The sequence below is a fragment of the Thamnophis elegans genome, chromosome 15 (genome assembly GCF_009769535.1).
Source record: "Thamnophis elegans isolate rThaEle1 chromosome 15, rThaEle1.pri, whole genome shotgun sequence".
Classification (NCBI taxonomy): Eukaryota; Metazoa; Chordata; class Lepidosauria; order Squamata; family Colubridae; genus Thamnophis; species Thamnophis elegans.
Window position 1 is genome coordinate 44,548,750 of NC_045555.1, and position 144,179 is coordinate 44,692,928.

General features: G+C 43.6%; 1 protein-coding gene across 1 annotated transcript; it reads left to right on the forward strand.

Annotated features, from left to right (window-relative positions):
- The first annotated feature begins 10,244 nt into the window (after positions 1-10,244).
- KIF20B (kinesin family member 20B) lies at positions 10,245-94,751 on the forward strand. Its single transcript, XM_032232352.1, has 34 exons — positions 10,245-10,577; positions 19,208-19,355; positions 21,225-21,311; positions 21,422-21,541; positions 21,889-22,027; positions 24,674-24,858; positions 25,945-26,005; positions 27,475-27,663; positions 30,215-30,326; positions 31,493-31,561; positions 31,666-31,812; positions 34,320-34,482; positions 37,588-37,896; positions 42,620-42,759; positions 45,266-45,410; positions 46,980-47,202; positions 48,134-48,195; positions 49,986-50,105; positions 55,262-55,391; positions 61,399-62,503; positions 65,959-66,097; positions 67,469-67,591; positions 70,189-70,246; positions 71,333-71,458; positions 73,249-73,388; positions 75,166-75,321; positions 77,791-77,958; positions 80,649-80,777; positions 85,184-85,264; positions 86,392-86,592; positions 89,012-89,101; positions 89,528-89,675; positions 91,308-91,450; positions 94,535-94,751. The coding sequence occupies exons 2-34, from the start codon at positions 19,209-19,211 to the stop codon at positions 94,601-94,603; spliced, it is 5,424 nt and encodes a 1,807-aa protein (XP_032088243.1). The 5' UTR covers positions 10,245-10,577; position 19,208; the 3' UTR covers positions 94,604-94,751.
- Positions 94,752-144,179: the final 49,428 nt, after the last annotated feature.

Here is a 144,179-nt window from a genome sequence, read left to right on the forward strand (position 1 = left end):
CTTTGTTTTGATGTGTAGCTGTTAATTAAACTCACTAAGTCTGTTAATACCAATAATAAAATTTGGCCAGGCCTATAAACTTTGCGGCAACATAACAATTACTGAAGTTATTTCTAGCTGCTACTATGGTTCTTATCGAAGTAATCTACTATTCCCATAAGTCTTCTGATGATGATGATGATGATAATAATAATAATAATAACAACAACAACAACAACAGACTGACAGGCACTTGGCCTACAACACACTGGACATAACAATAGTTGAAAAGAAAAAAGTTTGGTTCATTGACATTGCAATACTTGGTGATGTGTGAATTGAAGATAAGAAGCAAGAAAAAAAATCACAAAGTACCGGGACTTGCAAATTGAAGTTGAGCGACTATGGAAAAAGAAATTGTGTGTTGTCCCGATTGTAATTGGAGCCCTGGAGCAATACCTAAAGGGCTACCTCGCTATTTGGAACAGAAGCACGATTTAAGTTAAGGTAAGGATTAGGGTCAGGGTTAAGTTTAGGGTTAGGGTTAGGGTTAGAGTGCGCTTCTGTCGGCGTGCTGTTGTCGGCGCGCTTCAGCGCTCATTCGTTGGTGCGGTTTAGAACTCGCAGTTCTGTCACCACGGTTTCGTCGGGCGCTCTTTTGCCGGTCCCCTTTTGTCGGTGAACCTTAACGTCCTACTAACAAAATGAGTAGAACCACCAGCATTGAAAATTTCAGGAGGAGTTGTGAATGTATCTCCCATAATCCTTGTCAAAAATTGGATATATGGCCTGGAGAAAGAGAAAGACAAAAGGACATGTTCAAAAACATAACTTTTTATAAATAATGCATTCAGAACAAGTGGGAGTAAAGTAAAAAAAGAATGAGAGAACTGGCAGAAATTGTCTAGAGAGCCTTTCCCCCCCATCAAATCAACAAGGAGGATTTTTGCATATCTCAGCAGTCTTGGTCCTAATTTGTGAGCCCCAAGGATGCCAACTTTCAACAGCTGTCTTAGTAAAATGCAGGAAAACAGCCATCAACACCTGTCAGCTTTAGAGTCACTTAATTTTGTTAATTAATTCCTTGAGAGAATGAGTCAGCCAGGCAGAAGCGAGTCATCACTTCTATTTTTGTACTGTGATGGAGATGGCCTATATATTCCTCATGACTTTTAAAGCCCGGCTGCTTATTGATGCTGGGACACATTTTAATAGAGATCTGGCAATAGGATTCAAGTACAATACACTAAAGTCAGCAAAGCATCTACTTCTGATTTGTGTTATGCACATTTGCTCTCTGTTTATTGAAATTGTTGGGGGAAATATCCCTCTGGTCCAGTTCCAAGCCAAGAAAAAGACACTGGAGACAAAATTTATTTATTTTTTATTTCTTTATTTCATTTTGTTTATCAACAAGTACAACAAGTACCGAGGTACACCCACATCACACCTATCCTCCGCGAGCTACACTGGCTTCACATTGGTCTCCGGACGCAATTCAAGGTGCTGGTTATCACCTTTAAAGCCCTACATGGCTTAGGACCTGGATATCTGCGAGACCGTCTTCTGCCATATACGTCCCAATGACCGATAAGATCGCACAGGGTGGGCCTTCTCTGGGTGCCGTCAGCCAGACAATGTCGGCTGGCGGCTCCCTGGGGGAGGGCCTTCTCTGTAGCTGCTTCGACCCTATGAAATGAACTACCCCAGAGATCCGGACCCTACCCACTCTCATGGCCTTCCGAAAGGCTCTTAAGACCTGGCTATTCCGGCAGGGAATTTGCTTATGAATAGAGCTAGCTATCTCTTAAGTGCTGACATCTGCTGTGGGCTATTAAGAAAGGTGGGGCCTATTAATAGTGGCTCCACTTCAGTGGTGGGTTTCAAAAATTGTTCGACCGGATATGAAGATGCCGATGACACTTGTCAGAACCACCTTAAATTACCCCACACACAGCACTGGCATGCATAAGAATATGATGTAAACTTGTTTTTTAAAAGGCATCTTTGGTTTGCGTTAAAACAACTTCAACACACGCAATGTTCTGATTGCACCACAAACGCAGTAGTCATCCTTACCTTTCCCAGAGGCACTGAGTTTTATACATATGAGCATGATAGTGTAGAATAATCGTATCCAAGGACCAGTGGTGGGTTTCAAAAATTTTTGGAACCTCTTCTGTAGGTGTGGCCTGCTTTCCGGGTCCACTGGTGGATCCTCTTCTAACTGGTTCGGTAGATTTGACAAACCGGTTCTACCGAATAGGTGCGAACTGGTAGGAACCCACCGCTGCTCCATTTCCTGCCTCTAAAAAAAAAAACCATGTTTCCAGGGAAATACAGTATTTTTTTTTTAAATACTTCTCAAAATATTTCTTTCTTCTAGGAGAGGGGTGGGAGCTAACTTTCTACAACATGTTTAGTTGAGCCTTTGCCTTCCATGTGTATGTATACACATACATACATACATACATACATACATACATACATACTTACTTACTTACTTAAAGTCACAACCCCTGGTATGCCCAAGTATGGGAGGAAGGTCACACTTCCACTCTCTGTCATTAGGCTCGTCACAAGAGTCCATCCAGACAGAAACCCAATATTTTTTACTGTTGCCTTTTTTGTTACATTTGTTATATTTATGCTGATAAATAAATAAATAAATATATATATATATATATATATATATATATATATATATATGTTATATTTTTATGCTGATATATAACATATATATATGTTATATTTTTATGCTGATAAATAAATAAAGGGAGACTAAATAAATAAAGTCTCCCTTTATTTATTTATCAGCATAAAAATATAACAAATGTAACAAAAAGGCAACAGTAAAAAATATTGGGTTCTGTCTGGATGGACTCTTGTGACGAGCCGAAGACAGAGAGTGGAAGTGTGACCTTCCTCCCATATTTGGGCATACCAGGGGTTGTGACTTTAAATAAATAAAGATATATATATATATATATATATATATATATATATATATATATATATATATATATATATATATATATATATATATATATATATATATATATGTTATATTTATGCTGATAAATAAAGGGAGACTAGTCTCCCTTTATTTATTTATCAGCATAAATATAACAAATGTAACAAAAAGGCAACAGTAAAAAATATTGGGTTTCTGTCTGGATGGTCTCTTGTGACGAGCCGAAGACAGAGAGTGGAAGTGTGACCTTCCTCCCATATTTGGGCATACCAGGGGTTGTGACTTTAAATATATATATATGTATGTATGTATGTATGTATGTATGTATGTATATGTGTGTGTACCATACAATTTCCACAGTTTGCCACAATCATGGGACAATGACATGCACACCGTGAGATTGCAGTGCTGGGTTTTATACCACCCCCCCCCCCAACATGTCCTTTGTATGCTTGAAGCAGGGGTGGGTTGCTAATCCCGTTCCAACCGGTTCGGTTGGAACGGGGCCGGCGGCGTCCTCATGCACGCGCGCAGTTCGCGCATGCGTCTTAGCGCCTGCGCGATGCTCCAGCTGCTCGCGGAGGCTCGCGCAGGCGCTGTATGTGCCATCCAGCTGCTTGCGGAGAATCGCGCAGGCGCTGTATGTGCCATGCGCCTGCGTGGAAGCGCAGAAGCCTTCAAAGACCAGTAAGGAGCGCGGGCGGGCGGGTGGACCCTTCGCCGTTCCCGGAAGTTACTTACTTCCGGGTTCGCCGACCAACCGGTTCGCGGGGACCGCCACGAACCGGTTGAAACCCACCCCCGGCTTGAAGTTTACAGGAGTTAAAGTTAAACTTATCTAAAGGCCCTCGGGAGAAATAGAATGACTACAAGGCAGCCTGGTTCACCATGCATTGCTAAGTCATGTTTTGTTTTTGTTGAACAAACCCATCAGCTTTGCATAATGTAGCCCAAGGATTGAGGCCAAGTCAAACCCACATTATGATTTAGTCCAATGGATTGGCTCATTCAGAGTCTCGTGTAGCAACAATGTGGTTTCGGGCAAGAATATTTCACAACATTACTCACTAACAATCAGTCTTGATTCAAGACTTACCTTTATCCTGCATCCAGTTTTGGTCACCACACTATTAAAAAAAGATGTTGAGACTCTAGAAAGGGTGCAGAGAAGAGCAACCAAGATGATTGGGGGACTGGAGGCTAAAACATACAATGATAACAGTCAGTCTTGATTCAAGCATTACCTTTATCCTGCATCCAGTTTTGGTCACCACACTATTAAAAAAAGATGTGGAGACTCTAGAAAGAGTGCAGAGAAGAGCAACCAAGATGATTAGGGGACTGGAGGCTAAAACATACAATGATAACAATCAGTCTTGATTCAAGCATTACCTTTATCCTGCATCCAGTTTTGGTCACCACACTATTAAAAAAAAGATGTGGAGACTCTAGAAAGGGTGCAGAGAAGAGCAACCAAGATGATTGGGGGACTGGAGGCGAAAAAATACAATGAATGGTTGCAGGAACTAGGCATGGCTAGTCTAGTGAAGAGAAGGACCAGGGGAGACATGATAGTAAGTGTCTCAATATTTGAGGGGCTGCCACAGAGAGGAGGAGGTCAAGGAGGGGTGGTATTCAGCGGGTTCTGACCAGTTCTGGAGAACCAGTGGTGGAAATTTTGAGTAGTTCGGAGAACCGGTAAATACCACCTCTGACTGGCTCCACCCCTGTTACATACTGACAGCCAGTATGGTAGGTTCCTCCAAGGTCCTCTGATCTGGTGGGAAAATACTAAAAGCTGATTGACCGAACCGTTTGACAGTTCCCTATAAAAGGGCTAGCTGTCAAATGGAATGGTGCTGGATTGTAAATAGTTGTCAAATAAAGAGCTATTGTTTGTCACTGAAGCCTGAGTCTGTCTCATCCATTTAGCAATAGCAACAGCAGTTAGACTTATATACCGCTTCATAGGGCTTCCAGCCCTCTCTAAGCGGTTTACAGAGTCAGCATATCGCCCCCAACAGTCTGGGTCCTCATTTCACCCACCTCGGAAGGATGGAAGGCTGAGTCAACCTTTGAGCCGGTGAGATTAGAACCGCCGAACTGCAGATAACAGTCAGCTGAAGTGGCCTGCAGTGCTGCACCCTAACCACTGCGCCACCTCGGCTCTTTTACCTGATCTAACAGCCCGCATCTATTCTCTGCCTCCCGAGTCCCAGCTGATCGGGAGGAGATGGGGATTTTGCAGTAGCCTTCCCCTGGAGTGGGGAGGGAATGGAGATTTTACAGTGTCCCCCTCCCCGCCACGCCCACCAAGCCACACCCACAGAACCAGTAGTAAAAAGTTTTGAATTCCACCAACTGGTCAAGCTATTTTCCAAAGCACCCAAAGGCCGGACAAGGAATAATGGATGGAAACTGACCAAGGAGCGATTCAACCTAGAAATAAGGAGAAATTTCCTGACAGTGAGAACAATCAACACAAGTTGCCTTCAGAAGTTGTGGGAGCTTCATCACTGGAGGCTTTCAAGAAGAGACTGGACTGCCATCTGTCAGAAATGGTGTAGAGTCTCCTGCTTGGATAGGTGTTGGGTGGACTAGATGACCCACAAACAGAGGTGGCATTAATCCAGTTGGCACTGGTCCGCCTGAACTGGTTGCAGAAATTTTGCTCAACGGGGGCAACTGGCGAAGGGAGCGATGGGGGGGGGGCATGTGATTGTGTGAGCATGGGCGTGAGTGATGTCAAGTTGGCCATGCCCACTCAGTCACATGCCCCTGCCACCTAGCCACACCCACCAAACTGGTAGGGAAAATTTTGGGAACCCCACCACTGCCTACAAGGTCCCTTCCAACTCTGTTAATCCTTTACACAATACATTTAGTCTAGAAGGCTCCATTTTAATGGACAAATATTGTAATGGGAATTTCATTGGCTCAAGTCAAGAGTGGGTGTGATTTTAATAAGAAAAATTACTTTTGTTGTGTGTGTGTGTGTGTGTGAAATGTTCATGTAGCGCATCAAGAACGGCATTGGCAGACAGGAGAGTAGTACGATTAGATGCTCCCCCACCAAAGAACGTTGAGAAAAAGCTTGTTTTATTTTCCCATGTGCCATTCCGATTCACATATGCCGTTTTGTCATTTCAGCATGGAGGTAGGTGCAGCTTAAAGATATATTAATATTCTTCTAGCACTGTGAGAGAGAGGGTGGAGCCGAAAGTATTTCACCTGCATTTACATTGCAATTCCCTTAAAGCAATCCTGTGGAACAAGTCCGGATTCATATCCCAATAATATGGGTGAAGGGGCTGAATTAATGCAGCTTGCCTAATGCAAAGGGTTCAGTTAAATGGAAATCCTTTTTTAATTATTTACCTATCACCACTTTGCTTAGGGTAAACACTGTGTTTTTTTTTATTGAACCCTAGTGCCAGATCTCAGGAGAAAGATATTCTCAGATAATTAAGAGCCGAGGTGGCGCAGTGGTTAGGGTGCAGTACTGCAGGCCACTTCAGCTGACTGTGATCTGCAGTTCAGCGGTTCAAATCTCACCGGCTCAAGGTCGACTCAGCCTTTCCATCCTTCCAAGGTGGGTGAAATGAGGACCCGGACTGTGGGGGCCAAGTTGCTGACTCAATTTGCTAAAAAAAAAATTGTAAACTGCTTAGAGAGGGCTGAAAGCCCTATTAAGCGGAATAGAAGTCAAATAAATAAATAAATAAATAAATAAATAAATAAATAAATAAATAAATAAATAAAGTAAGTAAGTAAATAAAGTAAGTAAGTAAGTAAGTAAGTAAGTAAGTAAGTTAGAATTTCCTCAAACCTACTATGCAGCGGAATAGAAGTCAAATAAATAAATAAATAAATAAATAAATAAATAAAGTAAGTAAGTAAGTAAGTAAGTAAGTAAGTAAGTAAGTAAGTAAGTAAGTAAGTAAGTAAGTAAGTTAGTTAGTTAGTTAGTTAGTTAGAATTTCCTCAAACCTACTATGCAGCGGAATAGAAGTCAAATAAATAAATAAATAAATAAATAAATAAAGTAAGTAAGTAAGTAAGTAAGTAAGTAAGTAAGTTAGAATTTCCTCAAACCTACTATGCAGCGGGCTGTCTTATTTATTGGCTGTGTTTACATAAACCCACAACGTAGTTCTTCTCAAAATGTTTCATTGATCTAATTTACAGTTCAGCATGTTGTGGGAATCCAGCCGTACGTACCTTGTTTAATAAATAAGTAAACCATAGCTTAGTGTAACATTTGCAGCCTTTTAATGGATAGTTAGAAAAAAGTATTTTGCTCGGTTTTAGAGGGGATGCTCCCAATGACCTCCCCCCCAAAATATCTTTTAAGCCTTGTCAGGATTTGCCCAACATATTGAGCTATATCTGGATTTGCTCAACAAGCCAAGATAAATCAGCCAACCACATATGTTAGCTCTAGGCCAGGGATGGCTAACTTTTTTGCCATCGTGTGCCAAAAATGGGGGTGGTGCGCGGGTGAGCCCACACACCCATAATTGAAGAGCCGAGGTGGCGCAGTGGTTAAATGCAGCACTGCAGGCTACTTCAGCTGACTGCAGTTCTTGCAGTTCGGCTGTTCAAATCTCACCGGCTCAGGGTTGACTCAGCCTTCCATCCTTCCGAGGTGGGTAAAATGAGGACCCGGATTGTTGTTGGGGGAGATATGCTGACTCTGTAAACCGCTTAGAGAGGGCTGAAAGCCCTATGAAGCGGTATATAAGTCTAACTGCTATTGCTATTGCTATAATTCTATACATGTGAAATCAGCTTTGCACAAATCAGGGGTCTGGGGGTTTGACCCCGCGTCTTCCAAACGGGTTTTCCCTGGTGCAGACACTTGTTTGTGCCACTGTGGCACTGTGGCATTGACCCTACTGGATAGATGTCTCCCATTAGCCAAATTCTTTCTTCAGCCACCATATCTGGTGCTTGCAGGGACTCTGCTAATAAATCCTTCAAAGGGCTGTTGGCAGGGCCGGATTTAGATGAAAAGAGGCCCTAGGCTATTCCTCTTATGAGGCCCTTTCACCTCCCATTTTTAAGTTTGTAAATTACATGAGAGACAATAAAATACATCATTACTGTGATATATATCAATATATATCAATATATATAGCCGGCCTCCCGACGGAGGGCGGCTCTGCTCTGCGGCAAAGGCAGCGAGGCCAGCCGCCTCCCCTGCTGCGCTCAGCTGCCCGGCTCGGCCCCCTCGCCCTCACCTGCCTGGCCGCTGGTGGGCTCCGCTTCAACGGGGCGGCTACTGGGAGCGGCCGCGCCTCTCGCCCGACCGCCGGTGCCGGGAACGTGGGCGGGCTCCCCAACTGCCACGGCACTGGAACGATCTTAACCAATACATTTTTATGTTTGTTTATTAGTTATCTGCGTAGAATTTCTCCTTATTTTCGGTTCAGTGTTTTAGCGTTCACTGTTTTTAGAATAGTGTAATTTTAATTTTGCTAACAATTTGAATGTAGGCCCCTCTTGATCTCGAGGCCCTAGGCTGAAGCCTAGTTAGCCTATAGAAGTTAGTTAGTCTCATCTGCAGCAACGGAGCCGCCATCCCTTCAAGACAGACAGCTGCTACTTCTTAGCCTTCATCAGCATCCTTAGGATGCCAACTCCAAGGGAAAAGCCCTAAGGAGGCCAGTTCTAAGGGATAAGCTTCCTCAAACCCCTGGGTGCTCTTTGATCCAGCATTCGCCTTGTTCTCTGTGCAAATGAAGTTTTGGTGACACCAAAACGGCCTGTGGTGCTTCCGGAATGGAAAAAATGAATTGCAAACAGGATCTTTCTGATGGCTGAGAGACCAATTGCAGCAGTGACGTGCGGTGAGGTTTATAGCTGGTGAGGCACTGACACAAGGGTTTCAAATTTTTTTAGACTTGTGGACTTCAACTCCCAGAATTCCACAGCTAGGCATTCTCAGTTCCGATTTAAAGAGACAGCATTTCCCCCCCCCCTTGCAAAATAAGTTATCCTTCATTCTTTTTCTTCTCCCTCCTCCTCCTTCCCTCCCCCCTCTCTCAAACAGACACACACACACAGAGAAGTTGGATCCCTCCCTCCTTTCCCCTGCTGCCTTCCGATCAAACTTTTTGAATTCCTCCCCCCTCCCCACACACGCACCTTTTCCAGCTGTTTCAGAGAGGATTTCCACTCTGCTTTTGCCTGCTCTGATGAAAGGCCAGAGCTCTGAGTCAGACTGAGCTAGTTGCTCCCAGAGAACTCTAAAAAGCCTCTAAAAATGCCCTCTATAGGAGGCGAGACAACACGTGCCTCCTTTGCATAAGGAATTTTTCGCCTTTTAACCCTTGCTTAACTCTGCTCAAGTGATCATAAAGATAGAGTAAAGGAGGCACGTGGTTCTCTCGCCTCCTCCTGCAGTTAAGCACTAAGCAGACTTATCCACTGTGACTCTGGCAGCAATTAGCTCAGCCTTTTTCCTTTTAAATTTGTTTTTCTTTTCATGATGACAGTGGTGAGGCCCTGCCTCCCCTGACTGCACGTCCCTGAATTGTAGTTAGTTCAGAACCTATAGTCCAGTGCAGGGGTGAGTCCCCTTCGGGGGGGAAAAGGGCGGCATATAAATATAATAAAATCAATCAATCAAATCAAATCAATCAATTCCCCCTGCTGCTACTGCCGTTCTGCTCAGGGACATGCTGGGGGTGTGCCCACTTTGTGCACGCATGTGCTTGAAGTGCGCTATGCGTGCATGCACAGTACTATAAATGCTTTTTTGCACATGCACAGAAGCAAAAAAAACTTCGCCGCAGAAGTTATATAAGTCTAACTGCTATTGCTATTAACTGACCCCAAATGCACATAAGGAGGAATTCTTTGTGTGCCTCTCTTCAATTCCTCCGGGATTGGGCAGCCTATAAATCTAACAAATTAAATTAAATTAAATTAATTTCCTCCTCTTTACTTCGAATAGAGGCTTCTAAGTTTCAACAGCCTCGCAGTTGACCCTGCATTCAAGCCTCTCTTAAGAAGCAAATCCAACAGGACTTCCAAAGATTTGCAAACGCCTGTTTGCAAAAGACCCTCTGCGGGAATTCTGGCCAGAACCGACACGTTGTGTCTCTGTGCCGGTCCTTAAAACCACCGCATCATGCTAGTCCTCATGCTAGTCGGCGAATACGTCCATACCACGAGCCGCAAAGACTTCTACCGCAGAGATAGAAAGAGGGGGGGGAAGAAACTACACTTCCCACGGTCCTTTGCGGCCTAGACGTTTAGCTCCCATCAGCCTTTGCGGCTGGATTTGAAAAAAAACCCGCGATTCAGTTGCCTTAAAGCGAATGACGCGCTTGCTCCGTGCGTGGCTGTGAATGTGGGGTGGGGGGCGTGTGTGTCTGCTGTGCCCCCGACTTTTGCACGGTTTTGAAGCGTGCATTGCAGCGGGGAGAACAATTTTTATCGTGGGGAGAGGAGGAGGAGAAGGTGGATTGTTAATGTAATGGGACGCCAAGGATCCCAGGACGTGATTCCCGATTTCTAGTGTGGGGGAAGAACGGAGCCGCCCCCCCCCCCAACCCCAGATTCCTGACTCGATCCCTTTTTCTCGTCGGTCGCTCCGATAGTTTTGGAAGTAAAAGTAAGTAAACGAAACGCTCCCTTTCGAGAGGAGGAAGGAAGTAGAGAAGGGGGGGGGGAGAAGAAGGAAGGGAAAGGAGAGGAGGGTGGAAGGGAGAGAAAGAGAAGGAGAGAGGGCAGGAAGGGAAGAGGAAGAGTGGCGGAGAGGCAAGGGAAGAAGAAAGAGGTAAGGAGAGGAGGATGGAAAGGAGAGAAAGAGAAGGAGAGGAGGGTGGAAGGGAGAGAAAGAGAAGGAGAGAGGGTAGGAAGGGGAAGGGAGAGAGCAGGAGTAGGGAAGAGGTAAGGGAGGAAGGAAGGGAAAGGAGAGGAGGGTGGAAGGGAGAGAAAGAGAAGGAGAGAGGGTAGGAAGGGGAAGGGAGAGAGCAGGAGTAGGGAAGAGGTAAGGGAAGAAGGAAGGAGAGGAGGAAGGAAGTAGAGAAGGGAGGGAAGAAGGGAGGGAAAGGGGAAGAGGGTGGAAGGGAGAGAAAGAGAAGGAGAGATAGTAGGAAGGGAAGAGGAAGAGTGGAGGAGAGGCAAGGAAAGAAGAAAGAGGTAAGGAGAGGTGGGTGGAAGGGAGAGAAGGAGAAGGAGAGATAGTAGGAAAGGAAGAGGAAGAGTGGAGGAGAGGTAAGGGAAGAAGAAAGAGGTAAGGAGAGGAGGGAGGAAGGGAGCAAAAGAGAAGGAGAGAGGGCCGGAAGGGGAAGAGAGAGAGGGTAGGGGTAGGGGAGAGGTAAGGGAAGAAGGAAGGGGTGGGAAGGAAGTAGAGAAGGAAGGGAGGGAGAAAAGAAAGGGAAAATAAGGTGGTGTCACAACAGGCGCTAGGGATGGTAAACAAAGCAACTCAAACTGTATATCAGTGGTCCCCAACCCCCGGTCCGCGGACCGGTGCCGGGCCGTGGAGTACCTGGCACCGGGCCGCGCAGTGGCCGGGGGCCATGCAACGGCCGACTCTTCACTCATGCAGCGCCGTCGCCGGAGGGGGGGAGCTGCGCGGAAGCACAGGAGCAAGTGAGGCGAGGAGGAAGAATCCCCCGCTACTACACCACCTCCGCCCCCTCCCCGAGTCAGCCGTCCCCTCAGTGAACGCCTCCGCCTCTTTCTCCTTTCTCGCCTCAGTCGGCTCGCCTGGAAGCGAGGCGAGGAGGGGGCGGACCATGCGCTGGAAGCGGAGCCCTTGGAGGCCACTCTCTTTCTTTTTTCGGTCTCGGGAGCCTCGGGCGCCTCTCGGCTCTCCGCAGGGCCTTCCCTCCGCCGAGGGCGCCCGTGGCAGGCGGGGCTGGACGGCGTCCTCCCCCCTCTCGCCGCTTCCCCCGCCACAACACGCCCCTTCTCCGCGAGAAGTTTCTGCCTCGTCGCCTCCCTCTCCCTCCCTCCCTCTCCCCGGGCTTCCACGCCGCCTCCTGTTAAGTTTCATCAGCGGAGACTTTGCTCGGCTCTCTCCCGTGGAAATTAAAGGGAAGTAGCGTCAACACGACCAAGTTGGTGCGGGCGACGAGATAATGTGCTTTTATACCCATAAATCCGAGTTCCCTTCGGTTTCCTCCACTGTGGGCTGTCCTTGAATATATATATACACTTTTTGCAGTTCAAGACCTCCCCCCCCCCCCGCCCAATCTGTAATATATTTCTATCTTTTGTATATTTTGTACATGCTGATATGTTGCATATGTTGCAACCCTTTTTGCAGCCCACGAGAATGCCTGGTTCTGAGCCTCAAAAAACGAGAGTTCTCTTAAGGCTGCAAAAAAGGAATATACTTTGGTCCTTGAAGCGCTTTTCCTGTTATTTGGACATTATATATATACGTACGTACATACGTACGGTATGTATATATGCATGTATGTATGTATGTATATGTATGTATGTATGTATGTATGTATGTATGTATGTATGTATATATATATATATATATATATATATATATATATATATATATATATATATATGTCTGTAGTCCATAATATAGTGATGATTTAAAAAAAAATTAGTTGAGCACATGGAATCTTTTTTCTTTTAGTATATTTTGGAGGTGGGGGCCCACTTTGTTATTTAAGATAGTATCTCCTTTTATATATGGTAGTGAAGATACCTAATACTCCCACCCCCTATTTCCCCCACGACAACCTTGTGAGGTGGGGGGGCTTAGATAGAGTGAATGGGCTTAATACTGTATTCTTTTTACATTGCTATCCTCTGGCTTATTTAATTTTGCCCTTGCTCTTTTTATCTTTGACCTTGATTAATTCAGCTGTTTATTCCTTAAAATCTACATACAAAATGGAAGGTGGGATATGATTCAGGTGTTGAATTGGGAAGGTGGATTTAAAAAGTATGTTTGTATCCCCCCATTTTCGCCCCCCCACCCCTGCGCGCGCTCAGCGGGCCACGGTAAAATTATCAAAGGCTGACTGGTCCGCGGCGATAAAAAGGTTGGGGACCACTGCTGTATATTATAACCTTTTAAATGGGATAACCAAAGTATAAGAATGGCAGAGAAAAAGAATAACTATGTGAATGTATACCTATAATTGTATTTAAAAGAATAAATGATAGTAAGAATATAAAGCACATTATAGGTAAACAATATTTGGTTATAAATAGCTAAGTATAAATAAATATAGAATTGTACATAAAAATGGATAACGAACAAGGAGATTATGAACGCAAGATAGAAATGTATAGAAGGGAAAACACTAACTGCAAAGAAACCAATTCGGAACTGCTGTATGATATACGATGAAACTTCTTGTTCCTATGTTGTTTTGAGTCATGTGTTTGTTTTTGTTGACATGTTTATGTGTTTAAAATAAATAATAAAAAAAAAAACAATGCTCCCTTTCGCCTCCCTGAAAGATACAGCCAGGATTCAGTTCAATTCCAGTTTTATGAAACCCAAAACTGAGTTGGAACTTTTCCTGAATCCTTTTTCTTTTTTAGGTTCACGCGCATTGTTCTGAATATTTGAAACCATATTACAGGGTGGGGCATAACCTTTTCCTAGGGGGTCACAGCAAGATCGACAGCAGTTTACAACTTCCGTGACACCTCATTTTAAAGCCCATAAAAAACTGAATTGAATGAGCTATTAAATGTTAAATTTGCTTTAAGAATGGCTGGAAAATTCGATTCGGAAGAACAAAGGATCATTGACAGAATAAAATGCATTGCCTTTCGAGAGGCTCGCGATGCTGGAGCGACGTTTATCAATCCACCTCGTTTGAATGCTGTTCAAAGGGCTAATGGTGGTCATACTGACTATTAAATCGTGTCAATAAACTCAGTTTTTGATGGGCTTTCGAATGGTGTATGAATTATTTGTGTTGTTATTACAAGTGTTGCTGTGACCCCCTAGGAAAAGGTTATGCCCCGCCCTGTATAATCTATTTGAAAAATAATATATTTGACTGATAATCTTGGAATATTTTCTTTGGTGGAAATGAATTCCTTTATTACCGGTTTAACACCCTGAATTTGCACAGTTTGGGGAGCGGGGTGGGAGGAGTCCGAGTCGATGGCCAGAGGCCCTGTAGTTTTCTTGGCAAGTATTTTCAGAAATAATTGCATTCTTCCTAGGGCTCCAGAGAGCCTCACTGGCCCAAAATTACTCACCTTCCGGTTTCTAACCTGGAATATAACCACTAGACCAAACTCATTAACTTTGGACAATAAAGTTACCTATAAATCAATTGACTTATAACCAAACCCAGTGAGGTTTGCACACTAAGCTCCCTTCCTCATTGCTAAGTAGTAACGCTCTCTGCCCTCCAAACAAAGAATTCCCTCACCATAGTCAAAATTATTCACTAAGGCTGCATTGCTATTACTATTAGTCTTCTCATCGTTCCCATCACCCATCTCCTCCCACTTATGACTGCAGGATTGTAACTTTGTTGCTTGTGTCCTTTTGATTTAAACTGATATTGATTGTTTCCTGATTGCTTATTTGTATCCTGTGACTATCATGAAATGTACCTTGTGATTCTTGACGAATGTATCTTCTCTTTTATGTACACTGAGAGCATATGCACCAAAGACAGATTCCGTGAATGGTGCTGTGCCCGGCTGCAAAGGGGGTTTGCCGGGTGGCCGCTCGTGAGCGTGGTCGCTTCATGGCTGTTGTGTTGCGCTGCTGCGACAGCGCAACACAGACATTCGCACATGAGGCTGTGCCCGGCTCTTTGGGAGCCCTCTCGCAAGACAGCAGCCACCCGGCAACCCCCCTCTTCAGCTGGGAACAGCACTGCTCACCAACCTAGCAGTATCCCAAAGGCGCCAAGCAACGCGATCACCTTTGCCTCCCCCCAGGTTCCCGCGGCTTGGCACCTTCGGGATACCGCTAGGTTGGTGAGCGGCGCTTTGCCTGGCCGGAGGTGGGGGGTTTTCCCGGGGGCTTATATGCGGGGGGGCAGGGGGGGGCTTATATTTTTGCCCACCAGAAAAATGTGGCATGGCTGTATTATGAGGACATGTCGTATTTTCGGGGAAACACGATACTTTCTTCAGAGTTCATCTCCCAGTTGATATCAGGGCAGTTAAAGTCTGTGGCACGACATAACCGCGAACGTCAAAAGCGCGCCGACAAAAGCGCAGTGCTAAAACCGCAATGTCAACAGCGCGCCGACAACAGCGCGCCGACAGAAGTGCGATTTAAGTTAAGGTAAGGTTTAGGGTTAGGTTTAGGGTTAGGTTTAGGGTTATGTTACAGCGCGCTTCTGTCGGCGCGCTGTTGTCGGCGCGCTTCAGCGCTCATTCGTCTCCGCGGTTTTGACGGCGCGGTTTTGACGGCGCGGTTTTGACGGCGCGGTTTAGTCACACACGCTTTTGTCGTACGCGCATTTGTGGTGGAACCGTTAAAGTCACCCATTACTATTATGGTATGTTTCCTACATACATTCGTTAGCTGTTTAGCAAAAAGTTCATCTTCTACTTGATTGGGTGGTCTGTAGTACATGCCTACAGCAATGTCCTTCTTTTTTCCTTTTATATTGACCCATATGGATCCTGGGATGTTTTCATCCTTGGTGGTTTTTTTTTTTGGATTTCTGTAAAGATGTAGTGATTTTTTTATGTATAATGCAACTCCATGTCTGGTCTGCTTCTTTTGAATAGTTTGTATTCTTCCATCAGTACATTCCAGTGATGAGTTTCATCCCAATATGGTTCAGGAATGGCAACTATATCATATTTACCAGTACTTCGAATTCCCCCTGTTCCCCCCAAACTTTGAGCACTTGAGTATGGGTATTTTAATGCTTTATGGGTCTTGGGGATGTTTCTTATATCTCCTATTTTGCTACTGGGATTTCCATCCTTCCCGTCACTCTACTTCATTAGGTTTTTCCTATTTTTTCTTCGTTATTCCCTACCTCCTTGTATAATTGGTAGTGCTTTTTCCTTTGAATTAGTTTCTAAAGTTCTTGAAGATTGCCCGCCCTCCCCTTCAATTTTAGTTTAAAGGCCTTCTGATAAGATGAGCCAGTCGTTTTTTGAAATAATAATATAATATAATATAATATAATATAATATAATATAATATAATATAATATAATATAATATAATATAATATAATATAATAGGCCTAAACAAGTATAGTTAGTTGCGCCCCTTCCTAGATCGGGATGCTCTGTGCACAGTCACTCATGGAGCCGAGGTGGTGCAGTGGTTAGAGTGCAGCACTGCAGGCCACTTCAGCTGACTGCAGTTCGGCTGTTCAAATCTCACCAGGCTCAAGGTTGACTCAGCCTTCCATCCTTCCGAGGTGGGTGAAATGAGGACCCGGACTGTGGGGATGATATGCTGACTCTGTAAACCGCTTAGAGAGGGCTGAAAGCCCTATGAAGCGGTATATAAGTCTAACTGCTATTGCTATTGCTATGCCCTCGTCCTTTCTTGCCTGGACTACTGTAACGCTCTCTACATGGGGCTGCCCTTGAAGAGCACCCGGAGGCTTCAACTGGTCCAGAATGCGGCTGTGCGGGTTATCATGGGGGCACCTAGGTGCTCCCATGTTACACCCCTTTTAGGCGGCCTGCACTGATTGCCGGTTGTCTTCTGGGTGCGATTCAAGGTACTAATTATGACCTTTCAAGCGCTCCATGGCTTAGGCCCAGGGTACCTGCGAGACCACCTACTGCCACCGGTAGCTTCCCACCGTCCAGTGCGATCCCACAGAGTTGGCCTCCTCAGGGTGCCGTCGGCCAGACAGTGTCAGCTAGCGACCCCCAGGGGGAGATCCTTCTCTGTGGGAGCGCCTTCCCTCTGGAATGAGCCGCCCCCGGAGCTTCGCATAATCCCCGTCCTCCGGTCCTTCTGACGCGCCCTAAAAAGTTGGCTTTTCCAGCAAGCCAGCCTGGCCTGAACAAAACAAAATAAATTATTGATCACTGTTAATTTTAACTCGAATTTGTTTAAAAAAAAATGTCATTGTCAATTTTAATTGGGTTTGGGATATTCTATTTAATTTTTTTAAAAAAACTTTTGTATTATGTGTTTCTTTTAATTTGGTACGCTGCCCTGAGCCCTTGGGAGAAGCACGGCATATAAATCTAATAAACCATAAACCTAATAAACCATAATAGCTAGTGGCAGCGATAAGGGACCAAAAGGCAAGACAGCAAAGCTGCAGACTTTGGGGTGAGCACTATGAACCTAATAGGGGCTGCTTCTCAATAAACAGTCTTTGGAATGAGTTGTATATTCCTTTTGGACAAAATGCTATAGACGTGGCAGCCCTTCAAGGTAGACCAGGCTAAGAAAGGACCCAAATACCGTGTACATCAGTAATACCTTCATTGTAAAGCTTTCGAAACAAAACCTTCCAGGTCTGAATGTGTTTCTGGTTTTGTTCATGTTGTGTGATCTAAGGAGGGATTTGTCTGAGAATAGAATAGAATGGAATAACAGAGTTGGAAGGGACCTTGGAGGTCTTCTAGTCCAACCCCCTGCTTAGGCAGGAAACACTACACCACTTCAGACAAATGGTTATCCAACCTCTTCTTAAAAACTTCCAGTGTTGGAGCATTCATAACTTCTGTATTTATTTATTTATTTTAAGTATACTTTTTTTATTTTCCACTTTCATAACATACAATCACATGTATACTATTACATAGCTAGTATCCTATTGTATTAAGTAGTAATTACATCAGTTCCTCTTGTCATCAACGCCCAGAAAGATAAAAACCCATTATTAGCTCTTCTGCTCTCCATACACCTCTTTCTTCTACCTCTCTCCTACCTCCTTTCTTCCCTCCATCATCCTTTCCTGCTCTACTTCCCCTTCCTTTCTCCTTCTCCTCTCTCTTCATTCCACTTCTCCTGATCCTCCTCATCTTCCCCCCTTACCCTCTCTCCTATCCCTCTCTTCCCATCTTTCTTCTCTCCTCCGTTTCCCACTCTTCCTTTTTTTGGTGTATTTCAGCTTCTGAGCATTCATAACTTCTGGAGGCAAGTTGTTCCACTGATTAATTGTTCTAACGGTCAGGAAATTTCTCCTGGGTTCTAGGTTGCTTCTCTCCTTGATTAGCTTTTCCCATCAAAACCTTGTTTTGCACATTATGTTACGCACTGTTATTCAGAATGGGACAGCATAGAAGTTTAATAAATGGTTGTTGTTATAAATGCTCTTTGTACTGCCAATGATTAGAATTGTTGTGGGGAAAAAATAAGAGGGGGAAGATCTGCTGATGTTGATGTTTGATGTTTAATGAATTTATAGGCCGCCCAATCCCGAAGGACTCCGGGCGGCTTACAACAATACATTTAAAAAATAGAAATTAAAAACACAGAAACATTTATTAAAAAGACCACAACGTACACCCAGTCTAAATCGGGGCTGGAACTCAATCGTGAGTTTAACAGCCCGGGGCCTGCCGGGATAGCCAGGTCTTAAGAGCCTTATGGAAGGCCATGAGAGTGGGTAGGGTCCAGATCTCTGGGGGGAGTTTATTCCAAAGGGTCGGAGCGGCTACAGAGAAGGCCCTCCCCCGGGTAGTTGCCAGCCGACATTGTCTGGCTGACGGCACCCGGAGAAGGCCCTCCCTGTGCGATCTTATCAGTCGTTGGGAAGTATGTGGCAGAAGATGGTCCCGCAGATATCCGGGTCCTAAGCCATGTAGGGCTTTAAAGGTGATAACCAGCACCTTGAATTGCGCCCGGAGACCAATAGGAAGCCAGTGCGGCTCGCGGAGGATAGGTGTGATGTGGGTGTACCTTGGTACACCCAATATCGCTCGCGCGGCTGCATTCTGGACATTCTGGACTAATTGTAATCTCCGAACACTTTTCAGGGGTAGCCCCATGTAGAGCTGCATGTGTTTGTAAAAATACATCTATGCTGTAATTGTCAACTTTACAGTGCCTTGGTTAACCTTGGTTAAGAGCCAAGGTGGCGCAGTGGTTAAATGCAGCACTGCAGGCTACTGCTAGATCAGCAGGTCAGCGGTTCAAATCTCACCGGCTCAGGGTTGACTCAGCCTTCCATCCTTCCGAGGTGGGTAAAATGAGGACCCAGATTGTTGGGGGCAATATGCTGACTCTCTGTAAACCGCTTAGAGAGGCCTGAAAGGCCTATGAAGCGGTATATAAGTCTACTGCTATTGCTATTGCTATTGCTAACCTACCTTCAAATTCCTTTTTTTTGTATTCTAATAGAATGGAGGCAGATCTGGATAAACAGGCAGTGTCGAGACCTTCCTTTCTTTCAGCAGTTGAGCTGTCTCCAAGGACCGGACCTGTGGATGCTATGGATGTTAAAAAAAATCTATACGGTGATTTTTCTTCAACTTTCAATACAAGCCAGGTAAGAGAACAAACACTGGAAATGTATTTACTCAGTTTCTATGACCACCCATATCAAAGTCAAGTGACTTTTGGGGTGATGAACAATCATAAATCAATTAAAATCAATTGCAAACATTATGCAGTTTAGCAATAGCAATAGCAGTTAGACTTATATACCGCTTCATAGGGCTTTCAGCCCTCTCTAAGCGGTTTACAGAGTCAGCATATCGCCCCCAACAACAATCCGGGTCCTCATTTTACCCACCTCGGAAGGATGGAAGGCTGAGTCAACCTATCTATCTAACTATCTATCTATCTATCTATCTATCTATCTATCTATCTATCTATCTATCTATCTATCTATCTATCTATCTATCTATCTATGTATCATCTATCTATCACCTATCTATTGATCAATCTATCGATCTATCAATCTATGATCTATCTATGTATCTATACCTACCCACCTACATCTCTCTCTCTTTTTCTACCTATCATCTATCTAGCAATAGCAATAGTTAGACTTATATACCGCTTCATAGGGCTTTCAGCCCTCTCTAAGCGGTTTACAGAGTCAGCATATCGCCCCCAACAATCTGGGTCCTCATTTCACCCACCTCGGAAGGATGGAAGGCTGAGTCAACCCTGAGCCGGTGAGATTTGAACAGCCGAACTGCAGAATTGCAGTCAGCTGAAGTAGCCTGCAGTGCTGCATTTAACCACTGCGCCACCTCGGCTCATAGTACAGTATGTACAGCAGCTAAGAAAAATTATAATCAGTAGATGTTATTATGAACTGGAAACAGGCTCTTAACACAAACGAGATCTCCTTTTTTTTCCCCTCAAAGATCCTGTTTCACAGGGAGAGGAAGATTTTTTAAAAAGAAAAGTCTTAAATATTACCATGGAAATTATGGCTTAGGAAATTTGAGTAAATGTGGTAGTATGGATTTCATAGTTTGATTTCACTAGTCATTTGTTCGCAGCAGACTTAACACAGTTTGAATCTTTATTTTTTTTTAAAAGTTGTATTACAGGAGAGAGTCCAGTCCAATGTTACTTTGAGGTAATTTGGATGGGGATTACAGGGCAATAAATTATTGTTTAAGTAGATCGTCAGGGCTTCATCTGGTAGTTTGTTGTTAGGGTAGAAAAGCACGTAGTTGCTGTTTTGCTGCTGCAAAAGACACACCTGAAAATATGGCGGCAAAAATCAACACTAGGATAACATATTCCAGAAATTATAGCAATAGCAGTTAGACTTATATACCGCTTCATAGGGCTTTCAGCCCTCTCTAAGTGGTTTACAGAGTCAGCCTATCGCCCCCCACAGTCCGGGTCCTCATTTCACCCACCTCGGAAGGATGGAAGGCTGAATCAACCTTGAGCCGGTGAGATTTGAACCGCTGAACTGCAGATAACAGTCATCTGAAGTGGCCTGCAGTACTGCACCCTAACCACTGCGTCACCTCGGCTCTTATGTGGAACCAAATGGGGAGCGCCATCTGCCCTTAAATTTAAGTGTTATCATTTTCAGTGGTCAAGCCTTGAGCTACATTCAAAGACTTAAAATCTTGAGACAGTAGTGCAATGCCCTTTTTAAAACAGCTGACAGTAGTATTTTGCAGGCTGTCATGTTGCACAAAAATGAGAGATATTAATATAGTACGTTTAGGATAAGCTGGTGGGCTTTTTCATAGTGAAGAACCAATAAAGGTTTGCTATAATTGAAATATTTATTCACTGCGTACAGGAGAGATGAAGAGAAAGGAGATGACTAGGAAAAGGCTTGACTAAGGGGGAAAAAACTTCTGTGCAGTTGTAAGTTTGGGGCATTCGAAAATCATTGGGCACGAACCAGATTTTTATCCCTTTTTCTTTTCCTTAGAGAGAGAGCCTGGAATCCAAAGAACGAATTCACGTTTGTCTTCGAGTCAAACCAATTTTAGAGTTGGAAAAAGAACATGATGCTGAGGTATCGTTCAGCCGAAAGAGCTAAAAGCAAAACTTCATTAAAATTATGCTATCTGCCTGGCTCTAAAGGATTCATCCCCCTCTCTCCCCCTCCCCTCATTTTTCTTATAGGGTTGTGTTTCTGTGGTTGACTCAACAAGTATTATATTAAAAGCTCCTAAGGGCTCCAAGACATTTCGTCTTAGTGAAAAAAACCTGCGGCAACTGGTGCAGAAATTTACTTTTTCCCAGGTATGGCCAGCTTCCTGATCAGTGATATGAAAGTTGGAGGGGGGGGGGGGCGAAAGAAAGGGTGTATGGAGGGTCGAAGAGGTACATTGGGTTTCTATTTTTGGGGGTATTATTGACAAGAGGAATGGCTGTGTTTATTGTTTAAAGTTATAAGGCCCCGGTTCTGCACAGTATATATGTGACTGTATGAAAATGGAAAATAAAAACACATTAAAAAAAAAAAAGAAATTGTTATGCATGTTTAACAGATATTTAACAATTAAGCTTTTAAAAGTGAAGACTCAATGTGTTTTCTGCAGTTTTTATAATTGAAAACTTAAAAGGCCTTTCTTGTATTTTTTTTTTAGGTATTTGGGCCCAAAACAACACAAGAAGAACTCTTCAATGGTGCTGTGAAGCAGCCTATGTTAGATTTCCTAAGGGGACACAGTCGGCTAATATTCACTTACGGTGTTACAAATGCTGGGAAAACCCACACCTACCGGGGTACATTTGAAAATCCCTGATTTATTTAAGCTGTACATTTCAGCTAAGCTTGCTTATTGTTCTCTTAGTGGCGCACAAGAATTGCACAGTTCTGGCTGTTACTTTTTTGGGGGGATATTTAGATTTGAGAAGATGAAAAGTTCAGACTTTTCTGCTTTTCATTAGTAGCAGCTTCAAAGCCTTAAGCCGTCTTTCTGGGTTTCAAATAGATGGCAGAGATTGGGTCTTCTTGCATGTAAAATGTGCCCTTTACTATTCAGCTGGAGCCCTTTCACTCAGCTGAAGGAAGGCACCCTTCTTGAATTCAATAACAACAATAGCAATAGCAGTTAGACTTATATACCGCTTCATAGGGCTTTCAGCCCTCTCTAAGCGGTTTACAGAGTCAGCATATCACCCCCAACAACAATCCGGGTCCTCATTTTACCCACCTCGGAAGGATGGAAGGCTGAGTCAACCCTGAGCCGGTGAGATTTGAACCGCCGAACTGCCGAACTGCAGTCAGCTGAAGTAGCCTGCAGTGCTGCATTTAACCACTGCGCCACCTCGCCTCCTATATTGGCTCCTATAAATGTGCCAATCTATGTATTTAAGGGATGCGGTGCTAAGAGGCTGAGCTTGTCGATCAGAAAGGTTGGCAGTTCGGCGGTTTGAATCCCTAGCGCCGCGTAACGGAGTGAGCTCCCGTTACTTGTTCCAGCTGCTGCCAATCTAGCAGTTCGAAAGCATGTAAAAATACAAGTAGAAATATAGAAACCACCTTTGGTGGGAAAGTTAAGAAGCGTTCTGTGTGCCTCTGACATTTAGTCATTCCGGCCACATGACTACGGAGATGTCTTTGGACAGCGCTGGCTCTTCGGCTTTGACACGGAGATGAACACCGCCCCCTAGGGTCAGGAACAACTAGCACATATGTCCGAGGGGAACCTGTATCTTTACCTTTATGTATGTAAGATGAAAAGTAAGCCAGGATCTAACATAGCAATGGTGCTTTAGTCTTAAACTCCTCAGCTGCCTTAACCAAGTGATCATCTTTTAGCATTATCATTGGTAATAAGGAATGAATAAATCCAGGAATCGGAAGGGTGTGTTCCATTTCCCCATGCTGGCCATGTCAGTGTTGATACATTTGGTCAGGAAAAAATGCAAATAGCTAAAAAAAACGCAACTATCCCAGAACCCACAAGTATTTTTCACTAGGAGGTGAGGAGGAGAGAAAAGACCAAGGAAACATTTTCCATCTAAATGATATAATGCTAAATAAATGAGTTGCATTCCTTGAATGATTTGCATTATTTAGTTTAGTTTAGTTTAGTTTATTTGGTCTTGTAGACCAAATAAAGAGAGCCGAGGTGGTGCAGTGGTTAGGGTGCAGTACTGCAGGCCACTTCAGCTGACTCTTATCTGCAGTTCAGCGGTTCTAATCTCACCGGCTCAAAGGTTGACTCAGCCTTCCATCCTTCCGAGGTGGGTGAAATGAGGACCCGGATTGTTGGGGGCGATATGCTGACTCTGTAAACCGCTTAGAGAGGGCTGAAAGCCCTATGAAGCGGTATATAAGTCTAACTGCTATTGCTATTGTATGCTGCCCACTCCCGAAGGACTCCGGGCGGCTTACAATAAACAAGGGAAGGGGATAAATAGACAAAACAACACTTTAAAATACGCAACATTCACAATTACCGTGGGGCTGGATATTTCACAAGCCCCCCAGCCTGCTGGAGCAGCCAGGACTTGGTGGCTTTGCGGAAGGCCGGGAGGGTAGTAAGGGCCCGGATCTCCACGGGGAGGTCATTCCAGAGGGCTGGAGCTGCAACAGAGAAGGCCCTCCCCCGGGGGTGTCGCCAGCCGACATTGGCATTATTTCTGTTTTTGGTGACAAAGAAATTATCAATACATATAACCTGGAAGTAAGACCCACTAAGGGATGTGGTGGCTCCAGTGGCTAAGACGCTGAGCTTGTCGATCAGAAGATCGGCAGTTCAACGGTTCGAATCCCTAGTGCCATGTAGTGGAGCGAGCTCCCGTTAATAGTCCCAGCTTCTGCCAACCTAGCAGTTCGAAAGGACGTAAAAATGCAAGAAGAAAAATAGGGACCACCTTGGGTGGGAAGGTAACAGCGTTCCGTGTGTCTTTGGCGTTTAGTCATGCTGGCCCCGTGACCACGGAGACGTTTTCGGACAGCGCTGGCTCTTCGGCTTTGAAACGGAGATGAGCACCTCCCCCTAGAGTCAGGAACGGCTAGCACATATGTGCGAGGGGAAACTTTACCATTACCTAAGACCCACTGAATGCAAATAGAGCTCACTCTTAGGATGAGTTAAGTAAGTTCAAAGCAGTATAAGAACACTTGGTGCCTTATGTCAACTTAAAAGCGAAGCAAGTCGATATTTACTTTCTGTTGTAAAACTATTGTATTTACCTGTAGGATGGCTCCAGTTCAGCCTTCTGTAACCCGGATCCGACAAATATTTTGGATTTCCTTGGCCAGCAGTTATAGAGGCCAGGGTCTAGCATATATGGACAGCAAAGGTTGTGGGATAATGACAGCCATCCAAAATATATTTAGTTCAGAAAGCTCAGCCTTTCTTTATCTCTTTTCCAACAACTTGGGATTCTACCTAAGTCTTAAATTCTATACGCCAGGTACCGATGAAGATAGAGGCATTCTCCCCAGGATTCTGGATATGGTATTTCAAAGCATTGGAGACAAGCTGCACCCAGACGCGAATCTCAAACCCCATCGATGTAGAGAGTATAAAAATCTCTCCAAAGAAGAAGTGCGCGGAGAAATAGCTCTAAAAAATTCATTGCTTCGCCTCCTGAAAGAGGTATTGTGACTCAACCCCCCCCCCCCCACACACACAGACACACCAAAGCAAACTTTTTAGCAGCTTTTTAGTTGAATAAACCCAGACAAACTTATGTGTTTGACAATAAAGAAGCATTTAGTGGACTAATGACAAGGAGTAAATAGAATATTGCCCAATTGTTGGATTAATGCATATGCCGCTCCCCTCCGCCCCATCAGTTTGCGTGGTGTTCAGGGGTTACATTAAATTTCACGGACACCCCACACGTTAGGTCAGAGGTCTTCAAACTTGACAACTTTTAAGACTTGGCTGGATTAATCTTCTTTGTTTTAAGATATTTTAGACTGTGTTTGTTAAAAAGCTATACCGTGTACGGGCTCTGGGAAGTCGGGGGGAGGGAAGGGAGGTGGGGTTTTAGGGGGCGGGGGGGAGGGGGGAAATATAATATGTGTTAGATCTTAAAGCACATGATTGCACTCGTATACTGTGGCTCTTTAATGTTAGTGTAAAAATAGGACAAGCTGAACATATCGATAGATAATAGAAATACACTGAAGGGAGGAGTAGAGCGAAAGAAGAAAGAGGGGTAGAGAGGGTGGGAGAGAGGATTGGAGGCAGGAGGAGAAGGAAGGGAGGGAATGTATTGGGAGGGAGGAGTGATAGAGGGGGAGGGGAAGTAGGAAGTAAAGGGGAATGTTGGAAGGAAGAACGAAAGTTGGAGGGGGGTGAAAGAGGGTGTATGGTGGGTCAAGGTGGTATATTGGGTTTGTATTTTGGGGGGTATTGTCTATAAAAGGGAAGGCTGTGTTTATTATTCAATGTTATATGCCCCGGTTATGCACAGTATACATGTGATTGTATGGAATGAAATGGAAATAAACATATTAAAAAAAAAAAGGCTTGGCTGGAGAATTCTGGGAGTTGAAGTCCCACAAGTCTTGAAAGTTGCCAAGTGTGAGGACCTTTGCATAAGGTGAATGTTCTGTGATCTGATTTTATTTGTTTTTATCTATTGGGGGATATTAGGATACAAGGGATGATGGAGAGAGACCTGCGACAAAACATTTGTGGTAACCCAAATTTTGTTCCTGACTTAATTTTCAGGTAGATTGTCACAGCAACAGTAGTAGTAGAACAACAACAACAACAACAGATAATCGTGAAGGTAAGTTAGGTTGTTCACACTCATTTGCTAAACCATGGTTTACTGAAAGAGGATTGGGTTCACAAATAATGCTCAGCTGGTGTCACCAAGGCCATCTTGGCTTTGGAATAGTGTGATGGGACGAATCTTCAAGAGATTGGTAGGATCAAGATAAAGTGAACGAAGTCCCGACAATTTCTGCAAATATTACACTGTGCCAACCGCAAAGTCTGGGTCTGCATAACATGTGAAGCCCTAATCAAGCATTATTGATATTAGTGTAAAAAGTGAATGTTGCTACCGGTTGTGGTCACGTTGTTGAGTTCGTTGCTGTAGCTAGAGCAGAGTCTAAGACAAACCTGATTTCATTGAGGGCCGTATTCGGGTGGGTGTGGCCAGGTCGACATCAATCGTGTCGGGGACACCTGTGGTGGCCAAGTGCTAAGGCAGCGTAACCCGACAAAAGAGTGATCGTCAAAAGCGGGCCGACGAAACCGCGGCGATAAAAGCCGCGACGTCATAAAACCGCGCCCACAACAACGCGCCCACAAAAGCGCGCCCACAAAAGCGCAATTTCAGTTAAGGTAAGGGTTACGTTCAGGGTTAGGTTTAGGGATTTCAGTTAAGGTTTGGTTTAGGGTTAGGGTTAGAACTCGCGGTTATTACTTGTTTGTTGAAGGCGCGCTTTTGTCGGCGCGCTGTTGTCGGCGCGCTTCTGCGCTCATTCGTCGGCGCGATTTAGAACTCACGGTTTTCTCACTGCGGTTTTGCCGGTCGCACTTTTGTGGAGCGTGCATTTGTCGGTGAACCCTAAGGCAGGACTTCCCTGAGGCCCTCCCTCACTCATTATAATCTATCTTCCTTCCTTCCTTCCTTCCTTCCTTCCTTCCTTCCTTCCTTCCTTCCTTCCTTTGCTACCTACCTACCTGCCTGCCTGCCTACCTACCTACCTTCCATCCTCTTGTTTTTCCTTCCCTCTTCATTCTCCTTTCTTCTTCCTTCTCTTCTTTCCTTATTTTTCCTTCCTTGCTCTCTTCCCCTCTTTTCCTTTGTCTTCCTCTTTCCCTTTCTCCTTCTCTGTCCCTTCTTGCATGCTCAAATGCAAAAGGGTAAATAACTTCTCCTTTTGTTTTATTTTTTACTTTGTTTTGCTAGCCCTTGGCCAGTGAAAACGGAGCTCAGGGAGGCCATGTGCAACCCTCCCAAGCTCGGTTTTTAGGTTTAGGTTTATTAGATTTATATGCCGCCTTTCTCCCAAGGACTCAGGGCAGGCGCGCCACAGGCTGGTCCTTTGCTGTTTCCACGGTTGCCCCACCGGCCGGATCTAAGCACCCCATGGACCGGATCCAGCCCCTAGGACTGGTGTTTGACACCCCTGGTCTAAGAGCTAACTCTGTGATACATCCAAGCTGGGGTTATATCTACCATACCAATTGCCCGCTACTGAATAATATGGTTTTACATGATAACTTACTCCAATCTTTTGCCAGATAAGAAAGAAGCAGAAGCAGACCAGTCTGTCCTCGAAGAGCAGAGAAATGTAAAATATTCCCTTTGGGTCTCTTTCTGTGAAATTTACAACGAGTCCATTCATGACTTGTTGCTTCCAATATCTCATGACAAGAGGAGAAAAATGCTGCGCCTGGCTCAGGATATAAAAGGTTATTCCTATGTAAAAGGTAATGAAATGTTTAGCAATTGCGTGACCCGTAAAAACCGCGGTCCACTAAAGTGCGCCCGATCAAAGCGCGTACGTGACGTCATCAGCAGCGCGACAAATAAAATTAAAAATAAATTAAAATAAAATTAAAGCAAGTCAATTCACATAAAGTTAGGGTTAGGGTTAGGTTAAGGGTTAGCGTTAGGTTTAGGGTTAGGGTTAGGGTTAGGTTAAGGGTTAGGTTTGGGGGGGTTAGGGTAAGGTTTTCGCGTTAATTTTAAATTTACCGCTCACAGCGTGCCGTTTTCGTCGCGCTGTGATGACGTCACGTACGCGCTTTCGTCGCGCGCGCTTTAGTCTACCGCGGATTTGTGGTGGAACCAGCAATTGATCATAATTTCAATAACTTACAAATGCTGTCCTTTTTCAATATGAGATGGGCTTCCTTTGGTTAAAATTATGCGTCAAATTATGCTATCTATCCATCCATCCATCCACCACCCACCACCCCTACATACATAATTGTAAAGTGGATAATATGATACAGGTTAATATTTTGATTCTTTGACTTTTACCTTCACTTGTTAAAACACTTTATTTGGAATTTCTTTATATAATGAGTAGATTTAATTTGTTCCATTGTTTTAAAACAAATCTTGCTATTTAGCAATTCAGAGATGCAGACTATTATCTTAAAAGCACCTCTACGAACAATTATTAACTCTTCATTGGCATTTATCAGGATAAATGCCGGCTGGCGACGCCTAGGTGTAGGGCCTTCTCTGTTGCCGCTCCGGCCCTATGGATTCAGCTGCCCCCAGAGATCCGGGCCCCGCCCACTCTCATGGCCTTTCGCAAAGCTATTAAAACCTGGCTTTTCCGGCAGGCCTGGGGCTGTTGACCTCTGGATTGAGGTCCAGCCCTCCCCCCCTCTGATTGGGTGTATGTTGTGCTTTTTCTTAACTTTGTTGTGTCTTATTGTTTTAATTCTTTTTTAATATTTTTCATTTCTGTAAGCCGCCCGGAGTCCTTCGGGATTGGGCGGCCTAGAAATCAAATAAATGAAATAAATGCCAATGAAGGTCACTGCTTATGTAATAGTTTTTGTTCAACTTGCTTCCAAAGGGAAGATTCCAAGAAAATTCATGCAGGTTGACATATATTTTATAACATCTTAATTCTTTGCATGAGCCGATAGGGTGTCTTGATGGGCATGGAAATGTATCCCGTCTTCTTGCTAATTTCCCTCCACGATTATTTCCTCTTTAAAAAGTGTAAGATCTTAGTCACATACAACTGAAGTTCCAACAGGTCAATTAGCTATGTGGGGAAAAGTTCCTGTTCTTGAAGCTTATTTACATCCTCCATGTATGTCTAATCTAGAACCAGCCAATGTGTAAAGTAACACCGTATTTTTCAGAGCATAAGACGCACTCCCCCACCCCCTAAAAGAGGGTGAAAATATATGCGTGTCTTATACACCGAATGTAGTCACCCCCCCTTTGGCCTCTGTCTCCCAGCAGTTTGCCTCCTTGCATCAAACAGCTAACAGCCTGTTTCAGCTTTAACCCAGCTTGATTAGCACAAGCAGCTGGTTGGACCAGCCTCTCGACATCAGCTGTTTCAGCCATCGCCTATTGTCGCCTCTGTGCGCCCCCTTTTCAGCCTCCACGGGCCCCATTTTCCGCCCATTCTGAATCCGCCCATTCTGATTGCTCTGAATGCAGGGCAATCCCTTCAGCCTGGAACAGCTGATCATCGGGAGGCTGACCCAACTGACAATCAGCTGCTTGTGCTTAAAAGGGCTGTGCTGAAATTGAAACCGAAACACACTCTTTGCTGCAAGGAGGCAAAAGCAGATTTTTATTTCCTTGTGCTAATCAGGCTAACCTGAAACTGAAACTTGCTGGCTGCTGCGAAGAGGCAAATTGCCGGGAGCCAGAGGTAGATTTATTTTTCTCGTTTCCCTCCCCAAAAGCTAGGTGCGTCTTATACTTCGGAGCGTGTTATGCCTTGAAAAACATGGTAATTTCAAAAGCAAAATGTTGCTAAATCAGATATCAATTACCGCCTACTGCCAATTACCTCCACTAGGCCAATAAGATCCCATAGATTAGGCCTCCTCCGAATTCCATCAGCCGGCCAATGTCGACTGGCAACTACCCGGAGGAGAGCCTTCTCGGTGGCTGCTCCGACCCTCTGGAACGAACTCCCCGTGGAGATTCGCACCCTCACCACCCTCCAGGCCTTCCACATAGCCCTTAAAACCTGGCTGTTCCGACAGGCCTGGGGCTAAAGACTTCAACCCCACTCGAATAGTATGACTGTTGCGCCTTTTTAACGATGTATTGTCTTCATGTTTGTAACTCGTTTGTCTTTCCCTCCCCCTGAATTGTGAGCCACCCTGAGTCCCCTCAGGGAAAAGGGCGGCATACAAATAAAGTAATTCTAATTCTACTGAATTCTATTTTTTTTCCAATTACATTTTTCCAATTACTTTATCTACGTTTGCATACCTTGTAGGGCTTTGTTCCATAACTAATAAATTACTCTTGTTTTTTTTTTGAAAGATCTACAATGGGTTCACGTTTCAAACTCCCAAGAAGCTTATAAACTTATGAAAGTAGGCTTGAGACATCAGAGCTATGCTTCTACGAAGCTGAATGCCAACTCAAGTCGAAGGTAAAGAGGGAAACGCTTGGTATGCTTTGTATTTAATTTGTAAATCTTATCCAGTCCAGGCTTAATGCTCCCATTTGTTCATAATATGTTCTTTGATGTACAACTCAAATATTCTCATTTTGTATGTCTCCTTCCACAAACAACCACAAGATGGAGCTTACGAGCTGTCATTTTCATTCCTGACCAACCGGTGTTTACCTTAATAATAGCAGACTGTTTTCAGACAATCTTTAAACTTTCCATTTAAAGAAATTATAGCCAAGACACCTATTAAGTTGTTATTGATGTCAGGGTTCCAAATAGCATCCAAAAGTAAATCAGAATCCGGGGCAGAGTATTGTTCAAAGTTCCAATTTATTAAGAGAGCCACGTTGGCACATCTGGGAAAACCCGACTCTGAAAAGTTCCCGATTTCCCCCATCCAGTTGAAAGTTCAAGATCTTGCCCTCACCACCCACAAGTCCATCACGTAGTCCAATCTCCCATTGCCATGCTGGCCGTTCCACCCATCGAGTTCTGGTCCGTGGCACGACAAAACCGCGGTCCACTAAAGCGCGCCCGATTAAAGCGCGTACCTGACGTCATCAGCAGCGCGACAAATACGACCGCGGAGAAAAAAGGGCGCTTTAAAAAGCGCTTTTAAAGCAAGCTGATTCACGTAAAGGTGAGGGTTAGGGTTAGGTTAAGGGTTAGGGTTAGGTTTAGGGTTACGTTAAGCGTTAGGGTTAGGTTTAGGGTTACGTTAAGCGTTAGGGTTAGGTTTAGGGTTAGGTTTGGGAGGCTTAGGGTAAGGTTTTCGCGTTAATTTTAACTTTACCGCTCACAGCGTGATGTTTTCTTCCCGCTGTGATGACGTCAGGTACGCGCTTTCGTCGAGCGCGCTTTAGTCTACCGCGGTTTCGTGGTGGAACCGTTCTGGTCAGGTGTAGAGGCGCAAAGACAAAGGATGGCTTTCTAGAAAGGATTTTATAAATATAAATAAACTTTTCACAATTCACAATTTTGTTATGGCTTCGTAGCATCTTATCCCAAGGTCCCTTCCAACTCTGCTATTGTATTATATTGTATTGTGTTAAATTTGTTGGCTTTTGAGCTACATACAGGTGAGCAAACTACCATTTGCACCCAGAGGTGCTGGAAGTAACATTCTTGTTTTCTCTTAACAGCCATAGCATATTTACTGTGAAAATGCTAAAAATTGATTCAGAGACCACGCGTGTGATGAAAGTCAACGAGTAAGTCTTGAATAGTCTTAATGTTTCAGGAAATCATTATCTCTCTTTAAAACCATTGTGCGATCTGTTTCTGCGCTGAATGGGGTGCGCTTTGTGTCTTGTAGGTTGTTCCTGTGTGATCTCGCTGGCTCGGAGCGCTGCACGAGAACTTGCAACGAAGGGGAAAGATTAAAAGAGAGTGGAAACATTAACACATCACTGCTTATTCTAGGAAAATGCATCGGTGCCTTGAAATCCAACCAACAGACGAAGTAAGGATTGGAGGGTGTGTTTTTTTTCAGACTAGGCAAAGCTTAAGATATCTCAGCTACCCATTTATAGAAAGGGAAAAGAAAGGCTAAATAGGAAAGAAAAGTTTCTTTTACTTTCTTCCTGATTCCTCTTAATTTTCTTTCTAACTATAAAAAATGGTTCCACCACGAAACCGCGCTCGACTAAACCGCGTCCGACTAAACCGCATAGCTGACGTCATCAACAGGGCGACAACAGCGCGGAGACAGAAGCACGCTGTAAACCCTAAACCTAAAATTAACCCCTAAACCTAACCCCCCTAAACCTAATCCTAAACCTAACCCTTAACCTAACCCTTAACCTAACCCTAAACCTAATCCTAACCCTAAACCTAACCCTAAAGCTAACCCTAAAGCTAACCCTTACCTTAAGTTGAATCGGCTTGCTTTCAAAGCGCTATTTAAAGCGCCCTTCTTTCTCCGCGCTGGCTGTTGTCGCCCTGTTGATGACATCAGTGACGCGGTTTAATCGGGCGTGGCTTAGTCGAGCGCGGTTTTGACAGGTCACGATAAAAAATATATAAATTATGCATTTAGTGTTCTCCTAACCCTAGTTTTTTAAAAAAATGCTTGATAGTTTCTGTTGTGGCCCGGCAGGAGCCGTTGGAGCTGCCGCCAGACTCCGACAGCGAGGGGTCTTATGAGTCGGCTCTGAAGGAGGTGAAAGACCCTGGACAGGGTTCCGACTCCGAGCAGGGATCAGAGAGGCTGGTTGACCACCAGGAGGCGCCTGAGGCATGGCGCCGCTGTGAAAGCCAAAGGGAGTGTGCTCCTGACGTCAGGCCTTGGAACAGTGGGGAGGAGACAAGGGAGTTGGTCCTGGCAAAGGCGGGCAGATTGAGGTAGAGAGCAACCACGCCGATACAGAAGATAATTGGACCCAGGTGGTTGTAATTAGGCTCCTCTCAAGACAGTATATAAGGAGGGTCTTTGGGAGGAGTCTGGTTGCAGGATTCAACTTAATTATCAACGCCGGAGAAGCTGTTATCTGTATCTGTCGGAGTCTGGGTTGCTGCCAAGGTTCTTTATCTGTTCGTTCGTGTTTGGGCTTTCAGCCCCCAAGATTTATAATCCTGCTAATAAAGTGTTGTGGCATTCCAGCTAAGCTTGTCTTGGCATTTGTTACTGGACGGAGGAAGGGGGTCAGAACATATATATATATATATATATATATATATATATATATATTATATATATGTGTGTGTGTGTGTGTGTGTGTGTGTGCGTGTGTGCGTGTGTGCGTGTGTGCGCGTGTGCGCGTGTGTGTGTGTATATATATATATGTTCTGACCCCCTTCCTCCGTCCAGTAACAAAGGGATAAAGGGATATATATATATATTTAAAGTCACAACCCCTGGTATGCCCAAATATGGGAGGAAGGTCACACTTCCATTCTCTGTCCTTCGGCTCGTCACAAGAGACCATCCAGACAGAAACCCAATATTTTTTACAGTTGCTTTTTTGTTACATTTGTTATATTTATGCTGATAAATAAGTAAATAGAGCACAGGTTCGATTCCCAACAAGGGTGTGGCTAGCTGATGAGAGCTAAATAGCTTGAAATAGATCTATACTAGTCTCTCTTTATTTATTTATCAGCATAAATATAACATACATACATACATACATACATACATACATACATACATACATACATATATATATATATATATATATATATATATATATATATATATATAGTATTTGTGCTACAAAAGGCAAACAGTAAAAAAATATTGGGTTTCTGTCATGATGGTCTCTTGTGACGAGCCGATGGATAGAGAATGGAAGCAGTTAGTTATGTATGTATGTATGTATGTATATATGTATATGTGTGTGTGTGTGTGTGTTGTGCATATTTGTGCATATATTTGTAACAAAAAGGCAACAGTAAAAAAAATATTGGGTTTCTGTCTGGATGGTCTCTTGTGACGAGCCGAAGGACAGAGAATGGAAGTAGTGGTCTTCCTCCAATGTTTGGGCATACCAGGGGTTGTAAAATCTCTCTCTATATATATATTCTGATAACGGATAAGAGCCTGTGGCCTAATGGCTAAGATATCTGCCTAGTATGGAATATAGCCCAGGTTCAAATCCCAGTAAGGGTATGGCTAGCTGATGAGAGCTAAATAGCTTGAAATAGATCTATACTAGTCCCCCTTTATTTATTTATCAGCACAAAGAAAAACACACACACACACACACACACACATATGTTGTATCGGTGCTGATAAATAAATAAAGGGATAAATAAATAAAAGGGATAAATAAATAAAAGGGATAAATAAATAAAAATTATATATATATATATATGTATATGTATATGTATATGTATATGTATATGTATATATTTATATTTATATTTATATTTATATTTATATTTATATTTTTTATATTTATATTTATATTTATATTTTTTATATTTATATTTATATTTATATTTTCATATTCTTGTGCTTCATTCCAGGCTGCAACAGCATATTCCTTTTCGAGAGAGCAAGCTCACCCACTTCTTTCAAGGTTTCTTCAGTGGGAAAGGAAAGGTTTGCATGATAGTTAACGTCAGCCAGAGTCCCTCTGCTTACGATGAGACGCTCAACGTGCTCAAGTTCTCTGCAATTGCTCAAAAGGTAAATGGGTGCCAATGATTAGTGGCCGGGAACGAATGCCTACGACAAAATTACGGCAAACTGCCAAAAGTTTCAAGTTGTCGGACTTCACACTGAGATTTAATAATAAATCTCAGCTTCCTGGATATAGGTAGCCTTCGAGTTACAACAGTTCATGTAGCGACCGTTTGAAGTTATAACAGCAGTGGAAAAAAGTGACTTAGGACTATTTTTCACACTTACGACCGCTGCGCTATCTCTGTGCTCATGTGATTTACATTCGGGTGCTTGACAACTGGTTCATACTTACGACGGTTGCAGTGTCGTGCGATCCCCTTTTGCGACCTTCTGACAAGCCCAGGTCAGTGGGGAATCCAGATTCACTTCACAACCATGTTACTAATTTAACAACTGCAGTGATTCACTTAACAACCGTGACGAGAAAAACCATAAAACAGGGCAAAACTTCACAAATTTCTCACTTAGCAACATACGTGCTGGTCGTAAGTCGAGGATGACCTGTACTTACAACTTTATTCAGTATTAGGCTAATTTTGAACCAGGAGACGGTGGCTCAGTGGCTAAGACGCTGAGCTTGTTGATCAGAAAGGTCGGCAGTTCGGTGGTTCGAATCCCTAGCGCCGCGTAACGGAGTGAGCTCCCGTTACTTGTCCCAGCTTCTGCCAACCTAGCAGTTCGAAAGCACGTAAAAAGTGCAAGTAGAAAAATAGGTACCACCTTTGGTGGGAAGGTAACAGCATTCCGTGCGCCTGTGGCATTGAGTCATGCCAGCCACATGACCACGGAGACGTCTTCGGACAGCGCTGGCTCTTCAGCTTTGAAATGGAGATGAGCATCGCCCCCTAGAGTTGGGAACGACTAGCACGTATGTGTGAGGGAAACCGTTAGCTTTTATCTTTAGGTTAATTTTGACAGAAGCTTCTGAGGTACAATTTGGCTAGATGAGAAGCTTTATTGGAGACAAGAATGAAGCTATTGTTGATTTGTTCACAGTAGTGCAAAGCAGTCATTTTTCCCCCCAGTAGTTTAAACTAGTTTTTTCCCTTTTCCTCTTAGAGCTAACAGATACTTAATCAATCTGTTGCTGCCTCTGGGAAACATCTGGTTCATTTTGAGATCAATTCTCAAATGGAAATTACAGAAGTCTCTGCCCTTACTTCTGTCTTCATGTCTCAGATGTGCTAATTAGTAGTTTAAAGTGTAGAAAGGCCAGTGGCGGGGTAGTGGTAAAATTGTTGAAGTAAATCCAAAACAAAACAGATTTAAATCCGCCCTCAGCCATGGAAGCAGCCTGGGTCACTTTCGGCTAATCCCCTTATCCCGTTGGATTCTTGTGAGGCTAGTTAGGCGTGAGGATCTGTTGAATGACTTCCAAATGGGAGGGCCATGGATCTAACAAACAAGGATCTGTATTTTGAACCTAATCCTCATGGTATTTCAAAACTGGTTACATCAGTATATATAAGAAGCAATATGGTCGTAAGTCGTATGGTTTTTGCACTCACCGGTTTTTTTGGAGTATAAGACGCTCTGGAGTATAAGACGCACCAAGGTTTTGAAGAGGCAATTTTTGTTTAAAAGTAGGTAGGTAGATAGAGGGATAGACAGGGAGAGAAATACAGTAGGTAGGTAGGGGGAGAGAAAGTAGTTAATTAGGTAGATAGGTAGGTAGGTAGGTAGATAAAGGGATATAGAGAGAAAGAGAGAGAAATACAGTAGGTAGGTAGGGAGAGAGAGAGAGTAGATAGGTAGGTAGGTAGATAAAGGGAGAGAGAGAGAGAGAGAAATACAGTAGGTAGGTAGGTGTTCTGTAGCACAGCACTTAATCAATGTAATTCACATCAATCAAAGAGCTTTTCAAAAGGAAAAAAAAAGTTTTTGCACACTGCAAACCTCACAAAAATGGCCCGTTTTCCACAAAAACGGGCCCGGTGTCCCCCCCCCCCAAAAGGCCTGGGGGGGAGCAAAAATGAGCAAAAATGTTTTTCATGAAAATGGGCCCTTTTTTGTTAAAAAAATTGCATGCATAGCATTATGGAGGCTTATAGAGTGTTGCTGGGGGCTTGGGGGACAAAAACGGCACGTTTTTTTGCTCATTTCTCCTCTCCCCACCCCCTAGGAGCTCTCTAAAAGCCTCCATAAGGCTATGCACGGCCATTTTGGTGAAGGGGCGGGGCTTCGGGAGGCAAAAAAAATGCTGTATTCGGTGTATAAGACACACCCAGATTTTCAGCCTCTTTTTGAGGAAAAAAGGTGCGTCTTATACTCTGAAAAATACGGTAGATTCCGTTTTGTTCTATTTCTTCTACAAGAATATGGTGGAAATACTGCCCGAGCGATCCTGAACTTACTACAGTTCATTTGATGACTGTTCAAAGTTACAACAGCTCTGAAAAAAGTGACCCACCACCGTTTTTCACACTTGCGGCATCCCCAGGTTACGTAATCAAAATTCAAGCGCTTGGAAAACTGACTCCTATTTATGACGGTTCCAGTGTCCTGGGGTCACCTTTTGCAACAAGCAAAGTCTATCGGGAAGTCAGATTCACCTCACTGCCGTGATACTCACTTAACAACTCCAGTGATTCACTTAACAGGGAGCTGAGGTGGCGCAGTGGTTAAATGCAGCACTGCAGGCTACTTCAGCTGACTGCAGTTCGGCGGTTCAAATCTCACCGGCTCAAGGTTGACTCAGCCTTCCATCCTTCCGAGGTGGGTAAAATGAGGACCCGGATTGTTGTTGGGGGCGATATGCTGACTCTGTAAACCGCTTAGAGAGGGCTGAAAGCCCTATAAAGCGGTATATAAGTCTAACTGCTATTGCTATTGCTAGATATGGCAAGAAAGATTATAAAAAGGAGCACAATTCACTTAACAGGTGTCTCACTTAGCAACAGATATTTTGGGCTCAATTGGGATCGTAAGTTGAGGACTACCTGTAGTGTCTTTGGAGAGCTTTTTTAAAATCATATGCAGTGAGCATCTATGACAGTTACGATTTTGGAGCGGGGAATGGATAAGGATGAGTATAAGATATCCATAAATGCTGAAAGAATTCCATTAATTGTGGCTCTAAACACATTTTGTGACATCCATCTTGAATAGGTCATGGTACTGGATCCTGAGTCTCCCCTATTAGAGAGAGTTGACCATCGGTCCTTCAAAGCAGAATCTGGAAGTATCCTTGATGACGGTGTCCATTTACCCGCAAAAAGAGCAACCATATTTTGGGAGGGGACTCTGGAAGATGTGATGGAAGATGAAGAAGAGCTGGTGGAACAGGGTACCGAAGAACACCTGGGGGATTGTTTGGGAGAAGACACACATGAAAAGGAAGCTGACCCAACCGATGAGATGGAAAGCCAACTCGAAGACGAAGATAGTGATATCATTCTCAAAAAAGAACAATATCAGGTAACGTCTTCTGCTGGTGTCCATGTGTCTCAATCTTCAACCAAAAAGACTCTTAATGAGCATGGTTAGCGTCAAGGCAATTTAAAATTAGGATGGGGCAGTGAAGAGAAGTGGGATGTGGTAGCTCAGTGGCCAAGAGGCTGAACTTGTCGGTCGAAAGGTCAACAGTTCAGTGGTTCGAATCCCTACTGCCGCGTAACAGGATGAGCTCCCGTGACTTGTCCCAGCTTCTGCCAACCTAGCAGTTTGAAAGCACGTAAAAAATGCTAGTAGAGAACTAGGGACCACCTTTGGTGAGAAGGTAACCGCATTCTGTGCACCTGCTTTTAGTCATGCCGGCCACATGACCATGGAGACGTCTTCGGACAGTGCTGGCTCTTTGGTTTTGAAACGGAGATTATTTTATTTTATTTTATTATATTTATATGCCGCCCTTTTCCCCCCGAAGGGGACTCAGGGCAGCTCACAATTTAAATCGGGGAAGGGGGGTACAGACAGAAAATAAAAGATGAAACATAACAATACATAATTTAAAAACACACAACAGTCATACCATTCGAGACGGGGGCAACAGCTCTTTAGCCCCAGGCCTGTCGGAACAGCCAGGTTTTAAGGGCTTTGCGGAAAGCCTGGAGGGTGGTGAGGGTTCGAATCTCCACGGGGAGTTCGTTCCAGAGGGTCGGAGCAACCACAGAGAAGGCTCTCCTCCGGGTAGTCGCCAGTCGGCATTGGCCGGCGGATGGAATTCGGAGGAGGCCTAATCTGTGGGATCTAATCGGTCTAGTGGAGGTGATTGGCAGCAGGCGGTCTCTCAAGTACCCAGGTCCAAATGAGCACCGCCCCCCTACAGTCGGGAACGACTATCTCATATGTGCAAGAGGAACCTTTACTTTTATCTTTAGTGAAGAGAGAGAAAAACTAATCTGGTGCATCAGTTCCTATTAGAATTAATGCAGTTCATTAAGAGCAGGTGTTTTATCAGGATTGATGGATGGACCCTGTTTCCTTTCACATCGTTTCTTTGTAGTATAGTGAAGAAGATAGATTACCTTCAAACAACAAAGTCATATCTGGCTGATCTCACTAAAAACTAAGGAGGGTTAGTGTTCTGATCCTCTCCTCCATTCAGTAACGGAAGCCGAGACAAGCGTAAAATGGAATTTCCTTTAATTAGCAAGTCCAGACTCTCGGTGGCTGAAAGCCAAATAAACAAACTGATAAGGACTTTGGCAGCAAGTCTGAGAAACCTTGGCAGCAATGCAAACAAACTCTGGCAGCAATCCAGCCTGCCAAGTTCGTTTCTCTTTAGTCCCAAGCGTTGACTTCTGCAAGAAGGGCGTGGCACAAGCAGTCCCTTTTATAGTTGGGAGAGGAGCTTAATGACCATCAGCTGAGCGTAATTACCTGCTGTAATTACGTACTTGTTCTTGACGCCAAGTAGCCCTTCGACGGGCGTGCATCCCGGAACAACTCACAGTTGGTTTCTGGATCACTCTTGTCTCCTCCCCACTGGTCCAGGGCTCAGGCGCCACCTGGTGGCCAACCAGTCTCTCTGCGCCCTGCTTGGAGTCGGAACCCTGTCCAGGGTCCTCCACATCCTCCAGGGCCGACTCATAGGGCCCCTCGCTGTTGGAGTCTGGTGGCAGCTCCAATGCCTCCTGCCAGGCCACAACAGGTTAGTAAGAATATGGGACATTGACTAGACTGAGAAGAGTTTTTTTAAAAAACCTGGAAAATTGATAGCAAGTCATTAAACTGTTGCTAAGAAAATTACACAGACGTAGCTGAATAACGTTGGGAGACATAGCAATAGCAATAGCAGTTAGACTTATATACCGCTTCATAGGGCTTTCAGCCCTCTCTAAGCGGTTTACAGAGTCAGCATATCGCCCCCACAGTCTGGGTTCTCATTTCACCCACCTCGGAAGGATAGAAGGCTGAGTCAACCTTGAGCCGGTGAGATTTGAACCGCTGAACTGCAGATAACAGTCAGCTGAAATGGCCTGCAGTACTGCACCCTAACCACTGCACCCAACCTCGCAGTGGTTATCCCAAGTAGAACAACCAACAAGGTGGAGTAGAGTTAAAAAGGTGTATTTGGCGATGAGGGGAGGGAAACGAACGTTGAGCACTTCTCCAGAAAGAGAAAAAGTATTTAATAAAACCAATCATTGTCTAATCAATGATCAATAGCTACACAAGGTTCCATTATGCTACGTGCATTCAGTATAGGCAGTCTCTCTAGCTGTATTAAGAGCCAAGGTGGCGCAGTGGTTAAATGCAGCACTGCAGGCTACTGCTAGATCAGCAGGTCAGCGGTTCAAATCTCACCGGCTCAGGGTTGACTCAGCCTTCCATCCTTCCGAGGTGGGTAAAATGAGGACCCAGATTGTTGGGGGCAATATGCTGACTCTCTGTAAACCGCTTAGAGAGGCCTGAAAGGCCTATGAAGCGGTATATAAGTCTACTGCTATTGCTATTGCTATTGCTATTGCTGTTGGTGAGGAGCTGTTTTAATTTAGGTCTAAAGTGTTTGTGTCGAACTGGTAAGATTAAAGCTATTTTCTTTGAGGTTATCTTGCTCCTGTGACTTTCTGCATCATCCACTTGCTTAATATAGTTCCTTTTATTAGCCAAGTTCCTTCCATGGTAGTAACAGGAACTGAGCTGGACTCAAAGGGCCCTTTGCCTAGCAACCGAAAAGCAGAATTTTATATGTGGAAAGAAATATAGCTTCTGCTTCTCCTGCATATCTGTAGCTTGCTTTTCTACAACAACCTATCCTCAAAGTTGATTTTCAATGCTCTAATTTGACAACGAAAATAAAATAAAATATAAAAACGTTATAAAAGCCATCCTGTTAGCTAGCAAATTAAAGAGTGTAATAAATCAGGCTGCTTTTAGAAATGAATTTAGACATAAACCCAGAAGGACGTTTCTTCCAACACAAGGAAGGATCAAACAGGAAACCACCATCCAGAGGTTGTTAGGAATATAATCTAACGGTTGGGTTGGCAATATATAAATCATGTAACAATGCTATACCTCTTTCTTTAAATCATACTGTAAAATGTGATTGGTTGCTGTTTCCTCAACTGGCCATAAGAGGGAGCCTTAGGGTCATGTGACCCCCTTTTGTGACCTTCTGACAAACAAAGTCAATGTGGAAGCCAGATTCACTTAACAATTCAGCAATTCAGTTAACCGCTGTGGCCAAAAACGTCGTAACGTGGTGCAAAATTCGCTGAACAAATGTTTCACTCGGCAACAAAGATTTTAGGCTTCATCGTGGTCGTAAGTCGAGGACTACCTGTGATGGGTGAAGAAGAAAATGGGGAATAACTATACGGGTACGTCTGTTGATAATATGGGCTGTCCTGTGAATGTATTGATTTAGGAAGCGTTCCATCTTTGCTTAAAGACTGCCTTATTCAATACTGCTCTACATGGAGCTGCCCCTGAAAAGTGTTCGGAGACTACAGTTGGTCCAGAATGCAGCCGCGCGAGCGATATCGGGTGTACCTAGGTACACCCATGTTACACCTATCCTCCGCAAGCTGCACTGGCTTCCTATTGGTCTCCGAACGCGCTTCAGGGTGCTAGTTATTACTTTTAAAGCCCTACGTGGCTTAGGACCTGGATATCTGAGAGACCATCTCCTGCCACATACCCCCCAACGACCAATAAGATCACACAGGTTGGGCCTCCTCCGAGTGCCATCGACCGGACAATGCCAGCTGGCGGCCCCTCGGGGGAGGGCCTTCTCTGTAGCTGCACCGGCCCTGTGGAACGATCTACCCGTAGAGATCCGGACCCTTCCCTCTCTCTCGGCCTTCCGAAAAGCCACTAAAACCTGGCTGTTCCGGCAGGCCTGGGGCTGTTGAACATGGTCCAGCCCCACTTAAATGGAATGTATGGTGGGTTGTTTTTAAATTGTATCTCACGTTACTTTCTTAACTTTTATTTTTATCTTTCTGTAAGCCGCCCAGAGTCCTACGGGATTGGGCGGCATACAAATTTATTAAGTTACTAAATTGCTAAATTGCATCTTTTGCCTAAGGCAGTGTTTCCCAAACTTTTGACATATGTGTTCCCCTTCTATAATTTTCGTAACGCTGAGTACCCCTCCTAAAAAGCATATGCTTTAATAAAAATCAAAATATATTTATTTTTTCTTTTTTTGGTACATACGCAAAATAAACGAAAGTTATATTATAAAGAACATTTATTTGATTGAATGAGAAGGATGAAATTGTGTCACGCCTCACAAGACGGTCTAACCGTTAGATAACACTGCAATTCTCCGGCGTTTAAACAGCTCCGCGGCTCAACGTCAACTGTTAACGTTCCCGCAGTTTAAAAATGGCCAAACCCGAGCTGCGCGAAGGATGCGCAGAAGTTCCCGCCATAATGAGTTGCGATACGATGTACGATGGCCCCAGTTCCCATGTAAAAACTGCGATACGCGCCTATTTCTTTCCTTGTTCTGTGGGCGCAGCTAAGCACGGTGCAGTGGATATTCCCACGTGATCCCCACCAAACTCCGGTGCAACACGTACCCCCACCAAACTTCCCGTACCCCTGGGGTACGCGTACTACACTTTGGGAAACACTGGCCTAAGGGACAGGATTACTAGAGTTTAGCATCGTGTGTACAGAAACTCAGCTTGCATGTCGTAACATAGAAAGTCTCATAATGTTTATTCCTGGTTCTCCTTTTTAGAAGTTACTTGATGTCATAGAAGAATTAAGGAATAAGTTGATAGAGGGGAAAAAAGCTGAGCTGTACAAGGAGCTCAAAATCCGCGAAGAAGTTACTCAAGAATGTTTCAAGTACTTCAGTGCAAAAGAGAGTGATCTCAAGTAAGTCTTCTGGGGTTGCTGTTGTTGTTTTGTGCGCCTGGGGAGTTATAGGATATTTTCTAGCATGCAACAAAGGTGTGTGCGTATTGGGTCAGAGTTTGTCAGGCAGCAAATTACTCAGCAGTGGTGAAGCTATTTCTTGTGCATTTTTAGATAAAACAAGGATTGGAAAAAAGTTTTAGACACTACTCAACATTTAAGATTGTCACTTAAAGGTTATTCACTTGTACACTACTGTGTTCTGAGCCCCTCCTCCGTTCAGTAACGAAAGCCGAGACAAGCGTAAAATGGAATGTCATTTAATAACAAGACCAGACTCTCGGTGGCTGAAAGCCAAATAAACAAACAGATAAGGACCTTGGCAGCAAGTCCGACAAAGCTTGGCAGCAATGCAAACAAACTCTGGCAGCAATCCAGCCTGCCAAGTTAGTTTCTCTCTAGTCCAAGCGTTGACTTCTGCAAGAAGGGCGTGGCACAAGCAGTCTCTTTTATAGTCTGGAAAGGAGCCTAATGACCACCAGCTGAGCGCAATTGCCTCCTCTAATTGCATAATTGGCCAACCAGTCTCTCTGCACCCTGCTCGGAGTCGGAACCCTGTCCAGGGTCCTCCACATCCTCCAGGGCCGACTCATAGGGCCCCCCGCTGTCGGAGTCTGGTGGCAGCTCCAACGGCTCCTGCCGGGCCACAACACTACTGATAGGTAGCATTCTCATTCACCTGTAAAGCAACCTATTTCCAGATAACTTGAATTATAAATTTACCCAGTTTTCCAGAAAATAAGACCTACACAGATAATAAGCCCAATCGGGCTTTTGAGCGCATGTGCTAAAATAAGCCCTCCCGCAAAAATATTTAAGCACATGTACAGCTGATCCCCGCCATTTCCTCTGGTTGCTTGCTATCAAACAACATGAGGTGAGGCGACCGGGGGGGGGGAGGAAGGCAGGGAGAAACATGCCCCATGCACCTCACATGCCATTTCCTAACGCCCCCCCCCCCCGAATCCTAGCCATCGCTGCCCTTTTGTCATGCTAAGAGGAACCCCGCAACAATGCAGAAGCCATGAGGTGACCACGCTCGGTGCCTCCTACACCTCAAAATTAATAAGGCCTCTCCAACGATAAGGCCAAGCACTTATTTTGGGGGTTAAAGAGCCGAGGTGGCGCAGTGGTTAAATGCAGCACTGCAGGCTACTTCAGCTGACTGCTAGTTCTGCAGCTCGGCGGTTCAAATCTCACCGGCTCAGGGTTGACTCAGCCTTCCATCCTTTCGAGGTGGGTAAAATGAGGACCCGGATTGTTCGGGGCAATATGCTGACTCTGTAAACCGCTTAGAGAGGGCTGAAAGCCCTATGAAGCGGTATATAAGTCTAACTGCTATTGCTATTAAAAGAAAATAAGACCCTGTCTTATTTTCGGGGAAACATGGTATACTTAACAAAATGGGTCAAATGTGTAATAGATTTTGATTATGTAATTACATATGGCAGATGATATATTCTGGCCTGGTATATTCTCTAGCCCAGGGGTCTCTAATCACCCTGGCCACAGCCCACTACCAGGCCATGACCTAATTGCCCCAGGGCACATGCATATGTGCGCTGGCCTGGTGCTCGGGTTAGTTGAGCTGCATGCACATTGGCCCCCTACTTGTGTGGCCCGGTTCCTCTCTGCCCCCCCCCTCTTCCGCCCCTGGCCAGGCCATCAAGTCCCAAAGAGTGGGCGACTGCTGCTTTAGGCTATTTATGTAGAAATAGGAAGTTTATAAGGAAAACCTTTTAGGATTTGATTTGCCTGTATGAGACATACTACAAATTAGATGGAGTGACACTGGAAGCCTTGTCCATCAATTAAAATCCTGTGTTTACATAAATTAATGGTATAGTGCGATTTTTCCATTCCCAGTAAGCAAATGGCCAGTTTTCCTCCTGCGTTTCTTCCGGCTTCATCATGATAATAAAGTTGCTATGCATAATAAGGAACTTGCATGCAAATTGCAGGTTCACCGACAAATGCGCGCTCGACAAAAGCGCGCCGACAAAACCGCGGGGAGAAAAGCACGAGTTCGAAATCGTGCCGACGAATGAGCACAGAAGCGCGCTGACAGAATCGCGCTCTAAACCTTACCCTAAAGGTAACCCTAAACCTAACCCTAACCTAACCCTAAAGCTAAACCTACACCTAAACGTAACCCTAACCCTTACCTTAACCGTAATGGCGCTTCTGTCGGCGCTCTTTTGTGGGCGCGCTGTCGACGTTGCGGTTTTATCGCCGTGGTTTTGTTGGCGTGCTGTTGTCGGGCGCGCATTTATCGGGTCACGCAAATTGCAATTTCTCATATCCAATATGTTTATCTCTTCCAGCTAAGATTTCTTTTTTTTTTTTTAAGAATTAGTTGAAGGGTATAAATTGGTATGATTTGTTTCCAAGACAAATTATTTTATAATATAATATTATTTCCAAGACAAATGATTAAGAGAATTATTTCTCTTTCTGATCTATTTAGGGAGATCTATACCTATAAAGAAGAAATAATGGCGACCACGTGTGAGGAACGGATGAACATCTACAAGGACCTGTTGAAGGACTGTACCGCACCCCCAGATGGCAAAGGAGGAGCAGAAGATTCCCTACAAGAGGATGAAAAAGCAGTAAGTTTTGTTCCAGCAAATGTAAGCGGTTGTGTTATCGGGTACTCCTCAGCTAATGACCACTTGTTCAGAGATCAAAATTAAGGCAGTGCTGGACAAGGAGACTTACAATGCGTGCATCCCGAAACAACTCACAGGAGGTTTCTGTGTCAGCCTCTCTTGTCTCCTCCCCACTGATCCAAAGCTCAGTCGTCACCTGGGACCAACTAGTCTCTCTGCGCCCTGCTCGGAGTCAGAACCCTGTCCAAGGTCCTCCGCATCGTTCAGGGCTGACTCATAGAGCCCCTCGCTGTCAGAGTCTGATAGCAGCTCCAAAGGCTCCTTTCGAGCCACAACAGAGCTTAATACAGACAAAGAGAACCTCCTCTATACAGGGCAGTTAAGCTTAGCCTAAGCCACGCCCAGGCACCTAGCTGTCTCCAGCAAATACTGTTTCAGTTTCTACTGTAAACAGACCTCATTGGCCAACCTGTTACCATGTCTCTGCCAGTCATGAATATTATGACAGCATGGCTATGTGACGTCAGGATTTACAGCCACCGCATTTAGCGACAAAGTTGCCGACCTCAAGGAATGTAGTTAAACAAGGACTTCCTGTACTTACCGCTTCCTGCCAGGTCAGCCTGGCGGCTTTGAGATACGGCCAGTGAAGCTGCCATCTTTGGCTTATTCTTAGCAAGCAACGCTTGAGCAAGCCATGGCTTAATTTAATTTCGGAACCCAGAGCCGAGGTGGTGCGGTGGTTAGGGTGCAGTACTGCAGGCCATTTCAGCTGACTGTGATCTGCAGTTCAGCGGTTCTAATCTCACCGGCTCAGGGTTGACTCAGCCTTCCATCCTTCCGAGGTGGGTAAAATGAGGACCCAGACTGTGGGGGTGATATGCTGACTCTGTACACCGCTTAGAGAGGGCTGAAAGCCCTATGAAGCGGTATATAAGTCTAACTGCTATTGCTAACTGCTATTTGCTATTTCCTTTCCCCCCTTTTTTTCCTTTCCCCGGATGGCTTTCAATAATACTGTTAATTTACGCTTCTGAGGCTTATGATGTACTTGCATGTTTTATGTTACCCTTCTACTTTTCCCTCCTGCTTTTTTTTTTTTCATGTAAATATGTTTTTATTTTCCATTTTCGTTTTCGTACAGTCACATATATACTGTGCATAACCGGGGCCATATAACATTAAACAATAAACACAGCCATTCCTCTTGTCAATAATACCCCCCAAAATAGAAACCCAATGTACCACTTCGATCCTCCATACACCCTTTCTTTCGCCCCCCTCCAACTTTCCATCTTCCCTCCAACATTCCCCTCTACCCTACTTCCTCTCCCCCTCTACCACTCCTCTCTCCCGGTACACTCCCTCCCTTCCTTCTCACCCTCCCTCCAATCCTCTATCCCACCCTCTCTCCCCCTCTTTCTTCTATCCCGCTACTCCTCCCTTCGGTGTATTTCTACTATATGTCAATGTACTTAACTTATCCTATTTTTTTTTCCTATTTTCCCTCCTGCTTTTAAATGTCCTGTTTTTTTGGGGGGGGGGGTTTGTTTGTTTGTTTGTAACAAGGAAGGTGAAGATGGAGAAGCTGGAAGCGCAGCTGATTTTCCCAGTATGGTGGGGTCACTGCAGCAGAACGTTGCTGATATCAAACAGCAGGCAGAGATGGCGTTTGGGATGCTGGATGCTTTGGAAGAACCTCAACTCACCATCGAGCAACTTCAAAAGCAGTTGGCTGACACTACAGCAAAACTCGCCCAGGCTCAAGAGGACCTTTTCAGCCGGCATAAAGGTACAACGAGAGCTGAAAACCCAAAGCCAATAAAACTACAGGTAGTGCACAATTGAGCCCAGAATTTATGTTGCTAAGTGAGAAACTTGTCAAGTGAGTTTTGCCCAAATCTTATGACTTTTCTTGCCACATTTGGTAAGTGGATCACTGCACTTGTTAGCAGTTAGCAATAGCAGTTAGACTTATATACCGCTTCATAGGGCTTTCAGCCCTCTCTAAGCGGTTTACAGAGGGTGCAGTACTGCAGGCCACTTCAGCTGACTGCAGTTCTGCAGTTCGGCTGTTCAAATCCCACTAGGCTCAAGGTTGACTCAGCCTTCTATCCTTCCGAGGTGGGTAAAATGAGGACCCAGACTGTGGGGGGCAATATGCTGACTCTGTAAACCGCTTAGAGAGGGCTGAAAGCCCTATGAAGCGGTATATAAGTCTAACTGCTATTGCTATTTGCAACCTTCCTTAACGGGTTCCGACCAGGAAAGGAAATGGACCATTTTTCACATTGACGGGTGTTGCAACATCCCCATGGTCATGTGATGAAAATTCAAACGCTTGGCAACTGACTCTTATTTATGACAGCTGCTGTGGTCCCGGGGTCACGGAAAGTCAATGGGGAAGCCAGATTCACTTAACAACCGCAGTGATTCACTTAACAACTGTGGGAAGAAAGATTGTAAAATGGGGCAAAACTCACTTAAGAAATGTTATCACTTAGCAACAGAAATTTTGGACTCTACTGTCGTCATAAGTTGAGGGCTGCCTGTACTATCAAGGCTTGGAAATGAATTTGTTTCCAGGTCCGAAGGAACTCTAAAACTCAATAAAAGCATTCTATAAATCAGTATGCAGATTAAGTCTTGTTTCTTTCATTGTTTGAAAATAAAAATGAACCAGTGATGAATATTAAAGATACGCTAAACTACTTACATTCCAGCAGCGGTAATGCTAGAAGATAAACTGACGGAATCTACTAAAGTCCTTCAAGATGCTACTGAGGTAAAGATTGTTCATTCCATTGAAATCAGTAGTCTCTTTGTCGCGAAAGCAGAACAAAAGTAGATTGGTCCATGGAGAGAAAAATGGGGAGACAATCAAATCACTTGCTCCCACCCTTGCCAAAAAAATCCCCTCAGAAAAATCATTAATCTTTCTTCTTTCTTCCTCCTCCTCTTCTTCGTCTTCTTCTTCTTCTTCTTCTTCTTCTTCTTCTTCTTCTTCTTCTTCTTCTTCTTCTTCTTCTTCTTCTTCTTCTTCTTCTTCTTCTTCCTCCTCCTCCTCCTCCTCCTCCTCCTCCTCCTCTTCTCCCCTGAAGAGTGTTCAGAGACTACAATTGGTCCAGAACGCAGCCGCGTGAGCGATATTGGGTGTACCAAGATACACCCATGTCACACCTATCCTCCGTGAGCTGCACTGCCTTCCTATCGGTCTCCGAACGTGTTTCAGGGTGTTGGTTATTACCTTTAAAGTCCTACATGACTTAGGGCCCGGATATCTGCGAGACTGTCTTCTGCCGCATACCTCCCAATGGCCGATAAGATTACACAGGGTGGGCCTTCTCAGGGTACCGTCGACCAGACAATGTCGTCTGGCGACCTCCCGGGGGAGGGCCTTCTCTGTAGCCCCTCCGACCCTATGGAACGATCTACCCCCGGAGATCACGGCCTTCCGAAAGGCTACCGAAACCTAGCTATTCCGGCAGGCCTGGGGCTGTTGACCTCATGTATGAGGTCCAGCCCCGCCTAGATTGAGTGTATGAAGTGATCTTTTAATCTGTTTTTATTCTCCCTATTTTAATTTTTTATTTTTGAAATGTATTTCTGTAAGCCGCCTGGAGTCCTTCGGGATTGGGCGGCCTACAAATTTATTAAACAGTTCTTTCTTTCTTTCTTTCTTCCTTCCTTCCTTCCTTCCTTCCTTCCTTCCTTCCTTCCTTCCCTCCTCCTTCTTCTTCTTCTTCTTCTTCTTCTTCATCTTCATCTTCATCTTCTTCATCATCTTCTTCATCATCTTCCTCTTCTTCTATTTTTTCTTTTCTTATGTACGTATGTATGTATGTTCCAGCATAACTCTGGAGTGCCTCAAGCAATTTCAACCAAACTTGGTACACAGATGACTTACCCTCTGGAAACAAATACTGGGCGGGGGTGGGGGGTGGGGGGGGGACACACCCTTGGTGTGAATGTATTCCAGCATAACTCTGGAATGCATGGCCCGTTATGGAGATTGAGTGTGGTGTCCTAGAGCAGCAATTGTTTGTGATGTCAGTTCCTTCACAGCTTCCTCTGGAAAGCCAGTGGTGACGTTTGCTCTCTGTACCAGGATCATAGACAGGGCAGGAAATAGGAGCGCATGGCAGAGGGAAGGGATGGTGGGCACGGGAGATGGGGAAGAAAGGCCCCTCCCAATGGCTCCCTGTCAGACAAACGCTTCGGGGCAAAGTGCCAGGATCGTTGGAAAGACGAGCGCATGGGAGGGATTGGATAGGAATGATGGACATGCGAGTAGCGGGAAGAAAGTCCCTCTCAATGGCTCCCTTTCAGACAAACGCTTTGATGTCTATAAATACCCGGGCAATGCCAGGTTATCAGCTAGTTAAAAAATAAAAACATGGAAGGCACTTTGTCAGTGAATATTGGCATACAGAGAAATAGACTTTCAAATTGAGGCGTCCCAAAGGCCGTAATGAAGCTAGCACAACCGAACTTGAGACGATATTTTGTTGTAAGTTGCCAACTGTGCGCAGACACATCTCTTCTCAGACTTCTTTCTCTCTCCCCCCTCCCAAGAAAATGGCTCTACAGAACAAACACATTGAGGAGCTGAGCCAAGCTGTGCAACAGAAGGACCGAGATATAAGTCAGCTGCAAACTCTGGTTGGTCACTTGGAAGCTACCCTAAAAGATTCCGTGAGTATTTCATCTTTCTCCCTGATCATTTCAAAGATGTAGTTAGTTTATAGTTTATAGTTTTATTGATTTGTATGCCGCCCACTCCCGAAGGACTCCGGGCGGCTTACAATAAAACAAGGGAGGGGGGAATAATACACAAACAATATTAAAATATACAACAATCACAATCTCCGGGGGGCTGGATATATCGAGGGCCCCCCGGCCTGCTGGAGCAGCCAGGACTTGGTGGCTTTGCGGAAGGCCGGGAGGGTAGTAAGGGTCCGGATCTCCACGGGGAGATCGTTCCAGAGGGCCGGAGCTGCGACAGAGAAGGCTCTCCCCCGGGGAGTCGCCAGCCGACATTGGCTGGCAGATGGAATCCGGAGGAGACCTAACCTGTGTGATCGAATCGGTCTATGGGAGGTGATCGGCAGGAGGCGGTCTCTCAGGTACCCAGGTCCGATGCCATGAAGGGCTGATGTAGCTGTGTCTCCTGTTAATGTCAAGGTTTGCTAAGCTTTTAGAGGTAATCCAACAGTCAGTTAGAATTGGGCTCCAAAGACAACCTTTCCAATGTTATTTTTTTTTAATAAGTCAGCCTTTATGTTTCCAATCTTTTAAGCTAAAGACTTTTGAAAATAGCGGGACAAATACGTTTCCCCACTCTTTGATTTTCTACTCTATGGTTTTGTTTTTATTTTGCCCATATTGGAACGTAACTGCAGGAAGAAAAGTAATGTTTGGCTTGCTGTTGGACATTAGAAAAAATGTCTGACCTCCTAGAGGCAGTCGGTTCACCGACAAAACCGCGCACGACAAAACCGCGCCGAGAAAACCGTGAGGTCGAAATCGCGCCGACAAAAGCGCGACTTCAACAAACAACGCGAAAACAACGTAATAACCCTAAACCTAACCCTAACTCTTTCCTTAACCCTAATCACGCTTTTTTAATTTTTTTTTCCTCTTACATACAATTCTAGGTATACATTCATATAGTTAATATTCTTCTTTACATTTCTCATTCTTATACATTTATTATTCTATTTAAAAGATTATAATATACAGTTTGGGTTGCTTTATTTACCATCCCATCTGTCTGTTTTAACACTAGCTTATTTTTCCTTTCCTTTCTCCCTTCCTTCCTTCCTTCCTTCCTTCCTTCCTTCCTTCCTTCCTTCCTTCCTTCCTCCCTCCCTCCCTCCCTCCTGTCCTTTCCCTTCCTTCTTCCTTTATCCCTCCCCTACTCTTCTTCCCCTTCCTACCCACTCTCTTTCTTTCCCTTCCCTAACTGAAACTAAAGGAAACAAAGTCACCTGACCAAGAAAATATTACCTCGGCGCTATTCCTTTATTTTGGCAGACGCAAATAGTTGCTTTAATGGCTTAGATTTGGCAAGTCAAGTGCCTGAAGAACTTGAAATCTGTGACATCATTTAAGATGAAACCAACAACAATACCCTGAAATGAAATGAAAATCAAATGAAATCAAAACTCTGTCTTGAGGGCTGAAGCTAGATGTCTAGAGAGATGCTTACCATGAAATGTGGTGCTTGCTAATAGTTTGGCTGCCTTCCGAAAAGAATTGGATCAATTCATGGAAGTCAAGGTGATCAGTGACTCTTAGCCTTTGATGGCAGGGTGACCACCTCTGAAGGCCATCTGCTAAACAGGGCTCTCCAACCTTGGCAACTTTAAGCCTGGTGGACTTCAGCTCCCAGAATTCCCCAGCCAGCTTTGGAATTCTGGGAGTTGAAGTCCGCCAGCCTTATAGTTGCCAAGGTTGGGGACCCCTGTGCTAGAAGACAAGTGGGTTTCTTTGTGGAGCTGGTTGGCCACTGTGTGAAAGAGTGCTGGACTAGATGGCCCCAGGGGGTCTTATCCAGCAGGGCACCACTTACAATTTATTTGGGAGAAAATCAATAAGAAACATGGTCAAAACATGTATGTCAGACCGTGAGGTGGCATCTCTGATAATTAATGTGCCGAGAAATTGTCCCCAAAGTTACATATTGCTCATGTCATGGCTCTCCCAATTGCAATGTAGAGCCATCAGGAAAAAAGTAATGAAGAAAAATTGATGCTTTCGAATTGTGCCGGTGAAGATAGCAATAGCAGTTAGACTTATATACCGCTTCATAGGGCTTTCAGCCCTCTCTAAGCGGTTTACAGAGTCAGCATATTGCCCCCAACAACAATCCGGGTCCTCATTTTACCCACCTCGGAAGGATGGAAGGCTGAGTCAACCCTGAGCCGGTGAGATTTGAACCGCCGAACTGCAGAACTGCAGTCAGCTGACGTAGCCTGCAGTGCTGCATTTAACCACCGCGCCACCTTGGCTCCAAGATGGCTCAGAATACCTTTGAGTGGATGGAATCAAGTTCAGTACTAGATGAAATAAATCCAGAGAGCTAAATGGAAGTTGTAATAATGAAGCTAAAGCAAAATTAAATAATTTTGGCACATAGAGGCCGGAGTCAATGAAGAAAACCCTGAAGCGTGAAAATAAATAAATCAAAGAAGACCAGCCAGATAGATACTATCAGTAGTATGACTTACAAGAATTCAATGAAGCAGCTCCTGACAATCTCATTGAAATATGTGCATTGATGTACCAAGATTTAAAAGTAAGTGGACAGTAACTAAGACCCATGACCCGTCAAAACCGCGGTCCACTAAAGCGCGCCCGATTAAAGCGCGTACGTGACGTCATCATCAGCGCGACAAATACGACCGCGGAGAAAAAAGGGCGGTTTAAAAAGCGCTTTTAAAGCAAGCCGATTCACATAAAGGTAAGGGTTAGGGTTAGGGTTAGGTTAAGGGTTAGGATTAGGTTTAGGGTTACGTTAAGCGTTAGGGTTAGGTTAAGGGTTAGCGTTAGGTTAAGGGTTAGGTATAGGGTTAGGTTTAGGGTTAGGCTTAGGGTTAGGTTTAGGGTTAGGTTTGGGAGGGGTTAGGGTAAGGTTTTCGCGTTAATTTTAAGTTTACCGCTCACAGCGTGCTGTTTTCGTCGCGCTGTGATGACGTCACGTACACGCTGTAGTCTACCGCGGTTTTGTGGTGGAACCACTAAGACCATCCCCGTTGAAAAAGGCACTCAGCCTTGCGTAGGCATAAAAACTTTTTGTGGTGTCCTCATTTTTCATGTCATTACAACAAGCTGTTCCTAAAACATAAGGAGCTTTAGGGAGCAACTTCTTAAGCAGCGTGGGAAGTGTGATTCTCGCACCTCGAAATGTTTTCCCAGGCAAGTTGATGTTCTCTTGATTTGAGTCTGTCATCTGCACCTCTATGACTGTTCTGGTTTGGCTTTGCAACTCAACAAGACCGACACAGACTTCAGAAATGCAGAAAAAAACAGTTACTGCCAACCTGCCTTCCATTGAGGGCCTGCGTACTGCATGAGTCAAAAAGAGGGTTGTGAAAATATTTACGGACCCATCGCATCCTGGACATAAATAGTTTCAACTTCTGCCCTCAAAACGACGCTATAGGGCACTGCACACCAGGACAACTAGACACAGGAACAGTTTTTCCCGAACGCCATCACTCTGCTAAACAAATAATTCCCTCACTACTGTCAAACCATTCACTAAGCTTGCATTACTATTAGTCTTCTCATTGTTCCTATCACCCATCTCCTCCCACTTATAGCAATAGCAGTTAGACTTATATACCGCTTCGTAGGGCTTTCAGCCCTCTCTAAGCGGTTTACAGAGTCAGCATATCGCCCCCAACAACAATCTGGGTCCTCATTTTACCCACCTCGGAAGGATGGAAGGCTGAGTCAACCCTGAGCCGGTGAGATTTGAACAGCCGATCTGCCGAACTAGCAGTCAGCTGAAGTAGCCTGCAGTATTGCACTCTAACCACTGCGCCACCTCGGCACTGCAGGACTGTAAATGTATCCTTACGATTTATATTGATAAGTTCCTAGTATGACTTGATTGTTTATTTGTACCCTAGGACTATCATTAAGTGTTGTAATTTATAATTCGTGATCAATGTATCTTTTCTTTTATGTACACTAAAAGCATTTGCATCAAAGACAAATTCCTTGTGTGTCCAATCACACTTGGCCAATAAAGAATTCTGTTGTGTTCTGTTCCCATTCCCATTCTACTCTACTCTACTCTACTCTATTCTATTCTATTCTTTTCTATTCTGTTCATTCTAATAGCATACATCGGTGGTTAGGTCTTGGTGCTCCGTGGCCATAAAAGGTATTTAAAGCGGGGGTCCATGATGAAGAAAAGATTGAGAACCACTGACATACATGATTTAAACCTTCAAAGAGCAACTTCCACGAGAGAGAGAGAGAGAGGAAGACCGATGTCTCGTGATACCTTTTGAAGGACAGTTGTTCTGTTTAGAGACGAGGTGGCGCAGTGGTTAGAGTGCAGCACTGCAGGCTGCTTCAGCTGACTGCAGTTCTGCAGTTCGGCTGTTCATATCTCACCGGCTCAGGGTTGACTCAGCCTTCCATCCTTCCGAGGTGGGTGAAATGAGGACCCGGATTGTTGTTGGGGGCGATATGCTGACTCTGTAAACCGCTTAGAGAGGGCTGAAAGCTCTATGAAGTGGTATATAAGTCTAACTGCTATTGCTATCTGGAGTGAGAATGGGAGTTCACTCCGTCGTGCGGGGCTTAGGTCTCGAACATGGGCTCTCAGCTTTCCAGCTGACAAGTCCAGTGTCTGAATCGCTGAGCCACCTTGCCACCCAAGATGTAAGGAGTTAGTGAAACTTAGCAGAGTATCTAAAATAAGTGATCTTGACATTGTCTGGAATGCTACATTCCAGCCGAGAGCCAAGGTGGCGCAGTGGTTAGAGTGCTGTACTGCAGGCCACTTCAGCTGACTGTTATCTGCAGTTCGGCGGTTCAAATCTCACCGGCTCAGGGTTGACTCAGCCTTCCATTCTTCCGAGGTGGGTGAAATAAGGACCCGGACTGTGGGGGGCGATATGCTGACTGTAAACCGCTTAGAGAGGGCTGAAAGCCCTATGAAGCGGTATAGAAGTCTAACTGCTATTGCTATCTGTGAGTAGCAATTGGGGTGGGGGGATCGTATTTATCTTTTTTTTTATTGTAGGAGTCATTTAAACTAGAAATAGCAAAGCATGTGAATTGTTAAAGATTCTGACCTTTAAGAATTGGTTTTCTTTGTCTTAATGCAGGAGGTCGCCATTGCGAATATAAAGCAGGATATGCAGCAGGAAAACAACAGTGAATCCAAGGAGAAAAGCGTTGAATCAAGAAGGAAACGATATTTAGAAAGGGATGAAGAAGGGCCCCCTCCAAAGCAAGGTATTATTGCTTCCAGTTCTGCATATACCGAAAGGCTGCTGAGGTCTAGAATTACTTCTATATCGAAATGAAAAGTTAATAAAAGTACAGAATTAAAAAGTTGAGAACCAGAAGAAAAGGCGGTCACATCAGATGTGCATCTGTCACGAACTCTTATTATTTTTTTATAAAAATCCGAAATAAACATCTTTAAATGGAACATTCGCCTTTTCCATGTAGTATGTGCGTTTCTCATCAGAGTGGTGCAGTGGCCGCCACTTGGTGCTAAAACTCTGCCAGACCAACCTTGCCAGAGCAGCCTTTCCTAAGGAGCTGTGAAGAGGAGGCTGTCACCAGGGACGTGAAGTCACTAGAGGCAGGGGAGGCGTGGCCTCACCAGTTATGAGGAAAAGAAAAAGAATTTTAAAGATTTTTTTTAAAATAATTAAAGCCAAGGTAGTTGCTGCCAGATTCACAGTGACTTGGAACAGTGCTTTGTGTTAACCATAGGAGGAGGCCAGAGAAATAGGGGCCTCCTGTGCATAAGGAATTTTTCGCCTTTTAAGAGTTAAGCAAGGGTTAACAAGCAAAAAATTCCTTATGCAAAGGAGGCACGTGTTCTCTCGCCTCCTGTAGAGGGCATTTTTAGAGGCTTTTTAGAGTTCTCTGGGAGCAACTAGCTCAGTCTGACTCAGAGCTCTGGCCTTTCATGAGGGCAGGGCAGGGCAGGCAGAAGCAGAGTTGAAATCGTCTCTGAAACAGCTGGAAAAGGTCCGTGTGTGGGGAGGGGGGAGGAATTCAAAAAGTTTGATCGGAAGGCAGCAGGGGAAGGGGGGGTATGGCAGAGGAGCTGCTTTCAAGCCTTTGGAAAATATATCCAATCCAACATTTGTGTTTGTTTGAGAGTGAGTGAATGGGGGAGGGATCCAACTTCTCTGTGTGCGTGTGTCTGTTTGAGAGAGGGGGGAGGGAGGGAGAGAGGGAGGAAGGAGGGGGAGGGAGAAGAAAAAAAATGGGAAAACTTATTTTTCAAGGGGGGAAAATGCTGTCGCTTTAAATCGGAACTGAGCATGCCTGGCTGTGGAATTCTGGGAGTTGAAGTCCACAAGTCTAAAACAATTGCTGCCTCACCAGCCATAAAGCTCACCGCACGTCACTGGCTGTCACCCCCGAATTCCCAGGGACCGGGCAGCCATCCACGTGGCAATCGGGGGGTGGGGGGGAATGCCAATCTGGCTCTCCACCCCCTCCAAATGGCAATGGAAAAACGGCCTCTTTACAGCCAGCAGCTCAGGTAATTTAGAATTTTACAATATCCAATTAGTCAAATAAAGATAGCTTTAATAGTTCAAGCAGGAGCCAAAAAACACAGACTGCTTGGACCAAAGACTGAAGGAAACTGGGAGCCAGAAGGGAGGAAGAGGTGTGGCTAAGAAATTCCTTCAGTCTCTGGATCAATCAGGCTGTGTTGATACCCATGAGTAGCCCCTCTCATATCACACGCAGGAAAATTAAGGATTTCTTCACAAATGTGCAAAGTATTCTGTCCTGATTTTTTCCTCCACTCATAACAATTTTCTAAGCTACATACAAACAAATAAAAGTATAGTTTCAATGCAACATTACATCCTATTTTCTATTGGTTTTTCCCCGTTATTTTTTTCTTAATTTTTCAAACTAGAAAAAACATGTCCCTTGCCTTCAACAGAGAAAAATCCCTACCACCAACAATGAGATTTAAAATACTAAATTGGTCCTTATCATAAACAGAGGGATAGAATCAAGATCACGTGAAGTGTTAATACCACCTTATAATGCCTTGGTAAGGCCACACTTGGAATACGGCATTCAGTTTTGGTCGCCACGATGTAGAAAAGATGTGGAGACTCTGGAAAGAGTGCAGAGAAGAGCAATAAAGAGGATTAGGGGACTGGAGGCTAAAACATAGGAAGAACGGTTGCAGGAACTGGGTATGTCTAGTTTAATGAAAAGAAGGACTAGGGGAGACATGATAGCAGTGTTCCAATATCTCAGGGGTTGCCACAAAGAAGAGGGAGTCAAACTATTCTCCAAAGCACCTGAGGGCAGAACAAGAAGCAATGGGTGGAAATTAATCAAGGAGAGAAGCAACTTAGAACTGAGGAAATTTCCTGACAGAACAATTAATCAGTGGAACAACTTGCCTCCAGAAGTTGTGAATGCCACAACACTGGAAGTCTTTAAGAAGATGTTGGATAGCCATTTGTCTGAAACGGTATAGGGTTTCCTGCCTAGGCAGGGGGTTGGACTAGAAGACCTCCAAGGTCCCTTCCAACTCTACTATTGTATTGTATTGTATTATTAAAAAAATGAAATATGCTGTTGGACTTTTTGATAAATTAAAAATAAATCTTCCCCCCTTTTTTACTACTTTCTCTTTCCCAAACATCAGATGTCTGTGATAAAAGAAGGAAGGTAGGTAGATAGAGGGGGGGGGGGAGAAATACAATAGGTAGAGAGAGAGAGAGAGAGTAGGTAGGTAGGTAGATGTTTCCAGGTGTATTTATCCATGTGCTAGAGAAGGAAATCGCGGACAATCTGCAGCACCTAAGACTTTGTTTCTGCTGGCACAGCACTCGATTAATCTAATTCTCATCAATCAGTTAAACAGCTTTCTAAAAGGGGAAAAAAAGTTTTTGCACTCTGCAAACCTCATGAAAATGAGCCTTCCCCCCCACCAAAAAAGAGGCATGAATAGCTGGGGGGGGGGCTTGCAGAGTGCTCCGGGGGGGGGGGAAATGACCCCGTTTTTTGTGAAAAAGGGCCCGTTGTTTGTCAAAAAATTGCATGCATGGCCTTATGGCCATCAGATCGCACAGAGTGGGCCTCCTCCGAGTTCCATCCGCCAGTCAGTGCCGACTGGCGACTACACGGAGGAGAGCCTTCTCAGTAGCAGCTCCGACCCTTTGGAACGATCTCCCCGTAGAGATTCGCACCCTCACCACAGTCCAGAGCTTCCGCACAGCCCTTAAGATCTGGCTATCCCGTCAGGCCTGGGGATAAGATCTTCATACACCCCACCCGAATGTTGAATGAATGTTGTGTTTTATTGCTATTATTATTTGTACTCACATATTATTTTACTTTCTGTTTTGCACCCCCTTCCCATGAGTTGTAAGCCGCCCTGAGTCCCCTCAGGGAAAAGGGCGGCCTATAAGTGACAATAAAATACTAAATACTAAATACTATGGAGGCTTATAGAGTGCTGTGAGCTGGGGGGGGGGGATGGCCCATTATTTGCTCATTTCTGCCCCCAGGAGCTCTCTGAAAGCCTCCATGAGGGTATGCATGTTTTAAGTTTAAGTTTTATTTTATTTATATGCCGCCCTATTCCCAAAAAGGGACTCAGGGCGGCGAACAACTTAAACGGGCAAGGGAAACATACAAGTACAAAATAGACATTTAAAATGACCAACAACCACACCTGTCGAGAGGGGAAGGGAACTCATCGACCCCAGGCCTGCCGACACAGCCAGGTTTTAACGGCTTTTCGGAAAGCAGGGAGAGAGGTGAGGGTCCGAATCTCCGCGGGGAGTTCGTTCCAAAGGGCCGGAGCTGCAACAGAGAAGGCCCTCCCCCGGGTCGTAGCCAGGTGGCATTGGCTGGTAGACGGAACCCGGAGGAGGCCGACCCTGTGCGATCTAATGGGTCTTTGGGAGGTAATTGGCAGCAGGCCATTTGGGTGAAGGAGGCGGTGCTTCGGGAGGCAAAAAATGCTGTATTTGGTGTATAAGACGCACTCAGATTTTCAGCCTCTTTTTTGAGGAAAAAAGGTGCGTTTTATACTCTGAAAAATATGCTATATAGCGCTTCATAGTGCTTTATAGCCTCCTCTAAGCGGTTTACAAAGTCATCACATTACCCCCGCAACTATCAGCCTCTATTTTCCTTGCTTGCGATTGGCTGCCATGGAAACGGGGAGGGAGAGGGCTTGAGATATCTGGGAGGGGGAATTACTGGTGCTGGAGGAGTTATAAAGAAGGGAGTTTTGTCCTCACCATCTTCTGCGCATGCTGATGGGCTTGGTCAAGGCCGTCCGTCTCGCATACCAACTTGATGAGGCTTTTTGAAGGTGCACCCCACATGACACCTTAGGGAGTTGCAGATTGGACACTGGGTTGAGGAATTGCGGGGAGTGTGCCGGGTAAAACTTTGATATGTACATGTTCGCTCCTTTTTGGCTAAGATCTTGCTTTTCTTTTAGCTGCTTTTTATTCATATCTAGTAAAAGTACTTTATATCTATCCAAATGGAGCTGAGGTTTTTCTTTCTTAGATATTGGAGGGGGCATGCCTGATATCAACAATCTGGGTCCTCATTTTACCGACCTCGGAAGGATGGAAGGTTGAGTCAATCTTGAGCCATTCAGGATTGAACTCCTGGCAGTGAGCAGTGAGTTAGCCTGCAGTACTGCTTTCTAACCACTGTGCCGCCACCAAGGCTCTTTATGTAAAAATCAAATAACAATATAATGTTTTATTTTGGTTACCGATCAGTCTCCGGATACGCTTCAAGGTGCTAGTCGTAACTTATAAAGCCCTTCATGGTATTGGATCTGGGTACTTGAGAGACCGCCTGCTGCCAATTACCTCCCACAGACCCATTAGATCTCACAGGGTTGGCCTCCTCCGGGTGCCATCTACCAGCCAATGCCACCTGGCTATTACCCGGGGGAGGGCCTTCTCTGTGGCAGCTCCGGCCCTCTGGAATGAACTCCCCGCAGGGATTCGGACCCTCACCTCTCTCCAGGTCTTCCGAAAAGCCGTCAAAACCTGGCTTTGCCGGCAGGCCTGGGGGTGATGAGTTCCCTCCCATCTCGACATGTATGGTTGTGCGACTGTTGTTTACTTTTATTATTTGTATTTTGTTTTTTTATGTTCCCCTTTTTTCCCCCTTGAATTGTTCGCCGCCTGGAGTCCTCCCGGAGAAGGGCGGCATACAAATAATAAAATACAAATACAAATATTTTGTTGACAGCAACAAATAAGGAAATAAAGACTTCAGGAGGTTTTATGGTGTCAAAACTATATATTCATTTAGACTTCTGCCTTAAGCACTGCTATCGCTGCAGATAAGCTAGTCTGCACGACAGTGTCAACTTCTTAAACAGTTGCCCAAGGATAGTAAATTGACTAGACTAAACTACACTTGTAAGGCAAGTCAGCTGTCTGGTTTCCCCCAAAATTGATTTGAAGGAATAGAATAGAATAGAATAGAATTTTATTATTTGTATGCCGCCCTTCTCCGGGAGGACTCAGGGCGGCGAACAATTCAAGGGGGGAAAAGGGGAACATAAAAAGACAAAATACAAATAATAAAAGTAGACAACAGTTGCACAACCATACATGTCGAGAGGGGAGGGAACTCATCACCCCCAGGCCTACCGGCAAAGCCAGGTTTTGACGGCTTTTCGGAAGGCCTGGAGAGAGGCCTGGAGAGAGGCCTTAGAGCCGAGGTGGCGCAGTGGTTAGAGTGCAGTACTGCAGGCCATTTCAGCTGACTGCTAAGCTGCAGTTCGGCAGTTCAAATCTCACCGGCTCAAAGGTTGACTCAGCCTTCCATCCTTCTGAGGTGGGTAAAATGAGGACCCAGACTGTGGGGGCAATATGCTGACTCTGTAAACCGCTTAGAGAGGGCTGAAAGCCCTATGAAGCGGTATATAAGTCTAACTGCTATAGGTGAGGGTCCGAATCCCTGCGGGGAGTTCATTCCAGAGGGCCGGAGCTGCCACAGAGAAGGCCCTCCCCCGGGTGGTAGCCAGGTGGCATTGGCTGGTAGATGGCACCTGGAGGAGGCCAACCCTGTGAGATCTAATGGGTATTTGGGAGGTAATTGGCAGCAGGCGGTCTCTTAAGAAACTTAAAAATGGTCTCTGAAATACCATTTTCAGATCTTTTATTCACGTGGCAAATTTTTTTAAAAAACACGTTGTTACAAATATGTCAGCCGTTGACAGTTGAATAAAATCCATCTTTTTTAATTTTTGTAGGATTCATTCGCCACAGTTCTAACAATCCCGTAGTCTCCGAGGAAGCTGACGAAACGCAATCCTGTCCTTCGAAGGGGAAGGGAGACACGGTGGCCTTGGATGAGAAAATCAAAATGCTAGAAGTTCAGGGGGCCTCGCTTAGAGAGAAGTTGGAGAAAGAGGGAAACGAGAAGGAGGGATTTTCCAGGGAAATTGCTAGATTGTCTCAAGCTCTTTCTTTAGAAAAGGAACGAGTTTCTGGCTTGAATAGGGAGCTCCAGCGACAGCAGGCAATTCAAGAGGAGGCAACACTTGAATTAGCCGCGCTGAAAGAGAGAAATAAAAGCCAGGAGGAAAAAATTCAGATTCTGCTTCAAGAGATAGGTGCTGCTAGCCAAATCTCTGTAGAAGAGAAATCACAGGTAAAGACACTTGATGCAGAATTGGGTTTATTGAACAGGTCATGCCCTGTGGTAGATGTTGACTTGGCAAAGCAAGAAATTATGTCAAGAGATGATGACCCTTTGCCAACTCGTGTTAATGCTGATCAAAAGAGCACATTCCATTGTAGCGTTGAAGGCATCTGGAGAATAAGCCAGCAGATCATCAACGCCTCGTCTCAAAAAAGCAGTTGCATTTCAGACCTCATGCAACAGATTGAACAGTTGAAGAGGAAAACGTCCCAGGCCGAGGAGGAGAATTCTCAGCTGACATTGAAACTGAGCGAAACCATAAGTCAGAGAGATGCGTTTGCGCAGGAGAAGACGTCCCTCCTTAATCAGCTGAGGGACCTGGAGCAGAAAAACGCTTTTTATGCTGAAAAATATAAGGAAGGGGAAAACAGAGCCGTTGAGAGGATAAAAACGAATGAGGACTTATTGGAAGAGTGTAGGGCAAAAGATGCCAGAATCGTTTCTTTAGAGAAAACGCTGAAAGATAAAGATTCGGCTATTTTAGCGATGAAACAATCGGTTCGCGACGTGGAAGAGAAATTTGGCATTTCAGAAGCTAAAATCGGACAATTCATGGATCGGGAATCACAACTGAAGGTGGAGGTTCTAGACTTGAAGAGATTGAATGAAGTTGAAAGAGAGAAGAGTGAAGAGTTGAAGCAAGTCACAAAAGGGTAAGTTTTTTTATTGTTTGCCTGCTAAATAGTACATGGATACAAATATAAATATCGGGGTGAAATTAGACCATGTACATTCTTTCCTCTCTCTCAAGAAGTGCTTAATTTAGGATATTTTCTAGGAGTTGAATTCCCACTTCTAGGCTTGCGTAGTTGAAGTCATTGAATAACCTATTGTCTTAATGTAAGTTGGTTAATTTCCTGTTCCCTTGATTCGAGAAAAATAACCACATTTCTCATTGTCTGAACTCGTTTCTAAAAGTTAAGTGAAAATGGTCTAAAAGAGTATAACAGCTAGTGACAGTGATAAGAAACCAAAATGGAGACTTCTTTCTTTTTAATTGAAAATTTTAGAAAAAAAAAACTTTTACAAATGTTTACCTCCCCTTCCCTGCCCTCCCCCCCCCAACCCCCCCAACCTCCCCCCCCCCCCCCGACTTCCCAGAACAAATACAGGGTATAAATCTTTAACAAAGATATTCTAAAACAAACTTAAAAATAGTTAGTATCCTCTTTCATTTGAGCTTTAACTCCTCTTGCTAGGCTAACTCTAAACAGATTATATAATTCCTTGCTTCTTCAGTCATAAACTATCTGGAATTTCTTAGTCCCGTATTTATTTTGAGTATAGTCAATCCATCTTCTCCACTCCAGTTTATATCTCTCATTTGAGTGGTCCTTGAGATATGCTGATATTTTAGCCATCTCTGCTAAGTTTGTTGCTTTTAATGTCCATTCTTGAATAGTAGGCAAGTCTTCCTTCTTCCAGTATTGCGCCACCAACAGTCTTGCTGCTGTTATTAAATACAAAATCAAATTAGTCTCTATAACAGAGAGCCGAGGTGGCGCAGTGGTTAGGGTGCAGTACTGCAGGCCACTTTAGCTGACTGTGATCTGCAGTTCAGCGGTTCAAATCTCACCGGCTCAAGGTTGACTCAGCCTTCTATCCTTCCGAGGTAGGTGAAATGAGGACCCAGACTGTGGGGGCCGATATGCTGACTCAATTTGCTAAAAATAATAATAATTGTAAACCGCTTAGAGAGGGCTGAAAGCCCTATGAAGCGGTATATAAGTCTAATAAATAAATAAACAGTACAATCAGTAGTTATACCTAACAAGAATAACTGAGGGGTAAACTTTATCCTTTTTTAAAGAACATTTTGCATAATCCACCATGTTTTTATCCAAAATGCTTTTACCTTTTTACAAGTCCACCATATATGGTAATATGTAGCATCAGCACAATCACATCTCCAGCATTTAGGCTGTAAATTCGGATACATAGAGGCCAGTTTTTTAGGATCTAAATGCCATCCATAAAACCGCTGCAGAGACTTCTATGGTAGCTCTGGGGCAAGCACTGTGAACATAATAGGGGCTGCTTCTCAATAAACAGTCTTTGGAATGAGTTGTATATTCCTTTTGGACAAAATGCAATAGAAGTGGCAGCTTTCAAGGGAGACCAAGCTAGGAAGCCAAATACCACGTACATCAGTGTTACCTTTATTATAAAGCTTTAGAAAACAAAACCTTGCAGGTCTGAACGTGCTTCTGGTTTTGTTCATGTTGTGTGATCTAAGGAGGGATTTGTCTGAGAATAGAATAGAATAGAATAACAGAGTTGGAAGGGACCGTGGAGGTCTTCTAGTCTAACCCCCTGCTTAGCAGGAAACCATACACCACTTCAGACAAATGATTGTCCAAACTCTTCTTTAAAACTTAGCAATAGCAATAGCAGTTAGACTTATATACCGCTTCATAGGGCTTTCAGCCCTCTCTAAGCGGTTTACAGAATCAGCATATCACCCCCAACAACAATCCGGGTCCTCATTTTACCCACCTCGGAAGGATGGAAGGCTGAGTCAACCTTGAGCCGGTGAGATTAGAACCGCTGAACTGCAGATAGCAGTCAGCTGAAGTGGCCTGCAGTACTGGCACCCTAACCACTGCGCCACCTCGGCTCCAATACTTTCAGTATTGGAGGATTCACAAGTTCTGGAGGCAAGTTGATCCACTGGTTAATTGTTCTGTCAGGAAATTTCTCCTTAGTTCTAGGTTGCTTCCCTCCTTGATTAGTTTCCACCCATTGCTTCTTGTTCTGCCTTCAGGTGGTTTGGAGAATAGCTTGATTCCCTCTTCTTTGTGGCAACCCCTGAGATATTGGAAGACTGCTATCATGTCTCCCCTAGTCCTTCTTTTCATTAAACTAGACATACCCAGTTCCTGCAACCGTTCTTCATGTTTTAGCCTCCAGTCCCCTAATCATATTAATCAATCCTAAAGATGTTACATTACATTTTAGACCTGGGCTCAGACCCTTCTCCCCCCCCCCAATTGTTGGGGCGGGGGCAACATGGCTTCGTGTGCCACCTTGAGTATGCGTGCCAGAGTCACATCATCACAAGTCTATAGCTTTAGTGTAACTTATGCCTCATAGATAGTCTATCTATAGCTTCTGACCCTTTGTGGCTTTCCCTGAATATCCCTTAAACGACATTATTTCTTTGTTCTATTTCCTGATCATATACCAAATAGGTGTATTAAGTGTCTCCTATTATTTTTTTAAAATAATCCCCCGGGAGCATAACTAACAAAACTTGTAAAATTGGAAATGAATATTTTGGGCCCATACAAGGCAGTAGTGGGTTTCAAAAATTGTTCGAACCTACTCTGTGGGTGTGGCCTCCTTTGTGGGAGTGGCTTTGCCACCCATGTGACCGGATGGGAGTGGCTTCCCGCCCATGTGACTGGATATGAAGATGCCGACGACACTTGTCAGAACCGCCTTAAATTATCCCGCACACAGCACTGGCGTGCATAAGAATAGGATGCAAACTTGTTTTTAAAAGGCATCTTTGGTTTGCGTTAAAACAACTTCAACACACGCAATGTTCTGATTGCGCCACAAACGCAGTAGTCATCCTTACCTTCCACAGAGGCACTGAGTTTTATAAATAGGAGCATGATAGTGTAGAATAATCATATCCAAGGACCAGTGATGGGTTTCAAAAAATTGTTGGAACCTCTTCTGTAGGTGTGGCCTGCTTTCCGGGTCCACTAGTGGAACCTCTTCTAACCGGTTCGGTAGATTTGACGAACCGGTTCTACCGAATAGGTGCGAACTGGTAGGAACCCACCTCTGATACAAGGGACACTGCTTGCCATGACTTAGCGGTACTGGAGTGGGTCCCAAATGCCCTGGGTCTCTTGGAAGCAAAGACCAACCTGAAAAATTAAAAGGCCCAAATAATTGTTCATTCCTATCCGAGAAGAAGATTTTCAAGGTAGAGGCCGAGCCATTTTACCTGTATCTTGCTATTGAAATATGTTTGACTCTTGGCTCTCTTCCTGATTTGTTAAACTAGAACTCGGCCGCTTAGGGAGTTATTTCTAAAAGACTTCACTCTCTCTTTCTCGCACTCACGCACAGTGGTTGGTTGTTTCTCTTTCAGGTTGAAAGAAAAGCTATCAAAGAGTACCAATCTTTCTTCCCGTCTACAAGCAGAAATCCAGCAGAAAGATGAAGAACACGCAGACCTGAAGGAGAAGTTGGCTGATACCAAAAAGCAGATTGAACAGGTTCAAAGACAGGTTTGTAAAAGGAGAGAGAGAAAAAAATCTTTTTCCGTCATTCTGTATGCAACTCTTCTTTCGTCTTCTGCACTTACAGGTAGTCCTCGACTTACAACAGTTCATTTTAGTGACAGATCACAATTACAACAGCACTGAAAAAAGTGACTTATGACCGTTTTTCGTACTTAACAACCATTAGAGCTCGGCAACTGGTTCATATTTATGACGGTTGTGGTGTCCCAGGGTCGTGTGATCACCTTTTTTTGACCTTCTGACAAGTAGGGAGCCGAGGTGGCGCAGTGGTTAAATGCAGCACTGCAGGCTACTTCAGCTGATTGCAGTTCGGCGGTTCAAATCTCACCGGCTCAAGGTTGACTCAGCCTTCCATCCTTCCGAGGTGGGTAAAATGAGGACCCGGATTGTTGTTGGGGGCAATATGCTGACTCTGTAAACCGCTTAGAGGGGGCTGAAAGCCCTATGAAGCGGTATATAAGTCTAACTGCTATTGCTAAGTCAACGGGGAGGCCAGATTTACATCGCAACATTGCTAACTTAACAACTGCAATGATTCATTTCACAACGGTGGAAGAAAGGCCATTAAATGAGGCAAATCTCACTTAACACATGTTTTGATTAACAACAGGGGCTCAATTGTGGTCGTTAAGTTGAGGACTGCCTGTACTTCTAATTTGGTTAAGCATGCTTGAACATGGTTAAATTGAGCTAAATTGAAGCATTCCAGGAAGAAACTAAACAGATTGGCCTTCCATGGTCATCAGATGAGAACCTCGTTTGAAGGTTTATAGCAATAGCAATAGCAGTTAGACTTATATACCGCTTCATAGGGCTTTCAGCCCTCTCTAAGCGGTTTACAGAGTCAGCATATCGCCCCCAACAATCCGGGTCCTCATTTCACCCACCTCGGAAGGATGGAAGGCTGAGTCAACCTTGAGCCGGTGAGATTTGAACCGCCGAACTGCAGATATCAGTCAGTTGAAGTGGCTGCAGTACAGCACTCTAACCACTGCGCCATCCTAGTTTATGGATGGTGGTGGATATTCTTTGCTTGAGTTTTGTTCAAAGCCTCTTTAGGCCAATATTACTGGGCCATTTCAATGCCCAAAATATCAACTCCCAGATTTTTCTGGCTGTTTCATTTTTTTCCCTTGCAGTTTGTCCAGATCAAGATCTTTTTTTTTCTTCCCTGCTATTGGAAGTTCTGCTTTCAAAAGATGACACACGTTGGACTGCTGGACTTCCTCTCTCTGCTCACATCAATGCTTGATTTGTCCTCCTCCTCTGTATTTCAAATTGCAACCCAGTTAGGTGGGGAAAGTAGCACTTTCTCTCCAACTGAGTATAATGTACCCCCAATGAATCTTTTTACAGGTGAGCAACATGCGTGCTGAAGAGAAATTGCTGCAGAGTAAAGTTAATGAACTTGAGAAGGCCAAAGGACAGCTAACTCAAGAGCTGGATCTCAAGCAGCGGACGATCCAGCAATTTAAGAAGGTGCGAACAGAAAGTTTCCATCTTGGTAACGTTATAAGGGGAGTGAGGGGTGTTGAAGATGACTTGCGTAACATGGCCCTTGGAGGGCAGTCTGTGCTTTGCGCGTGAATCTCCTAGTGAAGACAGTGTTTTCCGTGTGAAGCTCCTAGTGAAGACAGTCGGTGCTTTGCGGATGAATCTCCTAGTGGAGACAGTCGATGCTTTGTGTGTGAATCTCCTAGTGAAGACAGTCGGTGCTTTGCGTGAGAATCTCCTAGTGAAGACAACCGGTGGTTTGCGTGAGAATCTCCTAGTGAAGACAGTCGAAGCTTTGTGTGTGAATCTTCTAGTGAAGACAGTCAATGCTTTGTGTGTGAATCTCCTAGTGAAGACAGTCGAAGCTTTGTGTGTGAATTTTCTAGTGAAGACAGTCGATGCTTTGCGTGAGAATCTCCTAGTGAAGACAGTCGAAGCTTTGTGTGTGAATTTTCTAGTGAAGACAGTCGATGCTTTGCGTGAGAATCTCCTAGTGAAGACAGTCGAAGCTTTGCGTGTGAATCTCCTAGTGAAGACAGTTGGTGGTTTGCGTGAGAATCTCCTAGTGAAGACAGTCGAAGCTTTGTGTGTGAATCTTCTAGTGAAGACAGTCAATGCTTTGTGTGTGAATCTCCTAGTGAAGACAGTTGGTGGTTTGCGTGAGAATCTCCTAGTGAAGACAGTCGAAGCTTTGTGTGTGAATCTTCTAGTGAAGACAGTCGATGCTTTGCGTGTGAATCTCCTAGTGAAGACAGCCGGTGGTTTGCGTGAGAATCTCCTAGTGAAGACAGTCGAAGCTTTGTGTGTGAATCTCCTAGTGAAGACAGTCGATGCTTTGCGTGAGAATCTAGTGAAGACAGTCGATGCTTTGCGGATGAATCTCCTAGTGAAGACAGTCGATGCTTTGTGTATGAATCTCCTAGTGAAGACAGTTGATTCTTTGTGTGTGAATCTTCTAGTGAAGACAGTCGATGCTTTGAGTGTGAATCTCCTAGTGAAGACAGTCGATGCTTTGCATGAGAATCTCCTAGTGAAGACAGTCGGTGCTTTGCGTGAGAATCTCCTAGTGAAGGCAGTTGATGCTTTGCGTATGAATCTCCTAGTGAAGACAGTTGATTCTTTGTGTGTGAATCTTCTAGTGAAGACAGTCAATGCTTTGCGTGTGAATCTCCTAGTGAAGACAGCCAATGCTTTGCGTGAGAATCTCCTAGTGAAGACAGTCGGTGCTTTGCGTGTGAATCTCCCAGTGAAGACAGTCGGTGCTTTGTGTATAAATCTCCTAGTGAAGACAGTCGGTGCTTTGCGTGAGAATCTCCTAGTGAAGACAGTCGATGCTTTGCGTGTGAATCTCCTAGTGAAGACAGTCGGTGCTTTGTGTGTGAATCTCCTAGTGAAGACAGTCGATGCTTTGCGTGAGAATCTAGTGAAGACAGTCGATGCTTTGCGGATGAATCTCCTAGTGAAGACAGTCGATGCTTTGCGTATGAATCTCCTAGTGAAGACAGTTGATTCTTTGTGTGTGAATCTTCTAGTGAAGACAGTCGATGCTTTGAGTGTGAATCTCCTAGTGAAGACAGTCGATGCTTTGCATGAGAATCTCCTAGTGAAGACAGTCGGTGCTTTGCGTGAGAATCTCCTAGTGAAGGCAGTCGATGCTTTGCGTATGAATCTCCTAGTGAAGACAGTTGATTCTTTGTGTGTGAATCTTCTAGTGAAGACAGTCGATGCTTTGCGTGTGAATCTCCTAGTGAAGACAGCCGGTGGTTTGCGTGAGAATCTCCTAGTGAAGACAGCCAATGCTTTGCGTGAGAATCTCCTAGTGAAGACAGTCGGTGCTTTGCGTGTGAATCTCCCAGTGAAGACAGTCGGTGCTTTGTGTATAAATCTCCTAGTGAAGACAGTCGGTGCTTTGCGTGAGAATCTCCTAGTGAAGACAGCCGATGCTTTGCGTGTGAATCTCCTAGTGAAGACAGTCGGTGCTTTGCGTGTGAATCTCCTAGTGAAGACAATCGATGCTTTGCGTGTGAATCTCCTAGTGAAGACAGTCGGTGCTTTGCGTGAGAATCTCCTAGTGAAGACAGCCGATGCTTTGCGTGTGAATCTCCTAATGAAGACAGTCGTTGCTTTGCGTGTGAATCTCCTAGTGAAGACAGTCGGTGCTTTGCGTGTGAATCTCCTAGTGAAGACAGTCGGTGGTTTGCGTGAGAATCTTCTAGTGAAGTCGGTGCTTTGCGTGTGAATCTCCTAGTGAAGACAGTCGATGCTTTGCGTGAGAATCTCCTAGTGAAGACAGTCGATGTTTTGCGTGAGAATCTCCTAGTGAAGACAGTTCTGCTTTGCGTGAGAATCTCCTGGTGAAGACAGTTGGTGTTTTGCGTGTGAAGGCTGTGAAGATCCAGAGAGACCCACTCAAAGACAGACTGAATTTCATGTGGTTTACTACTCTGTGTATTTAGGACTGCTACCCGAAACTGAGCACAGTGACTGACTTTAGAATTACCCAGTTTTTATGTTTTTAAAAAAACTTTTACAAAATGTTTAGTGCCTATGCCTGATGTTTTTTATTTCTGTGTCCAAATCAGGATGATCTAAGTAAGAAGCTGGATGACCTTTTACAGCAGTACCAAAAATCATGTGAAGGTATGAAACCACTAGGAAGGAAACAGAGAGAGAGAGAATGAGAATCAGTGTGGTACATGTGCCCATGCTTCTAAATGTTTCTGCTTCTTATTCTCTCTGGATTTTACCATTTTGTTAATCTATATATTGTGTTGATACCGTGACCCGACAAAAGGGCGAACGACAAAACCGCGCCCAACTAAACCGCGCCCAACTAAACCGCGTCACTGACGTCATCAACGCGGCAACAACAGCCAGTGCGGAGAAAGAAGGGCGCTTTAAATAGCGCGTTGAAAGAAAGCCGATTTAACTTAAGGTAAGGGTTAGCTTTAGGGTTAGCTTTAAGGGTAGGTTAAGGGTTAAGGTTAGGTTTAGGGTTAGGTTAAGGGTTAGGGTTAGGTTAAGGGTTAGGTTTAGGGTTAGATTTAGAATTAGATTAAGGGTTAGGTTTAGGGTTAGGTTTAGGATTAGGGTTAGGTTAAGGGTTAGGTTTAGGGTTAGATTTAGAATTAGATTAAGGGTTAGGTTTAGGGTTAGGTTTAGGGTTAGGTTTAGGATTAGGGTTAGGTTAAGGGTTAGGTTTAGGGTTAGATTTAGAATTAGATTAAGGGTTAGGTTTAGGGTTAGGTTAAGGGTTAGGGTTAGGTTAAGGGTTAGGTTTAGGGTTAGATTTAGAATTAGATTAAGGGTTAGGTTTAGGGTTAGGTTTAGGATTAGGGTTAGGTTAAGGGTTAGGTTTAGGGTTAGATTTAGAATTAGATTAAGGGTTAGGTTTAGGGTTAGGTTTAGGATTAGGGTTAGGTTTAGGGTTTACAGCGTGCTTCTTTCTCCGCGCTGTTGTCGCCCTGTTGATGACGTCAGCGACGCGGTTTAGTCGGGCGCGGTTTTGTCGTTCGCCCTTTTGTCGGTGAACCAATAAAACCCCTTTTCCTCACATTAGCAGGCTTCCTTTCTGGATAGAGCAGGAAGCTGAAGCAGGGAATCTCTTGGGTTGGAAAAGTGGTCCTGAGGCCCACAGCTATGTCTCCCTGCTCCCCAAAGAATTCACTTCGTGGAAGGACTGCACAGAAGATTTACAAGAGTCGCCATTTTTATTCCAAACTTTAGATGTACGGTGCAAAGAGAAGATCATTGACGACATGAGACTGACCTTAGAGGAACAAGAACGGACTCAGTCCGAACAAGATCAAATTCTTCAGGCCACCTTAGCAGAGAATGAAAGGTGTACAGCAGGTAAGCCACGATGGAGGATGGTGTGCATTAGTCTCCAAAGTGACCTTGTGTAAGGGAGCAGAGGGAATGTCAGTTGGTCTTACCTGAACTGCATGTCTCAAAGCTCCTGTGGTGGAGTCACAGATGGGTATTCTCACGTCCAATCTGTGCGCACTGCCTGGAGCCCCCCCCCCCCCCCCCCTTGACTGGCCAGCGGCTTGGGGATTCTCACTTTGACAGCAGCAAGCCCAGCTTTTGCACAACACACAGAAAGAGACAGAGACGCAAGGAAGTGAGGTGGGTGGAATCACTGTTGGACAAAGGGACAATTCTCAAGTCCAAAACGAAGAGCCAGTAAAAAACAATACTCCTTCGGGCCGAGACTGAAATTAATCTGGGAGAGCCAGGAAGTTTAAGTATATAGGAATGGCCTCGAATTTAACCTCAGTCTCCGGGCAGATTGGACGTGAGAATACCCATCTGTGACTCCTCCCACAGGACCTTTGAGACATGCAGTTCAGGTAAGACCAACTGACATTCCCTCTGCTCCCTTACACAAAAATGCCAGGCGGCCTTCGAAGCCGAGATGTAGATTTCAACCAGAAATCTAGTTGCAAAAGTTCATTTAGTCAACTTGCAACATTTCCACGACTTGCAACAGTTCATTTTCAAGAGCCGAGGTGGCGCAGTGGGTAGAGTGCAGTACTGCAGCCCACTTCAGCTGACTGCTAGTTGCAGTTCGGCGGTTCAAATCTCACCGGCTCAGGGTTGACTCAGCCTTCCATCCTTCCGAGGTGGGTGAAATGAGGACCCAGACTGTGGGGGCGGATATGCTGACTCTGTAAACTGCTTAGAGAGGGCTGAAAGCCCTATGAAGCGGTATATAAGTCTAACTGCTATTGCTATTTAGTGGCTGCTTGAAGTGACGAAGGTGTCCACTTTTCACAGTTACAACCTTTGCAGCATCCCCATGATCAGGTGATCAGGATTCAGATGCTTGGCAACCAGTTCATATTTACGACGGTTGCTACATCCCAGGATCACGTGACCTTCTGACAAGCAAAGTCAATGGGGAAGCCAGATTCACTTAACAACCGGGTTACAAATGTCAACTCCTAAAGTTGCCATGGTGAGAAAAGGGGGGGGGGAGAGCGGATTCTTTCATACTTTCAGCTAGAGAGTTGGATCTCAGATTAGCGCAGCAGACTTGGGCACCTCATTGGGGAATGCGATTTATGACACAGACTGAGGGGAGGAACAGGGTAAAGTTGAGCTATAATTCAAATAAGGCTCAGATCTGACTGCAGAAAGGGCTTGCCAAATTAAATGCTCCTAATAAATAAATAATTTGCTTTGAAATTTGGCTCGACACTCATGAATCGATTAGGTCATTTTTTTTTGGAAACCTGACAACTAACTTATCAGCTTTACTGATTCACTTAAGAACTGAGGCAAGAAAGGCCGTACAACGGGGAGAAGATCATTTAATGAATGTCTCATGGAACAACGCACGCCTTGCGCTCAGTTGTGGTTGTAAGTGGAGGACTAACTACATAGATACACATGCAACTTGCAGGAGTATTTAGTCATGAAAGCTGCACCCTTTGTTTCACGTGGCAGGAAATTTGACCTGTCCAATCTCTTGATCGTTTGAAGTTTCACCTTCCACCGGCTGCTTGAATTCTGTGATATATTTTTTTGTAGGCAAATTGTGACTGTCTTCAGTTGCTGCTAATGGGATTCATTTGGTCTGTATGTCATCCTGTATGTCAGTTGTATGTCAACTTGCTAATGCATTTGTATCGCTGTAGAATTGAAAGAATGGGAGAGAAAACACCAAGAGCTGAAGGAGCAGAAGAATGATCTGGGGCCGCAAGACACCAATGAAGGCTGGGCAAAGGACGCCGAGTTGCTTCATGAACAATTAAAACAATTGCAAGGGAAGTTGGAGGTAATGCGTCAGTTCCTGTCATGTTTAGTGGCAAATATGGGACTTCATGCCAAACCACTTGTGGAGATCTTGCCTGTTTAATTAGTTTCTCAAAAAAAAAAACAACCCCTAATAAACTAGCATTGGTAGTCTTGTCAGAACAAGGATTTTATAACAGTATGATTAAAACAGCATTGTTCTAATTGTTACAAATTTCAGTGCCCCACTAACTACACTTAGGCTCTTGGGTAGGAATCAGAGGTGGGTTCCTACCAGTTCGCACCTATTCGGTAGAACCGGTTAGAAGAGGTTCCACCAGTGGACCCGGAAAGCAGGCCCCACCTACAGAAGAGGTTCCAAACTTTTTTGAAACCCACCACTGGTCCTTGGATATGATTATTCTACACTATCATGCTCCTATTTATAAAACTCAGTGCCTCTGTGAAAGGTAAGGATGACTACTGCGTTTGTGGCGCAATCAGAACATTGCGTGTGTTGAAGTTGTTTTAACGCAAACCAAAGATGCCTTTTAAAAGACAAGTATACATCCTATTCTTATGCATGCCAGTGCTGTGTGTGAGGTCATTTAAGGTGGTTCTGACAAGTGTCGTCGGCATCTTCATATCCGGCCACATGGGCGGCAAGCCACTCCCATCTGGTCACATGGGCGGCAAGCCACTCCCACAAAGGAGGCCACACCCATAGAGTGGGTTCGAACAATTTTTGAAACCCACCACTGGTAGGAATATATGGGAAAACATATTTCCTTAGATGCTGTCAGCTCTAAAAATGGAGGGCTTATTTGGTTTGTATTAACATTGCAATCCAATGCTAATGGCAAGAAGGAAGCCACCATTTTGAGCATAATTGATAAAAAAAGGACTGGGATGCGCCCACTCTTTAGTCTTATTCAGCTGAATATTCAGTCTATGAGTAGGATCCTGAAGGAAAACAGAAGCTGATTCAAGGCAAATATTACTGGAGATGGAATAAAACCTGTTTCCCTTTCCAAAATATGAAAGAAGTGAATATAATGCACCCTATGGATGTGAATGGATGTACATACAGCAAGGGTGTCCCCAGGGCGTGGTCAGCAAATCCAAGATGGCAGCTGCAATGATGCAATCAAAGCTCTGCTTGTTTCTATGTATGTTGGGCCTGTAAACCTGGAATCACACCATTAGCGTTCCATCTTGGCTTATTTTGACCCAACTTCATAGCAATAGCAGTTAGAACTATATACCGCTTCATAGGGCTTTCAGCCCTCTCTAAGCGGTTTACAGAGTCAGCATATCGCCCCCACAGTCTGGGTCCTCATTTCACCTACCTCGGAAGGATAGAAGGCTGAGTCGACCTTGAGCCGGTGAGATTAGAACCGCTGAACTGCAGATAACAGTCAGCTGAAGTGGCCTGCAGTACTGCACCCTAACCACTGCGCCACCTCGGCTCTTCTTATGTCATGAAATGACAGCGAATAATGGGCAGGGATGGAAAAATTCCCCTGTGATTCCTTGATTAGAAACAGTTTTCATGAGACGTTCACTTGGCTTTGTACGAAGTCTGTGTTTCTCAAATTCAGAAGAAACAAGATGAAATGAAGAGACCCTTTTTCTACTAGAGTTCAATGTTACGTGTGAATTTGATATTTAAACACTTGCTGTTTTGACAGGAAGGCAGGCATGTTTTGAGGGAGTTGGACATTGGGAGTGGAGATTTTCACATTTCAGTGGTTTTTGTCTCGAGAGCACTTTCAGTTCCAGCAGAAGCAAAGGTGTAACTCTTACTCCTTTTAAAACAGGAACGCAAAGGACAGCATGAAACAGATCGTAGGAAGTGGCTGGCAGAAAAGACGCACCTTATAACTCAGGCGAAAGAAGCGGAAACTCTCCGTAACAAGGAGATGAAAAAATTTGCTGGAGATAAAGAATATTATGCCAAGCAACTCACAGAAGCAGTAAGTGAATTTTTGTTTTCCTTTGTATCTCTGAAAAAAAACCCCCAGGAAAAAAGACTTGTGAATGAATGTCTTCCAAAACGATGTTTGTCCTCCTTTAGCAATAGCAATAGCAGTTAGACTTATATAGCGCTTCATAGGGCTTTCAGGCCTCTCTAAGCGGTTTACAGAGTCAGCATATCGCCCCCAACAAGAGTCTGGGTCCTCATTTCACCCACCTCGGAAGGATGGAAGGCTGAGTCAACCTATCTATTTATCTATTTATCTATTTATTTATCTATCTATCTATCTATCTATCTATCTATCTATCTATCTATCTATCTATCTATCTATCTATCTACCTACCTACCTACCTACCTACCTACCTACCTACCTACCTACCTATCTATCTATCTGTAATCTATCTATCTATCACCTATCTATTGATCAATCTATCGATCTATCAATCTATGATCTATGTATGTATCTCTACCTACCTACCTACATCTCTCTCTCTCTTTTTCTAACTATCATCTATCTAGCAATAGCAATAGTTAGATTTATATACCGCTACATAGGGCTTTCAGCCCTCTCTAAGCGGTTTACAGAATCGGCATATCGCCCCTAACAACAATCCGGGTCCTCATTTCACCCACCTCGGAAGGATGGAAGGCTGAGTCAACCTATCTATCTATCTATCTATCTATCTATCTATCTATCTATCTATCTATCTATCTATCTATCTATCTATAATCTATCTATCTATCACCTATCTATTGATCAATCTATCGATCTATCAATCTATGATCTATCTATGTATCTCTACCTACCTACCTACATCTCTCTCTCTCTCTTTTTCTACCTATCATCTATCTAGCAATAGCAATAGTTAGACTTATATACCGCTTCATAGGGCTTCCAGCCCTCTCTAAGCGGTTTACAGAGCCAGCATATCGCCCCCACAGTCTGGGTCCTCATTTCACCCACCTCGGAAGGATGGAAGGCTGAGTCAACCTTGAGCCGGTGAGATTTGAACCCCTGAACTGCAGATAACAGTCAGCTGAAGTGGCCTGCAGTACTGCATTCTACCCACTGTGCCACCTCGGCTCTATCCAGCAATCCAGCTGAGAATTCTCCATAACTCTTCATGACTGACTGCCAGATGGTTTCCACTGAGAACTTTCACTGATAACTTACTGAGAACAATTCATGCTGATTGATTTCCACTCTGGGTCATGAGGTGATGGGTGTGTGTGCACGTGTGTGTGTGTGTGTGTGTGTGTGTGTGCGCGCGTGTGCAGCCTAGGTTTAGGTTTATGGTTTATTAGATTTATATGCCACCCTTCTCCCAAGGACTCAGGGCGGCGTACAACATTAAAAGAAACACATAATACAAAAGTTTAAAAAAAAATTAAGTAGAATATCCCAAACCCAATTAAAATTTACAATGATATTTTTTTTAAAAAAAATTCAAATTCAAATTAACAGTGATCAATAATTTGTTTTGTTTTGTTCAGGCCAGGCTGGCTTGTTTTTAACTTGTTTTATTTTATTCTTATTTTCTTTTATTTTTTCTTTCTTTCCCCTTTCTGTAAGCCTCCCGGAGTCCTCCGGGATTGGGCGGCCTATAAATAAAATTAAACTTGAAACTTGCTGGAAAAGCCAACTTTTTAGGGCGCGTCGGAAGGACCGGAGGTCGGGGATTATACGATGCTCCGGGGGCAGCTCGTTCCAGAGGGAAGGCGCTCCCACAGAGAAGGCTCTCCCCCTGGGGGGTCGCTAGCCGACACTGTCTGGCCGACGGCACCCTGAGGAGGCCAACTCTGTGGGATCGCACTGGACGGTGGAAGGCTACCGAAGAGCCGAGGTGGCGCAGTGGTTAGGGTGCAGTACTGCAGGCCACTTCAGATGACTGTTCTCTGCAGTTCAGCGGTTCTAATCTCACTGGCTCAAGGTTGACTCAGCCTTCCATCCTTCCGAGGTGGGTGAAATGAGGACCCAGACTGTGGGGGAAATATATGCTGACTCTGTAAACTGCTTAGAGAGGGCTGAAAGCCTTATGAAGCGGTATATAAGTCTAACTGCTATTGCTATTGCTACCGGTGGCAGTAGGCCGTCTCGCAGATACCCTGGGCCTAAATACCAGTTAAAGTATAAAGGTGGTGAGCATCACCGGATGTCAGCTCTGACAATTTATTCATTGCCTTAGTGCCTTGTTGGTTAGTTCAATTTTCAACAGTTCGGCTGTTTTTCTTAACTCTTCGGAACCTGACATCATGGTTGTTTCTGGCTCTGTAAACCGCTTAGAGAGGGCTGAAAGCCCTATGAAGCGGTATATAAGTCTAACTGCTATTGCTATTCTATTTTTAATCGGCTTTTATATTTTACTTGCTTTGTACATTTGTAAACTACAAAGAATCATTCGTGGTAACCACAGCTCACCTGTCCTCGTCGCCATCACCATCATCACCATCTCTGTTTTCTCTCCAGGAAAAACAGGTGGCAGAAAAGAACCACGACCTTCAGAGATGGCGGGTAGAAAGAGACCAGTTGGTGGCGGCTCTGGAAGTTCAGCTGAGTTCTCTAATCTCAAGTAACGTGCAGAAAGATAAAGAAATGGAAGAATTGAAAAAGACGATACCGCAATCTTCTGGGAAGGTTGGTAGGGTATTGTTAACTCCTTCACAAGTCTTTTTTCTCTGCTATTCTCAATTTGCCTACCATGGGAGGACAGGTGAGGTTAAAAAAAGAAGAAGATAAAGTTCTTGTCAAAGGCCTGCTGATTTGTACATACGTAGCAATAGCAATCGCAGTTAGACTTATATACCGCTTCATAGGGCTTTCAGCCCTCTCTAAGCGGTTTACAGAGTCAGCATATCACCCCCACAGTCTGGGTCCTCATTTCACCCACCTTGGAAGGATGGAAGGCTGAGTCAACCTATCTATCTATCTATCTATCTATCTATCTATCTATCTATCTATCTATCTATCATCTATCTATCTATCTATCTATCTATCTATCTATCTATCTATCTATCTATCTATAATCTATCTATCTATCACCTATCTATTGATCAATCTATCAATCTATGATCTATCTATGTATCTCTACCTACCTACCTACATCTCTCTCTCTCTCTTTTTCTACCTATCATCTATCTAGCAATAGCAATAGTTAGACTTATATACCGCTTCATAGGGCTTTCAGCGAACTGGCTCGCCCGTCAGGCCTGGGGATAAGGATTCCTACCCCGCCCGAATGTTGTATGCATGTTGCCCATTATTTTATTATGTGTTGTTGTCTCAATGTTGTATTTCCCCCTTCCCTGGTTTTCTGTGAGCCGCCCTGAGTCCCCTCAGGGAAAAGGGCGGCCTACAAATGCAAATAAAACCTAAAACCTAAACCTAAACCTCTCTAAGCAGTTTACAGAGTCAGCATATCGCCCCCACAGTCTGGGTCCTCATTTCACCCACCTTGGAAGGATGGAAGGCTGAGTCAACCTATCTATCTATCTATCTATCTATCTATCTATCTATCTATCTATCTATCTATCTATCTATCATCTATCTATCTATCTATCTATCTATCTATCTATCTATAATCTATATATCACCTATCTATTGATCAATCTATCGATCTATCAATCTATAATCTATCTATGTATCTCTACCTACCTACCTACATCTCTCTCTCTCTCTTTTTCTACCTATCTAGCAATAGCAATAGTTAGACTTATACCGCTTCATAGGGCTTTCAGCCCTCTCTAAGCGGTTTACAGAGTCAGCATATCACCCCCACAATCTGGGTCCTCATTTTACCCACCTCGGAAGGATGGAAGGCTGAGTCAACCCTGAGCCGGTGAGATTTGAACAGCCAAACTGCAGAACTGAGGTCCCTTCCAACTCTACTATTGTATTGTATTGTATTATTAAAAAATGTAATATGCTGTTGGACTTTTTGATAAATTAAAAATAAACCTTCCCCCTTTTTTTACTACTTCCTCTTTCCCAAACGTCAGATGTCTGTGATAAAAGAAGGAAGGTCATGTTTGTATAGTTAAATGTCTGGTAATAGCAATAGCAGTTAGACTTATATACCGCTTCATTGGGCTTTCAGCCCTCTCTAAGAGGTTTACAGAGTCAGGATATCGCCCCCCACAGTCTGGGTCCTCATTTCACCCACCTCGGAAGGATGGAAGGCTGAGTCAACCTTGAGCCGGTGAGATTTGAACAGCCGAACTGCAGAACTGCAGTCAGCTGAAGTAGCCTGCGGTGCTGCATTTAACCACTGCGCCACCTCGGCTCATGCATATTGATTTCCTTGCTGTGGCGATCATGTGGCATTTTTGACATCTATGGTCCATGAGCACTCGTGTCTACCCATTGCCACTTCACAACATTGATTAATTGATGTACACGCCACTTGATTTCCAGTGACAGCTTATAAAAAAACAGGGGAATTATAAAAGAATAAAGCAGTGGTTCCCAAACTTGGCAACTTTAAGACTTGTGGACTTCAACTCCCAGAGTTCTCCAGCCAGAAGAGCTAGCTGGAGAATTCTGGGAGTTGAAGTCCACAAGTCTTAAAGTTGCCAAGTTTGGGAACCACTGGAATAAAGGAATGTAGCAATAAAAAAAAATAATAAACCAGAAGAGATGGGAAGCCCTATGAAGCGGTATATAAGTCTAACTGCTATTGCTACTGCTATGGGAAGGGGGGGGGCGAGCACACATACGCAGTGGCGCAGGGGGTGCGGCATTGCAAGCATGCACTTTCAGCACGCAATGACAAAAAAGTTAGCCATCATTGACTTAGAATCTCCACTGATTGGGATAGTTTATAAATATTGCAAATAACCAAGTCGGCTTATTTTATTTAAACATTTTTGAAAGAGAATGAGGAGAGGATTCCCCATGTATACCTGAAAACGTGGTTCTGCCAGCAAGGCTGGGGAACTCAGTGCGGAACGGAGCCCATTAAATGACTAGTATGAATGTGTGTTGTCGCCGGGGTGGAGGGGTTATTATTATTTTACTTTATTATTTTCTATTTCTTTTATATTGTGTTTTTATGTCCTTGCAAGCTGCCTTGAGTCGCCATGTGCAAGCGGGCAGCAAGATAAATTTTCGAAATAAATAAATATCATCTTAAATTCCCAAAGGAAAACCAGGCTACAGCTTCAATGACTGAAGAATATGTTTAAATTAAATACTATTGAACAGAAAATGTACTGAAATCCCCGTATTGATCCACACTTCGCTGCCTTTTAAATTGTCTTCTTATTGATCCTGTCTGAATCTATTTAGCTAAATATACAATGTCTCTTTTTTCACTCCCCCCTGTAAAGGAGCACAAAATTATTGCTGAAGAATTGCGAGATGATGATTCCAAGGAACTAACTAAGATTGGATATGAGAATATTTCCTCTGCAGAAAAAGCTCGGGTGGAAGAGGCCAGTGACTCTAAGCCGATGCAGGTAATGGAGTTCTTCTTAGCCCAGGGGAATTTACTCCAAGAAAATTACTCCAAGATCGCATGTCGTGTCGTCATGACATCAGTTCCTCCGGTCAACTCTGACCATGCTGCAAGATGTAGGATTGTTAAGTTGAAAAACAGCCTGTGAGTTAAAACCAATGCAGCCAAGCAAAACCAACAGCTGACCGATTCACATTCTGTTTTGGAATTTGTCCTGGAGAACATATATAATTGGATCTGAGTTCAGGACTTAACACCAGGGTTCCACCACAAAACTGCGCTCAACTAAACCGCGCCCGACTAAACCACGTCGCTGACGTCATCAACAGGGCGACAACAGTGCGGAGACAGAAGCACGCTGTAAACCCTAAACCTAAAATTAACACCTAAACCTAAACCTAACCCCCTAATCCTAAACCTAACCCTAAACCTAACCCTTAACCTAAACCTAATCCTAACCCTAAACCTAACCCTTAACCTAACCCTAAACCTAATCCTAACCCTTAACCTAAACCTAACCCTTAACCTAACCCTAACCCTTAACCTAACACTAAAGCTAACCCTAAACCTAACCCTTACCTTAAGTTGAATCGGCTTGCTTTCAAAGCGCTATTTAAAGCGCCCTTTTTTCTCCGCTCTGGCTGTTGTCGCCCTGTTGATGACATCAGCGACGCAGTTTAATCGGGCACGGTTTAGTCGAGCGCGGTTTTGAAGGGTCACGTAAACACCAGATGTATGCATGTATGCTATCAGAGACCCAGCCCATCTTGCAAATGTCCCTCTATAGATAAAGAAGCTCATAGAATATCTCTGTGGACTGTATTCACGCATAATAAGAAAGGGGAAGTAAATCCATAATTAGCTTTCCTGAAGAGCCCAACACCATAAACAGTGCCCTCCCCCCCCACCCACCCCCCCCAGTGGTGATCCAGTAATCAAGTCATAGCCATTGGAAGAGCAAGAAACTTAAGATTCCTTAGAACAATGGCTCCCAAATTTTGGGCACCAGGGACCGGTTCCCGGGAAAGAGTTTTTTCCCACGGTCTGAAGGGGGTATGGTTTGCATGCTCCCTGCATTCCATGGATGGGGTTTTACTTGTTTGTGTGGCCCAGTTTGTGGAATGCCATGGTTGGAGACCCTTGCCTTAGAAGATTAAAACTGGAATTTGGTGGGTCTATTTCAGTGGTGGGTTTCAAAAAATTTTCGAACCTACTCTGTGGGTGTGGCCTCCTTTGTGGGAGTGGCTTGCCGGCCATGTGACCTGGTGGGAGTGGCTTGCCGGCCATGTTCTCTCTCTCTCTCTCTCTCTCTCTCTCTCTCCCCTTCCTTTTATCTCTCTGTCCCTTTTTCCTTTTTTCTTTCATCTCTCTCTCACTTTTTCTTTCTTTTTTCCTTTTTTCTTTCTTTCTTCTTTTCTTTCTCTTGCTCTCTCTGTGTGAGTCTGTGTGTGTGTGTGTGTGTGTCAGTGGTGGGTTTCAAAAATTTTCTGGAACCTCTTCTGTAGGTGTGGCCTGCTTTCCGGGTCCACTGGTGGAACCTCTTCTAACTGGTTTGGTAGATTTGACGAACCGGTTGTACCGAACTGGTGCGAACTGGTAGGAACCCACCTCTGGTCTATTTTCCTCATCCAGCATATTTTTTTCTTTTTGTTTCATAAAGCCTTTCCAAAAAAGAGAAGAGTTATTATAAATAAGTTTAAAAGAGAACTTATTGGCAGGAAGGCAAATCAGGAGGCAATTTAATGGTTGCAAATATCAAGATAATTTTTTCCCTGTCTTCCAGAAACTGGCTTATTTCTGAAAATGGGCAAAACAAATCTTTGTTGACGATTGAACCTTCCCATATATACAATATGAAATATTGATCGTGCACTGCTTGTACTCTGATCCAGCATGAATTATTAGTTAAAGTTTAGCTAAGCATGCCAGAGCCTACTCACTTAAAAATCTAATATTGGAGCAGTTTCTCTAAATTGAACAAAACTCTAGTCTGGTTAACTTTCAACTATGCTTAGTTTGGAAGAGAATGATTAGAAAGGATTAAATCAGCACAACACTTCTTTCTATTAGGATCTTTAGCAATTGTTCTTCTTTGTACTCTCCTAAATTGGTTAAATTCATAAATTAAAGGCTATTAATGGTAGGTTATTGTTGTTAAAAAAATGTGTGATGCTACATATTACCATATATGGTGGACTTGTAAAAAGGTTAAAGCATTCTGGATAAAAATATGGTGGATTATGCAAAATGTTCTTTAAAAAAGGATAGAGTTTACCCCTCAGTTATTCCTGTTAGGTATAACTACTGATTGTACTGTTATAGAGACTAACTTGATATTGCATTTAATAACGGCAGCGAGTCTGTTAGTGGCGCAATACTGGAAGAAGGAAGATTTGCCTACTATTCAAGAATGGACATTAAAAGTAACAAACTTAGCAGAGATGGCTAAAATATCAGCATATCTCAAGGACCACTCAAATGAGAGATATAAACTGGAGTGGAAAAGATGGATTGACTATATTCAAAATAAATACGGGACTAAGAAAAATCCAGATAGTTTATGACTGAAGAAGGAAGGAATGATATAATCTGTTTAGAGTTAGCCTAACAAAAGGGGAGTTAAAGCTCAAATGAAAGATGATACTAACTTTTTTAAAGTTTATTTTAGAACATCTTTGTTAAAGATTTATACCCTCTATTTGTTCTGGGAACTCGGGGGGGGGGAGGTTGGAGGGGGGGGCTCGGGGGGGAGGGGGGGAGGAGAGGTTAATATTTGTAAAAGCCTTTTTTAAAAAAAAAAATTTCAATTAAAAAAAATGTTTGTGTGAGGAAGAAAAACAATGCCCACCATTTAAAAAAAAATATTTTTGCTTTGAGGGTCTCAATTTATTCCTGCAATCAACTGGGGAAGTCACATTTAATGTCATTAAAGCAATAGCAATAGCAGTTAGACTTATATACCACTTCATAGGGCTTTCAGCCCTCTCTAAGTGCTTTACAGAGTCAGCATATTGCCCCCAATAACAATCCGGGTCCTCATTTTACCCACCTCGGAAGGATGGAAGGCTGAGTCAACCTTAAGCCTTGGATGGATAGATAATAGATAAGATAGATACAGAAGATAGATAGATAGATAGATAGATAGATAGATAGATAGATAGATAGATAGATATAGCGATAGATATAGCATAGCAATAGCAGTTAGACTTATATACCGCTTCATAGGGCTTTCAGCCCTCTCTAAGCGGTTTACAGAGTCAGCATATTGCCCCCAACAACAATCCGGGTCCTCATTTTACCCACCTCGGAAGGATGGAAGGCTGAGTCAACCCTGAGCCTGGTGAGATTTGAACAGCCGAACTGCAGAACTGCAGTCAGCTGAAGTAGCCTGCAGTGCTGCATTTAACCACTGCGCCACCTCGGCTCTTAAAGGGGTATAGCTGGATTTATTTTTTTATTTTTCCTTTAGTGGGATATTTGTGGAGAGGAGAAAACAAAGTTTTGGAGGCAAACTGCTCACATTTTTTTATCTCTTCCAGCGGCTCAGAATTGTGTTGCCACATTTGAGCATCACAGTGGCCAAATGTTAGCCCTGCAATTTTTGGGTTGCTGGGGAAGAATAAGAGTAGAAATGGGGGTGTTGTCTCCCAGAAGTCTCCCAATCATTATCCCACCCAAGACAAAAAATAATATTACCCCCAAATGACCTATATTTTGCTGAATGTGGCTGGCACAATACTAGAAGTCATGTGTAGTTTAGCAATCATCTGTTACCAGTTGCTTATGCAGACAATTTTGGAGGTATTAAGAAGAAAGGGGTTGCTTTATCTGATTATCTACAGCAAACTTCCAAGTTACCATAAAACTTTTTTTAAAAAAAAATGTGTTTCGTTCCAGGTAGCCTGACACATTCAGGTGCCATTTTCTCAAGCAGACAGCCCATAATTTTACAATGCAGCATACATTATTATCATGATTGAAAAAACAAGGTACTTGGAGCAGGAGATAATAGCAATAGCAGTTAGACTTATATACCGCTTCATAGGGCTTTCAGCCCACTCTAAGCGGTTTACAGAGTCAGCATATCGCCCCCAACAACAATCCGGGTCCTCATTTTACCCACCTCGGAAGGATGGAAGGCTGAGTCAACCTTGAGCCGGTGAGATTTGAACAGCCGAACTGCAGTCAGCTGAAGTAGCCTGCAGTGCTGCATTTAACCACTGCGCCATCTCGGCTCAATAAAGTTGCAATGGAGTGGTATTCTATTAGGAAGATATTTCAGCATGTGGTCACCCAGTGTGGTAGAAATCAGGTTCCTCGTCCTCTTATACCACTGGTGGCAGCAAAATCGTGTGTATTTCTGAACAATGCAGATCTTAAAGTCCCATCAAATTCTTTCTTCCACAGCTTAAAGATAAACAAACTAACTTGTCAAATGGCTCATTACAGCCGAAGTCTAACAAGGTATCTTCAGAAGGTAATATTCAGGTAAGCCCCCACCTTATTTGGTGTATGGTTAGGGCATCAGGCTAGAAACTAGGAGATTGTGAGTTTGTTCTGCTTTAGGGGGGGGGAAAAAAACCATCTGGCTAACCTTGGCAGTCATTCCGTCTCAGCCCTAGGGAAGAGGAAATAGCATTTCCATTTCCAAATATCTTGCCAAGAAAACTGCAGAGACTAGTTCACACAGTTAGCAGGAGTCAAATAATGATTCCAAAATATTTTTTTTTTAAAAAAAGGGCCCATCCAGAAAGATTGTATTTTGCTCAATGGCATTTAATCCTAGATATAGAATTGAGGCCCAAAGCATTCTGCTTCTCGGTATCGGATTTTGCTGCACTGAAAGATATTTAGTTGTATTTGTATTTTATTACTTGTATGCCGCCCTTCTCCGGGAGGACTCAGGGCGGCGAACAATTCAAGGGGGGAAAAAAAGGGGGAACATAAAAAGACAAAATACAAATGATAAAAGTAGACAACAGTCGCACAACCATACATGTCGAGAGGGGAAGGGAACTCATCACCCCCAGGCCTGCCGGCAAAGCCAGGTTTTGACGGCTTTTCGGAAGGCCTGGAGAGAGGTGAGGGTCCGAATCCCTGCGGGGAGTTCATTCCAGAGGGCCGGAGCTGCCACAGAGAAGGCCCTCCCCCGGGTAATAGCCAGGTGGCATTGGCTGGTAGATGGCACCCGGAGGAGGCCAACCCTGTGAGATCTAACGGGTCTGTGGGAGGTAATTGGCAGCAGGCGGTCTCTCAAGTACCCAGATCCAATACCATGAAGGTATTTTCAGATAAAACTGGCCTTCTGGGAGTAAATCCCTTTAGCTTTATTGATGCACTTCTGCGCTGCTTTTCAGTGTTCTCTCCTCCAGTAAAACTGTACTTCATTGAATTCCCCTTTGATAGGACAATTTTTTGACATTACAGTATAAGACCTACTACAAAGATTTGAATAATGACAGTGTGTGCAAAAGAGTCGCTTTTTAAAAGAGATTTCTGTTCAGTTGCTCGCCTTATTCTCACCAAAATTGTTTGTTCTCCTCCTCATTTTAAGGGCAAAGCAAATAGTTTTTTCCCTCTGCTTTATATTTAATGTCATGTTATTGTGCTTGTAGGACCAACCAGATGCTGTCTTAGATTCTTATGAAGTGTCTTCTGAGAGTGAAAAAACTAGCCGCTTTCCAAAATCTGAAATGGAAATTCAGTTTTCACCTTTGCAGCCCAATAAGATGGAAATAAAGCATCAAGGGATCCCTTCCACTGTGACTCTTAAGGTGCCCCGGACAAGAAAAAGGAAGAGCTGCACTATGGATGAGGTACCTACCATGTTTGGAAGAAAGGAAATATTCTTAGTATGTTTCTTATACACTTCTGGAAATAGTACTTCTGAAAGAAATCTAAAAAGTTGGTTGTTAAATCACCAAAGGATATGCCATATTTTTCAGAGTATAAGACCCACCAGAGTATAAGACGCACCAAGGTTTTGAAGGGGCAAATTTTTTAAAAAGTATGTAGGTAGATAGAGAGGGAGAGAAAGAGAGAGAAATACATTAGGTGGGTAGGGGGAGAGTGAGGGTAGGAAGGTAGGTAGATAAAGAGAGAGAGAGAGAACTAGAGAGAGAGAGAGAAATACAGTAGGTAGCTAGGGGGAGACACAGAGGGTAGGTAGGTAGAGGGATAGAGAGAGAAATACAGAGAGAGAGAGAGAGAAATACAGTAGATAGGTAGAGAGAGAGAGTAGGTTTGGTAGGTAGAGGGATACAGAGAGAGAGAGAGAGAAATAAGATAGGAAGTGAGGGAGAGAGAGTAGGTAGGTTGGTAGGTAGAGGGATAGAGAGAGAAATAGAGAAATGCAATAGATAGGTAGGGAGAGAGTAGGTAGGTTGGTAGGTAGAGGGATAGAGAGAGAAAGAGAAATACAATAGGTAGGTAAGGAGAGAGAGAGTAGATAGGTATGTAGGTAGATAGAGGGGGGGACAGAGAAATACAGTAGGTAGTTAGGGAGAGAGTAAGTAGAGAGAGAGAGAGCAATACAATAGATAAAAAGGGAGAGACAGAGGGTAAGTAGGTAGATAGAGGGAGAGAGAAATATATACATAGGTAGAGAGGGAAAGAGTAGGTAGTTAGGTAGATGTTTCTAGGTGTATTTATCCATGTGCTGGAGAAGGAAATCGCGGACAATCTGCAGCACCTAAGACTTTGTTTCTGCTGGCACAGCACTTGATCAATCTAATTCTCATCAATCAGTTAAAGAGCTTTCCAAAAGGGGGAAAAAATTTTTTTGCACTCTGTAAATCTTGCGAAAATTTCTCTCTCTATCCCTTTTTCTCTGTTTCCCTCTGCCTGCCTGCCTGCCTGCCTGCCTGCCTGCCTGCCTAACTAACTAACTAACTAACTAACCTCTCTCTACCTACCTACCTACTATATTTCTCTCTCTTTCTCTCTCTCTCTATCCCTCTATCTACCTACCTACTTTTTTTAAATTTGCCTCTTCAAAACCTTGGTGCATCTTATACTCCGGTGGGTCTTATACTCCAAAGAATACGGCAAGTCATGTCATTTGATGCCAATTTATAGCATTTGCTTAAATGCATAAGTGGAAATTGATACCAATAACGTGTTTATTTGTATCATCCATCCCTCCTATTTAGACTTTTTTTTTATTCATGAGGAATGTAATGAGCAATACAATATTGTGCCCATCTCTAAATTCAGTCTGAAGCACAAACTAATGCTTGTGCATGGATTGCAAGTATTCATCTTTGCTTAAGAAGGGCCTGTATATATTAGATTAAAATCCTGCCACTCTGATATACTTAGTGAAAAATCTCAGCACTCAGAATCCACAGAGCCAAGGTGGCGCAGTGGTTAGGATGCAGTACTACAGGCCATTTCATCTGACTGTTATCTGCAGTTTAGTGGTTCTAATCTCACCGGCTTAAGGCCTTCCATCCTTCTGAGGTGGGTAAAATGAGGACCCAGACTGTGGGGGCAATATGCTGACTCTGTAAATCACTTAGAGAGGGCTGAAAGCCCTATGAAGCGGTATATAAGTCTAACTGCTATTGCTATGGTGTTCAGGGAGAAATTGCTGAAGGTTCTCCCAGAGACCTTTGACTGATCCTGAGTCCTTCATTCTAAAATCGGAATGGTGTTCAATTTAATATAAAGCAAAAAACAATTTAATACAAAGCAAAACTTTTCTTTTTTGCAAAAAGAATAATAGACAAATGTATAAAGTGGATAAAAATGGCAGAACAGTTTAACTTAATTTTGGAAGCATGGTGTGTGTTTTTTTCCACATTCACAGATTAAACAATATGGAATTAATACAGAACAGGACAGAATTATAAATGCAGCTAAAATGAATTTGACAGTATTTCTCTTCCTTTGCTGAAATTCCTTGAGGTTATAACATCTAGAAAATCACAGATTGCTTTGTCCCTAATGGAATAATTCATGATTATTGGAAAATTTGCCTTGGATTTAATTTGAATTTAAGATGAACCATAGCAAATATATAATGAGATGTAAATGCCATCCCATGAGAGCTCGTAAGAGTTTGGCTTTTAAAAAATGTTATTTTTTTTTAATTGTCTGTGGTTACATGCTCTGTCCAGTGTGTGAAAAGATTAGAAGTCTTGGTTAAAGCTGTCCCATTTCCCTCTAAAAAGAATTTAACAATCCAATATCGTGACTGTAACTCATTACTAAATACACCTTTCTCTTTCTAAGGACTCCTTGAAAAATGAAAATGAAAAGAATGTAAAATTAACAGCTAATACGAATGTGTGGTCTGATTCATTAAGGAGACAAGGAAAAAAGGTATGCGAGTTAATAACTTTTAATATAATGCTGTGGCAGTACTTTGTCACGGGAAAACCTTTATTTTGATGATATAATAATTATTAGATTGCATACGTTTCCGATTTGAGCAATTATGTAAACCACATGGTCTCCTCGGTGATCCCGTGGGAGGAGTCATTGAGGGGATATTCCCAGACCCCATTTGCCTTGAGACTGAGGTTAAATTGAGGCCACTCCCCTCTGCCTCACTTCCTGACTCCCAGTTTAATCTCAGTCTTTCGGCCTAATAGGAGACTTTTTTCTTGGCTCCTGACTTTATTCAATTTGGTGTGAGAATTTTCCATCCTTGCCTTCCCCACCTCCTCCCTTGTCTTCCCTGAGTGATTGTGGCTGCACTGGGCAATAGATGTTTCAAATATGTTTTAATGTTTTCTATTACTTCAGACCTCTCCTCCTGACGTCGTTCTCAGGAATAATTATTCCTTAAGAAATAAACATGCATCAAATATACAATCCACAGCATCCCCAGGTGGAACCCTATACAAATTTGGCAATCTCTTGCAGAATTCCCCTGCAATCATACAGACAAAAGGTAATCAGCAAAACAAAAGAAGCTTATTGCATTATTATTTCTGTTATTTCTGTTGTTCCCTCTGGAAGGCTGCATATTTTAAAAGAGATGGTTGATGTTTAAACGACGCAGCTGAAGAAATCCATTTTTGGGCATCGCTTGTGCTCTTGGGGGTGTTTTTTTTAATTGCTTGTAATACTTCGCTGGAGGGACTAATTTAATTAGTTTCAGCCTCACCTCATTCAGAGACAGGTCTTTAACTGGAGTGCTAGCCCTTTCCTGAAGTGATTGCCTCTAGAAGCCTGTAAAGTATTTCAAGTTCAACATGTTCTCTTTTGAGTTTGAATCAGCTGTTCCAAAATTACTGGAAACCTTCCAATGCTGCCTTGACAATTCTGGAAGTGTAAAAGCCAGCCCTATTTTGAATTCAAAACAGTGTCATTTTGACTTTAAGGCTCCCCCAGAAGGTTTGAGATTCTTGGAGAGAAGGGTCTGTTTTTGAGCTCGAACAATTTTAAATCCAGAATCCTTGCATACCTCTTAGAAAGGTTCTGTAAAATCTTAAAAACACGGCGTGATAAACTGTTGAACTAAAAACAAGGAAGAACCGGTTTCAAATTCTCACTTGGACATGAGCCGAGGTGGCGCAGTGGTTAAATGCAGCACTGCAGGCTACTTCAGCTGACTGCAGTTCGGCTGTTCAAATCTCACCGGCTCAGGGTTGACTCAGCCTTCCATCCTTCCGAGGTGGGTAAAATGAGGACCGGGATTGTTGTTGGGGGCGATATGCTGACTCTGTAAACCGCTTAGAGAGGGCTGAAAGCCCTATGAAGCGGTATATATGTCTAACTGCTATTGCTAATTAACTGGCACAAGCCTTAATGGCCCATTAACAAAGGTGGTGGGGGATGAGTTTCTGCCTCTTTTAGGGGAAATATTCTGTCCTTTTAATATTTCCTAAAGTATCTCATTTTTCTAGGAGAGGGGTGAGTGCTAACTTCTTACAGGATAAAATGAGTCAGAGAATCAAGTCAGAGAATAAACAGCATATTAAAGAAAATGTGCTGGACTGCATGTAGATAATGGAATGTACATACAATTATTTATAAAGATACGCATAAGGAAGGCAGAAAATAGCAATAGCAGTTAGACTTATATACCGCTTCATAGGGCTTTCAGCCCTCTCTAAGCGGTTTACAGAGTCAGCATATCTGCCCCCACAGTCTGGGTCCTCATTTCACCCACCTCGGAAGGATGGAAGGCTGAGTCAACCTTTGAGCCGGTGAGATTTGAACCGCTGAACTGCAGATAACGGTCAGCTGAAGTGGCCTGCAGTGCTGCACCCTAACCACTGCGCCACCTCGGCTCCTTAATTTCAGTTGTATGAATTTCAGTTGTATGAATCATGACTTTTAAGGATAACTTCCAGAAGAAGGAAGGAAGGATTTTAATTGAGAAAGATTAGTCTTTAAACTTTTTGAATCGCCGATGGTCTAAATCAGAGAACTGCCTGTACTTCTTTATGCAATGCTAGACTTTCACAGAATGCAATTCGAAAAAACCCCGGTCTAGATACAAATAGAGCAAATAAGATAGAATTGGACTGTGTTGAATTTTTAAAAAAACAAATGTTTCCTACTGTTCCCTTTCCAGCAAAGAAGCTGATGGCGACAATGAAATCTCCCAAATCTACTGATGAAGAGACTGTTAAGAAAAATGATGAAAAACCCAAAAAAGCTAAGCGGAAGCTGCACTCAACTAATATTTCTACTCCGGTTGAATTTTCTGGGCCTGTAGTAAGTGATTCCACGAAGCATTTTGATCAATTCAGAGTGTACAGCCTTTTGAAAGCTGGAAACTATATCTTATTTTTGGGGTGGGTGGGTGGAGGGGAGACATGGGGCTGCCCCTGAAGAGCGTTCGAAGACTACAGCTGGTCCAGAATGCAGCCGCGCGAGCGATAATGGGTGTATCTAGATACACCCATATTACACCTATCCTCCGCGAGCTGCACTGGCTTCCTATTGGTCTCTGGATGCTCTTCAAGGTGCTAGTCGTTACTTATAAAGCCCTTCATGGTTTAGGACCTGGCTACCTGAGATACCGCCTCCTGCCATTTACCTCCCAATGACCAACAAGGTTGGGCCTCCACCGGGTGCTGTCAACCGGACAATGCCGGTTGGCGACTCCCCGGGGGAGGGCCTTCTCTGTTGCTGCGCCGGTCTTGTGGAACGATCTACCCGTAGAGATCCGGACCCTTACCACTCTCCCGGCCTTCCGTAAAGCCGTTAAGACCTGGCTGTTCCGGCAGGCCTGGGGCTGTTGATTGATATCCAGCCCCGCTTAGATGGAATGGGTGATGTGAATTTTAAACATTGTATTTTTACCTTATTTTATTTTTAAATTTAAAGGTTTCTTGTCTATTGTGAGCCGCCCAGAGTCCCCTGGGAGTGGGCGGCATACAAATTCTAATAAACGTGAAACTTGACATGTTTTAGAAATGATGTTGTAAAAAAGCTCATGATGCCCAGGAGAAATAAAGTTAGGTCAAAGATGAGGGCAGTGGCAGGAGTTTCTATGTTTTTGCTTGGCAAGGGGGATAAGTTTTAGGTTTTTGTACTATCAGGTAGTCCTCAACTTACAGCCACCATTGAGTTCAAAATTTCGGTTGCTAAGCGAGACAATTGTTAAGGGAGTTTTGCTCCATCTTGAAACCTATTTTGCCACAGTTGGGAAGTGAATCACTGCATTTGTTCAGGTAGTAACACGGTTGTTGAGTGAATATGGCCACCCCATTTGCTTGTCAGAAGGTCGCAAAAGGGGACACCACAATCGCCCGAAATACAAGTCAGTTGCCAAGCATCTAAATTTTGCTCCCGTAACTGTGGGGATGCTGCAACAGTTGTAAGTCCGAAAAATAGCCGTAAGTCACTTTTTTTCAGGGCCATTGTAACTTTGAACGGTCATTCAACAAACTGTTGTAAGTTGAGGACTATCTGTATATTAAATCAATTTTACAGGTTTCTCTGAAAGAAAGGTAGAGAAATAGGTGACGGATAGATATTATAGACTATGATACCGATATATTGTATAGAGCGACAACATATATTTAGGATATTTTTTTAAAAAAAATTCCATTATTACTTGGCCCATCTCTGCCATCTTCTGGGAAAATAACTGAAACAGATGCATTTCCTATTGCATTCCATGTCTGTTCTCCTTAACTGTCTCCCTATCTATAGCAATAGCACTTAGACTTATATACCGCTTCATAGGGCTTTCAGCCCTCTCTAAGTGGTTTATGGATTTTTAGCAAATTGAGTCAGCAAATTGCCCCCACAGCCTGGGTCCTCATTTCACCCACCTCGGAAGGACGGAAGGCTGAGTCGACCTTGAGCTGGTGAGATTTGAACCGCTGAACTGCAGATAACAGTCAGCTGAAGTGGCCTGCAGTACTGCACCCTAACCACTGCGCCACCTCGGCTCTATGCTTAAGCTTACGTCCTGCCCCACTTCTCAACTGCAAGATTAATACAAAATCATAATGTCCTGATATGGGTCAACCCGAATGAAGCATTCTATCCAAATTAAAAGTAAACAGCTTAATCATAAATAAAGCCGAGAAGAGCAAGCAAAGTCCATTACCTGTATTTGCATTCGGCTTGTTTTTATTACTTTTAGGTGAGATTCGTGATACTATTTAGGTTTAGAAGCTTTATTGAGCCCAATATTCAGATATACCTTATAGCTGTGCTGGAGGAGGTCACCTATGTTTCTGGTTTGTTCAAGGTACAAATAAAACAGATAATAATCACACAATTAAACCACTGGTTAATGTTTCAGAGCAATTCTGTTATCTCAATCTTCGTTGAAATGGGTCCTAAGATAATTAGCTTAAAATGCTAAACCGTAACAATTGCATTTACACTTGTTAAACTATAGGTCAAGTCACTCGTTTAATGGGGTGATACCAAGAGCCACAAAGGTCCTAACCGGAAGCCCCCTGTTCAATTGAGAGGGGCCTTTCTTCCTCCTATTCCCATGCCCATCATTCCTGCCCTCTCCCTTCCCCGTCCCATGCGCTCGTCTTTCCCCCACTGTCTACAATCCTGGCACTTTGCCCCAAATCCATCAGGCGCTTCCCCACTGGAGGGTGAATTTCATGACTGGCTTTCCAGAGGAAGCTGCGAAGGAACTCACATCACAAACAATTGTCATTCTTGGAACCCCACACTCGCTCTCCTTAACGGCCCAGGTGTTACAGAGTTATGCAGGAACACATACACACACACACCATGGATGTATTCCCCCTGCTTCTCCCAGTATGTATTTCCAGAGGTAAGTCATCTGTGTACCAAGTTTGATTGTGTGGCACGACATAAGTGCGAACGTCAAAAGCGCACCAACAAAACTGCGGCGCTAAAACCGCGATGTCAAAAGCGCGCCAACAACAGTGCGCCAACAACAGTGCGCCGACAGAAGCGCGATTTAAGTTAAGGTAAGGTTTAGGGTTAGGTTTAGGGTTATTTTTAGGGTTATGTTACAGCGCGCTTCTGTCGGTGCGCTGTTGTCGGCGTGCTTCAGCGCTCATTCGTCGCAGCGGTTTTGACGGCACGGTTTTGTCACCGCGGTTTAGTCACACGCGCTTTTGTCGTTCGCGCATTTGTGGTGGAACCTTTTGATTGAACATCGTGCAGTTATTTGAGCACCAGAGTTACTTGATCACTGGCCTTTCTAACTTGAAACCTCTTGTAAACCCTGGAGGTTCAGCGTCTTCTTTATTGTTCCGAGAAAGAGTTTGCTCTGATTCTCACACTTTGACCAAGTAGTATCTGCGTACCTGATTGGTTAGAAAACTTTTTAATTTTTTTTTTTTTTAGATCTTTGAGGATCAAAAGGAAACTGATCACGAAATCATCAAACGGCGGCTCCGGATGAAAAAAAAATAGCAATATTCTTTTCCTGGATAGTCATGTATAGAATTGTTTTATATATCTTATCAATGCTGTAACTGCTACTTTTCAAAATTTCTGGTGTAGATTTTGTTGATATTGCTGTACAAATGAGGGAAGGGAAATTAAAATATGTTGAAGAGTCCATGGTCTTCTTTTTTTTTTAATATGTAGTCTCTTCAAAAGCCATATTAACACAAGGCTGAATCTGCTATCTTAACTGTGTGGTATAAGGATTAAGGCGTTGGGGTAGAACTGGGATGAATCAGACTTTAGTCCATTCTCAACCACAAAGAGTTAGAAACCAGGAATTCTAGCCCTGTTTTGGACGCAAAGCCAGCTGTGTCTTCTCGGACCAGTCAATCGCTCTCAGCCATAATAAGGAGGCATTTAGAAATCACCCCTGAAAAACCTTTCCCCCCCCCCCCAAAAAAAACTGCAGGGATTCAAAAACTGGCTCAGATACATATAGCAATAGCAGTTAGACTTATATACCGCTTCATAGGGCTTTCAGCCCTCTCTAGAGTCAGCATATCGCCCCCAACAACAATCCGGGTCCTCATTTTACCCACCTCGGAAGGATGGAAGGCTGAGTCAACCTTTGAGCCGGTGAGATTTGAACAGCCGAACTGCAGAACTGCAGTCAGCTGAAGTAGCCTGCAGTGCTGCATTTAACCACTGCGCCACCTCGGCTCTTATACACACACAATCACAAAAGCTTACTGGATAATGTTGGGCAGGTCACTCTGTCTTAGTCCAGCCCTGGGGTCGGCAACCTTAAACACTCAAAAAGCCACAAAGGTCCTAACCGGAAGCCCCCCTGTTCAATTCTGAAGCGGACCAGAAGTCTGGTTCCCCCACAATAGAGTCTCCTCCTAGCATGGCGTCATTTTTCCTCTACTTGTCCTAACCGAAAGCCCTATCAACTGTGGAGCCAACTGGCGACAGGGAGCCGCAGCAGAGAGATGAAAGAGCCACATGCGGCTCTTGAGCCCCATTTTCCTGGCCCTGCCTATCTCACAGAGATATTGTCAGAAAGATGGAAGGAGGAAGTGCTCTATATGCTACCGTATTACAGTACTACCGTAAACTCCTAAATAAAAAGCAGAAGGTAAATCAAATAAATAGTCGAGGTGGCGCAGTGGTTAGGGTGCAGTACTGCAGGCCACTTCAGCTGACTGTTATCTGCAGTTCGGCAGTTCAAATCTCACCGGCTCAAGGTTGACTCAGCCTTCCATCCTTCCGAGGTGGGTGAAATGAGGACCCGGATTGTTGTTGGGGGCAATATGCTGACTCTGTCAACCGCTTAGAGAGGGCTGGAAGCCCTATGAAGCAGAATATAAGTCTAACTACTAACTGCTATTGCTATTAAATAATGCATTTTGTATTTCTCTAAAGAGGGAAATTAATCAGCATTGAATAATAGCTTGGAAAATAATTAGTATTAGGTAATTAACAGTTCCAATGTTTGAGCTAGTTGGGTCTATGCACAGATAACTGTTAGACTGAGCTGGTGGCCCTGATTCATCCTGAGCTCTTAACTCAAGGAATAGTTCATCAAAGAAGATCTGAAATGTTTGCTTCTGGGATTGAATTTGCGACTAAATGATTTTGTCTGGGTCTCTCTGGCTTAGTTGGAATTAGGAGACAAAGAAACCTCCACTAGATGGCACTTCAGCACCTTTTTAAAATTAAAAGTAAAAAAAAAAAACCCATTCTAAAATGTCTGACTAGAGTTTTTAGGTTGCAGAAGGGGGGGGGGGATGTTTATTTGGACCAAAGCACAATGCAATACAGCCAACAGATAACCGTTGAGGCCTTAGTTACCACCTCCCATCTACTTTGGGCATTAAATGGTGTGTGACACACTCTTTAAAATATTCTCCAGGTCGAGCGTCTGAAAATAATAACGGATGTTCAGTTGCTGGGGATCCGGGGGGGGGGGGGGCACAAAAGAAAACCCCCTCCTGTCCAAGAGCAAAAATAAGCCCTCACCTTTGGAGGGCTATTTTATTGTTTTGAAGTAACGTTTCTTTTTTTTAAAGGAAGCTGCCAGTAGGGGTGTGCTTGTATGCTTTGAGAGCGTGACCCGACAATTGCGCGATAGACATATGCGCGCCGACAAAATAGCGCCGATTAAACCGCGACATCAAAACCGCGCCCACAAATTCGCGACGTCAAATTCGCGCCGACAAAAGCGCGATGACAAGCACAATAAAATCGAAAAAGGGTTAGGGTTATAATGTACCTATGCGCGATTTTGTCATCGCGCATTTGTCGCCGCGCATTTGTCGAAAATCAACTAGCGGTTTTGACGGCGCTCGTTTGTCCGTCGCGGTTTTGTCGGCGCGCATATGTCTATCGCGCCTTTGTCGGTGAACCCTTTGAGAGCTGGCCATGTCTGGCTAATTTGTAAGAGGATTGGAGGTCTTAAATCCGGACAGCAATGTATTAGAAGACAAATGTGCCCTCAGCGACATAAATCTGCAGTGGCTGGGCTCCCCGTTTCCCTCAGCCATAATGCAGTTGATTCAATTGTGGGCATAACATGCTGTAGGAATGCAGCCATTGAGGCTAACAAACCATGGGGTTTGAAATTAGGCAGCATCTAGGCACATAAAGGGTAAACAGGAGAGCCCTCACAGATGATAGGATTCATGGTAGAGCTTGTTTTTTAAATGATTTGGCTCCCAGGTGGAGTGAGAGACTTTTAAAGGGGCAGCCTGGAGGAAGGAGGAAAATAATAGAAATCACCCACTTTTGGGTAGGAAGGAGGGAGGGAAGGAAGGAGAGAAGAAAGGAGGGAAGGAAGGAGGGAATGTAGGAGAGAAGGAAGGGGGGAAGGAAGGGGGAAACGAAGGAGAGAAGGAGAAAAGAAAGGAGGGAAGGAGGGAGGGAAGGAGAGAAGGAGATAAGGGGAAGGAGGGAGGGAAGGAAGGGGAGTAGGAGAGAAGAAACGAGGGAAGGAAAGAGGGAGGGAGGGAAGAAGAAGTAGGACCGTTGTAAGATAAGATGGATCTATGGGATGTTAAGAAAGCAATCTTCAAGTATATTGTCAACTGTAGGGAAAAATTGTTATAAATACATATTATTAATAACAGTTATGAGATCATATAATTGTGAATGTATATATGAAATTGATAAAATAATATATATAAAATCACCCACTTTTCCCCCCCTCTGTTCACATTTCCTCCTTATTCCTTTGTCACCGATATTTTTAAGAAGCTTTGACATCATGTTTTAATAGAGAATGTTGAATAACTGTTTTCAAACAATGGTCGAGATTCTAAGGCGCTTAGATAATAACAGAAAGGTGGATCCTTATTCATAAAGGAGATAGAAATCACATTTTAGGTAGAGGAAAGAAAAGAGTTTCTATTTAGAAATCCACGGTTGATTGTGGTCCTTATCTACCATCTCTTTATGTTCTTGCCAAGATACATAAACCCTTGGTACTTTATAAAAAAGCTTGATGTTCAAGGGACTGTAAACCAGTGGTGGGTTGCAGGCAGTACAGGTATCATTCAGGTACGGTCAGTGGTGGGTTTCAAAAATTGTTCGAACCTACTCTGTGGGTGTGGCCTCCTTTGTGGGAGTGGCTTGCCACCCATGTGACCGGATGGGAGTGGCTTGCCGCCCATGTGACCAGATATGAAGATGCCGACGACACTTGTCAGAACCACCTTAGATTACCTCCCACACAGCACTGGCATGCATAAGAATAGGATGCAAACTTGTTTTTTAAAAGGCATCTTTGGTTTGCGTTAAAACAACTTCAACACACGCAATGTTCTGATTGCACCACAAACGCAGTAGTCATCCTTACCTTTCCCAGAGGCCCTGAGTTTTATAAATAGCAGCATGATGGTGTAGAATAATCATATCCAAGGACCAGTGGTGGGTTTCAAAAAATGTTGGAACCTCTTCTGTAGGTGTGGCCTGCTTTCCGGGTCCACTGGTGGAACCTCTTCTAACCGGTTTGGTAGATTTGACGAACCGGTTCTACCGAATAGGTGCGAACTGGTAGGAAGCCACCTCTGGGTACGGTGCTCCGGAGGGCCCGCCTGCCCGCCCGAGGTCCTTACCTGTCCTTTAAGCCTTTCGCACATACAGCACCTGCACGACGCTCCGCCGAGCAACCGGAGCATTGCGGAGGCTTGCAGAGATGTTGCTGGTACGACACTGCGTGTGTCCATGTTGGTGACGCTGAGCCCATTCTAACTATACTGGTTGGAAGAGGATCCAGAAGCCACCACTGGTGTAAACATATTTATATTAGATTCGTTTACTGAAAGGCTTTCCAGAACTGGAGGAAGTCTTGTTAGTTGCTATGTTTCCAATTAAGATTGTAACTAAATTCAGACTCTGTGGCTCGTTTTTTTTCCTGTCTTTGCTTTCTTCAAAAATTCGGAGCTGACCTATGGATAGCAATAGCAATAGCAGTTAGACTTATATACCTCTCCATGGGGCTTTCAGCCCTCTCTAAGCGGTTTACAGAGTCAGCATATTGCCCCCAACAACAATCCGGGTCCTCATTTTACCCACCTCGGAAGGATGGAAGGCTGAGTCAACCTTGAGCCGGTGAGATTAGAACCGCTGAACTGCAGATAACAGTCAGCTGAAGTAGCCTGCAGTGCTGCATTTAACCACTGCGCCACCTCGGCTCGGATGTGTGACCCTTTCTAAAGTTGCTATCAAATTTGTCTGTTTTAATGTGCCAGAAGGAGAAAACGATTAAAGCTACCGTATTTAATAATTCAGTTGAAATTAAATTAAATTAATTAAAAAAAAGAAATCTAATTTATTTTGCCATAAAGAACAAATGTAGCCCTTGCTCCTTATTTGTGGGGTGATGGAGCACTCCGAAGCACATCCCTTCAATTGGTCTAATAAAAATTTACATCCTTTTTTAGATGAAAGACTGCTTTCATCCTTTTCTTGGCATGCTATCCAAAGAGGGAAAGAAAAATTGCATTCTCTAGCATAAGGGAGCAGGACCGAGCTAACCTTGGCTAATCTTGAAAAAGTGGAGCTGAGTTAGGCGTGGTTATTGCTTGGAAAACAGACCACTAGGAAATCTCAGTTCTACTAGCCTAGAACATATTCAAGAAAAAGGCTGCAGCAAATTATTTCTGGATCGTCCCTGTGGAACGATCTACCCGTAGAGATCCGGACCCTTACCACTCTCCCGGCCTTCCGTAAAGCCGTCAAGACCTGGCTGTTCCGGCAGGCCTGGGGCTGTTGATTGATATCCAGCCCCGCTTAGATGGAATGGGTGATATGAATTTTAATACTTTATTTTTATTTTTTAATCTCTATTTTTAAAATTAAATGTTTCTTGTCTGTTGTGAGCCGCCCAGAGTCCCTATGGGAGTGGGCGGCATACAAATCCTAATAAACTTGAAACTTGTTACCAAGAAAAAATAACTAGTGCCATTGGGAAGGGGTTTTTTTTCTGTTGTATTTTATTTGCATTGCCTGATTGTTTTTACTGTATGCCACCCAGAGTTATAGAGTTGAGCAGTCTTATCAATTTCTAAAGCAAACAAATATAGTCCTCGGGAACTGACCTTAACTCAAGGAAGAGTTTGTTTACTTGATTTTAATATAGATTCATTATTTTCATATGGCAAGCACAGCTCTTTTCGCTTACGGGGTTTCCAAAGTATGTCGTTATAGGAACAAAGACATTTGGCTTCATTTCAACATTCAAACATTGAAACTTAGCCAAGAAAGTAGAACGAGTGGTTTATATTTTAAACGTTACTCTTAGTTGCGAATGATCATATTTATAGTCATTTCGCTAAGAATTTACAACTCACGGGCATTTGTGTAAATTAGGCACAGGCAGCATGGTGCTAGTGAGCAGGTTTGTGCCTGGAGCCGTTTTTATTGGTGCCCAGTAGTCACTTTGCCCCACTTGACTTTAATGCTTGTTTAGATTCTTTTAATTAAAAATAGTAATAACTGGGAAGGTAGCAAAGCACCGGTCTCTAGAAGAATATTTAATTACAGGAAAGGCGCAGGCTTTACAGCTATAACAACCACACACACACACACACACGCAGTACAAACACACCAGTGGTGGGTTTCAAAAATTGTTCGAACCTACTCTGTGGGTGTGGCCTCCTTTGTGGGAGTGGCTTGCCGCCCATGTGACTGGATGGGAGTGGCTTGCCGCCCATGTGACCGGATATGAAGATGCCGACGACACTTGTCAGATACATACACACACACACATAGAGAGAGAGAGACAGACTCACAGAGAGAGAGAGAGAGAGAGAGAGAAAGAGAGAAAGAGGAAGAAAGAAATAAAGAAAAAAAGAAAGAAAAAGTGAGAGAGAGATGGGGAAAAAAAGGAAAAGGGGACAGAGAGACAAAAGGAAGGAAAGAGAGAGAGAGAGAGAGAGAGAGAGAAAGAAAGAAAGAAAGACAGAAAGAAAGAAAGAAAGAAAGAAAGAAAGAAAGAAAGAAAGAAAGAAAGCACATGGCCGGCAAGCCACTCCTACCCAAAAAATTTTGAAACCCACCACTGGTCTAACCCTAGATTACAAGGGACTAACGATAAAATATTTGAGGAACGCTACCATTTCTTACCATGTCTGAAATATCACCATGTTGTGAAACTATGTTTGACTCCAATTAGGAACTGGATAAATACTGTGTGTACATATGGAGCCCCTATTTCCAACAGCTAAATCTTTTCTAGGTAAGATGGAGGGATATGTGCCCACACACTCCCTACAAACACAGCCAGCGATGAATCCAACTTGGGAAAAGCATTCAATGGAGCCTCTCACACCAGTATTTTTCAAACTTGGCAACTTTAAGATGTGTGAACTTCAACTCCCAGCACAACCTAAAGTTGCCAAGTTCGAAAAACACCAACTTATATACTGAAACGCTTGAACTAATTCCACACCCTACCATGTGCTTCCAAAAGTAAACAAGCAGAAACGCTTGAAACAAAATATAGCCAAGAATCTAAACATCTCCCGGTGTATTTCTAAGTTTCATGCCAGCAGCTGTCAGGTTGTCAAGTCCCGTGCAACCGACAAGTCAAGGAAGTGAGAATTGTAGAGATTTCAATTCTTGTTTCTTTAATGCTTGCCTTACGACAGGGGCAGAGGTGGGATCCTGCCAGTTCGCACCAGTTCGGTAGAACCGGTTCGTCAAATCTACCGAACCGGTTAGAAGAGGTTCCACCAGTGGACCCGGAAAGCAGGCCACACCTACAGAAGAGCTTCCAAAATGTTTTGAAACCCACCACTGGTCCTTGGATGTGATTATTCTACACTATCATGCTCCTATTTATAAAACTCAGAGCCTCTGTGAAAGGTAAGGATGACTACTGCGTTTGTGGTGCAATCAGAACATTGCGTGTGTTGAAGTTGTTTTAACGCAAACCAAAGATGCCTTTTAAAAAACAAGTTTACATCCTATTCTTATGCATGCCAGTGCTGTGTGCGAGGTAATTTAAGGTGGTTCTGACAAGTGTCGTCGGCATCTTCATATCCGGTCACATGGGTGGCAAGCCACTCCCATCCGGTCACATGGGCGGCAAGTCACTCCCACAAAGGAAGCCACACCCACAGAGTAGGTTCGAACAATTTTTGAAACCCACCACTGCTACCTTGGTGTTCCAAATATTCTGAGCTAAACTGTAGATTACATATCTAACGGTTGGCTTCCCTCAGGACTCTAAGTCAAAATCCAAACCAAGACCATGTTATATGCCTGTGATGGCGAAGCTACGGTATGCAAACTTCTCTGCGGGCATGCAAGCTGTCACTCAGTTCAGCTCCACCACACATGCATGCACGCCTCCCACCGGCCAGCTGATTTTTGGTTCTCTGCTCCGCATGCAGGAGATATGCATGCATGCATGGGTGGCGGAGGATTGCGTGCGTATGTGCAGGAGGTGCGGGGGCCCCTGTGCACTGTTTTGGGTCCCAGGAGGCTTCAGAGAGGCCTGCTAGGCCCAAAACAGGATAGCAATAGCAATAGCAGTTAGACTTATATACCGCTTCATAGGGCTTTCAGCCCTCTCTAAGCGGTTTACAGAGTCAGCATATCGCCCCCACAGTCTGGGTCCTCATTTTACCCACCTTGGAAGGATGGAAGGCTGAGTCAACCCTGAGCCGGTGAGATTTGAACCGCCGAACTGCAGAGAGCAGTCAGCTGAAGTGGCCTGCAGTACTGCACTCTACCCACTGCGCCACCTCGGCTCTTGCATGTCATCATTCAACAAAAGGCAGGCAGTTCCTTGGCTCTCCTGCTAGCAAATTAAAGTGAATTTAATTTCGATCTTGTAAGAACGTTTGTGCTATAATAGAATTCCCTGAAATGAATTTTCTTTTTTTACTACTCCGGAGGGGGAAATAACCAATTGAAACTTTGAAGGAGCAAGGACGGACTTCACAGATTTTTAAGTAAAGACAAACATTTCTGCTGGAATTACGGGACACGTTAGGGAGCAGAGTCCCTTGTTACAATAGCAATGCCACGGACAGCAATACTTATGTCTCATAGCAACCATTGGGGAAGATTTGTCTCTGCACTTAAAAGGCATGTTATTCAGCTTCAAGGTTTCTGCTATTCTTAAAAAGCAAAATTTGCCCCTCATTTACAGTTAAAAATAATAACATAGCCAACTTTTTTTTAAAAAAAAGAACTCCGGTTGCATGTTGGTGGCGCAGTGGGTAGAGTGCCGTACTGCAGGCCACTTCAGCTGACTGTTATCGGCAGTTCAGCGGTTCAAATCTCACCGGCTCAGGGTTGACTCAGCCTTCCATCCTTCCGAGGTGGGTGAAATGAGGACCCAGACTGTGGGGGCGATATGCTGACTCTGTAAACCGCTTAGAGAGGGCTGAAAGCCCTATGAAGCGGTATATAAGTCTAACTATTGCTATTGCTAGATAGATGATAGGTAGAAAAAGAGAGAGAGAGAGATGTAAGTAGGTAGGTAGAGATACATAGATAGATCATAGATTGATAGATCGATAGATTGATCAATAGATAGGTGATAGATAGATAGATAGATAGATAGATAGATGATAGATAGATAGATAGATAGATAGATAGATAGATAGATAGATAGATAGATGATAAATAGATGATAGGTAGATAGGTAGATAGATAGATTGGTAGATAGATTGATAGATTGATAGATAGAGAGCCGAGGTGGCGCAGTGGTTAGGGTGCAGTACTGCAGGCCACTTCAGCTGACTGTTATCTGCAGTTCAGCGGTTCAAATCTCACCGGCTCAAGGTTGACTCAGCCTTCCATCCTTCTGAGGTGGGTAAAATGAGGACCCAGATTGTTGGGGGCGATATGCTGACTCTGTAAACCGCTTAGAGAGGGCTGAAAGCCCTATGAAGCGGTATATAAGTCTAACTGCTATTGCTATTGCTATTTAGTCCCAAATCTGCTTTTCTTTCTTCTTCAAAAGGCATCTGGACTTGTTTTTCCTCGAAGACATTTCATTTCTTGTCCAATCAGCTTCTTCAGTTGAGAAGTGAAATATCTTCAAGGAAAAACAAACTTCAACTGTCTTTGAGTGGGGGGGAAGCACCTTTGGGACAACCATGACCTGGATGATTGAGAATCTCCATAGACAACCATCATTTGGTCCTTTCCTTCCTTGCCCTGATGTTGGGAGAAATGTACCCTTGCAATTTTTTTGTGCTGTTATCTTTGTCTTCCTTTCAGTTTCAAACCATACCTGAATGTTCTGACCCCCCTTCTTCGCTCGTTCACAGACGACAGTCAGACAGACTTAAAAGGAAATAACTTTATCAGTCCTGGCTCACGCTGGCTGCGAGCCCAAAAATAAACATAAATAAAGTCTCTGGCAAAAAAGGTTACGCAGCAGAAGGCAAAAACAAAGAGCTCTTACAGCAAAACCAGGTTTACAGAAAGAAAGCCAATTACTTCTCCAAGTGTCTCTTTGAATCAGGGTTACAGAAAGCAAATCACTTATCCAAGTGTCTCTCACAAACAAACCACGACTGATGAACGACGAACAAACGACGAACGTTGACTCCTGCAACCAGGGTGTGGCACCATCCGTCCCTTTATCTCCAGAAGATGACACTAACGAGCCCCAGCTGCATTATTCCTGCATCCCGACTCAACTCACAGCAAACTCCTCCTCAGGGTGCCGTCGACCGGACAATGCCGACTGGCGACCACTTGGGGGAGAGCCTTTTCTGTAGCTGCTCCGGCTCTGTGGAACGAGTTACCAGCAGAGATCCGGACTCTTCCCACCCTCGTGGCTTTCCAAAAAGCCACCAAAACCTGGCGGTTCCGACAGGCCTGGGGTTGCTGATTTTCAAATCAGGTTCAACCCCCAATTAAACCGAATGTATGTTGTGTTTTTTAAATTGTTCATATTGTTTGTATTCTCCCCCTGTGTGTATTTTATTTTATTTCGTATTTGTAAGCCGCCCGGAGTCCCCCCGGGATTGGGCGGCATAGAAACGCATTAAATTGCGAATTGCGAATTGCAATCGATGTGCTTGGAGTATGTGGTACCAGTGAGATTTACTTTGATTTCATCTGAAATTGCGTCTGGGCATGAAGAGCTTGACAATATTAGAGAAACTTAAGTCAAGCATCTGCAGCCCATTATTTCGAAGGACTTACTGTACCATGTTGAATTATAGGAATTGTGGAGAGCGGGAGGAAATTTTCTTCAAGTATGTTGGTTTTCAAGATTTTTTTAAGCTGCGCCATACAGACTCAGTTGGATTTTAGTTTGAAAACTTTTTGTTTTCCTTCTGTTCAATCGCTCTCGGAGAGTGGCTGGACAAATCCCTGCAGTTTTCTTGGCAAGATTTTTTCAGAAGTGTTTTGCTGTTGCTAGCCTAAGAATGCTTTGACATTCGTAATTGGAAGGTGTACCTTGGAACTCTCTGAAGCGTACTGTTACTCTGCAAAGTTGCTCAACTTGTTTTAAGATTCTCACAACCTGAGATAAAAGGTGCTACTGCTAAAAGACTATGTTAGCTCAGTAGGTGGATTCCTTAAAGTAATGGCATTTATTTTTTGTTGGTTTCAGGATTGCATCCCAGGCTGGAAAATAGTTGTGAGAACTGGCATAGAGGCACTATAATTGCTTGTATGAAGTCCAAAAGACTTCGGAATTATTTTTGAAGCTTGTATATCGCCTAATGTTTAATTTCATATATTCTGATCACAATTAAATATATATTTTACATAAACTGAGATTTGAAAGAGACACCTATAACAATAGAAAAAGAAAGGGAGGGGAGAAGGAAGGAGATGAGAGGAGGAAGGAAGTAGAGAAGGGAGGGAAGAAGGAAGGGAAAGGAGAAGAGGGTGGAAGGGAGAGAAAGAGAAGGAGAGATAGTAGGAAAGGAAGAGGAAGAGTGGAATGGGCCACTTCCATCTAAGGAAGGCAAAACCATCCAGAAAAAACTTGAGTTTGGTGGAGAGCAGGTCAAATGGAAAGCAAAAAATCACAGACTTCAGTACTGGGAAGTGTTCTTCAACAGAATTTAATTCAGAAGCATGTTATCAAAAGAGACAGCAAAATCCTGGTCCATCTTATTCCCTGTCTCCTTCCTCCCCCCCCCCCGCCCCAAATCTGCCGACTACAGACTCCCAAGAGGAACAAGCATTTTCAGTTCTGCATGAGTTCCCAGGAAAGTGGTGGAAGATAATTTGGCAGAGTTTTAATCTGGGTCTTTCAAACGTGCAAATCAGGTTCATTTGTACAAAACATTACAGACATCAAATCTGCTTGATTTCCCCCCCCCCTTATTTTAATTGCGATTGTATCCCTTATCATGTGATTGTGCGAAGCATTTGGTCAACTGCATTTCGTTTGTATGTTGGAATGTGAGTTGCAAAAGTTGCCCTTGTAGGAAGGATGTTGGGAGTATTTTTCTACCAACCCTTGCAAATGTGTGCCAGAAGCACAATAGAATCAAGGTGCTGTGAGGTTTGGTGGCTTGTTCTATTGAAATAACTACAAGGGTGGAAACTTTCCTTCATGAGTGCGCATTTTGAAAGGTACAAACTTTCAAAGGGAGAATAACAAAAACGCTTTTACGAAGACTCAGAGGAGGATTACAAATTTGATGTGTTTCTCCTTATTGTCCGTACAATGCGCATCTCACCCCCCCCCCAGGAGAGAAGAAAGGGAGGAAAGGGAGGAGGAAGTGAAGGAGGGAAGGAAGGAGGGAGGGAAGCAGGGAGGAAGGAGGGAAGGAAGGAGAGAAGGAGAGAAGAAAGGAGGGAAGGAGGGAAGGAAGGAGGAAAGGAAGGAGAGAAGGAGAGAAGAAAGGAGGGAAGGAAGGAGGGAAGGAGAGAATGAGAAAAGAATGGAGGGAGGGAAGGGGGAAGGAGGGAGGGAAGGAAGGAGGGAAGGAAGGAGAGAAGAAAGGAGGGAAGGAGGGAAGGAGAGAAGAATGGAGGGAGGGAGGGAAGGAAAGAGGGAAGGAAGGAGAGAAGGAGAGAAGAAAGGAGGGAAGGAAGGAGGAAAGTAAGGAGAGAAGAAGAGAAGAGGGAAGGAAGGAAGGAGGGAAGGAAGGAGGGAAGGAAAGGAGAGAAGAATGGAGGGAGGGAAGGGCGAAGGAGGGAGGGAAGGAAGGAGGGAAGGAAGGAGAGAAGAAAGGAGGGAAGGAAGGAGGGAAGGAAGGAAGAAGAAGTAGGATTGTTGTAAAATAAGATGGGTCTATGGGATGGTAAGAAAGCAATCTCAATTATATTGTTAATTGCAGGGGATAAAAATTGTTACAAACACATATTATTAATAACAGTTATGAGATCATATAACTGTGAATGTATATATGAGAAATAAAATTTATATTAAAAAAAAACAATGCACATCCCCTAAACAGAACAAAATGCAAAAAGTATAAAAATAAAGAGCTTTGTTTTGATCTATTTACATTTTTATATAATCTTTCGGATTGTGAGAAAAGAAGCCTTACAATAGCTTGATGATATAATAAACAGTCCAGGTTATCTTCTGGTTTCATCCTTGGTTGATATAACAGCAGTAATAAGACAAAAGGCTTTTTCAGCAGAAGTTACCCTAATGATAGATTTAAAGCCTAAATGGAGAACACTTAAGTGGCTCTAATATTAGGAAATTTGTGTCTATCCAGCAGTGGTGGGTTTCAAAAATTGTTCGAACCTACTCTGTGGGTGTGGCCTCCTTTGTGGGAGTGGCTTGACACCCCATGTGACCAGATGGGAGTGGCTTGCCGCCCATGTGACCGGATATGAAGATGCCGACGACACTTGTCAGAACCACCTTAAATGACCTCACACACAGCGCTGGCATGCATAAGAATATGATGTAAACTTGTTTTTTAAAAGGCATCTTTGGTTTGCGTTAAAACAACTTCAACACACGCAATGTTCTGATTGCACCACAAACGCAGTAGTCATCCTTACCTTTCACAGAGGCACTGAGTTTTATAAATATCAGCATGATAGTGTAGAATAATCCTATCCAAGGACCAGGGGTGGGTTTCACAAAATTCTTTGGAAGCTCTTCTGTAGGTGTGGCCTGCTTTCCGGGTCCACTGGTGGAACCTCTTCTAACCGGTTCGGTAGATTTTACGAACTGGTTCTACCGAATAAGTGCGAACTGGTAGGAACCCACCTCTGCTATCCAGGTTCAGTGAGTATCTATTCACTACCTGATTTCACCTGCCTGGGAGAAGCCACAATGACATTAACCACAATGAGATTATGCAAATGACACAAAATATGTAATTTGCATCAGTACTACACAATCCGTATCGGAGTGCATCCATGTTGGTTGTCCACCCACCTCTCTTGTTGGTTGCCAAGTTCCCTGCCGTACTTCCTTTTAATTTATTTTTAGATATTCTTTTAGTTTTTAAAAAATTAGAATCCGATATGCTGAAAATTCATCACCGTCCTTTTCCCCCCAAGACTTATTTGAGAGACCAGAAATATTAAACAATATAAAGCGTAGGGAGGTACAGTCTAAAATGTTGTTTCATAGTACACCTATTTGCTTAGAAAAAAAACACACAGGAAACCTGAAGAGGTAGATACACTATATTGCCAAAAGTATTCGCTCACCTGCCTTTACTCGCATATGAATTTACTGTAAGTGACTTGGCCGGACATGGCCGTCGTTTCTGAATTATAGTTTGCAATAGTACATAGTGTGCTCGTCACACTGTTTTGTGTTTTGATTAATTTCAGTCCCACAGTGGACATCAGCTGCCACTCTGGAAATCATTCTGCATTGTATTTTTTTTTTAAATCAAAAATACTTAGAAGGCTGTTTCTGAAAACATATGTGGTGATTTGTGTTTTTGTTTGAGCTCTGTGATAATGTGTGAAAAAACAGGTCATGCCTTAAAGCCATATTGATAGTAGAATTTCTTATTCGTTCAGTCTTTTCTGCAGAGATATTCAGCTATAAAGATTGCAGACTGATGCAAACAAATCATTCAGCAGGATTCAATACAATATACAATAATATCAGGGGTGGGTTGCTAATCCCGTTCCAACCGGTTCGGTTGGAACGGGGCCGGCGGCGTCTTCGTGCACGCACGCAGTTCACGCATGCGTCTTAGCGCCTGCGCGATGCTCCAGCTGCTCACGGAGACTGGCGCAGGCGCTGTATGTGCCATCCAGCTGCTCGCGGAGAATCGTGCAGACGCTGTATGTGCCATGCGCCTGCGTGGAAGCGCAGAAGCCTTCAAAGACCGGTAAGGAGCGCGGGCGGGCGGGTGGGCCCTTCGCCGTTCCCGGAAGTTACTTACTTCCGGGTTCGCCGACCAACCGGTTCGCGGGGACCGCTGCGAACCGGTTGAAACCCACCCCTGAATAATATAAAACATGATGCATGTATACAATACCCATGCGGCTCTTGCAACGTGGTAGAGAGAAGAAGTAGCAAGCATGCACAAGGAACAAGAACAAGAAGGAGCAAGGAAGAAGCAAATACAAACAAACTCTTATATACACAGAAGAGTTAAGCTAAGCCACGCCCAGGCTCCGAGCCGTCTGACATAAAAAAAAACAAAATAGAAAAGAAGATACATCAATGCAGAACCTTTGGGATACAATGAAGGCCTTCACCAGAGGTTTGATAATAGACTATACAAGAAAGAGAAACATAAAGAAAAGACAAACTTCTAAAGGTTTAGAGAATGACTATAAGGCTCTTGAAAAAGGGTTACAGAAATCCCCACAGAAAAAAGACATTAAAATAAAAATGGCTGACTTGTTTCTATGGCTATTCCAGTTCATAAATTCTTATACACTTACACAGACCTGTCCTGAGAATTCATTTCATTTCATTTATTAAATTTATAGGCCGCCCAATCCCAGAGGACTCCGGGAGGCTTACAACGAAAGAAGAAAAAAAGAAAAGCAAAATAAGTTAAAAAAAATAGTTTAAAACACATATACGTTCTAATCGGGGCTGGACCTTAACACTAAGGTCAACAGCCCCAGGCCTGCCGGAACAGCCAGGTTTTAACGGCTTTCCTGAAGGCCATGAGAGTGGGTAAGGTCCGGACCTCTGGGGGTAGCTGGTTCCACAGGGTCGGAGCAGCCACAGAGAAGGCCCTCCTCTGGGGGCCCGCCAGCCGACACTGTCCGACTGACGGTATCCGAAGGACGCCCACCCTGTGGGATCTTATCGGCCGTTGGGAGGTGTATGGCAGTAGGCGGTTTTGCAGAGAAGCTGAGTAAGATCTTAGCCATTGTCTTTTTAATATCCCAGACACTTTTACCGAATACCAAATAATGTCGGGGCCATTCAGAAGTACATTGCTGTGCTAGGCTTAAATAATCCATGTTTAATTTAGTGTCAAAATCTTAATGTTCATCAAAAACAAGCCTGTTCAGCTCATTTAGAGCCATCCATGAAATACAATGGGACATCCAGCCGTCCTCAGAACATTATGCACTTGCTTGCTTTCCTAAGTGGCCTTTCAGAAACAACGGGAGAATCATTACCATGTCCCTGAAAGATTGTTCTTTACTGCTCCTCGATTAAGATTTTCTTCTCCCACAAGGCACAGCTCCGTATAGTTAAGTTTTAAGTAAATATAGTGGGTATCCCTTCATTTTGGCGATGACAAAGCCAGAAACGGACAGCGAAGTTAGTAAATAGCACTTAAATAAATACCATGTGATAAAGCACAATATGGGGCCTGCTGTTTTAATGAGTTCTGTCTGCCAAATTTCCTAACTCACATCGGCCAAAGCAATCAATATACCCTGTGACCAATTTTCCCTTGTTTGCCATTGTGGGAGGACAACACTTAGCCTACTGGTTTTAAAAGTCTGAAACTGCACAATCTCTTAGTTGTTTAAACAAAGCTGGCCTTAGGTACAGCAAAGAAACACTATATCTGTCCTTCTGAGAGCTGAAAGATAGTTTACAAGAAAGTGTATCATATGTACAGAGGTGGGTTCCTGCCAGTTCGCACCTATTCGGTAGAACCGGTTCGTCAAATCTACCGAACCGGTTAGAAGAGGTTCCACCAGTGGACCCGGAAAGCAGGCCACACCTACAGAAGAGGTTCCAAAATTTTTTGAAACCCACCACTGGTCCTTGGAGATGATTATTCTACACTATCATGCTCATGTTCAGAACTATCATGATCATGTTCTGACAAGTGTCGTCGGCATCTTCATATCCGGTCATGTGGGTGGCAAGCCACTCCCATCCGGTCACATGGGCGGCAAGCCACTCCCATAAAGGAGGCCACACCCACAGAGTAGGTTCAAACAATTTTTGAAACCCACCACTGGTTCCAGCAAATTCTGAACACTGAAGAAGAAGACGGACATTGAAGCCACATCTCTATTCTATTGCAATTCCCCCCCCTTTGCTCCCTCCCACTCGGAATAGAACAAGAGACCACCTTCTGCCACATACCTCCCAACGGCCAATAAGATCTCACAGGATGGGCCTTCTCCGGGTGCCGTCGACCAGACAATGCCGGCTGGCGACCCCTCAGGGGAGGGCCTTCTCTGTAGCTGCTCCGGCCCTGTGGAATGATCTACCCGCAGAGAACCGGACCCTTCCCACTCTCTCGGCCTTCCGAAAAGCCACTAAAACCTGGCTATTCCGGCAGGCCTGGGGCTGTTGACCTCATGAATGAGGTCCAGCCCCACCAAGATTGAGTGTATGGTGTGTTGCTTTTTAAATCTGTTTCTCTTTCCCTATTTTTTTTAACTGTTTACCTTTTTAGCCTTGTATTTTGTAAGCCGCCCGGAGTCCTTCAGGATTGGGCGGCATATAATTTTATTAAATTTACAATTTTACAACAACTCACCATGGCCAACTCACCACTGCCAATTCACCATAGCCAACTTGCTGTGGCCAGATCACCACGGGGAAAATCCGTCAAAGGGAAACGTGGCGGCAGAACAATTCAACAATTTTATTTAAATATTTAAGATAACTTTAAAAATATTTAAGTTTTTGTCATTCGCATTTCATTTTGTCCCTCCTTCCGCAATCTTTCTTTAGTGATATAGCTGGTTTCTTTTGCATCGAATTCGGGGGGGGAGGATTCTCCTGTCATAGCGGGGGATTGCTCTTCTCCGCGTCACCCCGGAGCTTCCCCTCTATGATGCTGACCCCTCCAGGGCCAGACATTGCCTCTATGGGCCTCGAGACATTAAAATTCAGATCGAAGAAATGGAGCCCCGTATTCCTCTACCGCACCACCGTGATGTCATCGAGTTGGCGCAGTGGTTAGAGTGCAGCACTGCAGGCTACTTCAGCTGACTGTTAGCTGCAGTTCGGCAGTTCAAATCTCACCGGCTCAGGGTTGACTCAGCCTTCCATCCTTCCGAGGTGGGTAAAATGAGGACCCGGATTGTTGTTGGGGGGCAATATGCTGACTCTGTAAACCGCTTAGAGAGGGCTGAAAGACCTATGAAGCGGTATATAAGTCTAACTATTGCTGTTGCTAGATAGATGATAGGTAGAAAAAGAGAGAGAGATGTAGGTAGGTAGAGATACATAGATAGATCATAGATTGATAGATCGATAGATAGGTGATAGATAGATAGATGATGATAGATAGATAGATAGATAGATAGATAGATAGATAGATAGATAGATAGGTTGACTCAGCCTTCCATCCTTCCGAGGTGGGTGAAATGAGGACCCAGACTGTGGGGGCGATACGCTGACTCTGTAAACCGCTTAGAGAGGGCTGAAAGCCCTATGAAGCGGTATATAAGACTAACCGCTATTGCTATTGCTATTGCTATTGCTATGTCACCCCGATATTATGTAACTTTTAATCCCATGGCCAGTTGACCCGTGATGATTTGGCCGTGGCAAATTCATTTCCTTTTATTTTGTACTTTACACCTAACAGTGATCAGGAGTGGGGCTTTTATTGGATGTTATTCTTCGCATCGTCCTACTAGTGTGCTGAAGTTAACAAAGGGTGAACGCCAGATGGGTGTTTTCATGGTGCTGTTTGCAAATACTACACCTGCAAATGGAGAGCAGAGGGTTTCAATGTCATCAGAAACCTAAAGCCCGCAGATGGTTTTGAGTCCCACTTCAGATGGCTTTATGGAGAAGATTAGGTCTCAAGACCTAGGAGATATGGCAGTGCCTTAGAAAGATGGATGCATTCAACTATAATGGAAAGAAATGTATTGTTCTTTCTTTATAGGATGCCCCTGCAGCCAAAATAATGTTTCATCACTCACACTAAGCGCCAGATTGTCAAAATAAAAGAAAATAATAATAATATACCTCCTCAGCCTGTCTTCTGCTAGTAGAAGCAATGTTATTCTTGCAAACTTTTCAAGAAGATAAAAGGGGACAAGATCAGTATTTCATAACTGAACTCTGTGAAATAATGCTGATGTTAAAGAGAGGGAGGGAGGGAGGGAGGGAGAGAGAGAGAGAGAGAAAGAGAGAGAGTGAGAGAGTGAGAGAGTGAGAGTGAGTGAGTGAGAGAGAGAGAGAGAGAGAGAGAGAGAGAACAAAGATGCCAATTGAGTTGATCTTTAAAGTTCTGATGAATGGAGATCTAACAGAGAAGACACTAAGATTGAGTGCATGTTGTGTTCTTTTAACTGCTTTGTCTTGTATTTTAAATTCTTTTAATATTTTTTTAACTTGTTTTTATGTGAGCCGCCTGGAGTCCTTCAGGATTGGGCGGCAGACAAATCCATTAAATCTTAATCTTAAATCTTAGAAGACCTCCAAGGTCCCTTCCAGCTCTATTCTGATTAAGGGAGATGGGCTGTTTCTAAACACAATAAATAAGTAATACATAAAAATACTAAATACAAATTCTTTCTTAGCACAAAGCTATAGTTGCCAGCCCCACAGCCTATCTACGTGGGCCAGACAGGAACAACTGAATGGTTGACTGTGGCCCAAGGGATGTAAAATACCCAGGTCTGTCCTTGAGGCTGGGTTCCCTAGGCATAGATTAGAGCCCGTCTCTTGGTTATGTGTATAATTTGTACGTGACCCGACAAATGCGTGCACGACAAAAGCACACAGACAAAACCGCGCCGAGAAAGCCGTGCCGTTGAAATCGCGCCGACAACAGCACGCCGACAACAGCGCGCCGAAAAAAGCATGATTAGGGTTAAGGTAAGGGTTAGGGTTAGGGTTAGGTTAGGGTTAGGGTTAGGGTTATTACCTTGTTTTCGCGTTGTTTGTTGATGGCGCGCTGTTGTCGGTATCCTGTTGTGGGCGCGATTTCAACGTCGCAGCTTTCTCGCCGCGGTTTTGTCGGCACGCTTTTGGCATGAGCGCATTTGTCGGTGAACCTAATTTGTATCGTCTCTTGATTTGTTTTTGTTTTACGCATTGTATTTTGTTTCATTGTTTTTTGCTCCCTAAGGTCACATAAAAGCGAGATGGGCCACTCTATAAATTGAATAAACAAACAAACAAATAAATTTCCTTACAGTCGAAGCCAATCCTTATAGGAAGAAAAGAAATAACCATCAATGAGGGGAAACTATTGGAATAGCTGAGGATTGTTAATCACGTTCTATTGCTCAGTTAGTGATAATGGCCTCTCTACTTTTTATAGCCAGGAGAACTGGAATAAAACCGAGATAGAGCAGTAGCTTGTCACACAACTATTCCCTGTCAAATATATCATTTGAACAGTGTTGGAAGTCCCAGCACTGAAGACTTCCAGCATCAAACTGTTCTTGACCTTTCTCTGATCTCAATTTAAGACTGGCAATTTTTCAATTAGGGTCAGTCTCCCATTGGCAGAGACATAGATTAAAGAAGCCATCAAAACTTCTTTCTAATTTTTGTAAAATGCCTGGCAAATAGATCCTTGTCTACCCTGAACTTCAGCTGCTGCTCTTTTAAAGCTTTTTTTTAAAAAAAGATAGTTTCTTAGAAAATCAGATTGCAGTGCAAAATGAGCGTTACCGAATGGCCTACTGTGTTTTTTTTTTTTTCCAGTTAGAGAAAGAATTGTACTAATAGGTATATTTTTTTAAAAAATCAGTTCTGTTTCTTTTGAGGAGTTCATGATTTGTGTAGTACTCATTCAAAGAAAGAAACAGTAAAAACAAATGCCTGCTCTCAAAAGAGCAGCAGTTGTTTGCTAGATTAAAATCATTTGTGAGATTCTTACGCAAATAATGCTTCCCAAAACATTATTTAATTCACACTGTGATTTTTGAATTAGCGCACATAATATTTTTTTTTAAAAAAAGAATTAATTTTGCCGTAGCTAGAAGGAGCAGCATACAATTCTGCTATTTGAGGAGAACTTTCATAGACTTTCCTCCCCTTTTTTTGTCCCTAAATGTTCTCATATTATGAACTCATATTATAACTGTAGTGCATGGAGCATCATTGCCGCCCATGTGACCGGATATGAAGATGCCGACGACACTTGTCAGAACCACCTTAAATTACCTCACACACAGCACCGGCATGCATAAGAATAGGATGGAAACTTGTTTTTTAAAAGGCATCTTTGGTTTGTGTTAAAACAACTTCAACACACGCAATGTTCTGATTGCGCCACAAACTCAGTAGTCATCCTTACCTTTCACAGAGGCCCTGAGTTTTATAAATAGGAGCATGATGGTGTAGAATAATCATATCCAAGGACCAGTGGTGGGTTTCAAAAAAGTTTGGAAGCTCTTCTGTAGGTGTGGCCTGCTTTCTGGGTCCACTGGTGGAACCTCTTCTAACCGGTTCGGTAGATTTGACGAACCGGTTCTACCGAATAGGTGCGAACGGGTAGGAACCCACCTCTGTCAAAACCCCACCTCTGTTTCTATGCCTTGTTTGAACTGTACTCCATTTCCACAGCTCTCACCTCAACATTTTTGACCATAACCTTTGGAGGCTCCTGTGAAGTCATGTGGTGGACTCTAGTCCAAATACCCAGGAAGGAATGGTTCTATTCCAGAGGAATAAGAAGCAATGAAGTTTAGATAATTTGGTTGGGAGGAAAAGGGTCTATGTGATGTCTCCCTGGATGCTTCCCCAGATGTCAGCTCGGGGGAAGATGAACCAGTTCCAGGCATATCTATAAGGAGGGGAGTCGGTCAATGGCTCGGAGCAGGGAAACATGTTCAAAGAAAACCAGACAATCCAGCTGCCTCTTCAAAAAGCACCTTTGGGTCAACCATGACCAGGATGACTAGAATCCCCATAGATATATCCTATTTTAGTTGAAGGTTAGCAATATTTTCATTATCTAATTGACTTTGTGTTTGTATATTGTCCTTCAAAGTAGATTACAGATGCTCGGCTAATTGTCCTCCAGCTTCAGCACACTTTGTTGACCTTAGCTGAACTCAGAAGTTAAGGAGGAGTAACCCTAGTGGACTATTTGATTGGAGGACAAATGGAGTCAAAACACATCATGGAAGCAAGCAATGATAATGACTTCCATAATGCTTTGGGGATGCAGTTGCCAGGAACTGACCTCAATATGAGGGCATCTTCATATTTATTTTAGGTACTACAAAACAATGTCTTGTTCTGTCCTTAAAGGCCAGCAGTGTCTAAGACAGAATCCATTAATCTATTTCCCTCTTCCAAAAAGCAGCAAATCTTATTAAATGGTGTGGAAACTTGATTTATACACAGGTTACAAAAACAGATGACCAACCTGCTGAGTTACATCTCCAAAGTTGTATTTTAATCCAAGCTCATATAGCATAAATTATGCTTAATGGCTAAGGGAAGTGTTGAGCTCTTGCAAATCTGGAGTTTTCTTACAGCATTTCGGTGAGTCATCTTTTTAGACACAGACGGTCCTCCACTTACAACCGTAACGGATCCTGGAATTTCTCGTGTAAGCCTTGTGTCTAGTTGTCTTGGTGTACAATGCTCTGTAGTGTCGTTTTGAAGGTAGGAGTTGAAACAATTTATGTTTAGGATGTGAGCAGTCTGTAAATATTTTCATGGCCCTCGTTTTGATCATGGTTGGTGGAAGACAACTGAAATGGGTTTGGCTAAATTATCTGTTTGTGCAGGTCTCTTGGCCTGTTTGCCAGTATAGATTCTGACATAGTGACTACCCTACATAGTGAAAGTCCTACATGGCTTGGGACCTGGATATCTGCGGGACCGCCTCCTGCCACATATCTCCCAACGACCCATAAGATCTCACAGGCTGGGCCTCCTTTAGGTACCGTCGACCGGGCAATGCTGGTTGGCGACTACTTGGGGGAGGTCTTTCTCTGTAGCTGCTCCGGCCCTGTGGAATGATCTACCCGTAGAGATCCAGACCCTTCCCACTCTCCCGGCCTTCCGGAAAGCCATTAAAACCTGGCTGTTCCGGCAGGCCTGGGGCTGTTGACCCCAAAATACGGTCCAGCCCCATTTGGAACGGAGTGCATGGTGTGCTGTTTTTCAATCTATCTTTTCTTTTCTTGTATTCCATTTTTTTTTATTTATTTTCTGTACTGTAAGCCGCTCGGAGTCCTACGGGATTGGGTGGCATATAATTGTTATTAAACTTGCAAACTTGCAAACTACCAACATATGCGCTTCTTCATCAACTGGTCATTTGCGAGAGGTGAAGGGATGAATATTTCCAAGCGATTTTTGCCTCTTGGTAAAACTCAGTAAGTGGATATAATAGTAAGCTTATAAATATTTAACATTTTACAAGCAGAATGAAACTGATTATCCTGGATTTATGGAATGTACAATAATTGCCCAATTGTCTAGTGGAGGAAGCTTCATTTGGCGAGGCTTCTGATAGAAGATAAAGGGAATATCCTCTTCCTATGTGGTCAAAGGGCTGTTAATTCTATCACTTTATGCACGGATTTGTTCTTGGTGTCCGTTCTTCAAAAGTTTGGTGGTGGTACAATAATAGCAAACGTCTTTGAAAGTTTGCAGCAACCCTTCTCTTTGTACTTCTAACACGTTTTTCAGTTTGGGGATGAAAAGCAACGGAAAGGGCAGTTTGGAAAACTCATTCTGAGTTCTCTGAAGCTACGTAAGAATGTATATGAGATCCAGTGGTGGGTTTCAAAAATTTTTTGAACCTACTCTGTGGGTGTGGCCTCCTTTGTGGGAGTGGCTTGCCAGCCATGTGACCTGGTGGGAGTGGCTTGCTGGCCATGTGTTTTCTTTCTTTCTTTCCTTCTTTCTTTCTTTCTTTCTTTCTTTCTTTCCTTCCTTCCTTCTTTCCTTCTTTCTTTCTCTTTCTCTCTCTATTTTCTTCCTTTTGTCTCTCTGTCCCTTTTTCCTTTTTTTCATTCATCTCTCACTTTTTCTTTCTTTTTTCTTTTTTCTTTATTTCTTTCTTCTTTTCTTTCTCTTTCTCTCTCTGTGTGAGTCTGTGTGTGTGTGTGTGTGTGTGTGTGTGTGTGTGTGTCAGTGGTGGGTTTCAAAAATTGTTGGAGCCTCTTCTGTAAGTGTGGCCTGCTTTCCGGGTCCACTGGTGGAACCTCTTCTAACCGGTTCGGTAGATTTGACGAACCGGTTCTACCGAACTGGTGCGAACTGGTAGGAACCCACCTCTGATGAGATCATACATGATCGGGCTGTCTAAAATATCCATGTTTTTTTTAGTCTCAGTCATTCTTTTTTTGGAGCTGGATATTTGCAATTACTCAGAAGTACCCTGTACTGAACCTAGTGTAGAATTGTAGCTTAAAATGAATTAAATGTACCACAATAGGGCTATATTCTCTCTTCCTTTTCTGCAGCCATTTTTCTCTTCTTTTCCTTGAATAGACGCCTCTGATAATTGATCCTTTATGTTTCAAAGAGCTGTCATAAAACATTCTTATTCTTGGCAATCCATCATTCTTCTCTTTCTCTTCCTTATCAATAGCATCTAAAAATAGTGAGGGGAGCTATTTATTGAGAAGAAAGGGGAAAGAAGGGAAGGAACATAAATAGTTCATTCTCTATTGGCGTCCGTAATATTTATAGCGCGGTAAATCTTGTCGCTGTACTAAGTACATCCTGGCTGAAACCCCAGGTCATTCATCTGCACTTTGGTTGATGGTGCAGCTTCTTCTTGGAGAACATGAAATAGTGGAGGAATCCACATTGCAACTCTTCTTGCCAGCTTCACCCTTCTTTAAATTTACAGTAATATTTGGGAACTGACTCTTTATTTAGCCGGGCTGACAGTATTTCTAGTTCCAAGAGAAGAGAAGAGCTCAGTGTTAAACTGGAATCCTTGCAGTGTGGGTTTCAAAAATTGTTCGAACCTACTCTGTGGGTGTGGCCTCCTTTGTGGGAGTGGCTTGCCACCCATGTGACCGGATGGGAGTGGCTTGCCGCCCATGTGACCGGATATGAAGATGCCGACGACACTTGTCAGAACCACCTTAAATGACCTCACACACAGCACTGGCATGCATGAGAATATGATGTAAACTTGTTTTTTTAAAATGCGTCTTTGGTTTGCGTTAAAACAACTTCAACACACGCAATGTTCTGATTGCACCACAAACGCAGTAGTCATCCTTACCTTTCACAGAGGCACTGAGTTTTATAAATAGGAACATGATAGTGTAGAATAATCCTATCCAAGGACCAGTGGTGGGTATCAAAAAAGTTTGGAACCTCTTCTGTAGGTGTGGCCTGCTTTCCGGGTCCACTGGTGGAACCTCTTCTAACCGGTTCGGTAGATTTGACGAACCGGTTCTACCGAATAGGTGCGAACTGGTAGGAACCCACCTCTGAATCCTTGGTAGTTTTTGAGATTGGTTATTTGCTCAAATATGATCAGTCACTGTGGAGTTTGCTCTCTTTTTATGTACAGTAGCTTGACCTGCCAGTGTGGAAAGAAGACTCTCTTTGTTAGTTACTGTTTAACTGTTTATTAAACTTGTATGCCGCCCTATTCCCAAGAGGACTCATGGTGGCTAACAAACCAAAATAGGGAGGGGAGACAATACAAAGCAAGCAAACAAGACAAACAAAATACAAAAAAACAGATTTAAAAATTCATCAACAGCCGCAACAATTCGAGTGGGGCTGGGAACTCATCATACTTGATTATGGTATTGTTTTCTGCTTTATTGTTTCACTGGTGTTAATACCTGCTTATTTGGATGCTTATTCTCTTGCTTCCTATTTTCTCCACAACAACAACCCGTTGGGATGGATTTAGCTGAGTGGAATTACTGGTCTGAAGTCATTCCACCAATTAGCATGCCTAAAGCAGGACTAGAACTCACCGTATCCTGGTTTCTAGACTAGCACCTTAAACCACTCCACCAAATCAAGTCTCTGTATGTAAGGTGCAGGTCTCGAAATCAGGAAACGGTTAAGTTCTAGTCCTGTTTTAGGCATGATAACTAGTGGATTGACTTCAGGCCAGTGAGTCTAGCAATTAAATACAATTTGATTTGTTCCTTTTATATTTATATCTCTATTTCTATTAAGCATATCCCCCCTTATTTCTTCTCTTTACATAACATATTTAAAACACAGTCATCTAGTTACCAGAAATAGCAAGCCATTTATTTTAACTTTGATCAAATAAACCAATGTTATGTTCTTTTTTTATTGCTCCCAACAATGTTTAAATCCCTCAAAGTTCTAACATCTGCTTTCAAAGTCGTCTGATAAGTTGTTTCCAAATTTAAGCATATAAACAATTCTTTTAATTAACTTTAAAGTTTTCAAAGTCCCTCTGAGTCCTTAATTAATTTAAGCTTTGTAAACTTGGCAAAGCCAACACTAATTACACCTTTGTTGTTTATTCAAAAGCATTTTTAACAAATCTTTCAACTTCTAGCCAAAACTTCTTTTTTTAAGGGATTGAAGAAAACTCATGGTGACTTCCAAGAGATTTCCAGATCAGGAGGTTCTCAACCTTTTAAAAGCATAAACAAACAAACAAACAAATCCAAAGTGATTAAGAGGTGAGCTTCAGTTCATATAGGCTACATGAGTGGCTACAATCTTGATGAAATCCTGTAACTCCTAGCCAATTGCCAGCCAACCACAAAAAAATGCAGCTTCTGCTGTCTGCTCACAAAACTTTCTAACTGTACGGAGAATGTGTGGGTAATCTTGAGATCTCATTTCTCCAGAGAGATTTTGGCAGCCTGAATCCATGCACTATGTTTAGTCTCAATGTTGTCCCTCTGTTCTAGGATTGTCAAATCTCCATGGTATTCATTGAAGGTCCCTCCTCCTCCTGTCTCTCTTATAGATCATTACACTTTGTTCCTGGTTTTCTGGTGAACTTCATCTGCTACCTATAGATTAGCCCTAACACTTACATTGATTTGTAAACTGCTCTTTCGGATTAAGCAGCCCCCCTATGCCTCATTTTTTTGCCTCCATGGCCTCCTGAAACACTCTGCTGGCAAAAAATGGGCTGTTTTTGCCCAGCAGAGTGCTGCAAGAGGAAGTGGAGGTCGAAAATGGGCCTTCCCCCCCCGCACGTGGCCAGTTTTAGCCCAGGGAGGCACTGCGGGCCAGTCCTTTGATGTGCCCAGGCCGGTCCCATGGGCTGGATTTAAGGATCCCATGGGCTTTGAGTTTGACACCCTTGGATTAGACTATAGGAGCCGAGGTGGCGCAGTGGGTAGAGTGCAGCACTGCAGGCCACTTCAGCTGACTGCTATCTGCAGTTCAGCGGTTCTAATCTCACCGGCTCAAGGTTGACTCAGCCTTCCATCCTTCCGAGGTGGGTAAAATGAGGACCCAGATTGTGGGGGCGATATGCTGACTCTGTAAACTGCTTAGAGAGGGCTGAAAGCCCTATGAAGCGGTATACAAGCCTAACTGCTTTTGCTATTGCTACTATAAATCTGGGAACTCATAATGCATAAAAACGTAGTGGTCCCACATTTTCTATGTTGGATAATACTCATCCAGAAGTATGCAATGGTTTTAGGAAGAGAGAGGGGGGGAGGGAGGGAGGGAGGGAGGGACGGAGAGAGAGAGAGAGAGAGAGAGAGAGAGAGAGAGAGAGAGAGAGATGCCATTTGTCTTTTAAAAGGACTAAGGACAAAAAAGAAATGAACATTTCTGTAAAAAAATGGATTTGCTAATTTGAATTTTACAGCTAATTTGACATTTAGTTCTTAGAGAGAAAAAAAATTGTTGCAATCACCCAAGCATTAAATTTTATTTTTCCTTAGGAACAAATTAATTCACAAGCTTCAGTTAATTAGGTTAACTTCTGAAGAGGAGGTTTTTTTTTTTTTAAAGAACTGGAACCATTTCTTTAGTTTAAAAAAAAAAAAAACCAATCCAGAGAAATCGTTTAAATGGTTCAGCAGAAGAACTCGACAAAATCCACCATGATGTTACAATATGACTCATTCAAATTGTGGCTGAGGTAAAAAGCAAACAAAATAGCTGCCTCAAATGGATTGTGGTGTTGGAAAGGCCAATATATCTGTGTTTGCCTTCAGCTAGATTTCTTATACCATAAGCTGCCGGAAGCTGTCTCCCGTCCAATTCTTCTCACTCTGCCAACTGGTCAACAGAAAACAAACAGCTTGTTAAAGATTTGTTTATTTTTTTTAAAAAGCATCTGTTGCCTTCTCTTTCCTCACAGATGCTCAGCTCAAGATTGCTGGTTTCTTGACCTCTGTGGAGGCTAGCTAAGCTGGGTTGCTAAAAGAAGGTGATGTGATGAAAAATAACATAGGCCTAGTGTTGTGGCCCGGCAGGAGCCGTTGGAGCTGCCGCCAGACTCTGACAGCGAGGGGTCTTATGAGTCGGTCTTGGAGGAGATGGAGGACCCTGGACAGGGTTCCGACTCCGAGCAGGGTGAGGAGAGACTGGTTGGCCAATTATGCAATTAGAGGAGGCAATTGCGCTCAGCTGGTGGTCATTAGGCTCTTTTCCAGACTATAAAAGAGACTGCTTGTGCCACGCCCTTCTTGCAGAAGTCAACGCTTGGACTCCCACTCGGTCACATGGCCGGCAAGCCATTCCCACAAAGCAGGCCACACCTACAGAAAAGGTTCTAATTTTTTTTATTTATATATAAATGTGTTTTTATTTTTTTCCATTTTCATTTCGTACAGTCACATATATACTGTGCATAACCGGGGCCATATAACATTAAACAATAAACACAGCCATTCCTCTTGTCAACAATGCCCCCCAAAAATAGAAACCCAATGTACCTCTTCGACCCTCCATACACCCTTTCTTTCGCCCCCCCTCCAACTTTCCATCTTCCCTCCATCATTCCCCTCTACCCTACTTCCCCTCCCCCTCTACCACTCCTCTCTCCCAATACACTCCCTCCCTTCCTTCTCACCCTCCCTCCCATCCTCTCTCCCACCTTCTCTACCCTCTTTCTTCTATCCCGCTACTCCTCCCTTCGGTGTATTTCTACTATCTGTTAATATATTCAGCTTGTCCTATTTTTACAGTGAAATTAAAGAGCAACAGTATACAAGTGCAGTCGCGTTACTTTAAAATCTAACACATCCTATATATCCCCCTCCCCCCCTCCCCCCTAACACCCCACCCCACAGGTTCTAAAATTTTTTGAAACCCACCACTGCTTCCATATCTAAGCCTTCTGGGTGCTTCTGGGTAAAGCTGTCCATCTCCAGCCCTACACCGTCACAGAAAATAGCTGTGTCCATCAAACTATGAGTCTTAACCACATAACGTTTACCAAATCGTGGACTTTCCATACACTCTACCAGTGGTGGGTTTCAAATTCTTTTAGGACCTCTTCTGTGGGTGTGGCCTGCTTTGTGGGAGTGGCTTGCTGGCCATGTGACTGAGTGGGAGTGGCTTGGCAGTCATGTGACTGGGTGGGCGTGGCCAACTTGTAAAATGTGGTGAAACTCACTTAACAACGCTCTTGCTTAGCAACCAAAATGTTGGGTCAGAAACTCTGGCATTTGAAGCACACAAGTCTTAAAGCTGTCAAGTTACAAGACCCTTGCACTCCCTAACCCTTTAGAAAAAAATCTCCAGGGGTGTTCAAACTTGACAGTTTTAAGACTTGTGGACTTCAACTCCCAGAATTCCTCCTCCAGTCATGTTGGCTCAGGAACTCTGGCATTGAAGTGTGCAAGTCTTAAAGCTATCAAGTTACAAGACCCTTGCACCCCCAACCCTTTAGTAAAAAAACTCCAGGGGTGTTCAAACTTGGCAGCTTTAAGATTTGTGGACCTCAACTCCCAGAATTCCTCCTCTCGCTCTTCATCTTGAGGATGGGCGGATGGGCGGGGCGAGGAACCGATTCTAAACGGCACTGTAGATTTGTGGAACCTCTTCTATAGAAGAGGTTGGAACTGGCAGGAACCCACCGCTGTATGGAAGACTGTCATAGACTATTAAAAGACCACTCTAGTCCCGAGTGTTTATTTAGTTTGATTCAGTGAATTGTGCCTTGGGGTTGACTCTTCTCCTGGAATAATGACAATTTGTCCGAACTGTGCAGCAGAAGTAACAGCGCATTGTATGAATTAAACAGCGGAGCTGTGCAACAGCCTCTAAGCTACATTTGTTGGAATGGCCTGGAAGCTGTCCATCTCTATAACAAGGAGCAAGATCTATACAAATTGCCGAACAAAGGTGAAAGCCAATTTGCAAATGAGAGACATCAAATGCCTTTTGATGTCTAGGACACCATGAATTTTATTAAGGGTGCTTGACCATACTCCAGTCTAGAATCAATTGAAGCCCATAGACATTTCAACATAGGTAGTAAATCAGTCTGCTGGTTGAATAGCAATACTTCTCTTCCTGATAATTCTTGCGGCCTGACATAAGCGTGGGGACTTTTCTCATCAAGGATGTTTCCACAAATGGCAATAGGATTAAGAAGGTTTTGTTATTGGAGAGACATAGGCTGATAGATGGAAGAATACAATTTAAAATTAGCTAAATCTAATTACTCTTATTTGTAATAGACATAGCTGAATAATAATTGATACTGATAGTAATGTATATAATGTGGAATTGATATGATAAATAATAATTGGATATGAGAAGGGAAGGTTGGAAATATTTTTGGACCATATACAAAGGTTATTAATCACAATAATTGTCACTATTAAAAAATAAAATAAAATATATACAGTTAAATGTTAACTAATATGGGGAAAATGTTACGATATACGATATAATGACATAAAGAAGGGAGAATGATAATAAACTATACTGCATGGAAGATGGATTTTTTTGGTATTAAATACTATGGATGTTCAGCTAATACAGGATATGAGGATTTGATGTTAATAGAGGATTTTACAAATAAGTAAATGAAATGTCAGCATGTGGTTATGGATTAAATCTTTGGCATAGTTAAGGATGAAGGATGTTTAAATAACTGTAGTCAACTAAAAGTGGAGGTATAATGATGTCAATATGGTAAACATTTGAGTTAAGATATTTGAATTAATATGAATTAATGGAAGAGATGCACCAAAACATGTTGTAACCAGCTGATATACTTCTTTTTTTTATAATATATACCTGTGTTCTTTTCCCCCCCCCACTGGTGTGGGCATGTATTGTTTAAGAAACAAAAATTATTATTATCATTATTATTATTTTTTTAATAACAATTATAGTCAAATGAAAATGGATATATGATGATGGTGACATGTATGAATATTTGAGTTAAAATGCTCGAGTTAACATGAATTATGTTTGTTGACTGTGGAAGAGATGCGCAAAAGTCTATTTGTAACCAACTGATACACTTTCTATAGCATGTAAAGAAGGATGTTGTATTTGTTTTAAATTAAAAATTTAAAAAAAATTAATAAAAAAAAGGATGTTTCCTCCAATTCAAAGGCATATAGTCAGGATGTATCATTTTACAACTTGTTTCAAGAATTTTCACGGTGTCCCTGTAAGCTATGGCTAAAAAAGAGTATTATCTTTGGCCTTCTGAAATGTCGGGTGTTTCAAATGAGGCTCCTCTAAATATGGACAAAGTTCTTTTTGGTAAGGAGAATGGAAATAAAATATTTCTTACATAAGAACAACCAATTTCCCCCCAAATCTATCTCCCTCTTTGCAGCCTTAAGATCCCTTTGAACTATGCTCCTGAAAATTAGCAATACAGTTCCCTGTCATTCTGAAGAAAAATTGTAGACATGCTATAAAATAGGTTTATATACTGTGGGTGGAAATATATTCCAAAGTTTTTTTCCCCCCAAAGTCAATGGTGGAAAGAAATTCCTAAATATATCACGTAATCTTCAGCAGTCATGTAATATTAGATGTGGACCAAGCCAGCTAAAAGTTACTGACCAGGGGATAGTTAATTTATTAATGCTTTCCAGTTAATCTGGAAATTTCCTATGTCTTAAATCTAGAATTATTTGTCTTAGCTACCTGAGTAATGTACACTAAAACAGGAATACACAACGGATGCTCCCATTGGCGGTTCCACCACAAAACCGTGGTCGACTAAAGCGCGCTCGACGAAACCGTGTACCTGACGTCATCACAGCGCGACGAAAAAAGCACGCTGTGAGCGGTAAAGTTAAAATTAACACGTAAACCTAAACCTAACCCCCCCCAAAGCTAACCCTAAACCTAACCCTAAACCTAACCCTTAACCTAACCCTAAACCTAACCCTAAACCTAACCCTTAACCTAACCCTAAACCTAACGCTAACCCTTAACCTAACCCTTAACCTAACCCTAACGCTTAACGTAACCCTAAACCTAACTCTAACCCTTAACCTAACCCTAACCCTAAACCTAAACCTAACCCTTACCTTTACGTGAATCGGCTTGCTTTAAAAGCGCTTTTTAAAGCGCCCTTTTTTCTCCGCAGTCCTTGTTGTCGCGCTGCTGATGACATCAGCGACGCGCTTTAATCGGGCGCGCTTTAGTGGACCGCGGTTTTGTCGTGCCACGCCCATTGGCCACACTAGAATTTTTTGTGCGGGCAGGAAGAGGAGGAGGAGGAGGAGGAGGAGGAGGAGGTGGTGGTGGTGGAGGAGGAGGAGGAATGGAATGAATGAATTTAGAGGCACAGATAAACTTTAATAAAAACATTGCCCTGCAGATTACAACACTCGCATGGAAAGATACTCAGTATTTTCCCTTAATGCAGTTGAAATCCGCAAATTTCAGTACAATGGCTTTGCTTTAAATCCTCCAGATCTAAGGGGGAATGCCATGTGCAAATTATCCTGAAGTGATTAGGTTTAAGTCATAAATAAATAAAGTTATAAATGGGTAGAATAGGATCCCAATGGTCAGCTAAAGGGCTAAAGGGTGCTTGGAAACACTCTGTTCCATCGAATGGAGCCAAATTATGTATGGCAGTGTTTTGCATACAATGATATATGATCCCATTTTTCATTTGGACCGATAAATAGGTTTCAAACTTTGTTTACTTGACCCGGACTTGACTTGACCATTCTGAGCTGGTGCTCTTAGCCAGAAGAAAAAAAAAATAATTTTTTTTTAAATAAATATTTTTATTAGTAAAAGAAAAATACAACAACCAATAACTGGTAAAAAACAATACAACATTCACTGTTTCGCTTTACATTTGACTGCGTTTCAAGACGTTCCCATAATATCAAAATCCTTATAGACATCCGAGGTTAGGTATCTTCTCCCCACCCTCCCTCTTTCCTTCCTTTGTTTCTTCTTTCCCACTCCCCTTCCTTCCCTCCCTCCTTCTCTCCTTCCCTCCTTCCTTCCCTCCTTTCTTTTCCCTTCCTCCTTTCCTTCCCCTTCCCTTTCCTCTCTTCTTCCCCCCCTCCTTCTCTCATATCTTCCCTCCCTCCTTTCCTCCTTCCCTCCTTCCTTTCTCTTCTCTTAAGTTCCCTCCTTTCTTCCCTCCTTCCCTCCTTCCTATCTACTCTCCTTCTCTCCTTCCTTCCCTCCCTCTTGCCCTCCTTGCTTCCCTGCCTTCTTTCCCCTCTCCTTCCTATCCCACTTTCTTCTCTTTCTTTTCACCTTTCCACCTCTCCCTTCCCTTCTCTCCTTTCTCTTCCTCCTTTTTTAACCTTCCCCCCTTCCAGAAGAAAATTTAAAGTGGCTGAAAGGGCTCCCATTTCAAATTTTTGAAATGCCACTTGATTTTGGCACCTGTGCGGCTATACTGGCAGTGCTGAATGAGTGCATTGACAAACGCACAAGGCAGAGAAATGGCTGCATGCTGAAAACACTTACGCATGGATGATTTCGCTTGTTTCCCCTGCAATTTACATAGAGGGACCTTTATTTATTTATTTTCGAAGTCCACATCTGTGTAATGAGCTTCAGCTCATGTAACAGGGTTCCTGTCTCGTTTTCATAAATGCTGCTCTTTCGTAAGCGTGGCTCTGTCGACAGATTGTGAATATACTGTTCATTGTTCTAGGCTGAATTCTGGAGGAGTGAAGAGTCCCAGAGGTGCTTTTTCAAGAGGCAACTGGACTTTCTTGTTTTTCTTTGAAGACGTTTCCCTTCTCATCCAAGAAGCTTCTTCAGCTCTGATTGGATGGTGGGGCAATGGAAGGATTTATATTCCTGGCCGACAACTGGTCATTTGCATACTTTTAGAGAGTCATTGAGGCCACCTGGAGATGTACATCTTCCAAGAGGACTCCATGTCTATTTGCATTACTCAGGTGACCCTGAGAACCCAGGCAAACCTCCAAGCGGCCTCAACAACCATGCAAATGACTTATATACCGCTTCATAGGGCTTTCAGCCCTCTCTAAGCGGTGTACAGAGTCAGCATATTGCCCCCAACAACAATCCGGGTCCTCATTTCACCCACCTCGGAAGGATGGAAGGCTGAGTCAACCTTTGAGCCGGTGAGATTAGAACCGCCGAACTGCAGATAGCAGTCAGCTGAAGTGGCCTGCAGTACTGCACCACTAACCACTGCGCCACCCCTGACGGAAACCCTGGCTCTTTTTCTATTTTTTTCATGTGTTGTGGCTTGGATGATACAGTTGAAGTTAATACTTTGACTTTTTTGCCCGCCCCTGTGAAGGCTAGTTCATTGAGTCCAACACTGAACTCCCTTTGAAGATATCCAAGCCTATGTATCACCTACCCAGAACTATGTATTAGTTATAAACATTTTTTGGGGAAAGGGAACACTCTATATATCAGTGTTTCTCAACCTTGGCAACTTGAAGATGTCCGGACTTCAACTCCCAGAATTCCCCAGCCAGCGAATGCTGGCTGGGGAATTCTGGGAGTTGAAGTCTGGACATCTTCCAAGTTGCCAAGGTTGAGAAACACTGATTTCTGGCTGCGGAATTCTGGGAGTTGAAGTCCGGACATCTTCCAAGTTGCCAAGGTTGAGAAACACTGATTTCTGGCTGCGGAATTCTGGGAGTTGAAGTCCGGACATCTTCAAGTTGCCAAGGTTGAGATATAGTCACTGAACAAAACATTTCTCTATGGGTTTGATGGATGGCTCTTGAATTAAGAGGATGTCAGAATAAGATAGCTAGCTTGACATTTTTTTAAATCTCATATAGCTTCCCTGGGCTGGCCCTGATCTTAACACATTGAACCCAGATGTCTTGAAGTGGAAAACCTCCACATTTCCATCTTAGCGATCCGTTTTTGCAAGAACAAAAAAGACAATCTATTTATCCGGTTGCCAAGTATCGATGACTTAATTTGCTCATAAGCACTCCATCAATCAATCGCAGTGCTTCATTCATTTCATATCTCATTTCTTCCCCATCTTCAGAAACAGTGTGCACTGAGCCTGGAAAGCATGAAATAAGTGATGGAAGAAACCAAATGCTCTTCTGTAAAAAAAATCAATGCATGTACATTGATTTTTGAAGTTAGCACAGAAAATAGAGAGGCCCCATGAGGTGACAGGGCTTAGATTGCAGGCTATTAATCCATGCCTTAAGCTGGGCTCAAAAGAGTTCTGAATTAAATTACACTGTTAAATCTGATCATTAGATTAGAGAAAAAAAAAATGCCAGTGGGAAATTTCCCATCAATTCCGCATGCTTCCTCCTCCTCCTCTCTTTAACCAGCCCAGTTGGAATTGGAATTTATTGCATTTATATGCTGTCCTTTTCCCCCGAAGGGGACTCAGGGCGGCTCACAATCCAAGTCAGGGAAGGGGGTACAGACAAGGGATAAAAAAGACGAACAGAACAATACACAATTTAAAAGCACACAACAACCATACCATTCGAGGGGGGGGGCAAAAGCTCTTTAGCCCCAGGCCTGTCGGAACAGCCAGGTTTTAAGGGCTTTGCGGAAGGCCTGGAGGGTGGTGAGGGTTCGAATCTCCACGGGGAGTTCGTTCCAGAGGGCCGGAGCAGCCACAGAGAAGGCCCTCCTCCGGGTAGTCGCCAGTCGGCATTGGCCGGCGGATGAAATTCGGAGGAGGCCTAATCTGTGGGATCTGATCGGTCTATTGGAGGTAAGTTCAGCCCCATTCTGGAAGAAACCCATAACAATCCCCAGCAGAAATTAGATTTTAAATAGATTCTACTTAGATCACTGGAGGTTTTTTTTTTTAAAAAAGTCTCATTTCATTTCATTTCATTTCATTTGTCTTGTATGCCGCCCACTCCCGGAGGACTCCGGGCGGCTCACAACAGCCAAGGGAAAGGGGATAAATAGACAAGACAACACTTTAAAAAAAAGGCACAACATTCACAATTTCCGTGGGGCTGGGTGTTTCACAAGCCCCCCAGCCTGCTGGAGCAGCCAGGACTTGGTGGCTTTGCGGAAGGCCAGGAGGGTAGTGAGGGTCCGGATCTCGACAGGGAGATCATTCCAGAGGGCTGGAGCTGCAACAGAGAAGGCTCTCCCCCGGGGAGTCGCCAGCCGACATTGGCTGGCAGATGGAATCCGGAGGAGACCTAACCTGTGAGATCTAATCGGTCTTTGGGAGGTAATCGGCAGGAGGCGGTCTCTCAGGTACCCAGGTCCGATGCCATGTAGGGCTTTATAGGTAGCAACCAGCACCTTGAAGCGGATTCGGAGACTAATGGGTAGCCAGTGCAGCTCGCGGAGGATAGGTGTGACGTGGGTGTACTTGGGTGCACCCACAATCGCTTGCGCGGCTGCATTCTGGACTAACTGAAGTCTTCGAACACTCTTCAAGGGCAGCCCCATGTAGAGCGCGTTACAGTAATCCAGTCTTGAGGTCACAAGGGCGTGAGTGACTGTCTGAAGAGCCTCCCGATCCAAGTAGGGTCGCAATTGGCCCTTATGGTGAGTTTTTGTGCAGGCAACCTTTGTTGGAGAAGGAAGGGTAAATGCAGGACAACAACAACAACAACAACAACAATAATATAATAAAGTGGCAATCTTAATTGCATCATTTAAGCTCCACCTGCTTTTTATGTTCATGTATGAAGCATATCAAAAACAGGAATAGCTGCCATTACAGCACTGCAGCCAGCATCTTGAATTTTTGACCATACCCTACTGATGTTCCAGAATAAGTTCTTTTTCCCCTATTCTCTTGAAAAATAATTATTCTCAGACTTCTAGGGAAGAAGAAGAAATTGAAGAGAGCTCCACTAATAGCAGAGTCAATTATGGTAGAATGAAGAGTTGGCAGGTATTATTGGTTTTTTGGCCATTTCTTTCCAGGTAAGGAAAGGACTTGAGATCACCCAAAATGCAGCTGCTCCCCAATTTCAAATTTTTTTTGAACCTACTCTGTGGGTGTGGCCTCCTTTGTGGGAGTGGCTTGCTGGCCATGTGACCTGGTGGGAGTGGCTTGCCGCCCATGTGACCGGATATGAAGATGCCGGCGACACTTGTCAGAACCACCTTAAATCACCTCACACACAGCACTGGCGTGCATAAGAATAGGATGTAAACTTGTTTTTTAAAAGGCATCTTTGGTTTGCGTTAAAACAACTTGCCATGTGTTCTCTCTCTCTCTCTCTCTTTCCTTCCTTTTGTCTCTCTGTCCCTTTTTCCTTTTTTCTTTCATCTCTCTCACTTTTCTTTCTTTTTTCTTTCTTTCTTTCTTTCTCTTTCTCTTTCTCTTTCTCTTTCTCTTTCTCTTTCTCTTTCTCTTTCTCTTTCTCTTTCTCTTTCTCTCTCTGTGTGAGTCTGTGTGTTTGTTTGTGTTTGTGTTTGTGTGTGTGTGTGTGTGTGTGTGTCAGTGGTGGGTTTCAAAACAATTTGGAACCTCTTCTGTAGGTGTGGCCTGCTTTCTGGGTCCACTGGTGGAACCTCTTCTAACCGGTTCGGTAGATTTGACGAACCGGTTCTACCGAACTGGTGCGAACTGGCAGGAACCCACCTCTGCTGCTCCCCATGAAGAGACTGTAAGAGATATCTTTGGTGGGTTTTGAGCTCTGAGGGATGAGGGAATAACTGTCTTGGTACCACTGCAGTTGTAGCCTTTGTGGACACTGGATTTGCACACTTCCTTTTCTAATCACATTTGGGTAATTGGACTCAGAAGTTAATTTTAAGAGTCTCTGCCTCTATAGATAGACTGTGCTTAAAAGATGTTATGGGAGAGGAACAACTGGAAAAAACTGTGACTAATCTGGAAGTGGATAGGCTTGTTAAAGCTTTGAAGAATGTTGTAAGAAGGGACAAAGAAAAATAATGACAAAATCAAGTTTTAGGATTTTTTTTTAAGGGACTAAAGGGATCAAGACTGTTAAAACTAAACAGAAGGAATATAAAGTTGGTTTATTTGATCAAAGCAAAATGGATATGTTGTTATCTCTGGAAACCCTTAATGGGCTTTTTTTTATCGGAACAGAAGTGACAAGATATTAAGGCTTTGTTTATACATAAGAGATGTGATATGAGAAGAAGTGATCATATGTCATAATTTAAGAAAAGGTAATAATTTACTAAAAGTGTTTATACTTGTAATGAAGGAGGAAGTCACTTCTTTATATATTTTCTTTTTTTCTTTACTATATAAACTTTAAAATAATTATTGTTGATGTCAGAGAAGATAGTCTTTGGTGTCTATGTGAATAGATATCGTACATCAAATGCAGGGGTGGGTTGCTAATCCCGTTCCAAACGGTTCGGTTGGAACGGGGCCGGCGGCGTCCTCTTGCACGCGCGCAGTTCGTGCATGCGTCTTAGCACCAGCTGCTTGCGGAGACTCACGCTGTATGTGCCATGCGCCTGCGTGGAAGCGCAGAAGCCTTCAAAGACCGGTAAGGAGCGTGGGCGGGCGGGTGGGCCCTTCGCCGTTCCCGGAAGTTACTAACTTCCGGGTTCGCCGACCAACCGGTTCGCGGGGACCGCCGCAAACCGGTTGAAACCCACCCCTGATCAAATGACATGAAGATTTGGGTCTAGTCCCTGGCAACAGAGTGTAATCTTCACTGTTGGTACACAGGTCCAGTTTGTTTACCTGGAATGAATTGGACCCTTAAGGCTCAATGGCTTCTCCTCCTGTGTGTTAGCAGAGTGAAATGATTCACACAACTATTTGTAGGTACTGTGAAGGAGAACAAGTCAACTTCAAAGTGTGTAATTATCATATTTTAGCTGTCATGGAGTTAGTTCCGAGATGTTTGTCTCAGACGCCAAAATAAGTTGACTAACTAACTTATTGTCTTGTTTATTAAATCCCCTTCCCTTGTTTATTGTAAGCCGCCCGGAGTCCTTCGGGAGTGGGCGGCATACAAGATCAATAAACTAAACTAAACCTTGAATATGGTGAACGTATACTCGGAAGGGAATCTGTTTTTCTGTACTAACTCAGGCAGAAAATTGACATGGGCTAGTCCTGGCCTTAAAAGGTATTTAGCATTGCATGCATTCTTCGGTTCCAAGGCAATATCTTTCCAATGGAGGAAAATGCAGGGCAAGATTATTAGTATTCTTTGACTAAATAATGACAAATTTTAAAAAAAAACAATTAAATTGTTTCCCTTATAAGCATTTCCTCTCAAAATACAATTTACAAATATCAGTTTGTGTGTGTGTGTGTGTGTGTGTGTTGGAGCATAAATTCTAGAGAAAGTTGGGACCATGTCTATAATTATGATCTAATTATGATCCCATTTTTCTGGTGGCCTAATTGCAGTGCCTTCTAATATCATTATTTCAGCAGTTTGTTGAATGACATTTCGGCTGGACCAGACAACAATTTTTGATTAAATTGAACCGAAGTCTCCCATTATTAATTATTAATCCTCAGCAGGCAAAACATTCGTTTTCAGCCAGGGAAAGGAAGAATGGACTCTTCTCTCACCTTCAGTAGAGAACTAACTTCTCTCTCCTTGACAATACGGAGAAATCAAAGGATCGTGACCCAAGGAGGAACACACATTTCACACAGGGGAAATTTGCACATTTGTAATAGGGGCAGATTGCATTCGTATTCTTCTCTCAAATCTCAAGTCCACCATCTTCTGTCCTGATCAGGGGTGGGTTTCAACCGGTTCGCGGTGGTCCCTGCGAACCGGTTGGTCGCCAAACCCGGAAGTAAGTAACTTCCGGGAACGGCGAAGGGCGCGCCCACCCGCCCGCGGTCCTTACCCGGTTTTGACAAGTTCTGCGCTTCCACGCATGCGCAGGACGCATACAGCGCCTGCGCGATCGTCCAGGAGCAGCTGGAGTGTCGCGCAGATGCTAGTACGCATGCGTGCACCGCGTGCGTGTACGAGGACGCCGCCGGCCCCGTTCCAACCGAACTGGTTGGAACGGGGCGAAAAACCCACCCCTGGTCCTGATCCTCAGTTTTTACTCTGAGTCCAGCAATGACCTGGAATAGCTACTCATACCACATTCTTTCTTTTTTACGACTTGTTCGGGAGCACTCCTGTAGTTTCGCCAAAGATACTACGATGCATACAAAAATGCAACTTGAACGAGAATTGCCTATTCTTGATCTCTCTGGCTTGATTGCAAGTGATGACTTTACCATTAATCTAAAAAGGAGCAAATGACGATGGCAAGATTTTTCTACAATTTGGCGCAGATCTGAAAAAGCCCATAGAAGCCAACACAATACTTTGTGTTCCTTTCTCTTCCCACCAAGCATTTTACCACAAGTTTTTAAATGTTTTCCCCATGCTGATGTATTGTACTGCCCTTTGTAATTCCTGGACTTCAATTTAGAGCTTTTAGAAGAATTCAAATCTCTCATACAAGTTCTAAACCCTATGACTTCTCAGAAGGTAGAACAATTAATCAGTGGAAGGGCTTTCATTTAGATATTGTGTCGGCTCCATCATTGGGTTCACCGACAAAAGGGCGAATGACAAAACTGTGCCCGACTAAACCTCGGTGATAAAACCGCGTGTTCTAAAGCACTCCGACGAATGAGCACTGAATCGCGCCGACAACAGCGCGGCGACAGAAGCACGCTGTAAAACTAAACCTAACCCTAAACCTAACCCTAAACCTAACCCTAAACGTAACGCTAAACCTAACTCTAAACCTAACCCTAAATGTAACCCTAAACCTAACCCTAACCCTAAAACTCTCTCTGAGTTGGTGCCTGAAGATCCCTCTTCTCCAATCTATATCAGACTGACCTACTGGAACAATAATTTTTTTTTGCACATTTCTAGGAGGTGTGAATGTGTGTGGTTTAGGTTACAAGGAACTGCTTTCATAGTGATAATGCTAGTGTTGTGGAACAGACTTCCTATAGAGATTCGGCCACAGATAGTTTTCACTTACCTTCCCTACTAGTTTGCAAATGTGCCCACGTGTACAGGCACGCTGGCCTCGTTTGCATGGGCCCTGTCTGCGCATGCACCTGGCCCTTTGCTCAAAAAATGTCCCTAAATAGGTTGACATAGAGGCAGGGTGGATGGGCAGGCCCACCTGTGATTTCCGCTACTGGTTCAGGCAAACCGGTATAAACTGGCTAAATACCACCTTTGGATTGGGCTAATATTTCAGGTGGTTGTTGAAAACTGAGTCTTTTCCAGAAAATATCTCAATGATTTTCATCTACCGCAATGTGTCAGCCTCTGCTTTGCTGCTGCTTCAGCTGCCATTGTAACGGGCAGGGGGGGCATGGTATTTGGGAGGGGAATCATGATGTGCTGGAGGAAGATTCTAGATGCTGCCTGACCATCTTACTGTGCATGTGGAGGAAGGGAGTTTCCCGCCAAGGTTAACTGTCCAGCATTCCATCCTGGTGATGTCTTTTGAAGATATCTCCCACCTGACAGTTGGGTGCATTATAATTGGACTATGGACTGGGGTGCCAAGGGGAGGGGATTGAATTATACATGATATTCTTTGCTTTCGCGCCTAATTAACCAGATTCAGCTTAGCTTCGCTACTGTTCGTTTATAATTAGTAAAAGTACACTTGATTTCAACCAAATGGAGTTGAGTGGTTTCTTTCCTGATTACTAAATGAAGTCGCAGCTGACACAATGTTTTATAGAAATGGTAAGTAGTTGGGCTAAAGTTTTATTTTATTTATCTGTGTTTTCAATTCTCTTTTTACTCTTGTTCGTGTTTTAATCTTGCTTGAATGTTTAAATTATTTCCCCTTTGTATCTTGCCTACCATCCAGAATCGTGAGATTGGGATGGGAAATAAAAATAAGATAAAATAAAATACGCAAAATAAAATAAATAAAGGGCGAACCTCATTCCTGATAAGAGGCTTAGGAAAATGTTATCAGTTGGTGCAGCCGATGAAGTGCCCCTTGGTATGCTTGATTTTATTTTGAGAAGCTGCTGGTATGAGGCATACTTTCTGTAATTTACCTGATAATAAACGCTTTCTAGAGATCACAGATGCATTTTCTAAGAGAAAATTCTTTACAATAAATCCGTATTAGGGCTTGCTGACATGAAAGACTAGTTTTGTTCCAAATAACTGTAAGAATCCATTTGCCCCCTTTTTTGTTTTTAATTGTTTTTTTAATCAATTTTTCTGTTTTTGATGTTCATTATCCTGTCAATCTGCTGATGAAGTTGCAGAGTGGCATATCTGGATAATGGGGGGCAGGAGGATCTATTCCACTAGGTCGACAATTTCTCTGGAGCGTAATGCCAGGAAACTTTTCAACTAAATGGGCCAGAGAATATATTACGAGGATAAAAGTAGCTTTGTCCATTATTCTTATTAAATTGCTGGTGTATTCATCATGTTCCGGCTTAATGGCGATTGCTCTTTAGTCGGCATCCTTTCATATATTTCAGAATAAACTTATTCCTAGACTGCATTATTTTTATCAGTGAGAATGGACTGCTTAGATGGATTTTCTGTAATAGCCTTTGGTAGGGCTTCAAGCTCGATTTTTCTGCTGCTGCAGTGTTGAGTGTTGTGAACTGATAAATTGTTGAATTGCAGTTTTTTATTTTGGTACCACGTACAGTGCAGTGGTGGGATTCAAATTTTTTTACTATCGGTTCTGTGGGCGTGGCATGGCTTGGTGGGTATGGCATGGTGGGCATGGTAGAAGAAGGATACTGCAAAATCCCCATTCCCTCCTGATCAGCTGGGACTCGGGAGGCAGAGAATAGATGAGGGTGGGGCCAGTCGGAAGTGGCATTTACCAGTTCTCCGAACTACTCAAAATTTATGTTCCAGAACTGGTCAGAACCTGCTGAATACCACCTCTGGTACAGTGGTATCAGAGGTGGGTTCCTACCAGTTTGCACCTATTCGGTAGAACCGGTTTGTCAAATCTACCGAACCGGTTAGAAGAGGTTCCACCAGTGGACCCGGAAAGCAGGCCACACCTACAGAAGGGGTTCCAAACTTTTTTGAAACCCACCACTGGTCCTTGGATATGATTATTCTACACTATCATGCTCCTATTTATAAAACTCAATGCCTCTGTGAAAGGCAAGGATGGCTACTGCGTTTGTGGTGCAATCAGAACATTGCGTGTGTTGAAGTTGGTTTAACGCAATCCAAAGATGCCTTTTAAAAAACAAGTTTACATCCTATTCTTATGCACGCCAGGGCTGTGTGTGAGGTAATTTAAGGTGGTTCTGACAAGTGTCATCGGCATCTTCATATCTGGTCACATGGGCGGGAAGCCACTCCCATCAGGTCGCATGGGGTGTCAAGCCACTCCCACAAAGGAGGCCACACCCACAGAGTAGGTTTGAACAATTTTTGAAATCCACCACTGAGTGATATGAACCCTGATTATACTGAAGAAGACAATGTCTTGTTCCTAATAAGACCACAAACCAACACCAATAATTATTTGAGTCTAGTTTCTCTCCAGGCAAACGTATCCCAGCTGGCTAGTCCCATTGTGTAGTTTATGTTCTCGGGCATAAACAAACCAGTAAACCAGTTTTCTGTCTCGCGCTTTCTCTTCTCATAATATTCTACAGTGATTTCTGTTCTTAAAATATTCTCTGACTGTGCGATGGGTCTCAATTATATTCAATGTTTGGCTTCTCAAGTTGCCTTTTAGGTAGTTAAATGCCAGAACTGTGAATTATATAATAGAATCTACCTTCGTGCCTTTATTTTCCCCCTCTTGTTTAATTGCATATACTGTATGTGATTAAAAAGAAGCAAACTTTGTGGTCGCGGCACATACAAACTTGAGAGCACTCTATTAAAATAAAGACCTTGGCATTTTGGAAAAGGCAGGCATATTAAAGTATGTTCAGATACTTTACAAATGAAAAGAAAATCAATGAGGAGGAAATACAATAGCTCTAGGAACCATTTCATATAGTGCAGTATTTAATATACATTATGGATTGATTTTAAACTCTCCATATCATTTTCTTCCACTTAACAGGGGGATTTTTCTCTCTCTTAGGTAAAGGTTCCCCTTGCACGTATGTGCTAGTTATTCCTGACTCTAGGGGGCGGTGCTCATCTCCGTTTCACTGCAATGCGCTCTACATGGGTCAGCCCTTGAAGAGTATTCGGAGACTTCAACTCGTCCAGAATGCAGCCGCGCGAGCGATTGTGGGTGCACCTCAGTACACCCACGTTACACCTATCCTCCGCGAGCTGCACTGGCTGCCTATTGGTCTTCGGATACGCTTCAAGGCGCTAGTCGTCACTTATAAAGCCCTTCATGGTATTGGACCTGGGTACTTGAGAGACTGCCTGCTGCCAATTACCTCCCAAAGACCCATTAGATCACACAGGGTTGGCCTCCTCTGGGTTCCGTCTACTAGCCAATGCCACCTGGCTACTACCCGGGGGGAGGGCCTTCTCTGTGGCAGCTCTGGCCCTCTGGAACGAACTCCCCGCAGGGATTCGGACCCTCACCTCTCTCCAGGCCTTCCGAAAAGCCGTCAAAACCTGGCTTTGCCGGCAGGCCTGGGGTTGATGAGTTCCCTCCCCTCTCGACTTGTATGGTTGTGTGATTCTTGCTCATTTTAATTATCTGTATTCTGTTTTATGTTCCCTCTTTTCCCTTTTTGAATTGTTCGCCGCCCTGAGTCCTTCCCGGAGAAGGGCGGCATACAAATAACAAAATTCAATTCAATTCAATTCAATTCAAAGCCAAAGAGCCAGTGCTGTCCAAAGACATCTCCGTGGTCATGCGGCTGGCATGACTAGATACTGAAGGCGCACAGAATGCTGTTACCTTCCCACCAAAGGTGGTTCCTATTTTTCTACTTGCATTTTTACATGCTTTTGAACTGCTAGGTTGGCAGAAGCTAGGACAAGTAACAGGAGCTCACTCTATTACCCAGCGTTAGGGATTCGAACCACCGAACTGCTGACTTTTCTGATCGACAAGTTCAGCGTCTTAGCCATTAAGCCACTGCGTCTTAGACTCAGATAAATCCAGTTGATTAGCCTTAGGTAGTATTGGGAGGGGAGGGGAAGAGGGGGATGCTGTTTATTGCCCATATTTGGCAACACAATTTTTTGGAGACAGCTCCTGCAGAAGCCATCAGAATCAAGGTGAGCATTTCCTGCTAGCAACAGTAATACAGAGAAGGCAAACAGTCTATCGTGTTTTGAGAGCATGTGTTTGACACGTTTTATCATCATATTTCGATCAGAACAAAGCATCCATTGACATAAACATTCCTCACCTTCATCTGAGATGCAGCCAGGGCCCAAAGCTAATCAAAATTTTCATCCATCACTTTCTGCTTTGGATTCTGGCATGTGGCATTGAGATTTCCCCATTGGCCTATGTGCAGAAATCTTTATAAAGGATAGACAAAGGAACCCATTATAACCCAAAGCTGCATTCCAGATGCATTGAAAGATCTCCAGAGTACTATATGTGAAACCTTTGTTGTAGATTAATTCGTTGGATTTTACCCACTTCGGAAGGATGGAAGGCTGAGTCAACCCTGAGCCGGTGAGATGCGAACCGCCGAACTGCAGAACTGCAATCAGCTGAAGTAGCCTGCAGTGCTGCATTTAACCACTGCACCACCTCGGCTCTTATAACTAAATAAAGGAAAATGTCCGGCACCAAACCAAGAATGACACATGATGATTCTTTCAAGCAAGTTCTTTATTGTTTAACAATAGTCAACCTGGTCCCTACCGCCCACTAGTGGGCGTTCCAGCTTTCATGGTGGGCGGTAGAGGGGTTTGCTGTAACTCTGCTTTATAAATTTTATAAAGTAAAGTGACTTCCCTACTTTATAAATCACCATTACTGTGGAACCGGTGGGCGGTTAGAAAATTTTACTACTAACAGAGATACAAATTGATTGAATGGTTTTTCAGCTACCACCTTGACTTTCTTTGACATATACATACCGTATATACTCGAGTATAGGCCGACCCGAATATAAGCCGAGGCACCTAATTTTACCACAAAAAACTGGAAAAGTTATTGACTCGAGTATAAGCCTAGGGTGGGAAATGCAGCAGCTACCGGTAAATTTCAAAAATAAAAATAGATACCAATAATGTTTTTGAATATTTATTTCAAAGAAAAACAGTAAACTAGCGGTGTATTCAATGAAATACTTCACTCACCTCATGATGCTGATGTCCCGCTGTGATGATGATGTCCCGTGCAGCCGCGGGAGCGATGTCCCGCCTCCTATGACACACGGCACAGTGATTCCTATCATTGGATCACTGTACCAGAGGAGGTGGGACATCGCTATGTGGCTGCTTGCCATAACAAGGAGGAGGTGGGACATCGTTGCAGAGCGGCAGGAGGGGGAGGAAGGGGAATCGTAAGACAGCCCTGCATTACATTAGAACGTGAGGAGGGGGGATGGTGCGGTGCGCACTGCGCGGCAAACTGACACAGAGGGAGGGGAAACTCACAGGGGCACTGGGCCATTCACGAGTGTCACCCAGCGGCATGGCCCCGCCCCTTTTTCTCCTCCATTTCGGGCAAATTTTTCACTGACTCGAGTATAAGCCGAGGCGGCTTTTTTCAGCCCAAAAAGTGGGCTGAAAAACTAGGCTTATACTCGAGTATATACAGTAGGTGGACATCCATAGCTTAAAACGATTGCTGTGCCTATTTCAAACTTCTTGGTCATCCACTGGATTCTGCTGCTTAATTCTCCACTTTTCTTTCAAAAAAAATTGCCATTTTGTTTTAATTTGAAATTCCAGTTGAATCAAACAACACCAGATAACAAAAATGTGTGCGTGTGCCGGAGCTTGGTGGCTGAATCCATAAGTGAAATTGCATTAAGATGTTTTCTACAATAATTGATGCAAAATCTTTGCCAGCTATATTGCATTTCTGGGAAGGCTATATTCATTCAGCCCAAACCACCGTATCATATAAATCCTTAGTACAATTAATGCATAACATAAATCCTGCTTGTTCTCTGTGTAATTCCAGAATAAAAGAAATGTCTGCGTAGTGGCTAAGGCCGGTACATGCATTTTCTGGAAATAAAGGAAAATTGTAGCATTATAATTCTTATTTTTTAGGCTGCACAATTGTGCAACATATGTGAAGAGTCCATTCCCGCTGATTTTATTGTGCACATTCATCTGCTCATCCTTTTCCCCCTGATCTGCTCAGTTCAGATTTATCTAATATTATCATAGCATGCATGCAGTGAAAATATGTTGATAAAAGTCATTCTGCCAAAATTCCTGCCTTAATACCAGAAACTGGAGGCAAAGAAACAATTTCCCACCTTCTGATTTTTTAAGTCAACTCTACATCCTTACTATCTGTCCCTAGCAATCTGCCTAATTCTAATTCATTGTATCCTTTCCTTCTCCCATAATATGCAACTAGTTTGCTTGGGATAAGGTTGTTTAAAATAAATTGATCATCTAATCTTCCATAAATTAGTGGGGGGGCGGAAGAAAAGCTCACCCTTTAGCTTTTCCACAAAGGAAAAATGGATTCAGTCTTTTGATAAATTTAGTTGCCATTTTTTTACAAGGGAAGTTTAGGGAATATTTTAGCATGGCAGAAATCAACCGATTGACATGTTGTGTTTCTACCAGAAATGTTGTCTTGTTTAAGAATCAAGGCCACTGGTAGTAATCATAAATACCTTCATGGGGTATTTGTGTGTGTTTAAAAATGGATGTGTGTGTTTTAAAAATAAACCAGAGTATATTTTCTCTGGTAATGTTATGAAACACATCCATAAAGTGGAACGTAAGCATCTTGGCAGTAACTTTCTGCTGTGGTTTTCAGTCATAAAAACGACTAAATTAGCTAAAGTGTTACAGTTTGAAATCGAGTTTTAGAAATTTAGACCAGACGTCTTTGAAAAAAACTTTCGGCTGCTGCGGAATCCGGGGCCCTGCTAATTTACCACCTACCGGAAATAGATTATTATTATAAGCTATAATTACAGAGGAGGACTCAGAACGGTAACTTTAAAAGGAGAGAGGAGACTTTACAATAAGAACTTCAAATTAGTTTCGTAAGGTTAAATTACCAAATTGTGTGGTGGATGGAGCTTTTATATCAATCACTTGGTGGAAGCCTTTTTAGTTTTAACTGAAAAAAAAATCCTTTTAAGATTTACACAAGAAAAGGAACACAAGAATTCTTATTTACATAAGAATAAGAACTGTATGTTCTGAAGGCAAGAGAATTGACAAGGATGGGCAGTGAAACCTCCAGCCCAAAATATCTTGGTTAGATCAGTCCAGTGGTAGATAGCATGTGCTTTGGGCATTAGTATCTGTTGTGACTCAGCAGATGTTTGCTGTGAGTTGAGTCGGGATGCAGGAATATTGCTCCAGCTGTTGCTCGTTAGTGTCGTCTTCTGGAGATAAAAGGACGGATGGTGCCACGCCCTGGTTGCAGAAGTCAACGTTCGTTCGTGGTTCGTCGTTCATCGGTCGGGGTTTGTTTCTGAGAGGCACTTGGATAAGTGCTTTGCTTTCTGTAACCCTGATTCGAAGAGACACTTGGAGAAGTGATTTGCTTTCTTTCTGTAAACCTGGTTTTGCCGCAAGAGCTCTTTGTTTTTGCATTCTGCTGCGTAACCTTTTTGCCAGAGACTTTATTTATGTTTATTTTGGGCTCGCAGCCAGCGTGAGCCAGGACTGATAAAGTTATTCCCTTTTAAGTCTGTCTGACTGTCATCTGTGAACGAGCGAAGAAGGGGGGGGGGTCAGAACAAGTATCCATGATTCCTTGTCATTCGGCAGCTCTGGTGGCACAGTGGTCACAATACAGTATTGCAAGCTACCTCTGCCCACTGTCAGGAGTTCAATCCCCACTTGGCTCAAGGTTGACTTACGGTAGTCTTCCCTCCTTACCAGGTTGATAAAATTAGGACCCAGATTATTGACTCTTTAAACTGCTTAGAGAGCACGACGAAGTAGTATATAAGTCTAATTGCTGCTGCTATTGCTTTTATATCCAAATCTCAAATCTGATGTTAGCACAAATCTGAAACACGCCCCCGTTAGCTCTCTTTTCACTGGCAGAGAGCAGTAATAGGCCGTCGTGGCTGAAAATGGAGTCTGGGGGGAGGGGGCGGCACCCTCAAGCTCCATTTTCACTGGCAGAGGGTGGCTGGAGGCCCTCACAGCCAAAAACGGAGCTCGTGAGCCCATTTTTGCTGGCAGAGCACTTGGGCCACCCCAGACGCTCCTGACACGAGTGATGTTAAGTTGGCCATGGCCACCACCACCACCCCCAAGGTCAAACACAACTCTAATTCGTCCCTCAATTAAATCAAGTTTGCCCTCCCTGCTGTAGAGAGTAAGAAAGATGACCGTGATATAAATAATCAAGAGCCCTTACTTAGGTAAAAAGGTGTTGAATAATTTTTGAAGTCCAGAACAACAAGATGACATTCGACAACATCTTGGAAGAAACGTCCTTAATTTATTGAACTGTAAGTAGGGGGAG

Coding starts and splice junctions, on each gene's coding strand:
- KIF20B (XM_032232352.1), top strand. CDS start 19,209: ATGGAGGCAGATCTGGATAAACAGGCAGTGTCGAGACCTTCCTTTCTT. Junction 19,356..21,224: donor CAACTTTCAATACAAGCCAG/GTAAGAGAACAA, acceptor TCTTTTCCTTAG/AGAGAGAGCCTGGAATCCAA. Junction 66,098..67,468: donor TTGAACAGGTTCAAAGACAG/GTTTGTAAAAGG, acceptor ATCTTTTTACAG/GTGAGCAACATGCGTGCTGA.